This window comes from Ochotona princeps, chromosome X, assembly GCF_030435755.1.
Source record: "Ochotona princeps isolate mOchPri1 chromosome X, mOchPri1.hap1, whole genome shotgun sequence".
NCBI classification, from domain to species: domain Eukaryota; kingdom Metazoa; phylum Chordata; class Mammalia; order Lagomorpha; family Ochotonidae; genus Ochotona; species Ochotona princeps.
The window spans coordinates 8626908-8762711 of record NC_080865.1 but is presented as its reverse complement, the minus strand read 5'-3'; the positions used below and the strand labels follow the sequence as shown (position 1 = coordinate 8762711).

At 51.8% G+C, this 135804-nt stretch overlaps 8 protein-coding genes across 13 annotated transcripts; 4 read left to right on the top strand and 4 right to left on the bottom strand.

Moving 5' to 3' along the window:
• The first annotated feature begins 6864 nt into the window (after window positions 1-6864).
• MAGIX (MAGI family member, X-linked) lies at window positions 6865-11322 on the top strand. 2 transcript variants are annotated; one of them, XM_058658337.1, is made up of 6 exons: window positions 6865-6975; window positions 7856-8002; window positions 8575-8657; window positions 8733-8969; window positions 9092-9263; window positions 10310-11322. In XM_058658337.1, exons 1-6 carry the CDS (start codon window positions 6927-6929, stop codon window positions 10624-10626), a joined length of 1005 nt encoding a protein of 334 aa, XP_058514320.1. In that variant the 5' UTR covers window positions 6865-6926; the 3' UTR covers window positions 10627-11322. The 2 variants fall into 2 exon arrangements, with proteins under 2 accessions (XP_058514320.1, XP_058514319.1); XM_058658336.1 differs by having other exon boundaries at window positions 8575-8969.
• A 4098-nt stretch (window positions 11323-15420) lies between these two features.
• On the top strand, window positions 15421-18402 carry PLP2 (proteolipid protein 2). Its single transcript, XM_004587927.2, has 5 exons — window positions 15421-15680; window positions 16889-17041; window positions 17160-17255; window positions 17701-17791; window positions 17980-18402. The coding sequence occupies exons 1-5, from the start codon at window positions 15585-15587 to the stop codon at window positions 18000-18002; spliced, it is 459 nt and encodes a 152-aa protein (XP_004587984.1). The 5' UTR covers window positions 15421-15584; the 3' UTR covers window positions 18003-18402.
• A 28-nt stretch (window positions 18403-18430) lies between these two features.
• PRICKLE3 (prickle planar cell polarity protein 3) lies at window positions 18431-27422 on the bottom strand. The gene is made up of 9 exons (XM_004587928.2): window positions 27280-27422; window positions 26109-26194; window positions 25179-25362; window positions 22995-23108; window positions 21536-21673; window positions 20557-20760; window positions 20290-20476; window positions 19699-20001; window positions 18431-19248 (listed from the first exon to the last, which is right to left on the bottom strand). Exons 1-9 carry the CDS (start codon window positions 27319-27321, stop codon window positions 18656-18658), a joined length of 1851 nt encoding a protein of 616 aa, XP_004587985.2. The 5' UTR covers window positions 27322-27422; the 3' UTR covers window positions 18431-18655.
• Window positions 27423-29982: 2560 nt separating this feature from the next.
• Window positions 29983-40019, bottom strand: SYP (synaptophysin). 2 transcript variants are annotated; one of them, XM_004587929.2, is made up of 7 exons: window positions 39872-39969; window positions 38624-38689; window positions 37085-37209; window positions 34355-34550; window positions 33613-33804; window positions 32150-32480; window positions 29983-30148 (listed from the first exon to the last, which is right to left on the bottom strand). In XM_004587929.2, the coding sequence occupies exons 1-6, from the start codon at window positions 39905-39907 to the stop codon at window positions 32154-32156; spliced, it is 942 nt and encodes a 313-aa protein (XP_004587986.1). In that variant the 5' UTR covers window positions 39908-39969; the 3' UTR covers window positions 29983-30148; window positions 32150-32153. The 2 variants fall into 2 exon arrangements, with proteins under 2 accessions (XP_004587986.1, XP_058514322.1); XM_058658339.1 differs by lacking the exon at window positions 29983-30148 and having other exon boundaries at window positions 32148-32480; window positions 39872-40019.
• Window positions 40020-43989: 3970 nt separating this feature from the next.
• Window positions 43990-69697, bottom strand: CACNA1F (calcium voltage-gated channel subunit alpha1 F). 2 transcript variants are annotated; one of them, XM_004587930.2, is made up of 48 exons: window positions 69653-69697; window positions 67692-67941; window positions 67253-67358; window positions 66897-67036; window positions 65745-65887; window positions 65500-65652; window positions 64763-64959; window positions 64550-64653; window positions 63822-64012; window positions 63518-63610; window positions 63310-63403; window positions 63106-63132; window positions 62780-62940; window positions 61527-61752; window positions 59407-59614; window positions 59187-59307; window positions 58997-59078; window positions 58104-58149; window positions 57843-57894; window positions 57134-57281; window positions 56773-56902; window positions 56335-56394; window positions 56041-56147; window positions 55860-55947; window positions 55358-55465; window positions 55184-55236; window positions 54135-54281; window positions 53155-53356; window positions 52901-53059; window positions 52003-52113; window positions 51689-51772; window positions 50931-50951; window positions 50575-50703; window positions 49915-49980; window positions 49570-49661; window positions 48999-49158; window positions 48780-48907; window positions 48411-48507; window positions 48154-48256; window positions 47771-47872; window positions 47459-47589; window positions 47164-47295; window positions 46109-46275; window positions 45511-45618; window positions 45261-45388; window positions 45058-45170; window positions 44458-44655; window positions 43990-44220 (listed from the first exon to the last, which is right to left on the bottom strand). In XM_004587930.2, exons 1-48 carry the CDS (start codon window positions 69675-69677, stop codon window positions 43990-43992), a joined length of 5922 nt encoding a protein of 1973 aa, XP_004587987.2. In that variant the 5' UTR covers window positions 69678-69697. The 2 variants fall into 2 exon arrangements, with proteins under 2 accessions (XP_004587987.2, XP_004587988.2); XM_004587931.2 differs by having other exon boundaries at window positions 63855-64012; window positions 69653-69677.
• Window positions 69698-71342: 1645 nt separating this feature from the next.
• On the top strand, window positions 71343-90287 carry CCDC22 (coiled-coil domain containing 22). The gene is made up of 17 exons (XM_004587998.3): window positions 71343-71517; window positions 72520-72697; window positions 82943-83075; window positions 83863-83969; window positions 84118-84184; window positions 84299-84477; window positions 86724-86918; window positions 87408-87470; window positions 87569-87688; window positions 88017-88136; window positions 88212-88328; window positions 88446-88547; window positions 88639-88746; window positions 89008-89103; window positions 89316-89375; window positions 89462-89536; window positions 89887-90287. The coding sequence occupies exons 1-17, from the start codon at window positions 71468-71470 to the stop codon at window positions 89998-90000; spliced, it is 1884 nt and encodes a 627-aa protein (XP_004588055.2). The 5' UTR covers window positions 71343-71467; the 3' UTR covers window positions 90001-90287.
• A 705-nt stretch (window positions 90288-90992) lies between these two features.
• Window positions 90993-97982, bottom strand: FOXP3 (forkhead box P3). 2 transcript variants are annotated; one of them, XM_058658321.1, is made up of 11 exons: window positions 97625-97982; window positions 96833-96937; window positions 96523-96721; window positions 96109-96196; window positions 95915-96019; window positions 94981-95068; window positions 94766-94846; window positions 92961-93111; window positions 92241-92317; window positions 91306-91407; window positions 90993-91181 (listed from the first exon to the last, which is right to left on the bottom strand). In XM_058658321.1, the coding sequence occupies exons 1-11, from the start codon at window positions 97949-97951 to the stop codon at window positions 91032-91034; spliced, it is 1473 nt and encodes a 490-aa protein (XP_058514304.1). In that variant the 5' UTR covers window positions 97952-97982; the 3' UTR covers window positions 90993-91031. The 2 variants fall into 2 exon arrangements, with proteins under 2 accessions (XP_058514304.1, XP_058514303.1); XM_058658320.1 differs by having other exon boundaries at window positions 96523-96937.
• Window positions 97983-109850: 11868 nt separating this feature from the next.
• PPP1R3F (protein phosphatase 1 regulatory subunit 3F) lies at window positions 109851-126413 on the top strand. 2 transcript variants are annotated; one of them, XM_058658551.1, is made up of 4 exons: window positions 109851-110888; window positions 120716-120771; window positions 121603-121682; window positions 124006-126413. In XM_058658551.1, the coding sequence occupies exons 1-4, from the start codon at window positions 109879-109881 to the stop codon at window positions 125308-125310; spliced, it is 2451 nt and encodes an 816-aa protein (XP_058514534.1). In that variant the 5' UTR covers window positions 109851-109878; the 3' UTR covers window positions 125311-126413. The 2 variants fall into 2 exon arrangements, with proteins under 2 accessions (XP_058514534.1, XP_058514533.1); XM_058658550.1 differs by having other exon boundaries at window positions 121600-121682.
• Window positions 126414-135804: the final 9391 nt, after the last annotated feature.

Below are 135804 nucleotides of genomic sequence, written 5' to 3'. Positions count from 1 at the left end.
GTTTAAATCTTCTATATAACAATAGCACGTTATACACATCAGAGTAGTGCGATGCAATTAACTCTAAACTATTTTCAGTTCTAGAATTCAGAAAACAAGCTAAGATCACACATTACAATATAATTGCAATGCCTCCTTAATGTTCTTCAGTCTGTGGCAGCTACTCAATCTTTCTTCACCTTTAACACTTGCAAAGTTCATTACAGCTTTTTTTTTTGGTAGAAATCCATCTGAATGGATTTGTCTGAAGACTAATCATGATTTGATTGAAGTTATTAATTTTTTTAAAAAATTGTACAGAACCAAAATACTCTTCAAAAGATATCATATTAGGGGATTTGTGATGTCAGTACATCTTATTACAAAATATATGGTGACACAGAATGAATATTTATCCTCCTTCATTCTGTAGTTTAGTCCTGAGAGAATGTTTTAGAAGATACGTTTATGGGGCCCGGCGGCATGGCCTAGCGGCTAAAGTCCTCGCCTTGAAAGCCCCGGGATCCCATATGGGCGCCAGTTCTAATCCCGGCAGCTCCACTTCCCATCCAGCTCCCTGCTTGTGGCCTGGGAAAGCAGTCGAGGACGGCCCAATGCATTGGGACCCTGTACCCGCGTGGGAGACCCGGAAGAGGTTCCTGGTTCCTGGCTTCGGATCGGCGCGCATCGGCCCGTTGCGGCTCACTTGGGGAGTGAATCATCGGATGGAAGATCTTCCTCTCTGTCTCTCCTCCTCTGTGTATATCCCATATGGGATCCCGGTGTGTTCAAGGCAAGGACATTAGTCACTAGGTCACCTCGCTGGGCCCGGCAATACATTTTCTACGGATGGACTTGTGCATTTCAAACAAAAGAAGTAGTTTCAGAGAAAAAGATGACACAGTTTTGATTCTTGAGGTTTATTTACTTCTTTTTCTAAAGATTTATTTTATTTTTATTGGATAGGCAGATTTATGAAGAGGAGAGACAGAGAGAAAGATCTTCCATCTGATCTTTCACTCCCAAATAGTTGCAACAGCAGGAACTAAGGCGATCTGAAGCCAGGAGAACCCTTTGGTGTCTCCCACATGGGTGCAGGGTCCCAAGGCTTTGGGCCGTCCTCCACTGCTTTCCCAGGCCATAAGCAGGGTGCTGGGTCAAAAGTGGTGCAGCTAGGACACAAACCAGTGCCCAGATGGGTTACTGGCACTTTCACGGTGAGGTTTAGACAATTGAGCCATCGTACTGGGTCCTGTGGTTTATCTCTGAGTATTTATTTTTCAAAGATTTAGTTTTAGGAACCAGCACTAGAGCCTTGTGGCTAAATCCCGCCTTGAACGCACCGGGATCCCATATGGGCGCTGGTTCTAGTCCCGGTGACTCCACTTCCCATCCAGCTTCCTGCTCGTGGCCTGGGAAAGCAGTAGAGGATGTCCCAAAGCTTTGGGAGCCTGCACTCACGTGGGTGACCCGGGAGGAGCTCCTGGCAACTGGCTTCGTATCAGCTCAGCGCCAGCCATTGCGGCAAATCGGGGAGTCGAGCTGTGGACAGAAAATGTTTCTTTCTGTCTTTCCTGTTTGTAAATCTTCATTGGAAAATCAGATTTATAGAGAGAAGCAGAGACAGAGAGGTCTTTCATCCACTGGCTCACTACCCAAAGGGTTGCAACAACCAGAGCTGAACTGATCTGAAGCCAGGAGCCAGGAACGTCTTCTGAGTGTCCCCCATGGGTGCAGGGTCCCAAGAACTTGAGCCTTCATTGCTGCCTTCCCAGGTTATAAACACGGAGCTAAATCAGAAGTGGAACACCTGGGACATGAATCAACGTCCATGTAGGATACCAGCGCTTGCAGGTACAGGAGGATTAGCCCATTGAGCCACTGCGCCAGACTCATTTCTGGTTCTTTGTTTCTGATTTTGTTTATATTCTTATTTTCCGTGATACAGTTTGGCAGTTATAAGGTTGTCCCCCTTTCTGTCCCTTTCTTTCCTCCCTGCCTCTTCTCCCCTGGCCATTGTCCCCTGCATTTTACAATAATACAGTGCTTCAGCTGCAGTCATGACTCCAACCTTTTGATCTTTCTGTGTGTCATGAAATTGTAGGTGCAGGAAATGGTAGATAATATATCCATTTTTAAAAAGCCCTTTTAATTATTTGAAAGGCAGAATTACAAGGAAAGACTGAGAGAGAGAGGATCTTACATTACTAGTTTCCTCCCAAATGGCCATAACAGCTAGCAGGCTGAAGCAACAGACCAGAATGCTATCTGGGTCTCTCGTGTGGGTGCAGAAACCCAGCACTTGGGCCATCTTCTGTTCCTTTCTCAGCTACACTACCAGGAACCTGGTTATGAGTGGACCAGTCAGGACTTGAACCAGTGCCCATGTGCAATGCCCATGTTGCATGCAACAGCTGAATGTTGGCCCCTGTTTCTAATTTCATTTTTAGCATTGAATCTGTTTATTTGAAAGAGTTTTGGAGGGAGGGGAGAGATCTGTCACCCACTGGGTCATTCGCCAAATGTTGGCAGTGGCCAGAGCTGGGCATGCAGAAGTCAGAGGCTTCATCTGGGTTTTCCACTTGAGTGCAGGGCCCAAGCACTTGGGCCATCTTCTGCTGCTTTCCCAGGTGCCTGCACTGGAAGTGGAGCTGCCAGGACCCAGAGCAGCACCCACACAGAATGTAACTGTTGCAAACTCCGGCTTCATCTGCCACATCACAAGAATGGCCCCTGTTTCTTTTTTAAAAAAAATGTTTTGAAGTTTGTTTTGAACATTCTTTACGTGGCTGAGAGGCAGGCACACCCATGCGGGTCTCCAATTAGGGTTGGGAAATGTTGAGGCATGAAGGAAGGTGACTGAGACAAATATTTCAATGCTTTTTCTTTTTGTTTTTTTCTTATGTGTCCGTAGCAGGACAGCCCCTGTTTCTGATTTATAAAATAGGGGGTACAAAAAGTTCATGTTCTGTGACAATTATGCATAGATTTCAAAATTTTTGTCCCTCAAAGCAATTTATCTTTAAATACCAATATGGATCGCTGGAAGTGCTCTTGTATGTTCCTTTGACATTTGCATAGTTAATTTAAAAAAAATGCTTAATTTATTTGGGCCTGGCATGGTAGCCTAGTGACTAAAGTTCTTGCCTTAACTGCAGCAGGATCCCAGTTCATGTCCTGGCGGCCCCACTTCCCACCCAGCTCCTCTGCTTGTGGCTTGGGAAAGCAGTCGAGGACGGTCCAAGGCCTTGGGACCCTGCACCCATGTGGGAGACCTAGAGGAAGCTCCTGGTTCCTGCCTTCAGATTGGCTCATTTCTGGCAATTTGGCCATTTGGGGACTGAAGCAGCAGACAGAAGATCTTTCTCTCTGTCTCTCCTTCTCTCTGTGTTTCTTGCTTTCCAATAAAAATGAATAAATATTTTAAAAATATTTTTTTGAAAGTCAGAGTGTGCATAGAGTTATCTTCTATTTGCTGGTTGTCTGTGCAATGGGTGCAATGCCAAGGGCAAGTGGAGCAGCCAAGACATGAACTGGCACCCATATTTGATCCCAGTGTGTGCAAGACAAGGATATAACCACGAGGCAATAGCACCTGGGCCAGCAGCATCACAATTCTGAGAGCTGGGGCATGGACTGGGGCTGAGGAGTCTTGCTTATGTCACTGAGCCTGCTAGCAGTGTTGGGGATTCAAAAAGAATGCAGTCATAAGTATGGGAACCCCTTAGCTGCTGGAGTGACTGGAACCTCAACATACCCCTCCAGAAAGTGGGAGTGATGTGGTGTTTATCTATTGATTTTCTAAGGATTTATTTATTTATTTATTTATTCATTCATTTTTTAAAGATTTATTATTTTTATTGGAAAGGCAGATATACAAAGAGGAGGAGAGACAGAGAGGAAGATCTTCCGTCGATGGTTCACTCCCCGAGTGGCTGTAATGGCTGGAGCTGACCCAATCCTAAGCCGGGAGCCTGGAGCCTCTTCTGGGTCTCCCACGCGGGTGCAGGGTCCCAAGGCTTTGGGCTGTCCTCGACTGCTTTCCCAGGCCACAAGCAGTAAGCTAGATGGGAAGTGGGGCTGCTGGGACTAGAACTGGCAACCATATAGGATCCTGGAGCGTGCAAGGCAAGGACTTTAGCCACTAAGCTATGGTGCGGGGCCCGATTTATTCATTTATTTATTTATAATACAAAGTGCCAGAAGGAGTGAAAGTGGAAGGGTGAGAGGGAGGAGGGAGAAAGAAAATACAAATGAACTTTCACCCATTGCTTTACTCTCCAGATACTAAACACATGCAACAGGCAGGTCTACCCGTCCAGGTCAGGATCCCAGAACTCCTTCAGGGTGTTTTTTGTTTGGCAGGGCCCTAAGCCCTTAGGGCATCATCCCCTGCTTCCAGGCACATTAGCACGAAGCTGGATGCTGGTTCTAAGGTGGAGGATCAGCATGCTGTTTTGCCTCTTTAGTACTAATTAGGATGACACAGAGCTGGGCCAAACTCTGCCTCTTCACACTTGTGAAATTAGCAAACACCCCTCTTAGCATCTCCAATTTACAAATGTGTACAAAGTAACTATTTAAATCTTGCTTTCTAAATTAATCACTTTCACAGCCTCACAGAATTCATGAATTTTAACAAACTTTCATTTTATTGATGGATAGAGGCACAATTTGATACAACTTGAAGGATTTGTTTTTAATTTTTATGGGTTTGGATCTTACTTGAAAGACAGAGTGCGGAATCTTCCACCTGCTGCTTTACTTCTCCAATGCCCTGGACAGGGCTCTGGCTGGTGTCAAAATCAGTAGCCCAGAACTCTGTCTAGGTTTTCCACAGGTGTCAGGGACTGAAGTACTTAGGCCATCATCTACTGCCTCCCAGCATGCACATTATCGGGAAGTTGGATTGGAAACAGAATAGTTCAGATTCTTCGAATATGGGATGGGCACATCCCCAGGTACGCCTGAACTAAATGCCTGTCACTTGATCAGTTTGGATACAATATGTTTACATCCGTGAAACTATCCGTGTAATCACGATAGTGAATAGTATTCATCCCTACCAAAAGTTTGCTCCTGACCATTTTTTAAAGATTTATGTTATTTTTATTGGAAAGTCAGATATGCAGAGAGGAGAGAGAGAGGGGAGATCTTCTGTCTGTTGATTCACTCCCCAAGCAGCCGCAAAGGTCAGAACTGAGCTGACCCGAAGCCAGGAACTTCCTCCGGGTCTCCCATGCAGGTGCAGGGTCCCAAGGCTTTGGGCCATCTTTGACTGCTTTCCCAGGCAACAAGCAGGTAGCTGAATGGGAAGTGGGGCCATCAGGATTAGAACCAGTGCCCATATGGAATCCTGGTGTGTTCAAGGCGAGGACTTTAACCTCTAGGCTACCACACCGAGCCTGCCTTTTGTTTTTTTTTTAAAGATGTATTTACTTTTATTTGAAAGGCAGATTTTAAGCAGAGAGAAGTAGAGACAAAAGACTGTCCATCTTCTGATGTACTCCCCAAGTGGCCTCAATGGCTGGAGCTGAGCTGATCTAAAGCCAGGAGCCTGGAGTCAGGAGCCTATTATGGGTCTCCCATCTGAGTGCAAACTCCCAAGGTCTTGGGTCATTCCAGACCATTAACAGGGAACTGCATGGGAAGTGGAGCAGCCGGAACTCAAACCAGTGCTTGTATGGGATGCCAGCACTTGCAGGTGGATGATTAGCCTACTAAATCACCCCCTGCCCCTTCTCCTGACATTTTGTAACCCTTCCTTCCTGCCCTCTCACTCTTCTCCACATGGGCAATCACTGATCTGCTTTTGGTCATTATACGTCAATTTTTGTGACTAGATTTTTATATAAATGGAATCTCATATCAGGGACTCTTATGAAGTTGGGTCTGGTGTCTTTTACTTCAGCATAACGATCTTGAGAGCCATTGAAGTTGTTCATTCCTTTTTACTGTTGAGTTGTGCTGTGCTAGATGAATATTGCAGTTTGTTCATTCATTTCTCTATCGGTGGGCATTTAGAAACGTTCCAGGCTTTTTTTGTTTTGTTTTTTGTATTAACAAACGCTATACACTGAATTGAGTCCCTCTCTAAACTCACAGTACAGCCCTAACTGCCAGTGTGACTACATGTGCCGATGAGGTTGTTAGGATGGAGTTAAGGCGAAATGACGTCATAGGTACATGCTAATCAGTTAGCACTGCAGCCTTATAAGAAGATTATGCTTTCACCTCTCTCTTCCTCTCTCTCACCCCCCCCCCCCGCCATTCTCTTTTTTCCCCTCCCTTTGCTTCTCACATTACCTCTTTCTCCTTGTGGGGATGCAAACAGAAGGCAGCCATCCAAAAACTGAGAAGAGAGCCCCCACCAGGAACCGAGGTCACCAGTGTCTTGAACTTGCACGGTGAGCTATCCATCAACTTCTTTTGTTTCAACCATCTGCTTAGTGGTATTTTGCTATGGCAGCCCAAGGTGACTAAAAAAAATGCTGCCATGAATATTTGGATAGAAACCTTTCTGTAGATGTATGTTTTCTTGCACTTTTTAGGAGTAAAATACATGGATTCTATGTATACATTTAATTTTTTTAAGACCCTGTCCAACTGTTTTCTAAGCATGCCACACCATTTTTCATCTCCACCAGCAGTGTATTAGTGTTTGACTTCTACTAGAGCTGCCACAGCAGCTGGTAATCAGACTTCAATGTTAGTCGAGGCCTTGATTAATCAAAGCAGGAGACGCCTGAGATATCAAGACCAAACACCAGTGAGCGTACCTGCAGCCTGGCCTCCTTGCTGGCAGCTAGGTAGGTCACTCAGCTGGTCGGGCACCTGCCTGTCCGGCCTCGGCCGCGTCCCGACCTGGGCCAGCTGCCAGATGAGCGTGCTCCTGAGCTTAAAAACGCTTTGCTGGAGGTCCGGGGAGAACTGGCTGACCACTGGTCATGGAACAGCGCGCGGGGGGCGCCTCGAACCCTAGAGGGAACAAAGGAGGTACAGTATGGGCTCCAAGGGGTGGGGGAAGGAACACATTCCTGCAACCTGGCCCCACCTGTCTGCTCCACACCCTGCTTTCTGACAGGTGGTAAACAGAACAGTTCTGGCGCCCAAGCGGCTGTCGTGTAGCCTCCAGGGAAGCAGCGATCAAGACTGGGATGCAGGGCGCCCACCCACACCCAGGCTCGCTCCCCAGCAGAGGGGCAGGGGCGGCACAACAGGCTGGAGAGGGGGTGGGGGAGGACTCCCCGAGGTCTCTGCAGCGATGTAGGGAAAGGCGTCGGCACGTGGTCACTGGGACACCCGGGTGTCCGAATGCACAGTGAAGGGGGCTGCGGGAGGGAGCTGGGGGTGTCTGGGTGTGTGCAGGGGCACTGTGGAGGGGCGTGGGCCAAGGGGGGCAGCGGGAGCTCCGAGGCAGTGGACTCTCACGGGCAGGGGTCGTCCAGCACATCTTTCCAGAGACCCTGGGTGCCTGCAGAGTGCACGCAGGCCCTGTCCCCTCAGGGGAGCAGGGCCAAATGGGGGCTCCCAGAGGTGCCTGGGCAAAAAATTGGCTTCCAGGGTCATGAGGGGGAGTAGGGGCGTCCAGAGAAAGTGCTAGGATGTTCAGAGATATCCAGGACGATTGAAATGCAGCGGGCACGGCCAAGGCCGTCTGGAGGGCAGACGTGGATCCTCGGGCTGACCCGCCGTGACTGGGGGTCGGGGGGAGGGAGGAGGACCTTTGGTGACTTTGGGAACTATCACAGCAGGGACGGGCTGGGGGCAGGCTTTGGGTATGCTAAGGGACACTTGGAGGTCTTGGGAGTTGTGGAAGCACGGAGGGGCCCCGCAGCGCAGGATTGGCGCTGACCTGTCCCCCTTTCGCGCGCAGGCCGCGGCCGTCCGCTGCCCGCGGGTCCCAGCGCCCGGCAGCTGCTGGCTCGTCTGGACGCGCGTCCCCTGGCGGCGCGAGCTGCGGCCGACGTGTCGGCAATGGTGCGCAGGGCGGGAGCCACACTGCGCCTGCGCGCCAAGGAGGGTTCGTGCTGGGGGCGGGGCCCGAGGGCAGCCGGGGGCTGGGTGGCGGTTGGTGACGCTACTGGGCGGGGCCAGGCCCTGTTTTTTTGGGGGGGGGGCGGCACTGAGAGCGGGAGGCAGGTTGGTTTCTTGTGGCCAGGGAGGAGGCGGGGCCCAGGGCGTGGCCAGGGCGGGTCCTCAGCCGAGGGGCGGGCTTAGAGTGCGAGACTGGACGGGGCGGAGCCAGGCCCTGGAGTGGCAGCCACGAGGATGGACCTAAAGGCACACTTTGGGGGGGCGGGGCCTCAGCAGGAGGGAGGAAGGTGTGGACAGTCATTCAAACGTCCAGGCCCAGCATCTTTTGTTAATGGTTGAGAACAGTTATTTGTGCAGTGTGGACCTTTAGAACTTGACGGTGGTGTCTAGGTAAGTAAATGTGAGTGATGGCCGGGTGTGTGTGTGTGTGCGCGCGCGTGCGCGGGCACAGCTTGGTGAGGCAAAGAGCTTAGGCTGAAAGTTAACTCTAGGATCTGGAACTGAGTCGTTTCCATGGCATGTTCCCCAACAACTCTATTTCCCTCTTTGATCTTACAGCTGTTGGTGAATCGGATTCCGCTGACATAGAAGTCACCGACAGACGTCTGCCTCATGTCACAGTTGCAGAACACCGGCCTCAGGTAGCCTCAGCCCTCCGTGGGAAGCAGTTTGACTCAGGCCTGGCCCATCAATGCATATCTGTATCCTTATTCCAGCATCGGCGATCAGAGACTATCAGTCCGCGAACTGTGCCACTCCCAGTGACTCAGGGCAAAGGCCACTGTGCTTGGAAGCCAGCGCAGGCCTCTGATCAGTTCTCTGTGGAGTTGCTCCGTGGTTCTGCAGGCTTTGGCCTCACGCTAAGTGGGGGCCGAGATGTAGGGGGAGACGCTGCACTTGTGGTGAGCGCGCTGCTCAAGGATGGGCCAGCTCAGCGCTGTGGTCTTCTGCAGGTGAGCCTCCCAGCTACCCACCCGCAGCCCTCCTGCATTCATTGCTAAGTGTTACCTCTGCCAGTGTCAGGAGCATTTCTAACTCTGGAAGCTTCCCATATCGTGGCCTACTGTTTTTGCAGCCTGGTGACCTTGTGCTGCAGGTCAACGGAGAGTCAACACAGGGCCTCAGCCATGGCCAGGTGGTGGAGCGCATCCGAGCTGGAGGCCCCCGGCTCTCCCTGGTGCTCTGCCGGCCTCTTGAGATGCAGCCTCAAAAGGCTGAGGGCACAGCAAAGCCCCACAAAGGCGGTGGTAGGTCTCCCAAGGGAAGGAGGCTCAGGGACCTGGCAGATTCCCAGGATGGAGAAGCTGGGCTCCCGGGTGGAAAGGATTTGGGGGGCTGAGTGGTGAATATCAGGGGTTTGATGTTTGAAGGAGCGGGGAGGTAATGGTGTTCCTCAAAGTGAAAGGCAGGTCCTAGGATAGGAAACTCCATGATGAGGCAGTGGAAGTGCTGGAAAGTACTAGAAAATAAAGGATCTGGGTGGGGGATTAGAGCATAGCTTCAGAAATGAGGCCTAATTCTTGGAGTGGAAGGCAGAATGGGTGTCAGCTGGAGAGGGAGGATGGGCTGGAGACCCAGAGGGCAGGGGACCTAATCCTGAGAGACAAAGGCTCCATGGAGGAAAGGGTTTGGGGTGAATGGTGGTGGGATGAGAGCAGGGCCAGCCAGGCTCTTAAGTAGAGGAGGTCCTCCCCCTCAGGGTAAGATCTTTTTTAAAGATTGATTTATTTTTAAATTTTTATTGGAAAGTCAGATTTACAGAGAGAAGGAGAGAGAGAGAGCGAGCTTCTGTCTGCTGGTTCACTCCCCACATGGCCACAACAGCCAGAGCTGAACTGATCTGATACCAGGAGCTAGGAGCTTCTTCCAGGTCTCTCATGCAGTGCAGGGTCCCAAGGCTTTGGACCGTCCGCGACTTCTTTCCCAGGCCACAAGCAGGGAGCTGGATGGGAAGTGGAGCAGCTGGGACATGAGTTGGTACCCACATAGGATCCCACCAGATGCAAGGCAAGGACATTAGATACTGGGCTACTGCACCAGGCTCCACTATGTTGGATTTTCAATGATACTGCAGATTGTGAGAAATTACTTGAGGGTAGTGTCCTGGTTCTAGGAGGGGAGAGCTGTTGGCAGAGGAGCTGTCTGGGGTTCTGAGAGGCAGTCTGCTGTGAAAGGTCACCTCCAGCCCTTCAAACCCTGTGCCAGTACGTTGTTTCCACTACCCTTAGCCAAGGGCTCTGATTTCTTCTCCCTCCTCCAGCCTCAGAGTTAACCACAGTCCCATTATCTTTAGGTCCCAGCCTGGTTCCTGGGGTCCCCAAGGTGATGAGATCTCACGGCAGCACCAGTGTATCCCCAGTTCAGCAACCTCGATTCTCCACCACGTCCAAGACCCAGAGGAGCCCAGAGCCTAGTCCGCAAGCTACAGCGGACTGTCCTGCAATGCCTCCTCCTCGCGAACGCCGCTGCTCAGACGACCCAGATGATCATGTTCCGGGTTCCCCAGGGCCCTGGCTGGTGCCGAGTGAGGAGCGCCTCTCACAAGCCCTAGGGGCCCCTGGACCAGGGCAACTGGCTCAGGAGGTGGCAGCTGGGAGGAGGAGGCACTGAATAGGCGCCAGCTGGGTGGCAGATGTGGGAGTACTCAGCCTGGATCTGGCGCTCCCCAATGGCTGCGCCCAGGAGAAAGAGCTTTCTGCTCTCATCTCCTTTCCTGCTGTAGTCCGTCTTCCCCTGGAAGAGCCAGTCATACAGCCCTCCCCAGCCCCCACACTTCTACTCCCAGGAGGGGGAGGTAATAAAATGGTTCCATCTAGTCTTGACTTGCCAGGTGCGCCAGGTGGGGTGGGGCAGTCCAGTCCACCCTGTAAAGGAGGGGGGTGGTCAATTCGGTTTCAAGGCAGACCTGTTTGGGGAAGCAGCGGCAAGTTTTGGTCCTGTGGCCCTTTCATGCCTTCCATCCGTCGTCAGCCTGTTGTGCCTTCCCCCACTCCTTTTCGCTTTGCCAACTCCTGCTCCTCCTCTCCCATTCATTCATTTTCCTGAAGGTGGGCAGGGGTTCACACATAATGACGTGTGTTGTGCCAAGGGGGAAGCTGAAGTGGGCCTGTTGTGGTGACAGGAGTGGCCCCTAGGGTATCCTCAGTCTGGCCTCCAGGGTCATCCTGCCCCCTTCAGCTGCTGTGGGGCTAGCACTGGAGGAGGCAAGCAGCAGTGTGACTTCTTTCGCCAGCAGCCCGTGGTCTCCCACTTCCGGTCCTTGTGGTCAGCTTGGGCTGGCACCCTTAGAGCACCGGCTGGGGCCCAGGAACCCCCTTTGAGGTGGAGCTGGGAAGGTGTGAGTCAGCCTCCCAGGCTTCCAGGCGGGCTAGGCTAAAAAAAGCCTGCTAGAATCTTTGGGCCGCGCCCCCTTGTCCATAGATGGTGACAAACTGCAGTGAGGTTTGTGTGCACAGCCATACACACAGGGAAAGGCCCGCAGTCTTCCTCTCTGCGGGGGTGCATAGGGCCAGTGGTTCTGCAGTAGGGTAGCCCCTAGCTGAGGTCAGAAATGTCCTGTTAGCTCCCCTGTCACCATATCCTGAACCACGAACCCCATCCTCCCCCCAAGGTGGGGAAGCTGTGGTCAGATTAAAACAGGCAACTTTCACCCCTATGGAGTGGCAGGGGAGTGGGGGAGAAGACAGGACTAATTAAATGGCTAGGATGTGAGTTCAAGGTGGCCCTGGGAAGGAACCAGGGACAACAAAACTAAACTGGGAGCTGAGGTGAAGAGGTGAACGCAGGAATGATTAGCGCTGTAGACATTGCGGGGGGAGTGTGTCGCCTGGGCTTCCAGCTCCCCTTGACTCAGCCTGGTGGAGGTGTGGCTCTGCACAAGTCACGGAAGGGATCTTGAGCCCCAGTCCTATAAACATGGTCACACCCAGGGGACTAATAGTAGTAACCCCAGCCACCACTTGCTTGGCCATATTCTTTTCTGCTACTGGCTTCACTGAAATAGTTATTTTCATCTGGTTGCACATGTATTCAACAACACTGTTCATCTCATCAGGGAGGAAATTGAAGCCTGGGCAGTACAAATGGCTGGGCAGAGGCTGTGAAAGCAAGATTTAATTAAGACAAGATTTTTGATGCCAGTACTCTTAATCTCACCTGCCTTTGATAAATATTAATTGAACTTCAACTGTGTATCTTGCAGTGATGTTATGTATACTATGGAAATGCTGGAAGAACAAATCTTGCTTTTTTTTTAATTTTAAAGAGGTGGGACTATTTTTTAAAAGGCATTATGCAATTATTTTTTAAAGATTGATTATTGGGCCTGGCGGCGTGGCCTAGCAGCTAAAGTCCTCGCCTTGAAAGCCCCGGGATCCCATATGGGTGCCGGTTCTAACCCCGGCAGCTCCACTTCCCATCCAGCTTCCTGCTTGTGGCCTGGGAAAGCAGTTGAGGACGGCCCAATGCATTGGGACACTGCACCCGCGTGGGAGACCCGGAAGAGGTTCCAGGTTCCTGGCATCAGATCGGCGCGCATCGGCCCTTTGCGGGTCACTTGGGGAGTGAATCATCGGACGGAAGATCTTCCTCTCTGTCTCTCCTCCTCTGTGTATATCTGGCTGTAATAAAACGAATAAATCTTTTAAAAAAAAGATTGATTATTTTTATTGGAAAGGTAGATATACAGATAGAAGGAGAGACAAAGATATTACGTCCAATTATTCACTCCTCAAGTAGCCACAATTCCCGGAGCTGACCCAATCCAAAGCCGGGAGCCAGGAGATCTTCCGGGTCTCCCACGCGGGTGCAGGGTCCCAAGGCTTTGGGCCATCCTCGACTGCTTTCCCAGGCCACAAGCAGGGAGCTGGATGGGAAGTGGAGCTGCCGGGACTAGAACCGGCGCCCATATGGGATCCTGGCACATGCAAGGCGAGGACTTTAGCCGCTAGGCTACCATGCCAGGTCCTTTATATAATTCTTTTTTATAATTTTTTTGAAGTTTTATTTATTTTCGTTACAAAGTCAGATAGATAGAGAGGAGGAGAGGCAAAGAGGAAGATCTTCCGTCAGATGATTCACTCCCCAAGTGACTGCAATGGCCGGTGCTGAGCCAATCCGGAGCCAGGAGCCAGGAACTTCCTCCAGGTCTCCTACATGGTACAAGGTCCCAAAGCTTTGGGCCATTCTTGACTGCTTTCCCAGGCCACAAGCAGGGAGCTGGATGGGGAGCAGGGCTGCCGGGATTAGAACTGGCACCTATATGGGATCCTGGAGCGTTCAAGGCAAGGACTTTAGCTGCTAGGCCACAGCACCTATACAATTATTGAAAAGACAGAGTTAGAAAGAGCTGCCATTCTCCAGTTTATTTCACAAATGGCCAAAAGAGCTGGGGTTAGATCAGGCCAAAGCCTGGAGCCAGGAATTTATCCAGGTCTCCCATATGGGTGCAGTGGCCTAAGGACTTGGACCATGTCCCACTGCTTTCCCAGGTGTATAAGTGGGGAACTGCCTATAGAGGAAGTTGGTGTCGCAGGTGGCAGTTTAACCCACTAAGCTATAATGCAGTCCCAAAATGTGTATCATTATGTAGGTGATGTGTTGGGATTAGACAGGTATCAGACAAGAAAGAAGAAAAAGAATAAGTAAAATATAATGTCATAGAGGAGTGAGGGTGACAAAACCCACAACAGAAAAGCTCCATTGGAAAATCATATGGGTGGTTATATGAGCTACTGACCTCTTTGAAGACTTGGCATTTTGAGCCAGAACTTGAATGACCAGAGGCCACATGTAATGAAGAGCTGGGGGAAGGACCTTGACAGCAGTGAGAAGAGCAAGTTTGTGTTGTTTGAGAAACTCAGTTGTCACAGAGTTCAGAAAGCTTACATTCAGCACAGGGAAAAGACTGCTGCTACCCTTCCACTGTGAAATTATTCCTTTGGGCTGAGAGAGAGGAGGAGTTCTTCAGTGGTGAGGGACCCTGTGTTTGAGGGAGGCTGAGCAGGCAGGTCCGAGGGCTGAGCCCTGTAAAATGAACTCAGAATGAATGGCTGCGTGGGGTCTGGAGAGTGAGCACTCAGCGCATCTCAGTGATCTCCAGTCCGGAAACAAAATTCCTGTTTCCGATGCAGAAATTCAGGCTGAGCTGGCCGAAATGACTTGCTCACTAGATAACACACCTGCAGTTGTCATCAGCTTTGTTACGCTGCCTGGCACCCCAGAAACCAGCCCCTCGTCTTGCCAAACTTCCAGCAATAAATATGTGCTGCTTCCCCATTTGCCATCTAAAAACTGGGTTGACCACACCCGGCCCCTCTGTCGTTAGAAGCAGAAAACTGAGCCCAGCACCTGGCACCAGTACTTACAGGGATCACAAGTTCCAAAATTCAGCCCCTTGGCTCTCTGGCTAAGCCCGAGGTCTGACTCCTGTTACTGAGCTGCCTGGTGTTTGCCAGGCCCTGTTCTGCTCCAGCCCTTTTCACTAGCAAGGTGGCGTGCTCATCACTGCTCAGTGATGAATTCCACGCTTCCTGGCTGCTCCATCTGCAATTAGCAAGTTTAAACTGACCATTCCCCATCCCCCTGTTCCCCCCAGATTTGGGTCTCATTTGGTTACAAAGACCTGTCCTAACAAGGAATACTTTAAACATCTCATTTATCACCACATGTTTTTGGGTAAGATATTAAAAAAAAAAAAAGATTTATTTTGTAAGATTTACAGAGGAGGAGAGACAGAGAAAGATCTTTCATCCACTGGTTCGCTCCCCAAGTGGCTGCAACAGCTGGAGCTGAGCTGATCTGAAGCCAGGAGCTTATTTTGGGTCTCTCAGGCAGGTGCAGGGCCCCAAGACTTTGGGCCGTCCTTGACCACTTTCCCAGGCCACAAGCAGGGAGCTGGACGGGACACAGGTTCGCTGAGCCACGAATCAGCACCCATATAGGATCCCAGCGCATGCTAGGTGAGGACTTTAGCCACTGGGTCATTTCGCTGGGCCCCCTTGCTGTTGTTTTAACCCAGTAGCACCAGACCCTGATGAGAGTGAGAAGAAATATACTGTATATGCATTCACGGGGAAAACTTCCCAAAATTCAAAATATTCTCAATTCTAGAAATATGCTCCATCCTGTTCGTGTCTTAAAGGTTTCACCGCAACCTCAATTTTTTTTTCCTTTGCTAAGGAAACTGAGTCACTTCGTCCCAAAGCCAAATTCCTCCAAGAGTTGTGACAGCCCCGGGTGCATTTGTAATCGCAAAGGCCGAAGGGTCTTTTCACAACAGCAGCGGGTGCCCCGAGTGGCACCCCGGATAGGGGTTGTCCTGGGGCTGTGAAGGCCGGGTAATGTCCGGGACGGGCGGGGCGAGGGGGCTTCCGGGGCGGCAGCCACCTGGCCCGGCCCCCTCCGGCCCCGCCTGCTTCTGCTCCGCGCGGTGATTCACTCCCTCCTTCGCCCCGGGGGCCCCCTTCTCGGCCAGACGGCGGGCAGGACAAGCTTGGTGTAGAGCGTCCTCAAACCCGCCCGCAAGCTTTCGCAGATCCTCCGCGGTCCCAGCGACTCCGCTCCACGCCATGGCGGACTCTGAACGCTTTTCAGCCCCTGGCTGTTGGGCCGCCTGCACCACGTTCTCGCGCACCCGAAAAGGAATACTCCTGTTTGCTGAGATTGTGAGCGTCCGGGGACCGGGCGGGTGGGCAAACGCACCCTGGTGGTTGGGAGCTGGACTGGGACACGCTCCGACCTGAATAGGTTGGAGTGAGCCGGCACGTGGTCAGGGCGCAGGGCTGAGGGGCGCAGTTGAGGGGGGTTCGTCGTGGAGGGCCTGAAACTTGGGGCGCAAGTAGCGCCAGTGAAGTTTGATCAAGGTGGTCGGGACCTGGTGGCCCGCGGCTGGTGGCAAGCAGCTCGTAATGCATATTAGCAGGCTTCGTGAGTGGGGGAACCCGCGTGGACTCCTTGGCGGGGACATAGAAGGGGTCCTGTACAGTGGGGGCCTCCCGTGGCAGGGCGTGGCGCGGCCTGGGCACTGGCAGGCGGGCTGGCAGTGAGCCCAGGGGTGGGGCCTGTTGGGGAGCGGCCCCGCGCTAGCCCCGAAGGGTAGGGCGCTCCACCCATCGCCAGCTCTTCCTCGCCCTTCTGGGACCCGGCGGGAGGTCCCTAACTTATCCAACCGCTGGGAAACCTTGCCTTCCCGTCTCCCCTCGAGCTGGGCACCACTTTGGTGTCACTTGGAAAAGGAGTATGGCGCCTTTAACCGAGCCCCGCCTCTCGGCTATTACTTTCCCCGCTTCCCAAAGGGGTTGCCCAGGGAACCTCACGTCCCCCAGCCTTCCTCCACGCTCACCGCACCCCCCCCTCCCGCGCCAGCTCCCTCCCCACGCCCGTCCCCAGGCCAGGAAGCAGATCCTGCTGTGGGAGAAGTTCACAGAACATCTGGTAGAGCCATTCCCCTTACAATGCTCACTTCCTCCTGGAAGGGGAAAAGGGGAAACTGAGGCACCCGACGACTTTTTTTTTTCTCTTTTTTTGCTGAGGGGCCGTGAGCCAAGCCACTTCACCTCTCTGTGCCCCCTTGTTGTCTGTGCCTGTCTCCCATAAAAATCCAGCCAGTCTTGATAGTACCTAGCTCATCAAGTTGGTGTGATGGTGACGTGGATCTGGTATTTGTGAAGCTTCTAGAACAACGTTTGGGCGACAGTGAACACACAGAAAGTGTTTCATCTTTAACTGAATGTCGTTTCCCAGACCTGGTCCACGTGGAAGTTTGAGGTCCCCTCCCCACCTCCTCCCCCCCACGGGCCGCCACGTGAGTCAACCATTTCTGGCCTGGGGACTGATGGAAGGCCCCCTCCCCCTTTCCCATGTCATCTTCCAGATCTTGTGCCTGGTGATTCTGATCTGCTTCAGCGCGGGGACCTCAGGATACTCCTCTCTGTCTGTGGTGGAGATTGTCCTTGCTGCCGTCTTCTTTGTCATCTACATGTGTGACCTGCCTTCCAGGATGGCAGTCATCAACTGGCCCTGGAGTGTGAGGAAGGGGGCAAAGGGGCTGGGGAGTGGGTGGCTGGGGGGGGAGGACTGACGGGTAGTGCAAGTTTGCCTGGAACTCTGCTCACTGACTTCCGCCTTCTCCTTGCACCTCACAGGACTTCTTCCGGGCCCTTATCGCAGCAATCCTGTACTTGATCACTTCCATCTTCGCTCTCGTGGGGAGTGGAAGGCCTGCCATCATCGCAGCAGGGGTAAAGGCCCTGGGGCAGGGGAGGAGAACTATGTGACCCTGCCCCCTTCCCTGGGCGGACCACACTTGTCCTCAGAGCTGCAGGCCAAAGTGTAGTTCTAGCCCTGGTTTTGCTACAAAGGACCTTTCTGGGACGTCTAAATAGTTGGCCCCCTTTGTCACAGCAGGCCACCATCTGCTGGAACTTTGTCACCAAGGGAGTAGAAACTGTGTCCCCTCTCCATGGACTGTGGCTGCCTTAGTGTTGGGAGGGACAAGGCAGAAAGATGGAAAGAAAGATGGAAAGGAAAGATGGAAAGTCTCTTAGCCATTCCCTGGGGGTGCTCTGGCTTCTCACATCAGCACCTTGCAGGGAGTCACTGCAAGAGGTGGCACATACCGGGAGGTGAGAGTGGAGTGGGCTGACTGCCCAACCCAACCCTCCTCATTCCTGTCTCCACTCCCAGGTCCTGGGCCTACTCGCTACCTGCCTCTTTGGCTATGATGCCTACTTCACCTTCCCTCTTCGGCAGCAGAGACATACAGCAGCCCCCACTGGTAAGTATGTGTGTGGGTGTGGGGAAGGGATGAGCTCCAGAGAGAGCAAGAAAGGTGAGGAAGAAAGGATAGGGGTGTCCCAAGCCAGGACCCGATGCCCTCTCGGGGTTGTAAGCTACAGCATGCGTGCCTGTCACCTGCACGTGTGGACCCAGCCGGTAAAATGCTTCTGTCTTTTCCTCCCACAGATCCCACTGATGGCCCAGTGTAGGTGACATCCCCTCATTTCTCTCTACACCCCCAAAATAACTGCTCCACAGAAATAACTCCTCCCCATCCCCTACAACGATACTCTCAGCACCCCACCCCCCACCGCCACCACGGCCACCATGGAAGCCAAATTGCCTTTATTGGGAGAATTTTATCTCCCAACCTGTCAGTCAAGCCTCCTGGGTGTGACCACTTTGGTGGGTGTACCTAGGTCCTTCTGCCTTCTGCATTACTCAGAAGGAAACACCAGCTCTGCCTAGACCCCCTCCCCCAACTAAGCCACAGAATGAGGGAGCAGGCCATCTCAGATTTGCCACCCCAAGCCCCAGCTGGGAGCTAGTCCAAGTAGCTTCCTGTATGTGTGTGTGTATGTGTGTGTGTGGCGGTTCTGTGGAGTGATACATAAATAATAAACAATTTGTACAAATATGTGATAATAAATTAATCCTTTGATTGATCATGCATACATTTTCAGCATGGGAAGGGGGAGTTGAGGCAGTTGGAACAAGGAGGCAAAGAAGCCAGGCCTATTGAGTTACTTCAGTAATGTGACATGTGAGAGTGAGGAAGGATGAGGATTGTTGACTTAGTAGGTTGGGGAGGGGGCAGTCGTCAGCCCTGCAGAATGGAGCCGAAACACTAGGATGCCGGCCTTCAAGCCACGATGCAGTTCTTATTTCGAGGCTGGCCAGGCTTCCCTGAGCGCGAGTCCTGGGGGAGCGGTGGGGCCTGGGCGTTGGCAGTGTCAGTGGCAGCGTCCTGAGTGGACAAGGGCCTGCGCAGGTGGGGGGGCAGCGGGATGCGCTCCCCCAAGAAGAAGCCATCATCCTCTGAGGACTCGGAACTGGGGCTGGAGGGCGAACTGGAGCAAGATCCCGGGTCTGACCCCGATCCCAAGTCACATTGGTGGTGGCGACGTCTGTCAGGGTGGCGGCGGTGGTGGTGGTGGTGGTGGTGGCGGCGGCGGCGGCGGCTGGGGGCCTTGGGTGGGGGGCTGCGTGGCCTGCGGCGCTGGGCTGGAGGCGCACTCAGTGTCCGCCGGGGACCTCCTCCGTCAGACACCAGCGGATCTCGGAAGCTGACCCTCGGAGTGCTCTGGCGGCCGAAAGCACCGTCCTCGGAGCGCGGGTCCTGCTGGCTGGGGGACTCCGAGGCTGGCTCTGAGGCACTACGGAGCCCCAACTCGGGCATGGAGTGGCGGTGGGGCGCCCCTCTCAGAAAGCGGGAGGGCTCCTCGGGACCTGCAGCTGGTTTAAAAAAAGAGTTGGATTTCTGCCTGTGTGGGTGCCGCCTGCCGGGCCTGCGCGGATGCTGGCGGAAGACCTTTCCAGGATCAGCAGTGGCGAAGTGGGAGAGGGGGGTAGAGGATGCGGGCAGTCATGCACCTGTAGGTTGTGGGGCAGGGGCCAGGGGATGGGGGGGGGGAGCGGAGGAAAGAGCAAGGCAGTGTAGGTGTGGGGATGTGGCTTCAGAGGGAAGGGGGCGGGACCTTAAGCTGGAGCCAAAGGAGGGTTGAGAGAGAGAAGGCGGGATCTTCTAAGTGCAGAGGCTGGAGGAAAGGAAGAGAGGAACTTGGGCTCCAGCAGGGACAAGTTGAGGTGGGTGTGGTTTGGGATAGAGACTAGGCCTGGAGCTGGTGACTGGAGCACAGCAGGTGGTGGGCCTAGGGCGTGGCTGCGGCTGGGCGTGGCTCTTACCAGGCTCCGCCTCCGTGCAGGTGCCTTTGGTGGAAGTCTCTGGTGCCCTCTCGTCGGCTGAGAAGGAGGCTGTGTCAGGGGCTGTGAGCGCTGCAGTGACTGTACCTGCACTCCAGCTGCGGCGGCCTGGGCCGGCGGCGGTCGGTTCGGCCCCAAGGCTACAGGCTCGGGAGCAGAAAATTAGGCCCCGGCGAGGCAGGAAAGGGCGACCCAGCAGGGGCCGCCCGCAGCAACTACAGCAGAAGCAGCGGTCTGAGGCGTGCCAGTGCTGGCCCTCGTAAGCCATCTGGCCCTGGTCCAGGCCTGTGGAAGAACCAATGAAGGAGTGGGGGTGGGAGAGAACTGGGGCAGGCACCCCGCCCCAAGCACACTGGCATGTGTTCTGAATGGGGCTTTGTGTAGGTGGGCTTCTGAAGGTATGGCACAGCTAGTGGTGTTGGCAGTGCTAGTTTCAGGAAAAGGGGACAGGCCCGTGGCATTGGGGTTAGATTTCAAAGAAAGGACATATGATAGAGCCTGCAGCCAAGCTCTCCATGCACAGCCCCTTCGCCGCTCCGCCTCCCCGCCATCCAGTCCACCACAGTCACCCACCAATGTGCTCTCCGCAGCCATCACAGTACTCAGCGTGCCGGGCCTCGTAGCAAGCGCAGCAGTGCGGTCGGCTCTGACGCATGACGTAGCGCTGGCCTCCCAGCGAAGCTTCACATTCAAAGCAGCAAAAGTGGCCCATGTGCCAGTGCCGGCCCTCTGCCTCCGTGCATTCTGGGGAGAAGATGATCTGGGGGGTGCAGATCAATCACCTGTGACCCTCAGAAGGCTCCGCCCCCCAGGGGGCCCTACCCACCCTCCCGCTCCTACCTCATCGCAGGCTTGGCAGCGCGGGCGCAGGCGCTCCGCGTGGTGGCGGCCACAGTACACCTTGCCGGCATGGTAAAAGTAGATGAGGTCCACCAGTAGCTCCCGGCACGTGGTGCACACGAAGCACTGCGGGTGCCAGCAAGCGCCCAGGCCTGCACGGCTGGCAAACACGGCGATGTCCCCGCCTCCGATCTGCTTTCCACACTGACAAATGACACACAGACTGTCACGGTGACCTTGAGCAATGGCCAGGTGTATGTCGTACTTGGGCCTCCTCCAAGGTGAACCTCTCTGACAGGCCCCCCCTCTCCAGGCCTGCTTGGAGACAGGCTCCGCCTATACTTGGGGTTAGAGCCTGAGAAACCATGGCGACAGGCCCCACCCATGTGGGGAGGGACTGTCAGGTAAACCTCCCCCTTAGGGAGCTGGGCAGGACCAACAGACCAGGGGGACCCAGTGGGCAACCATAGAGACCAATACCATCCTAAGTGAGATCTTAATAACACATGTTACCTAGCAGTAGATGATAAGCACAGACGCTGTCCACAACAGAGGGCCTTGGAAACCAAATGGCACTCATGGCCAGGCTTCAGAGACAGGTTCCACCACTGTGGGTCAGTTCTAAAGGCTTTGCGGAGTACATGGAGAGACAGACCCCAGCACCCCACCCATGTCCACTGCTTGGAGAGGAGGCAATAATAGAAAAGGAATTTCACGGTTTCCTTAAAGACAAACCGTGCTCAGCAGCAAGATCTGTGGAACAAGTCCTGTCCACCAGAGGGCGATAGAGATACACACCATCCACTAGGGGCCCTTGGCAATAGTCCCTGCCCAATAGTTAAGATGTGGGCAACAGACAATGGACCACCAAGACTGCAGGTGCGGAGGCTTAAGCAGCAGCCCTCAGCTTCCCAGGCTCGGGAGCTAGGTCTTGCACCCCAGAGTTTGGAGCATAGGCATAGGTCTTTTCAGGGCTCACCTCCTCACAGATGGCCCCCGTGATAGTGACCGGGAAGATGCGCACTGCTCCACGCCCCAGGTTCTCCCGCTTCCGCTGCTGGCTGAAGGCTCTAAGTTCTTTCTTCTCCTCCTCTTCCAGTGCTGTGCAGTACTGGGCCTGGGAGGAATGGGGAGTGGTGGTTGCAGGAGTCTTCCAGGCTATTCCCTGATGCCTATCCTTGGCATTCTAAGATTCCACCCACTTAAGGAAACTCAATTTCCTTCTATGGGGGCTGCTGCTAGCCATGCTGGCATCTCATATGGGAGTGTCATCTAAAATGCTAGCTGGTGCTCCACTTCCCATCCAGCTCCCTGCTTGTGGTCTGGGAAAGCAGTTGAGGATGGCCCAAAGCCTTGGGACACTGCACCCATGAGGGAGACTTGGAGGAGACTCCTGCTTCCTGGCTTTGATCTGCCCAGCCTTGGCCATTGCAGCCATTTGGGAAATGAAGCGGTGAATGTAAGATCTCTAAGGCCCGGCGCAGTAGCCTAGCGGCTAAAGTCCTTGCCTTGAACACACTGGGATCCCATATGGGCGTCGGTTCTAGTCCCGGTTGCCCTGTTTCCCATCCAACTCTCTGTGGCTTGGGAAAGCAGTTGAGGATGGCTCAAAGCCTTGGGAGCCTGCACATGCGTGGGAGACCCAGAAGCAGCTCTAGGCTCCTGGCTTCAGGTCGGCACAGCTCCAGCCATTGTGGCCACTTGGGGAGTAAATCAGTGGACGGAAAATCTACCTGTCTTTCCTCCCCTCTGTATATCTGACTTTCCAATAAAAGTAACATAAATCTTTTAAAAAAGATCTCTGTCTCTTCCCATCTAAATCAAGTCTGCATTTCAAATAAATAAATGAATATATAAATCTTAAAACAGTTTCCTTCTGCAGCTGGTGCTATGGCACAGTGGGTAAAACCACCACCTGTGATGCTGGCATCTCATACGGGCACCAGTTTGAGTCCTGGCTGCTCCACTTCGGATCCAGCTCTCTACTCACAGGCCAGGGAAACACAGCTAAAAATGGTCCAAGTGTTTGGGCCTCTGCACCTACATGGGAGACCTGGAAGAAGCTCTTGATTTGTGGATTTCATCTGCCCAGCTGTGGCCGTTGCGGCCATTTGGGGCTGAACCAGTGCATGATTCTCTCTCTCCTTCTTGCTTTCTGCAACTCTTTCAAGTAAATAAATATGTTTTTCTTTAAGTTTACTTCCAGGCCTTGGTGTAGATGGCATGAGAATCCCCCTCCCCCACTTACCTGCTCATTCAAGGTTTATTTGTGCCTCTTCTGAGGAATGGCCCTTTCCAGCCCCAGCCCGATAAGCCCTCTCACCTCGCCTCAGTGCAGCCTTCCTGTCCTGACCCCTGTCCATTGCTTTCCTGACGCTCTGCACTTGTGCAGCTTGTGTCCTGTGCCTGGCATTACCCTTCTCATCTTCTCTCCTCACCTCACTGTCGTGTGGAGGCAGCTGATGCAGCAGCTGCTTGATTCTGTATTTCTCTCCGGGACTGTTGACATAGGGGACCTTGTCCTCTGGCAGGCAGCTGAAAAACTGGTACACCTAGGAGGACATGGGTGGGGTGGGAGAGAACCATTGAAATCAGCAGTGGCTTGGGTCCCCCGACTTCTCTGAGAAATGTGAAGACATCAAGACAGGGAACTCATCCTAATTGGCTCTCATGTTTCCTTCCCAAAGGCTAGACCATTCCTCCTAGTTCCCCAACCTTGCTAAGGGCTCCCTCATGTGTGAACCCCTCCCCCTCTTTCTGTTTCACTTCCAACCTCTTTACAGCAAACATCCCTGGAAGCTTTGCAAACACACACCTGCATAACACTTCCTCTTCTCCTAGTCTCCCTTGACTCCACTCCTGGAGGCTTCCACCCCTTCCCTCAACCACCCCCACCCCCAGTCCACTTCCTTCAAAGCTCTTAAGGTCAGCGGATGTCCACTTTGTTAAAGTCATTGTTCAGTCCTCCTTGGAGTTGATCCATTAGGTTGCCCTGCACCTTGCTTACTGGTCACTCCCTTTTCCTGGAAACTCTTTCCTTTGGCTTCTAGGACACCAGAAGGATCCACAGTCATTTCCCTCCCACCTTATCAGCGGATCCTTTTGTTGCACTTTTCGCTTCTCCTCAACTAGCTGACTCTTAAATGTGCTGGGGAAGGGGTCTTGGGACTTGGTCCTCGGTCCTCCTGTTGACCATGTCTCCCTCGGGAACTGTATCAGCTCTGTCTGCTGTAAGCATCACCTCTGAGCCAAGCTGTCATGGACACAGGTCTTCTTTTAGTTGTAGGCAATGTGGTCATTGAGGTGTCTCAAACTTCAGATGGTCAACCCCCAACTTTTAGGCTTGTACTCCTCTAACTCGCCTGTGCCTTGGCCATCCCCATGCCAGCAAAGCTTCTCATTTTGTGGGTTGTCTTTCACTCCCCCCTCACAAGCAAATGTCAGTTCGCTCTACTTCAACTGTATCCAGAATCGGATTTCACTGTGTCCCGCACCAGCACTGTTGCCCTTCACCTAGACTACCTCGGCCGCTACCTGCCCAGTGCTACCCCTGCTTGCACCCATGCTCATGGTCCAAGTCTTCTTCATGATCCTTGCCGCCTAACTTTACCTCCCTACTCCCTTTGCTCTGGTGGCACTGCCCTCCTTACCATCTGTCATACACACAGGCCAAGTACGCTCCTGCCTCAGGTTCTTGGCAGCAGCTCTTCCCTTTGCTTCTACGGCTCTAACTTCCAGGGCAGTGCAAAGTGCAAACGTTAAATTTTCATAGATGCTTACCTGGGCACCCTGTTTACAAGGTTAGCATTTCTCTCTCTCTCTCCACCCCTTTATTTGCCTTTTTTTTCTTTTTTAATTACATGCCTTCACATCATCTGACACACAGAATTGGCCCTCTGTATCTGTACATTCTGCACTTGAGGACTCAACCAGCTATAAACTAAAGACAGATTGAAAAAATTACATCTTGTCAGCATTCCCTAAACAACATCACGTTACAACTATTTACATAGTATTTACACTGTATCCAGTCCTAGCCATGACTTTCAGTGTGTTAAGAATCTATGATAAGACATTCTTTTATATAAGGATTTGTGGATTTTGGTGTCCGAGAATCCTGGAACCAGCGCCCTGAAGACACCAAGGGATGACCGTTTATTTCTCAAGTGTGTTTATTATGGTCTGCGTATCTTTCCAGGTAACTAATCTCTACCTAGGAAAACACGGTGCTGTGTCTGTTGTTCTCTGTCGCATCCCCCCAATGACTAGATGACTAGAACCCTGTTTGACACACAGCAGGTGCTCTGTATCTCGTTGAATGAGTCAATCACTGGAGATGAGTGAATGGAGTACTGGGGTAAAGGGGGTGAAAGACAGGTGGGACGAATAGGCCCTGGGGTAATGATCAAGTGATCCCTGAGGATTCCTTGTGAGGTATTGGGGGGGATGGCCACTCTCTATCACACAGGAAGGACACTCTGAGGTGTAACTACCACATTCTAGGTACCATTGCCCCCCTCCACCCTCCACAGGAGGCTCCTGAGTGTGTATGTGTGTGTGTTGTGCGTTTGCATGTATGTGTACCCACTGGAGAGCAACAGTAGCAGTTGGCCCCTGGTCACCTGCTCCGGCTTGAGGCCTGGGGGTACCCAGGCATACTCCTCCGAGGCACAGCCTGAGTCGTCGTCTGAGATGGAGTGGCGCTGGAAGTCTGAGATCAGGCGACACATGATGCGCTCCAGGTCCACAGGCACCGCGTGCACAGCGTGCTCCTCTCGCGGGCATTTACAGTGTTGGCAGATCTTTCTGAAGGGGCCGGGGCGGAGGTCGGTTAGGACAGTTGTCTACTCTGAGTTCTCTGCAGTCCGGATTCAACAGAGGGGCGGGAACTCGCGGGTTGTCACCACCTCCGGAGGGCTCCGGGCCTGGGGCTGGGACTTGACCGGAGACGTAACAACGAGCCAGGGGCTGGCTGAGAGCCTCTGGGGACAGGTCGTGGAGTATGGGTTGCAGATTGGGAAAGGCTTAGCTTCCAGCTGAGGGAGACCGGGGATGTGAGGTGGGTGGGGGAGGGGGTGGGGCTGAAAGCTTGCAAACCCCTGGGGGGAGGGGTGAAGGTATAAGAGGGCCCGGGCGTGAGTAGGGGCGGGGGCACAAGACTGAGGTCGGAGGGCAAAATCGAGGCGCCTTCTCTCAAGACTGGCATTGCATTTTGGGGGTGGCGAGACCTTCCCAGAGGCAGGGCTATACCCTGTCTGATGCGGCCCTTGACTGGTGCGTGAGCGGGGCTCTGGGAGTCTATGGGTGGGGCCTGAGTCTGGGGGCAGCGGAGCATCTCCCGGCAAATAGAACGCAGAGACGACTGGCGGATTCTGGAGGTGGGGACAGTTGTGGGTGGGGCTCCAAATCTGCGCAGGAGACCTCCCTAAGTGGGCGGTCTGTGGGCAGAGCTCATTCCTAGCAGCGTGGCCTGAGCTTCTCAGGGGTTGGGGGTGTGTTCCCTTGAGGGTGGGTCTTGGCCCGGACTGAGGCCCTGGGGAGGGGTCGCGTACCTCCAGCCGTGCAGCAGGAAGCCTGGGCACTGCTCCTGGCATGAGTTGCAGGGCTGGCCCCGGTCGGGATCTTCTGCCTCTGGAGGCTGTGGTGGGCAGGCGGGGACAGACGATGGGCCGGGCGGGGCGCGGGCGTCGGGAGGGAGAAGTCAAAGCCCGCCCCTCCGCTCCCAGGGCCCGAGACCGCACGCCGGGGCCTGTCCCACTAGGGCAGCGCTGGGCAGGCTGGGACAGCGCCGGGAGCGCGGGGGAGGGGGCCACAGACCAGCAGAGGTGGGCTAGCCGAGGACACTTCCTTCTATGCCTGCCCGTTCAGGGAATTCCCCCTCTCCCGGCCTGCTTTGAACACCTCTCTCCCCTCTAAGCTGCAGGGACCCCTTCAGGCCCCAAAATTCCATGGGATCTGCCCACCAGAGCTCGGGGTGCCCAAGCTTGGCATGCCGTTCCAGGCCTCATCTGTGCCCCTTCTACTAAGCCAGTCGCCGCACTCCAGGTCCACTGGGCAAGGAATATTGAGAAACCATCCGCAGGGTCCCAACATGAACCCCCCCCTCCGTTAGTGGGGAAACTCATTACCCCCTCCCCCAAACCTTCACCCTCACTCCTAAGGATCCTCTTGTGGATCTCAGGGGCCCCTACTGCATTCAGAAACATACCCCCTAAAGCCTTGGCTTTTACACTTTCTGTCCCAGGGTTATTCAGTTCTCTGCACCTCCCTGACTCTAGTGGAAACCCCGTTGCCCCCAAAGTCCTAAACGTTGGCGCACCGAGTTCTTCACTCCATAAGTCAAAGCATTGGCCCTTGCCCCCAGAAGTTCGGGAAGTCCCTTTCCACCCAAGACCCCAGGGCCCACTCTTTTGGTCCTCGAATTTTGGTCCAGTAATTCAAGGACAGAGGAACCAGCAGGTCCCAGGGGTGCCCAGGAAGCAGGCCTGCGGAGAATGGGTTAGCAGCTAGCGTAGGCCACTAGCTTTACACACTTTCACCCTAAATACCACTGGCATTCTGGTGCCCAGGTGTGGGAAGACTCCCAGATCCCTTGCGGGAATCATACTCGCTGCCCTTAAGTCCGGTCCTCTCTTCTGGGCCTCAGTTTACCCCTGACTCCCCTCCCCCGCTCCAACTCATCCTCCTCCCACCCCACGCCTCGCTGCCCTGAGTCCAGCTCACCGCATGCCCTGAGCGGCGCCTCCGGGACCCACGCGCGAACATGGCGCGCCCGGGCAGGGTCAAGCAGGGCCGGGTCAGGCGAACGCAATCCTCTCGGTCCGTCAAGCCACAGCGCGTCCGGCCTGGGAACTGTGTTCCGTAAACTCGACACCGGCGTGGGAGGAGCTCGCCCCATAGGGCCCCGCCCCTGGATCGGTGTCTCCCGGCGCGGCCGAGGAGACAGCCCCTATCTGGAGGTGACCTGCAAGCAGCCCAGGGAAGCGCTGGGTGGAAGAGCCCCCCCCCCACCTCCCAACCCTTTGTTGTTCTCCCCTACCCCCCAGCTTGGGCCGCGTAGCGGAAGACACGGCCTCTTGAACCCCAGTGTGCTAGGTGACCTCTCCCGGAACAATCTGTGGAGGAGGGATGGGGACTCGGAGGTGGGGACCTGACTTGGAAGGGGTGGTGGGCTAGGCAGCTTGGATTTAGTTCCAGCTGGTGCTCCTTTGCCCTGTGAGAGCTAGATGCACAGAGAGCAAGGACTATTTGAGATTTATGGGGGGAGGGAGCTGAAGTCACTGGCCAAGTTCCACTAGGAACTTTCCACGCTCTGTCTCCATCCTTATAGGCCCAGCCATCAAGTCCCCCTAAGAGCAGATCTCCAAATCGTCCTTCCTCTGCCCTGATTTTTTTCTTCCCAGTTAGCTATCCCCTTTTCTAAGCCAAGTTTCAGAGGCTTTTGCGCTCTCGGGCTTCGCTGTGCCTCGGGGCTGGGAGGAAGGGGTCCTGCGCCAGGCAATCAGAACTCAGGCGCCGGGCCGGGGTCTCTAATTAGACGTGGAGGCGGCGGCGGTCAGCCAGGCCTTTCATCATAGCGCACCGGGAACCTCCCGCCTCCCCGCCCCTATTACACACCACCCGGTCACTTCCCGCCCCTCCTCGCCCCAGGGAAGAACCGGGGAGGTGTGTGTGTGTGTAGGGGGGGCGCTGCAAGAAAATGAATAAAGGAATTAACTTAGGAGCCACCTTCAGGGCTCCGCCTCACCATCTAAACTGGTCTCCACTCCTTGCGCAGCGGGTGGGGGCCGGGAGGGGAAGGCGAGGAAATGGAGATAACTGGAACGAAGGACAAGGAGCGGGTAGGGTAGGCTGAAGTGTCTCCTGGGAAGCCAGGGAGTCCTTTTGGGACCCGCGGGGACTAGAGGAGAGGCTCCCCAGGATCTGGGGAGGGGGCGTGGCTAAGGGACCAGAATTGTGGACACATTCGGTGGCTGGCAGCGAGGGGGGCGAAAATCGCCGAAGTGTGACTTAGGCATTGCGGACAAGACTTCACCTCTTGCTTCTTCTCATTCTCTTCTACCTCCGGTACCCCCAAAAGAAAAACAAAATCAACACCCCCCACACACACGGTGAAATCAGATCCGGGTCTACTAGGTGGTAGGGGAGTTTATTTGGGGGAGGAGAATTAATCATATTTGTTCTTTCTCAGGGAGGGGAGTCTCCAAACAATACCGGAGGGTGTGGGAAATGGGGGGGGGGTGCCTGGAGGAAAGGGGGAGGGGCCACAGCCAGACAAAATTGCAACACACGATCACAGGCACTACCGACATCACAGACACAGCAGAGGGTGCAGGGATTGGACTCCAGACCGGACTCCCAAGCACCCCAGGAAGGGACAGGCAGGGGTGTGGAGGAAGGGAGAGGGCAGGGGAGGAGGAAGAGGGGTGGGTCAGCCCATGGACCCCTTGGCTCTGATCTCTAAATGCCTAGCCATCTTGGCAATCTCAACTGTCACTGGATCTACACAGAGAATGCCTCGGCCAGGGGCATTCTCCCCAAACCCTAACAATCCCATCCTGCAGCTCCTAGCTAAGCTCCCCCCACCACTCTGCCAATCTACTGCCCAAATCAGTCCCTTTAAAGCGTTTTCCACTCTGCCCCGTTGGGGTGGGGCTGCTCCCATTTAAAACCACCATGCATGCGCCACTGTAAACCCTGCCCCTTCTGGAACGCTGACCCACACCTCTGCCCAAGCTTGGCCCATTCTTGAATCTCGTTTTACTCTGGTCCCAATCTGAGATCAGCCCACTCTGGAGCCTCACTCCTGCCTACTTCAAGCCTCACTCTCAGAACCAGTCACTTTGTGTTCTTGTAAATCTTTTCTCTACACCTTGAGTGAAATCTCTGCACTAGAACCCTGTCCGACTTCAAATGCTGCCTACCCTGTGCCGCACTTAAAGTCCCGCTCCTTCCACAACCACGGCCTCAGCGTCCTTCCAAAGTCGCCTGTCAGCAAGCATCCCCTCTGCTTTTGAAGCAGTATGTGGGTTGTGTCCCTGGATCCTGAGTCCGCTCCACTCCAGGGCTCTCCTCCTAGATCAGCTTGGGTCCGAAGCCGTCTTCCTGGCCTCAACCCTCGCCCCTCAACACCCACCCCCCTGCCAGCTTCTGTTCCTGTCACTGTTGGAGGAACCAGGCAAGGCCAGGGCTGGGAGCAGGGGAGGGAGAGAGGGAGAAGAGTCTGAAGCCACATCCATCCTCCCCACACAGCTGAGCTCTGACCCCTCCCTTTCCTCCCTTTCGAGCCCCTAGGCGTCAGGAGACAAGGGTTGGGGAACAGAGAAGGGCCGCAGTGGGAAGGGACGGGGTGAGAGATGGGCGGACCCACTCAAGACCGAGCCCTGAGTGCATGGAGGGGTGGGTGGGGGAGGGCTCAGACAGATAAATAGATATTTATATATATAATATATATATATATATATATATATAAACAGCAAAGACAGGATCTCCTGGTTCGAGGGCTGGAGACCTAGGGCATAGGGTTAGGAAGGGGGGCAGGCCTTCTTCTGAGCTCTTGCCCACCCATAGGGTCCTCCCAGGCTGCACTGACCTGTGGAGACAAAAACAGAAAGGAGAGGGGGTCCAGACAAGGTTTGGGCTGTGCCTTTTCCCTGCCTTCACTCTCCTGCTGGCCTTTTTTGTTGTTGTTCGTCCTGCACACATTGTTCTAGAGTCACCTTCGTCCCAGTTGGCCCCCCTGGGAAGATATTCCCAAACCTAACTCTCACTGGATGTAGTCCCAAAGCAATTGATGGTCCTCCTTTGTAGGGGCGGGGGGGGGGGGGGGGAGAAGTCCAAGAAAAACAAATGAACCCAGGTTCTAGTCCCTGGGAAACAAAGTATGTGACACAAAACAGAGTCCTGTCTTTTTAAGAGGTTACATTGTAACAAGGAGAGGACAGGTGTCCCGCAGAGATCTCTGAGTTATTAAGTGAGTTACCTAGCCTTATGTAAGGTGCTCAGCAGGTGACATGCAAATGCAATGGCTGGGGGGTACAGTGGTAGGAAGGGATGTCCAAGAGGCTGCAGCATGGCTGAGTAATGGTCAGGTCCTTTGGTCTAAGTGGAAGAGAAAGTCAAGAAATATAAGAGGGCCTGGTGGTGTGGCCTAGCGGCTAAAGTCCTCGCCTTGAACGCCCCGGGATCCCATATGGGCGCCAGTTCTAATCCCAGCAGCCCCGCTTCCCATCCAGCTCCCTGCTTGTGCCCTGGGAAAGCAGTCGAGGACGGCCCAAAGCCTTGGGACCCTGCACCCGCGTGGGAGACCCGGAAGAGGTTCCTGGCTCCTGGCTTCGGATTGGCGCAGCTCCAGCCATTGCGGCTCACTTGGGGAGTGAATCATCGGATGGAAGCTCTTCCTCTCTGTCTCTCCTCTTCTCTGTATGTCTGACTTTTCAATAAGAATAAATAAATCTTTAAGAAAAAAAGAAATATATGAAAGATTAATGACAGGGTGTGATTAAAAAAAAGCACAGGGCATCACGAGAGATGGCAAAGGAACTTTTTTTTTTTCCCACAGGGTTAGGTGGGGGCGAGAGTTGGCAAAGTCAGTGACCAAAAGGATGAAAAGGAGGTGACCAGGTAAAACTATCAGTGTGTCTACGTGTGTGTATATGTGTGTGACTTCAGAGGGAATGCAAGTACAAAGGCCTTGAGGTCAGACTGTGGTTGAATTAGAGTGGAGGGTGGGTGGCAGGAGATGAGGTCAGAGAAGGGTGTGTGTGTGTGTGTCAGGTGGGAGGGGGAGGGGGAAGGGAGATTAGTGACCCCGTGAAACTTTTGCTTTTAATTGAGTGAAATGGGAGCCACAGCACAGTTCTGAGCACAGGAGGGCCAAGGCCTAATTTCAGATAGAACAGCATCCCCTCAGGACGCTGGCAGTAGAGCACACTGGGGGCGGGGGCGGAGCCCTGTGTAAAGGTCCCGGGGGTGATGACAGTGAGACTGTGGGAAGACCGTGACAACATTGTGAAGGTGGAGCCACTCCGGCCTCAGGTGAAGGCGATCGCTTCGCTTTTAGCGCAGCGGAGTTGAGCAAGTCTTTCCGATTCCCGACTCCACCCCTTTTCCTCTCTTGAAATTCCATGCCACCTTCCTGACTTCCATGCTTGGGGAGTTGCAGCAAACCTATCACCTCCTCCCGGATTCGTGAGCTCGTCTGACCCTCCAGACCCAAGTTACCATCTATTGGCTAGTCATCACTTGTAAGAACCACCTTCTTTTTCCAGTCGGAGGCTCTGCTGATTCTCCACTGCACAAGTCCTCCTGCTAGTCCTTCTTTTCATTGGTTGTTTTTCCCATCTTTCTCCCCCGCCCTTCCGCTGAAGGGCACTCATTGGCTCTTCATTATGCCCATCTTTAAGCCCCACTCTCCTCTTCATTCATTGGCTAGTTTTTCTGCAAGTAATCCTGCTTCTCTATTGATGCCTTTAAACTCCGCCCCTAACTTGCCCAGCAAGCGCCTGTTGGCTCCTGACTCTTATTGGTTTATTGACCCGCTCATCTCCTTTCAAGCACCCTCTTTTGGCCATAACGCCTGCCCGTTACTCACCAGATTACATCTGATTGGAGAAGGAGGTGGGCGCACCCTGCTGCCCGTATCCTTGCTGCCCATAATCGCCTTGAGGCCCGTAGCCTCCGCCACCGCCGCCGGCAGGCTGCCCATAATCGGGCTGGTAACCGCCCTGGGGCCCGTAGGAGTCCTGGGGCCCGTACCCGCCGGGGCCCTGCCCGTAGCCTGCATCGCCGTAGGCATCCCCGGGTGCGGCTTGTTTCTCAGGGGCACCGGGAGGCGCGCGCAGGAACGGGGCGGCCCAGCCTGTCTCCTTGAACACGAACCACAGATTGCCGACCCACAGCACCAGGTTCAAGAAGCCGAACACCTGCAGGGAGACAAGGGCTGGCTGTCGTTCCCCTCCCCCCACGCTCACTGCTCGGCGGCCCCCAGGGGGACGTCGAGGCCACACACATGCTCCTGGGCACTGGGGTCTGAGGCCATGGGCTTCGGCAGGGATCCCAGACCCTCTGGGTGTCAGCGCGTAAAGTCAGTGTTCAGAACAAAGCATCTTGTTTGAGGACGAGTTAGAATTCAGCTTTTCGGAGTTTGGAGCGCCATCAGTATTATATATACAAGTAATTTCCCTGTGTACCTATTACATAACATGCTTATATATGTATAAACGACAGTAAATTTAAGCTTGCTATATGGCAAATTAAGCATACATTTTATGTACATGTTGCTGGCACACATACACACATGTGTACATACAAATATATGTGTGAGTTCACATGTATAAAGTAGATACTTCTAAAGATTTCGGTATGTGGAAATTGCATAAAATATTTTTAAAAGCTAACACATTGAATATGCCTTTTACCTTTTATGCCGGCATTTCGGCTGAGCATTTCAGCTGGTATTTATTTAAACCAAAGTGGGGGCCCCATCCTACACTCAGCCCAGAGAGGCAGAGCTGCCTAAGGCCAAATAGCCAACCCGTGACAGGGAAGAGGAGCACGCGTACCCGACCTACCTGGTGCCAGATCCTTTTCCAGACACTGCAGTGTTGTATGTTATCTGTTACCTAAAGACTCAGTTTGGAGGCTGGGCCATTGTTGGGCAGTGAGCCTGGTTTCAGGTCACAGAACAGGCCAATAGCAGAGTTGGGGTTTGAGCTCAGCAAGTCTGACTCTTGCCAGTAGAGGGCGTCCAGGTTATTCTTTCATTTTGCATCGCAGAAAACTGAGTTCCAAGAAGGTTTTAGGGTTGGATCTGGGACCCCAAACGTCCTAAGCCAATTTGGACAGAAGGCATGCTCATGTTCTCCCCTTGGGGACCCGGCTGTGGTGTCATGGTGGTTACAAACGATATCTCATCCATTAATGCCCTGTGGTTGATATGCCACCTCCGCCTCCGGGAAACCCCCTTAGATCTTCCTCTGATTCTTTTCTCATTCTCTCCCTCCACCACTTACCCGACCCACCGGGCTGCAAACTCCCCAACTTCTCAGGGCTTACCACCGAGGTGTTGAGCCCTGAAGTCACAGGGTCTCTCAGCTCCTTGCACGTGTTCCCTGCCTGGCGGCACATGGACATCTCCTTGATAATGTTCTCAGGGTCTGTGGCCATCTTCACGTCAGATAGACCCTTGGCCCACGCCGATGAGCTGACCAGCCACATGAAGGCGAACACTGCCGTTGCCAGGAAGTCCTAGGGGTGGGCAGGGGGTGAAGAAGGCAGCAGCGCGGGGGTGGGCTGCTTCGCGCTGAGCCCTCCTCCTATCACAGGCTTTCTTGGGAAAGAAGTGCCCGCCTTGCCCTAGAATAGGTCTCTCCCCTGAGTTCACCTGAATGTGCCCCTACCGCCAAGCTTTTTGATGGAGAGGATGTGCGGTGTGGGCGTGTGATTGTAGTGTGTTCGGAGGGGGTGGGGAGCTTAGGGGGAGAAAAGGAGTGTGTGCTTTCCATTTTCATGGGCCCGTGGGAATCCGTGTCATTTCATGTCTGCAATGTGTGGCAATCAGTGTCTGTGCAGCAGGGTGGTATGTGGGACTGTCACAGTGCGTGTCTGCCTGCTCCTTCCTTTGGCTCTCAGACATCACCGAGTCGTGGGTGGGCTGTGACTCTGTCGCTGTGACTCTAGGACTCTGTGTCCCTGCTGCCCTATATGTACTCAGCCACCGCTGCCACCACCATGCTTGGTGGCTGCTTCTGTACAGATCCCTGTGGTCGTGGCATACCCTTGGCTGGGGGGCACTCACCAGCATGGGCCCCTTGTTGTTCTCTCGGTACTTGTTCTGCAGGAAGATGTAGGTGGCCAGGGCCCCCATGGAGTAGAGAAAGGCAAAGACAGCCACGGTGACGAAGAATTCAGCCGATGAGGAGTAGTCACCCACGAGGAAGACCTTGGTGGTGCCGCCTCGGCAGGTGGGAGCATCAAAGTACACTTGGTGCAGCCTGCAGAGAAAGAGAGGAGGGGAGAGGGAGAGAGAGAGAGAGAGAGAGAGAGAGGCAGGTGTGGCCTAGCCCCTAAGGACCTTCTCCCCTCTTCTGCCCACAAGCCACGAGGCACCCAGATTCCCATGAGGTCCCAGGAAGAGGAGGAAATTAGCACTCAAAGAGCACCTGCTATGCACCTGTCACATGGCACTGATTGCTCCAAGTATCCCTTGGTGAGAGAGGTGTCGCTCATCCCTTACTCTGGCCCAGGCATTCTGGTCTCTTGGGTATGCACAGGTCTTGCCAGCCATCCTCCCGACCCCAGGATCTTTGCATTGGCTGTTCTCTTTGCCAGGAATGTTTTCATGGCTTACTTCCTCATCTCCTTCAAACTTTCCTTAGGTGCTGTTTGTGCAGGGAAGCCTTCTCAGGTCTCATGGTTGAACATGAAAGAGGAACCACTTCCTGCCAGCATTCCTCAGCCCCCTTCCTTTGCTCCCTCGTCCCTTGTCCCTCCTCCTCTGTAAGAGTGATGCTCCATTCAATATAGCATGGGTTCTACTGCTGGGAGGCAGGGTCCTCTCCCATCCCCCACCTCCTGTTTTGTTTGCTGCTGTATCTTCAGGGCCTAGGAGAGGGCTCAGGAAATGTTTACTGCAGAGAAGGGACAGAGGTTGAAGCAGAGGCTCAGAGAAGTGCAGTCACTTGCCTTAAAGTCACAGCTGGTGAGGGAATGGCAGGTTTGGGATCTGAGTGCTGTTTTCCCCCCTAGATTGTATTGATTTACTTGCTTACCCCACTTTGGGTATTTGAGAGGAGGAAAAAATGTATGCAGAGCAGAGGAGAGCCCAGAAATGGAGCTGGAGGGATCTCTCTCTGTGTGTGAGTGCATGTGTGTAGAGGAGTAGATTTAGGAAAGTGCCTTGGAATGAAAGCCTTTGCTGCATTGTGCAGGACAGGGTTACAGGGAGAATAGTATTGGGTGGGGAGGAAAAGGATTGAAGTATGGTCCCAGGCCTCTGACTTTAGGAGTGGTGAGTAGGATCCTGAGCCTGAGAAAATGATACCCATGCCCATTGGGTAGTAGGTGAGCCAAAGGCAAGGGTGTCCACTACTAAAAACTTGTCATCCTTTGCCTAATGTAATGACCCCCTCCCCCAGAGCAATCCTTTAAAGTGAGAATTAGGGTAGCCATTTAACAGACAAACAGAGCAGTTCAGCAAGGTTACTTGTCACAGATGATCCAGTTGCTAAGCAGTGGAATAAGGAGGTGCATTGGGTTTGGGATGACTGTGTTTCTAGGGGGCTGGGCAGGGAGATGGGCTTGTCCTCAGAGGCAGTGGGGGAGGGGTGACTGGTCAGTGGGACTCGGGTACATGGGAGGGAGTGGTCCACAGGGTTTTTGTTTGTGCTGCTATGGCTTCCCAAGCTGTGTGCCATGCTGTCCACTGCCCTTCCCTGCCCCAGATTGTCTTCGTGCTGGCCTCTGTGAGCTTGTGGGTCCCTGGCTAACCCTCTACCTGGACCTGGTGTTCCTTCCATCATTGCTGAGGGCTTCCACCTGGCTTTCCTCTGCTTACACTGTTCCCTCCTCCCCAGTGCGCTGTTCCTGGAGCCCATGTTTACCTTAGTGTCCCTAAAACCTTATTCAGTTTCCTAAAACCCAGTCCATGATATTGCTTCTTGAGTCTCTTTGACGTCTTCATTCTCCTTATTGAAAAAGATAAAGTAGGAGGCCCTGATGGTGTGTCAGGTCCTGTGGCAAGCCTGAAGTCATCACATCCTCTCCACCAACCTATGAGCTGGGTGCTATGACCTCTTTTCACAGCTGAGAAAGTAGAGAGCCAGAGTGGCTATGGGATTTGCCTAAGTAGGGGAGGAAGCTCAGACGCCTCTACTGAAACTGAGTCCCATGGAGCTGTCTCCTTGCCCTGGGACATGGTAGCCATGCCACCTGTGCTCACTCATATCCAGCCAGCACCCAGCTCAGCACCCAGTAAGAGCTCAATGAGTGTTACAGCTGTCCAGGCAGGTGTCACCATTCCCCGAGTCTCAGCATTGCCCACCATCCTTCATTCTCTAGCAGAAAATCCATGAGGAGCTCCTCCTTGTATGTCTCTGGAACTGCAATTATCCTCTTGTGAATGTGTGCATGTGTTATCATGTGGGGGTAGGGAGGTCTGGCCTGTTTGAGACATTGTTTATTACGTCCATGACATTTTTTGTGCAGTACCAGCATAGAACAGGTTCTCAAAGAATGTGTGAGGAAGGCATGCATGAGAGAATGGGAATTCGACACTTCAGGCTAACGTTCACTGAGCACCTGTTATGTTGATACACGTGAACTACAGCCAGAAGGGAATAACCCATGCATGTTTTGCTCATCACATGGTCCTAGATGTGCAGAGCAGTGCCAGGTACAAGGTCGTGATCCCAGTGGATTTGCCTCTTCTAGGTGGGGGTTGGGCGGGAGTCCCTTGGGGGGAAAATATACAGGCAGTCCCCACCCCAGCCTATCGTGCGTCTGCTGGGACCCCAGGATGGAGGCGCACCTGAAAGGGTATTCAAATTCCACCTCGATGCTGAGGTCGCTCTCGGTCTTGTTGGCACACTCCACGCTCAGCCGGAGCTCCCCGCTGTAGCTGCCGCAGGTGGCGAAGGCGAAGATGGCAAAGACCTTGGGTGGCAGGGATGGTGATGGCCATGGTGAGCCTGTGTGCACAGGGGAGGAGGGGTGCCCTCCTCTGGACTGAGCGGGGGGCCCAGCAGAGGCAGCAGCAGATGGAGAGGTTCCCCACCCCCACTGCCTAATCAGGGCTCATCGGACCAAGGACAAGCTGATTACAGGGGTGTGGTTCGCTTTTCCCACTTCTCTGCATCTCTACCTCTTCTGGCCCCAATCGTCCTCCTTCTCTGCCCCTCTCTGTCCAGGTCAGCCTCTCCCTGTCTGCCTCGGCTCGCCGTGTTTGCTCGCTGCGTCTTGATTTCTCCTGGTATCTCTCTCCTGTCTCTCCCAGAAGTGTCTTGGTCTGCCTCTCCAGGTGTCTCTCTTTCCTGAGCGCTCTATGGGTGTCTGTCTCACTGTGTCAGTGTCTCTGCATCTTGATCTGTTTGTCTCTCACCTGCTGGCTTCTGGATGCTTCTCTCCTCTTCTCCCTCACTGTCTCTGTTTTTCTGTGTTTTGTGTTTCCCCTATCTTTTTCCCCTAATGTCTTTCTCTTCCTCACCTCACCTCCCTGGTTCTTATCCTCTCCTGTGTTAATTTCTGTTTGCTTCTCTGTTCTCTGTGTCTCTGCAACATTCCCTCATTGTCTCTTTCTGTTTGTTTCTCTCATCTCTGTATGTTTTTTAAAAAATCATTTATTTGGGCCCGGCGGCGTGGCCTAGCAGCCAAAGTCCTCGCCTTGAACGCCCCGGGATCCCATATGGACGCCAGTTCTAATCCCGGCAGCTCCACTTCCCATCCAGCTCCCTGCTTGTGGCCTGGGAAAGTGGTCGAGGATGGCCCAGTGCATTGGGACCCTGCACCCGCGTGGGAGACCCGGAAGAGGTTCCTGGTTCCCAGCTTTGGATTGGCGCAGTACTGGCTGTTGTGGTCACTTGGGGAGTGAATCATCGGATGCAATATCTTCCTCTCTGTCTCTCCTCCTCTCTGTATATCTGACTTTGTAATAAAAATAAATAAATCTTAAAAAAATCATTTATTTATTTTGCAGCATGTCCCTTCTTATCTCTCGTTCTGTCTGCATCCTTCACTGTTTCTGGATTTCTCTGGCTTTGAACCCGTCCCCTAGAAATCCGCTGGAGGCTCCACCTCTGCCGTCACTTTAGGAAAGGAGATAGGATGTCACAGGCTGCAACTTCACAACAGGGTTACCCTCAGCCCTGTGATGTCACAGCCCATCCATGCTGTGGCCCCCAACACCCCCCAAACCAGGGAATGTTAATCTGGAGTCCAATTCTCCCACTCCCTCCCCCCCAATCCATCCCTTGTTTTCCATTTCTATGGTGTCCCTGGTTTTCTGGATGGACCTGACCACCTCTCTCCCTGCACCCCACACCCTTCCCCTGGTAGCCCAGCACACACTCACCCATTGCAGCACCTTCACGAAACCAAGGGGCTCCTTGACCACCCGGAACTGACCGCCGGCCACCAGCTGAGAAGAGAAACCCAGGGGAGGAGGGGCCGTGGTTGCAGGGGGAGAGAGAGAGATCAGGGGCTAAGATTTCAGCTGAGGAACCCTGGGGATGGAGTGTGTGACTTCGAGGACATTTGGAGAGGGGGTGCAAAAGAGACCTTAAGGAAGGCATGCAGCAGTAGGATTTCTGAGAAAACCACCCCCACCTCTCCGGTGGTGGGGGGCTGGCTTCTGGGGTGATGATGAGTCAGATGGCTGGGGAGGTCAGCGGTGAGGAGGATCTGGATGGGGTCGGCACTATTGCGGTCTGGGAGCTAAACGTGACCGCGAAGGGCGAGGGGGTCGGGCGGAGAGGTCGCGGCAGGAGTAGGGCTCCTGGCGTGGGGGAGGGGGTCTTGGGCGGTGAAGGTGAGTCATTCCGCGGGCGAGGCCGGCAGGAGTCGGTTGGCTGCAGAGGGGGAGGGGTCTGCACGGCAAAGGTGAGTCAGATGGTGGGGAGGGGTCTAAGGCGACGGGAAGGGGGACCGTGGAAAGGGGTGGTATTGGTTAGGGAAGGGGCGAGGTTCTGAGGTGGTGAAGAACAGTGAGATGGCGCGGAGGGTCTGGACGGCTGAAGGTGGGGGAGGGCCGGGCAATGGCTTCACTGAGTTTGTGTTGAGGGAGAAAAGACAGTTGGGGGGGGGGGTGGAAGTCGAAAAGGCAAAACCGATCATCCCCCTGGGTCTGCTCTGGGAGAACGGGTCCTGGTCATCAAGCGGGGTGCAGTCGGTTTCGGAAGGGCGGGTGTCAGCCCTCCCTCACCCCCGCCCCCACACCTTCTGTCGCTCTATTTCCTAGCTCATCCGCAGCCCCCAGTCTTCCTTTCTCCCTATGCTATGCCACCCCCACCTTGATCTCCCCCCACAGCCCCCTGGTCCCCTTCCTCCTTCCCCTCGAGGTCACCAGCAAAGCGCGGGGTTTTCTGGTGGCTCTCGCTGCGCAGTGAGAACGGCGCTCGTTGCGGCAAAGAGCGCACACACCTCTCCGCCACCTCCCCTTCCCTCCCTTCACCTGCCACAGACCCCCCAAACCCCTCCGCCGGGGTTAGGGCCTAGCGTGGTCAGGATCCTGGCCACCACCTCTTAAGAGCCGCTAGGCTGAGGCTAGGCGGCTGGGGCGGCCGGCAGCAGCGGGCTCTGTCCGCGGTGCTGGAGCGCGTACCTGATTCACCACGTCCATGTCTGCCAGCAGCAGCATCAGCAATGCAGGGGGCGAGCGGCGCCGGCTAGCAAGGGCGGGCGCGGGGCGCGGCGGGGGCGGCGCGCGCTCCTTGGAACAGCCCAGGCGCCTGCAGCCCCGCCCCTCGTACGCTCGCCTCGCCCGCCGCGCGCGCCTGCGCATTGCCGGTCGGCCGCGGCCTCAAGGGCCTCCATTCCAGTCCCAGGACCTGAGGTCGGCACAGGGCTGGCAGCGCCATTCCCCATGAAAACGCGACGAAATGGGGGTCTGGGGCGGGGAGGGAGGGCCCATTCGTCTTAACGGATGCCATTTTGATGAGCCTTATACTGAGTTTGCAAAATGGTCACCCATGGAATCCCTTGTGTCATAGGGACTAGTAGCTCTGTTTTCACAGATGGGGAAAATGAATCCCCAGAGAGGCGAAGTGACTTTCACAAGGTCACGCAACCAGGAACTGGCAGTGCTTCGAATCCCTGTAGCTTGAACGTAGTTCAAGGTCTTTAGGATTCCTAAGAACCTCTCCCTGTCTTCCCCAACTACCTTGCTCCCATTTCTCTCTCCATCTTGCTCAAATTCTTTTTTTTTTTAAGATTTTTTATTTGAAAAGCAGTGTTAGAGAAAGATCTTCCATCTGTTGATTCACTCCCCAAATGGCTACAATGACCGCAGCTGAGCTGGTCCAAAGCCAGGAGCTTCATCCTGGGTTCCCACTTGGGTACAGGAAAGTCTTGGCCATAGGCAGGGAGTTGGATCAGAAGTGGAGCAGCTGTGACACTAACCGGCACCCCTATGAGATTCCAGCATTATAGGAGGCAGCTTTAGCCACTATGCTACAACACTGTCTGTAGTCTTATTCAAATTCTTGCCTACTCCAACACTGTGGGTTGCATCCTCTTTTTTTTTTTTTAAGATTGATTTGTTTCATTGGAAAGTCAGATGACAGAGAGAAAGAGAGCCAGTAAGATCTTATGTCTGCTGGTTTGCTTCCCAAATGGTTACAATGACCAGAGCTGAGCTGATCTGGAGCCAGGAGCCAGGAGCTTCTTCTCCATCTCTCAGTGGGGATACAGGGTCCCAAGGCTTTGGGCTGTCCTCGACTGCTTTCCCAGGCCACAAGCAGGGAGCTGGATGAGAAGTGCAGCAGCTGGCACATGAACTAGTACCCATATAGAATGCCAGTGCTTGGAGGTGGAGGATTAGCTGGTTGAGCCAATGCACCGGCACCAAGGGTTCCATCCTCTTTATTCTTCAGTGTTCTCTTTAGTGGACCACCTGTCCTTCATGCTACTAAAGCTAGGTCTATCAAGGTCAATGGTGATTACCATGTTGCTTGAAATACAGTTAGGGCTCGAGAGGCTCAGCCTGACTCACACAAAAAGAAATGCATATAAAATTGCTGATACCAAGTGTTAGTTATTTAAAAAGATTGGCAGAGTTCTAGTTCATACGCTATTACTATATTATTACGCGCAGTTAATTCCCACAACCTGGTTCTTTACCGTGAGCTGAAACACACCAGACGCAAGGAGGTATCTTAGGAGGTTTATTCCAACGGGGCAGGAACGGGTAGAGGTGGTGAAAGTCAGGAGGGAAAAAGGGGAAAAGGAAGCACCTGGGGTCTTTTTATGCAGGTAGGCCCGCAAGGTGTGGGGGGCGGGGATTGGGAGGTCTTGGGGGCAGGCCCCAGGGGATTAGTGCCTGGGGATGATTGGTGAGTGGGCGGAGTTGGGGAGGGGCTGGAAGATTGGGAGGTGGGATTCAGGTGGAATGGCAGGTTACATCTGATTGGCGGATAGCTAGGCCAGCGCGAACTTCATGAGCTGTGAGGAAGAAGGAATGGCGCCGGGTCCAGGGAGGGATATTGGAATAACTCCTTACACCAAGGACTGTTGTTTCATCATTTTAGAAAAATGTATTTATTTGAGAGAGAAAAAGAGATACAAATAGAGGTTCCAATTGCTGGCTCATTCCCCAAATGTCCAAAACAGCTGCAACTGGGCCAGGCCAAAGCCTGGAACCGGAACCCAATCTTTGTCTCCCATATGGGAGACAGGAACTCAAGTTCTTGACCTATCACTTCTGCCTTAGCAGAAGAGCAGAAAAACCCCTAGCAGGGTCTGCATTAGCAGGAAGCTGTAATCAGAAGCAGGAGCTGGCATTAAACCCAAGTGCTCCAATATGGGACAGAAATGTCTCTACTGCTAGGCTATTTGTCCTGGTATCTGCTACATCGTTTTCACATCTATTATCTGATAACACTGCTTGCCTCCAGAGAGGAGGAACTTTTCACTTTTATATCCCTTTGTACCTTTTAAATTTTGGAATGTATATGTTTAAGCATATAAGCCCACACGAATAAGTAGTGGATATTTCCTAGTTGTTTCCTTTTGGGGGGAAGCAGTATGCAGGAGGGGTTAAGTACGTAGACTTTGGCATTCAACTGCTTTAATTTGAACCCTAGCACTAATATTTACTCCTGTTTGACCTTGGTGATGTACTGGCTTAAAATGCTACCGATGGGGTTGTTGCACTAATGAAATCGGATAATTGGTGTCATGCACCCAGCCCGGAGTCTAATCACTGGTTCATTCTATCTCCTTCCTAGCCCTGGGATCCATTCGCTTCTCACCATCTCCTCCGCCACCCCGCCTGGCTCAGTCAGCCGTCATTCCTGACAATTTTAGCTTCTTCACTCACTTCCCCCTCCCTTCTGTTTTCAGCACATTTCAGAGCATCTATTTAAAATGCAAAGTTAACTATGTCACTACCCTACTCTCATCCCTCCCATGGTTCCCTACTGCTTTTAGAAAAAAAAATCCTTTAGTTTGGGGTCTGGCATTCAAGGCCTTGCAGGATCTGTCCTCAGGTGGTGTCTCTCATCCCAGCCCTCAGTAGTCTCTCGTGTCAGTCCCCATGCCCTTGGTCATGACTTGCTGGCTTCACTATCCACCAGGCCCAACCACTGAAAGCCTTTGTCTCAAGGTCTAGTGTGCCTGTATGTTCTGAGTTCTAGTCCATAATAATGACTTCCTTTAGATTCCCATCTAGGTTTGGTTGATAAAAATTATACAAATGAAAAACTCCTGGTCTGAGTGCTGGGCAGTGAGGCCCTAGTTCAGACAGGGCCAAGGGGTGTCCCTACCCCATACCAACCCCTGATACTGTCTCTCATTCCTTCAGAGAGGGACTGACTTCTACTTTGGATCAGCCATGTCCCATGTCTCAGGCATCTGACATGTCACAATGTCTGAACAGCCTTCACTGAATGAATGAGCCCCCAAAGGTGAGGCAAGCTGCCGAACTAGGCGCTCTGGGATGTGTGTGTGGGAGGAGAGTGGGTTACTCTTACGTGGTTTCAGGAAAGCCAGCGGGGCTGGGGTGGGGTGGAGAATGGGGTACTAGGGTTGAGTGGGAGTTCTGCCCTTGGTTGTCACCAAGGTCTGCTCCCAATGGATTTCGGCTTTCTTTTTCTCAGGCACAAGGTGGGAGGTGGGAGATGGCAATTGGGGATCTGAATTTAGCTTTGCTGAGATTCCTGCTGCCAACAGGGAACCCCCCTGCCTCCCTGCTTGAGACATCACAGAGCAGGCCCATTCCAAGCTTGAGGCAGAGCTGAGCTTTGCCTTTCCGCATCCTTTGATACATCTGTCTGCCCTTCCTTGGGCTGATATGCCTGACCCCTTGCCTCCCTTCCTCTTCCATGCGCCTCAGCATCCTCTCTGTCTTCCTTTCCTCCATCTCTTACCAGAGTCTGTCCCCTCCCCCACCACCTCCATCCTCTCCAGCTTTTTTTGGCTGCTGTCTTTTCCTCCTCCTCCACCTCCCTCCTTTCCTGATGCTGAATAATCAAGCCTGGTTGTCCTGGTTTCTGGAAATACTCATGTGTGGGCAGTGGCTTGGGCCTGGAACAGGGGATGATGGGAAATGCAAGGATGAGAGCTCGTCTTCCAGCCCTCGTCTTCCAGAACAAAGATGCCAAAACCTGGGAGCACGCATATGCGTGTGTGTGTGTGTGTGTGTGTGTGTGTGTGTGTGAGATTCATGACTGTCTCCTGGGGAGGGTGAGTAGGTTTATTGAGCAATGGGGGAGGAGTGGGGATTCAGAGGGCACCGATGCAGGTCATTTCATCCCCCAGGTCCTCATCATCCAAGCGCGAGAGGATGGACTCCTCGTCGCTGTAGAAGGAGCTGGTCCCCTGTGCCAACAGGTCACTTGCAGCACTGTCCATCTCATCCAGTGTCAGGCGACACGCGTCTGCGATTTCCTGTTTGGCCAGGGCTACAAAGCGCGGGTCTCGGGCAAAGAGGCCCAGGCCTTCTGATATGAGCACCTGCAGGTACAGGTGGGATTGAGACTGACTGAGGGAAGTATGCTTAAGAGCCAGTGGGGGCAGGGGTGGACAGTGGGATCAGCAGGGCACCAGTCATGCACGGAGAGGGCACCAAGCCAAGGGGTGGCTGGGTGTACAACACTTCCCAGGGACCTCTTTTTTCCTTCCTCCCTTGGTCCCTTTCCACCTCTTTCTCTCCCTACCCCCACCATCTTGCCCATGTCCCCTTAGACTCACAGCTTCCACCAAGCTGTCGGCACTGCCTCTCTTGCCATGGCCTGGGTTCGAGTGGGTTCCAGGTACATGCAGGCAGGTGAAGGTACGCAGTGGCCGGCCGGATTTGCTGAGGTATCCCTCCCCAGTGGCTCCTTCCTCCACCAGCAACAGTGGGGCATACAGGAGCCGGCCCTGCTGAGGAGGGGTGGCCCAGGAACCCTGGGAACCAGAATACACATAAAAGGGTCAGGGATGCAGGGGTGGGGTGGAAGGATCTATGACTCACTCCTGTGAGTCCGTTTCCTTGTCACCAATAAAGCAATGAGTCAGGGCAAATGGGTATAAATTAGCTGTGAGTTGATGTCAGTGCACTCTGCATGTTGGCTCTGCCGCTTACTAGGTGTGTGCTCTTGGATAGACAGACCTCTCTGAACCTCAGTTTGCCCATCTGTAAAGTGGGGCTAAGAAAAGTACCCCTCACACCAGTACAATGAGTGAGCAATTTGCATCCCTTGGTGTGTGACCTGGTTTTTGGCTGGGCCTGTCATGTAGCATGTCGGCTATATCTGGCCAAGGCTGCCCCCACCCCTCTAGACCTCATCACCCCCTCCCCTGCCTCACCTGTGCCCTGCTGGACCCTGAGTTGCGCCCTCGATGGTAGGTGCCAGGGATGGGTAGATCCTCACAGCTGCCCTGGCGCTGCAGACACTGGATGGTGAAGGAGGGCTTGCGGCCTGAGTGGAGAATGGAAGGATGGTTCCTGCCCATGGGTCTTCTGTCCTGCCGCCCCTTGCAGGGCCCTTAGGGCACATCACTGCTCTCACCTGCAGGTGTGGGGGGCAGCAGGCGGCGGCGTGGTGCATGGTGTCCATTCACATATCGCTGGGGTCTCTGAGGTGGCAAGAGGACTGCATTCGGGGGAGTCCCTGCCTGCTCATCTACGTAGAAGAACCTGTGTGGGAGTGAGGATGGAGGCGGGCGAGGAGTGAGGCCTGGACCCCGTGCTCGGGCCCCATAGGCCTGTCCTCCTACTTGGGGCCCCTGGGCCAATCCTACGTTGTATCACCAGCAGACCGCTCGGCCGCTTCCTCTTGCTCGTCCTGCTTGTCTTGCCCTCTAGTTCCCGTGAGCTGAGAACTTCCTTCTTCTGGGATGGTGAACATGAGCATGCCAGAGTCTCTCCTGGGGAAAGCAAGGCACGGTAGACAGACCAGATCCCCTTGGTAAGTGGCCTTGGGTCCCCAGGTCCTCCTCATCCCATGGCCTGTCCCCTAGAGAAACACAAGGGCTGATTTTTTTAAAGTCAACAGTGGCTTTTTTCACAGATGTTTGTCTCGTGAGAAGTACCCAGGTTTTTTTTTTTTTTTAATTACTCAAATAATGGCTCCATCACCTCCCTTTCACAGGTAAGGAAATTGAGGATCATGGCAACTAAGTGACTAGCCAAAATTCACTGAGCAAACAAGAGCTAAACTCATTTGAACTAAAGCCGTGTCATTCAATGCCTCTCTCATGAATCTTCCTTCATCCTCTATTCCCACCAAAGCTCAAAACACCTTCATCCTCCTCAGACTTCCGATCCAAGACCTTTGGTCTGTCTACCCCTGCCTCCTGAATAACCCCATGCACCAAGTGTTCCCCGTACTCTCCCCGCACCGGAGTTTGACCATACCTGTGGCTGTGGGGTGCAGCCTGGGGTGCATTGGGCTGTCTGGCATCAGGAGTCCCGCCATCATCCCTGGGTCCGACGCTGACTGAATCTGGGGGTCTGTCTCCAGTAGGAAGAGACACAGAAATCCTGGAATCCCGGCGAGATGAGGGCTGGGAGTCCATAGGGGTCTGTGGAGCATTATGGGATGGAGTGTTGCATCCACCTGACAATTGTGTCCCTTGGTCGTCTCCTTTCGTGTGTCTCCCCTACTAGTCCAGGGGCTCCCCAGGGGCTGAATCTGGGTCTTGACAGCTTATGATTGCACCTAATGAATATTTCTGTGTTACAAAGGTGGCTTCTCCCCAGACACAGCGTGAAAGACACTCAGGGAGATGAGGGAGTATTCTAAAATCAAGAGTTCCTGGGGTTCAATGTTGAATGTTGAGGGAGATGGGTAGGTTTATCCTGACTTGCACTTAGACATGAATATATATATATATATATATATATATATATATATATATATACACAATGTATATATACATGTATATATATACATACATGCATATATACATACATACATATATAGAAATATTAGCCAGCACCCCTGAAACATTAACATTATAAATCCGTTAAAAATGAACAACAACAGCAAAATAGGGGCTGGTGTTGTGGCACAGTGGATTAAACCACTGTTTAGAATGCTGGCATCTCATATGGCTTCCGGTTTGAATCTTGGCTGCTCCACTTCTAATCCAACTGCCTTGCTAATGAGCCTGGGAAAGCAGCAGAAGATGGTCCATTGGTTCTCTGGGCCCACATGGGAGACCCGGCTGAAATTTCAGGCCCCTTGGCTTTGGCCTGGGCCAACCCTGGGCATTGTGGCCATTTGGGGAGTGAATCAACACCTGGAAGATTTCTCTCTCTCTCTGTGTTTCTCTCTCTCTCTCTCCCTTTCTTTCTTTCTTTCTCTCTTTCCCTTTCTCTGTAACTCTGCCTTTCCAATAAATAATTCTTTGAAAAGTTAAGAAATATGAAAAAGAGTATCTCAGGGAGTGAACACTTGTTGAACTGACTTTGTGTATTTCTGGGTCCTTCTCATGTTCCTCCTCTTCTTCAGCCTGCCTCTCTTCCTCCTCTTCCTCTGTGTCACAGGTGAGGGCTTGCCGCATCTCAGGTCCCAGGTCCTGCAGGCTCCTCAGCCCAGCCTGTGGTGGTGGTGAGAGGTGGGAGGATAGAAAAGCATACTAGTGGGCAGGTACTCACAGTTTAAACACCCCCCCTGTAAGAGCTTGCTGCCCATGCGGCAGGGTGGCCTGAGCCCCTAGACCCTCTGTGTTCCACTCCCACCCTGGGTCTTGCCCTGCCTACCTGGAGGACAGAGGAGGTGCTTGGGGGGGCTTCGGTGCTTAGGAGCCCCTTTTCTTTCCTGCGCCGGAATTTGCGGAAGTAGTCCTGGATCAGGAATGTGGCGTAGAATTTTCCTACCGTGACCTCCTCCTCTGGGGCCGAGGGGAGAGAAGGCAAGGATATTACAGGAGTCCTCAGCCTTGTCTCCAGGCCCCACCTTCCTACTAAGCAGTACAGACTTGTCCCACTCCCATCTGTGGTCCACTGTCCCAGGCAGTGCTGGTTTTGCGGTGGGAAATGGTGTGGGAGGGCTTTCGGGGGAAGGTAGCTCACCGTCTGGAGGGGGTAGGACCTCATCCAGCAGTTTCTGCTTTATCCGCTTCCAGATCTTCTTGATGACCATGCGCAGCTCCTGGTTGGCTTGCTCCAGGTTCCCTGCATTGGAGGATCGTGTGTGTGTGTGTGTGTGTGTGTGTGTGTGTGTGTGTGTGTGTGTGTGTGTGTGTGTGTTTGGGTGGGCTGTTGCAATAGGAAGAAACTTCTTTCACAGTCACACACTACCCCAACTGCATGGGGACAAAGATCACAGACCTGGAAAAGTCAGTCACTCACTTGGAAGCTGAGAACTAGCATCAGGGTCCATCACATAGTGGCTTTGCTCCCTGCACCCTCTCCCAGAGACCCACCCCCTCCTGCTCCCTTCTGCCCCCTCCAACCTTCTGTCTTGATCTTCAGGGATGTCCGGACCAGGGCAAAGAGTGTAGCATTGAATGTCACTGTCCCATCGGAGTTCAGGGGCACGTTCATTGATACAAGTCTCTGAGAACACCAGAGACACAGAATTTATTCAGCAAAAATGCCGGGTGAGCAGGCACAAATGTTCCTGAGGCAGAAATCTTTTTGAAGATGTGATCAAACACCCCTCTACACCCAAAGCAGATCCCTGGCCACTGTGGTGGGCAGGTGCACAGACCTTACAGGCCACTCGGTGTGGACACAGCTTCCCAAATCCCAGCGGGGGCTGGATGCGTCTCAGCAGGGCAACCACATCCAGGTGCTTGATGCGGCCCCTAGGGCAGTTGGGGAAGGACCACTGGATTGGCCAAGTTCCCTTTAGTCCTTTCTTAAAGCCCCATCTGGTCATGGCTTCCTTCCCACACTAATGCCCCAGGGCCTAACAGGGAAGCAGCAGAGGGCAGAAGAGAGGGGCAGTGGAAACCCTGGGAGCATCTATTGATTGGGAAGTGGGATGCCTAGGTGTAAAGGTTTGAGGACTAGGGGACCATCTGGGACAGCGCATTTCCTCTTGGGATTCCAGGTTAAGACTCAGTGGGGGGCATACTTGGCCCCAGGGTCATATTCAGACCAGATCCTCTTGAATTCATCCAGGTGATGGGGGCCAAGGATGGACCAGTCTCTGGTGAGATAATCAAAGTTGTCCATAATCACAGCCACAAAGAGATTGATGATCTGCGGGCCAGTGAGTGGGAAGGTTAGGTGAAGGGCAGGACAGGGTCCTGCGGGTGGGGGGAGGGGGCTGATCACAAAGAATGGTTCTTACCAAGAAGGCACAGAGCATGAAGAAGCTGATAAAATAGGCAATGGCAAAACTGCTACCACAGGTGAATTCCTCACCAGGGCCAAAGTCTGACTCAGGGTCGCATCGATTCCCAGGCAGGCTGGCCAGCATGATCTCCTGCCAGGCCTCACCAGTGGCGCACCTGTGAAATCACACACAGGTGGCATCCTTCAGGAGGGTGCTGTGAAAAAGTCATGGCTGGTGGGATTGCGGGTGACCGGGGGAGTTAGCAGAAGTTTTTTCACCAGGGGCTGCCCCTGGTACAGCTGGCATTGAACAGTGAGTGTGACCATGTTGATGAGAGCCATGTTCATGTGTGCCAGATGGGTCACTTATCTCTCAGAAGTGGAGTGGGGGGAGTGGTGTGCATCTGAAAGCTAGTCAAAGAGTGATTACAGCTAAACTATTCTAGCAGGCTCTTTGACTCACAGCCAGAGAAAAGCTCTTGGGTTGTCTGGAGCTCCATGATTTCTGCATCCCAGAGAGGCAAGCTGTGTGACCACCATACACATGCTAGAGACTGAAGTTGCAGGGGAGGGTGGGGAGATGTCACCTGAACAGAAGAAGCACAGCCTGCGGGAAGGTCTGGAAGTTGTTGTTTCGATTGATCTGGGTGCCATCCTGAAGAGCCACTTTGCCAAACATCTGAAGGCACACAGGGTCAGTGTCGCTGGGGCTGAAACTATGCCATTACCTGTCACTGCCCATGTCATACCTCCTAATACCTACAGGGTGCTCCCAACCCTAACAGGCAAGAACTGCTGATCACATTTCATGGGGTCATCCACCTCATCTCTCTTTCTACCCACCACCTCCTCTTTCTTTTTGGGGCTATTGCTGCCAAATCTACCTCCCAGAAGAGAGCACGTGGGGGATGCTCCTTAGAGCTCCTACTTGCCTGCATTCCAATGACTGCGTAGATGAAGAATATCATAGCGATAAGAAGCGCCACATAGGGCAAGGCCTATGGAGATTGGGAGAGAGGCCAGACAGATGCTCAGGTCCAGGCAGAGAACTATAAGCCCTAGAATGAATGGACTGTTCAAGGTCCAGGCCTACTGGCAGATGGAGTCCATCTCCAAAGTGCCCAGGTCTATCAGTGTCTCTCAAATGTGGACATAATATTAAAGAGCAGAGTATGGAGTAGGCATTGTAGTATAGAGGGTAAAGCTGCTGTCTGTATTGCCAGAATCACATATGAGGGCTGATTTGAGTCCTGGTTGCTCTGCTTTCCATACAGCTTCCTGCTAATGCACCTGGAAAAGCAGTGCAAGACAGCCCAAGTCCTTGGGCCCCTGCTGCCCATGTGGGAGATCTGGATGGAGTTTCTGGCTCCTGGCCCAGCTGAGGCCATTGAAGCTATATAGGGAGTAAGCAAGCAGATGGAAGATCTCTCTCTGTCTCCACACCCTTCTCTATAACTTTGCCTTTTAAATGAATAAATATATAATAAAGGTTAGTGAGGCCAGAGGCAGATGCATTAGGCATGCTGAGAGATATTGTTATTGGCAGTGACGAAGAGACAGGCTGAGAGGTGTGAAGCAGGGGCGGGGGTCACCTGGAAGGATTTGATGAATGTCCAGAGCAATGTGCGAATCCCTTCACCCTTACTGAGAAGCTTGACCAGCCGCATGACTCGGAAGAGGCGGAAGAAGGTGATGGAAATGCGGGAGCTGTCCTCGGAGCTCTGGGGTTGGGGGAGGTGCAGTGGGAATGTTCAGTTCACACTTGCCCCAGGCACCTCCCTGCCTCATGCCTCAGCCTACTGGTCCCCAAACAACTCAGGGTGGTTTGGGAACATTTCTGAGGATTCTTGGGAAAGGCTGGATGGAGAAAGGGAAGGAAGTAAGAAGGCAGGGATGGTGTGGTGGAAGGGAATTGTGAGTACATAATCCCTGTTGTAAGGGGAGCTACCTCACCAAGGTGGCCACCATTCTGAGGTAAGGGGAGCATGGAAAAGGCAGAGATTACAGAAGATATGATGAAATCAAAGTCCCAAGTGCCCAAGAGGAGACATGACAGAGCATATAGGAAGGATGACAGGAAAGGGTATGTGGTAATGGATTAAGTAGGTTGTGGGAAAAGTTGGTCATGGGGATGGAATGGGGAGGATGGAGAGACATTGGAGCCAATAGAGGAGATGATGGAGCCAGTGGTGTCATGGAAATTATGGAGAGAAGCCATGGAGGACCCAAATGGAGAAGTCAGTAATGGAGATATGGAGCCAGCAGTGTTGTCAGTTGAAGTGATAGAACCATATAAGATCCAATGGAGGTGATGATGGAGCCAATGGTAGAGTCAGTGGTGAGGACAGAACCATAAAAGAGCCAGTTGTTGGAGGAAGTGAAGCCAACGAAGTAGTCAGAGGAGAAGATGGAGCCGAAGCAGGTGTCAGTTGAGATGGTGGAACCAAGTGGAGGTGAAGGTAGAGACAAGCAAAGACATAACAGTGGAGGCATTTTAGGAGATTGTCTAGCCAGTGGATAGGTTGCACAATTTAATAAGGGAGACTGACTGACTCAATGGGAATATAGAAAGGAGCTAGAATGAGGGCATCAGTCTTAAGATTGAGGCTGGTTAAAGGGAAGGCACCTCCACTCAGGTGAAAGAGAACCCCAGGGGTGGGAACGCTTGTAGGGGGAGAGAGGGTTAGGGGACAGGTCAGTCCTTACATTGACTTCGGTGACGGCAATGTCCACCACGCTGCCCACCACAATAAGAGCATCAAATGTGTTCCAGGCATCAGTAAAGTAGTGCTGTAGGGCAAGAAAAAGTGCTGTTCTGTCTTTGCCAAGCTAGGCCAGGGTAGTGGGGATTCTACAAGCAGGGTCTAGCTTGCACTGCTTTATGGACCTGGCATTTGGACCCTTCCTACTCCAACTCTCTTGACTCCCTGGATATCATACCCAGAAAACTTGGCAACAGGCAAAACTCCTAAAGAAGTCATGCAAAGAATGTGGGCCTAGGGTTGGGGGCAGGGGTTCACCTTGGGTTTGAAGGCAATGATTTTGAGCACCATCTCAATAGTGAAGAGACCAGTGAAGACCATGTTGAGGATGTCCATGGCGTAGTTAAAGGGAGCAGTCTGTTCATAGTGCTGGGGGAGAAAATCAAGTAGGGGCAGACTCGGGTAAAGCCCTCTCCACCCCCAACAAAACAGCCCTAATACTGGGCTCTACTGAGCCTGGAGCCATGAGGGTATCATGGATGGATCAAATCATTGTTTGCTTCTCACAATGGAGACGGGAAAGCCTACTTTTTGATTCCTAACTTTTCTTATAAACAGGATAGGTCAGTTTTCACTAATAAGGCATAAACATCAGTCTGCTGTTGGTTGGCAGCTTCTGTGAAAAACATTGTGCTTTCTAATTGAAGGTTCAAATAAAGACAGAGACCTGAAGCGCAACTCTCCATTCTTTTTTCTGCCCTGAATGTGATTTTGGTGTCTGGAGATGCAGCAACTGTCTGTGACCATGAAGCTACAACTCATGAGAATGAAAGCCAACTTGCTAAGAATGGGTCTGGGTGTCTGATGAGCAATAAGTAAAGAGCCTACTTTCTGCACTTCTCATTATGTGAGGTAACTGTTATATTTCTTTGACACCAGGATGCACACTTATTTTTGCACTTTAGAATCTCTAAGATTCAGGCATATTTTATAATCAATGGCAAGTTACTATGACTGTGGGCTACTTTTACACATTCTTACATGTCTGACATCTAGTTACTTTAGATTTGAAGAAATGTGGCTAGTGTCTCAATAAGTCTCTGCCGGATGGTGGTTTTCTTACTTGCAACCTAAAGCTTTCCTAACAATTCCCAAGGGATTGTGTGAAGAGAACAGGGGCAGGTGTCTAGCAAGGGTTGGGGAGGGGAGCTCAGACCTGCATGGCTAGGGCAACCGTGTTGAGCAGGATGAGCAGAAACATGAGGTACTCGAAGGCAGCAGAGTTGACAGTGGCCCACACACGATACTGATGCGGGTTCTTGGGAATGTAGCGGCGGAGTGGTTGGGCCTTGAGGGCGTACTCTACACACTGGCGCTGCATACAGGTACAGGGCATGAGTGAGCAGTGGAATTCCAAGGCAAGGGGGCAGGGATCAGTGGCCATGGGTAGGGTCTGGACTCAGATGTCACCTGGTTCTTGTCCAGCTCACAGTTTTGGTATTCCTGCTCGCCCTGGGCTCGGAAGGTGATGATAACAAAGCCCACGAAGATATTCATCATGAAGAATGCAATGATGATGATGTAGACAATGAAAAACACAGAGATCTCCACATGGTAATTATAGATGGGACCCTCATCTTCTGCGTGTGCATCAATGGCCTTGTATAGCAGCCTGTGGGAGCCAATGTGGGGATAGAGGTAGAGGCAGCTTATGCCTCTAGGACACTTAGCATAGACACATTAGAATCTCCTGCCTGCCACCATGAAGATGCCTAAATCCTCTGGCCTAACCACCTAGGACCTCCATTCATATACCAAGAAAAGCTCAGACTCATGTTCTCTGTCCCTGGCTTGTAGAAATTGACAGAGGCCTCCATAGTCCTTTAGGAGATGCTCACTCAGACCCACAAAGACCTCAAACCCCCTAATTTCCCACATGCCTCCAGATCCCCTTATCCAGCCACCTGGAGACCCTGGGGCAGCCCTCTGGAACTTCCCCACAAGCTCCATCAACTACAATCCCCTGCTCCATCTCCGTAGAGACTTCCAAATGGTGCCCCAAAGACCCACACAGCTGCCTAGAAACTCCATTATCATTTGTTCCATCTCTTTTTTTCACAGAAACATTTTTTTATGTTCCATCTCTTTAGAGACTCCCTCCTCCAGACCCCAGCCCGTCCTCCCAGACCTCCAGATAGTGCCATCTAAATCCCACCCAGTCCTCTCAGAGTCCTACTCAACTGCTGAATATCAGTCACGTTCCCAGAAAGAACTCCAGCTGGCTTCTGAGAGGAGCCACCAGGACTTGGATATGCCCTCCAGACCCCAGAACACCCAGTTCCATCTTGTGAATTTTTCACCACGTGTCCTCCATAGGTATACTCCCATCCATTCCCTGGAGATCCCACCCCCTTCCCAGTGCCCTGACATCCTCAGGCCCTGTTGCTCACGCAGGCCAGCCTTCGAAGGTGGAGACAGTGAACAGGGCCATCATGGCTGAAAGGACATTGTCAAAGTTGAAGTCACTGTTAATCCAGAGCCGCTCCCGAACCAGGGGTCGTGACACATCTCCATCAGGGTAGATCAAGAAGGATCCTCTGCAGGTGGTACAGACCAGCTTTAGCAGGTAAGGAGGGATGGAAACTGTGACTTGGAGGAAGAGGGTGAAGCTAGACAGCTTGTTCTTCCATATCTAGATTGGGTGATCTTGGACGCTTCACCTGATTATGCTTCCATTTTCCCTATAGCTGGCTTGTCACAAGGATTAAAAGTCAAGAAATGAGACTGGTATCTGGCACCTGGTTAGAACCATGACATCACCACTACCACCTTTACCACCCTCATAATCACTATCCAGGACAAAGGAATGCTGATATAGCAGCTACCACATAGTAGCACTAACTCAACTTCAGGCCCTGTGCTGGCCTTCCATGTAGTTACTTCACATTGGATAGTACATTTTGCCTACAGTGTGCTCTTTCCCTCACAACAACCATGTGCAGTAGGCAATCTGCTACCTGCGTTTTTCAGATGAGCAAATTGGGACTCAGTAAGGTTCAGAATATAGCCAAGTCTCATGAAGTGGATCTCAACCGGGAGTGTCTGACCCTACAGACCAAGTTTTTCATTGTTAACCTGTACAGAAGGCTCCAGATGAAAGCTAGGGACTTTGAATGCACTTAGAAATTGCTGTGGGGCAGGTGGAGGGAAGGGACTGGAAATGGAATGTGGGTGACCCTGGGGAATGAAGAGGGGTTTTGCGGGAGAGATTGGGGCCTACCACGGCTTGGGGAGACCTGAGAGTCTCTATAGTTCCAGAAGAAGGTCTAAGGGATGTTATTTTGGGCCCCTGGCAAGTTCTGAGTGCCTTGGGGGGGTCATGCAGCAATGTGGGGTCTCTGAAGTTCTTAGGAGGAAGTTCTAGGGGTTGCAGGTACAGTTCAGGGACCCCGTGGAAGAGATTCCAGGCTCTCTGGAGGGTCAGGTCTCAGGCACTCACTTGCATTCCTTTGGGGTGTGTTTGGCCTCATCAGTGCAGCTGTAGAATTTCCCCTGTAGGCAGCACATCAGTCAACTGGGTTCACTCCATCCATTCCCCTCCTCAACTCTGCCCCACTGGCCTTGACCCGTGCTTACACCCCTCCACACACACACACTGCAGTGCTTCTCCCACCTTGAAGAGCTGCACACCGATGCAGGCGAACATGAATTGCAAGAGTGTAGTGACAATCATGATGTTCCCGATGGTCCGGATGGCCACAAACACGCACTGCACAACGTGCTGTAGGAACCCACACATATGGCTAGTAGACACTGCAGCCCACGGTGGTCATGGGTTGGGGATTTTGGTAATGGGCATAGCTCAGGCCTTTGGGTTGGGGGCATGTACTTGCGGGTCAGGGGTCAAGGATGTGGGATTGAGAGGCAGTGAGTGATATGGGTGAGGAACAGATGTGCACCAACCATGAGTAACTGCTTGCTGGACAGGGTATGTGGGCATGGGCCAGGGCCCCAGATCACAGAAATGTGGCTGCTGGTAAAGAATGTGTGGCCACTTGTAAAGAGCATTGGTCTGGCCTCGTGGCCAGTGGTTGAGTCCACACTGCAAGGTCAGGCACTGACACGCATGGTCAGTCTGGTCAAGGATGCTGTGGGTTTGGATGAGGTGGGGTTACCTTCAGTCCTTTAGCCCTGTTGATGGCCCGGAGGGGCCGCAGTACACGCAGTACTCGGAGAATCTTCACCACAGAGATGGCGCTGGAGCTGAGGAGGAGAGAAGGCAGTCCTCAGGCCGTGCCTTTGGCTTGGCCCTGTGTCTGGGAAGAAGGGGCTGGGTGGGGAATGTGTATTACTCACTGGATACCGAAGGAGATGAGGGACACACTGACCACCAGTAGATCCAACAGATTGAACCAGCTACGGCAGAAGGAGCCCCGGTGTAGGAATGCCCCAAACACTGTCATCTAGGGACAGGACATCAGGCTAGACTCCAAGGTTTGTGGTTCTGGGCTGGGGTGGGGTTGGAGACAGGAGGGGTGGGCTGTAGACTGGTGGGTGGAAAGCAGCAACAGAGTTTAGCTGGAGTCAAGGGGAAGTGGGCTTTGAGGGTGAGTCTGGAGTATGTTGGAGCAAGCAAAACCTGTTAGTCACCTTTAGTAGAATCTCCACGGTGAAAATGGAAGTGAAGGCATAATCAAAATATCCCAGAATCTGGGGAACAAGGAAGAGGAGGAATTGCTGATTGTGACTGAGGGAAAGCTAGGTGTGTGCACTTGTTCATGTGTGCACCTCTCCTTGTAAGTTTTGTGTTCTTTCTCTCTCCCTCCATTACCTCCCTCTTCCACCGCCACTAACATCAAAAATTTTTCCCCAAGTCAAAAACTTTGACCATCTGAAAGATTGGTGTTGACATCTGCACTCCCCTGCCCCTACCCATCTACCTACTTTGACTGGTTGACCTCTCTGAGCACAGCTTCTCCACTAATCAAAAGTCCCATTCTTTTCCCTGCTGCTTTCTGGGTATGCTGCACACACAGTGGCCATGCTCTCAGCCCTGGGACAGTCTCCCTAGCCCCAGCAGAGGCTCACGTGATTGCGGAAGGAGTGGGCTCGGATGGGATCCTCGGCGGCCAGGGACACACTGCTGAGGATGATGAACACCAGGATGAGGTTGGTGAAGATGTGATGGTGGATGAGGGTGTGGCAGGCCTTCCTTAGCCTGGGGAGGCGGGGGCATGGGGTGGTGGTAGGGGGATGAGGCATGGTTAGAACTCGGGAGCCCAGAGTGGATTTCGGGAGCTTGAGAGACACAGCCCTGATCTCGATGCAACAGGCTGTGGCCCTGCTCCGCCTTAGCTCTTCTGTGGTGCTTTGTTCTATTCCCCCCTCCCCCCCCCCCCCCCGCTGCTGCCGGGCTCTGTGCCCAGCCCCTGCCACTCCCAGAACTCACGGGTTGGTCTGGCTGAGGCAGAAGAAGGCACTGCCCTCTGGGATGGGTACCACTTTCTCCTTGGGCACAACTTCCTGCAGGAGTTCCACATGCCCCACACCCCCTTCCTCCTCTTCCTCTTCCTCTTCTTCTTCCTCCTCTTCCATGCCTGTCCCCAGAAAAAGAGCAAAGGAGAAAAGTCATTGAGAAAATGGATAGAAAGCACCTAGAGCGGTACTTGTCACATGGCTAATGTTTCCCATTTCCCTGTGTGCAAGTTGGTTCTGGAGGGAGGGCATTATGGTCTGATTGTTTCACCCCTGAGCACCCAGCACCCAGAACAGAGTCTAGTGTACATTAGGAGCTCAGTAAAACGTGTGTGGAATGGGTGTTGTAACTGCAGTTAAAAGATAAGTTGAATTTGGCACAGAAGATTTTGAGATCCTTGCAAAATTTTTTTTCATAAGACTTATTTTTTCCCACTCCTCATATGTGTGCATAACTTTATAATAAAGGCTTGGAGAACTTCTGTAATATAATGAAATGCCTGTTTCACTTTTCTAACATTGGAGTTCCCCAGTGTTGCTGGCTACATGGGAAACCCATTATTTTCAGGATGATCTTGGAAAAGCCTGTGCTCCAAGAGAGGACGGTCTCAGGGTCAGACGCTGTCTGCCTGAGCTCTATCCCCAGGATCCCACACGTCCTTCATTTGGCTTTGCCCACTTGCCTGTTCGTTCAGTCTTTACACCCTCCTCATCGTCCTTCTCACCATCAGGCACCTGGGGGGGGGGACAGGAAGCTGGGGGTCATTTTTTTAATCAGAGGAGACACCAGGAGTTGGACACACGGGGGAGGCATGCAAGGGATACAGTACTGTGGGCTGGGGGTGGAGGAAGACGAACAGGCAGAGGATGAGGGTTAAAGCTACGCATGCACAGGTTTTGGTGGTAGTGGAAGAGACATAGACTGCCCACGGCTTCTAACTCACCAACACTCCATTTTCCTGTGGGGGATTGCCCTTGCTATTCTTCTCTCTGTTTGAGGAAATTATGGGGTGATTGCTGCCAATGTCAATCGATGGGTGAGGCTGAGAGGGTCACTGCATTCAGATTACACGTTCCTTGGGTTCCATAGGCCCTCCATACTTAAACACCACCCCACCACGCCGGTTCTATTTTTTTTACACCCTGTTAGGTTCTTTCTGGCATGTCCCTTCTCAGTCTCAAGACTCCACTCCTCACATTCAGAACAACCAAGTCCTCACCCCAGCACAAAACGTCTTCAATAAGCCCTTTCTATTCCCTCTACTCCATTTGATCTCATTCCCTACCACTCTCTTCCTTTCTCATGCCATTCTAGTTTCACTGGTGTTATTGGACTAAAAACTATCAGCATTTTCATATCAGCATCTTTCCTTGTACCTGCCATTCCTGTAACTCGAGTACTCTTCCATCACAGATTTGCATGGCTCTCTCCCCCACTTCGTTCAGATTTCTCAGCTCAGCTGTCATTTCCTCCAAGAGACCTTCTTTTGCTACCCTAACCTATAGGACTTCATTAGATATCATTAACATACAGTTTTCTTGATACATTATCTTGTTTGTATTTTTGTTTGCCTTCTCTGTGCCAGAGTGCCAGCTCTGTGAAGGCATGGATTCTGTTTGCCTTGGCTCTGGCTAGCTCCTCAGTATTTAGAATAGGGCCCAGCTCAATAAGTGCCTGTGAGTTGAATGAAAACTGGCTGACTGTATCTGCAGGTGAGGATTACCAGGGTAATCAAAGGCCTCTCTGGTGCAAGTGAGGTGTGTGTGTGTGTGGGGGGGGGTTTATCAGTAAGAGATTCCAGGGAGAGTCTATCTTGGAGGCAGAGCCAGATCTCACCTGCCCTTGTCTTTGGCAGTTCCTGCATCTCCACTGGCCAGGTTGTCCACAGCAATGGCAAGAAACACGTTCAACAGGATGTCTGTAGTGAGCTTAGGTTACAGAGGATGGAGAAGAGCCTACCTGTGGCCTGCCTGGCTCCCCGTCCACCCTACCCTCACCAATCTTCCTGCTAAGGATCCAAGGATACAGTTGCCACAGATGAAGAGAATGATGAAATAGACACACACTAGCATCCCTGGGAAGAAGGGGCCACCATAGGCCATGATGCCATCATACATGACTACATTCCAATCCTCACCTGTTAGGATCTGGGGGATGGGGTGGAAATCATTGTGAAGTTCCTGGGATCTTCTCCAATTCCAAGCTCCCAATTCACCAACCCCCCCCCCAGGATCTCCAGCTCCCACCTGAAAGACCGTGAGTAGGGCCTGGGGGAAGGTGTCAAACGTGCTTCGCTTAGTTTGAGTCTGGTCAAAGTTGAACTTGCCCCCAAACAGCTGCATGCCGAGCAGAGAGAAGATGATGATGAAGAGGAAGAGGAGGAGCAGCAAGGACGCGATGGATTTCATTGAATTGAGCAGTGATGCCACCAGGTTGCTCAGAGATGCCCAGTGTCTACAGAAGAGAAGGAGAAGAACAGGGCTTGGGCATCAGGTTGAAAGTAATCTTGGAATTGGGGATATAGTGAAGTTAAGTATGGGAACAATTGAGTTTGGGATTAGTTTGGTGTAATGGAGATCAGGTTAGGATGGAGGTTCAAATGTAAGTTGGTAAAGCTAGAATTGGATTTCAGGTTGAGACTGGGACTTGGCTTGGCGATAAGATTGTGGATGAGTATTGGCATAGAGGAAGAGATAGGATGAACTCGAAGCGGAAGCAGGGAATGAAGTTGTAGTTGGAGGTAGAGTGACAGGGGTTGGGATATGGGGAATGAAGAGTATTTCCTAGTTGGTGCTTATTAATTAAAGTGGGGATGGGAATTAGGGATGAGGTGGGAGATAGGATTGGATCTAAGGAAAATGTGTGGTTATGGGTATGGTGTTAGGGTTGGGGTTGGGATTGGGATGAGTATGGAGTTGAGTTTGGAGGTCTGGTTAGGCACATTACAGCAGAAGTGGAGTGCAGAAAGAGGATGCAAATGGAGCAGACACTTTTCATAATGGACTTTAAAAAATCTTTAAAAAAATACAGATATTCCCATTAAGTTGAACAAGATGGCAGAAAGAAAAATCTAGCAGTAAAATGGTCTATGGCCATTGTCCACAACAAATGAGAAATTGCAGTCTAACAGCTTTGGCAGTAATTATCAAATGGATTTTCATACCCACAAAAGCAGGAACTCATGTCCACTTTGATACCTGGTGTTTCCTTGGGTCTAAAACCGTGCTAAGCATGCAGTAGGCACTTAATGCATGGATACTAAGTGAATGGGGGGCAGCATTATAGCACCGTGTTAAGCTGTTGCTTGCAACATTGGCATCCCATATGAGTGCTGGTTCAAGTCCCATTTGCTCCATTTCTAATCCAGCTCTCTGCAAATGTGCCTTGAAAAGCAGCAGAGACATGGCCCAAGTATGTGTGTGTTCTTGCCACCCGTGTGGAAGCCCCAGATGGAATTCTGGGATCCTAGCTTCAGTCTGGTGCAGTTGTGGCTGTTGTAGCCATCTGAGATTTGAACTGCCAGATGTAAGATCTCTCTCTCTAACTCTGTCTTATTATTATTATTATTACAGACAGAAGAACTCTGTTTATTTTTATTGAGAAGACTGATTTACAGAGATAAGGAGAGACAGAGAGAAAGATTTTCCATGCACTGGTTCACTCTCAAAATGGCCATACCAGCTAGATCCAAGCTGATTGGAAAGTAGGAGCCAGGAGCTTCCTTCAGGTCTCCCACACAGCTGCAGGATCCCAAGGCTTTGGGCCCTCCTCTGCTGCTTTTCCAGGGCAAAAACAGGAAGCTGAAAGGGGAACGGAACAGCCAGGGCAAGAACTGGTACGCATATGGGATGCTGGTGCTAGCAGGCAGATGATTAGCCAATTGAGTCATTGTGCTGCCCCTAACTCTGTCTTTCAAATACTTACACAAATCTTTAAAAACATGGATGGTGGTGGGCCTGGCGTGGTAGCCTAACAGCTAAAGTCCTCGCTTTGCATGAGCTGGGATCCCATGTGGGTGCCAGTTCTAATCCTGGCAGCCCTGCTTCCCATCCAGCTCCCTGCCTGTGGCCTGGGAAAGCAGTCGAGGACGGCCCAAAGCCTTGGGACCCTGCATCCGTGTGGGAGACCTGGAGGAAGTTCCTGGCTCCTGGCTTCGGATCAGTTCAGCTCCAGCCATTGCGGCCACCTGGGGAGTAAATCAGCGGTTGGGAGATCTTCCTCTCTGTCTCTCTTCCTCTCTGTATATCTGACTTTCCAATAAAAAAAATGTTAAAAAAATGAATGGTGGTGCAGGTGAAGTTATCGTGGGAGCTGGGGTGTAGCCTTGGGGCTATTTGGGATCCCAGTGTTCTCATCTGCCACCCACCTGGTGACCTTAAAGATTCTGAGGAGGCGCACGCATCGCAGCACTGAGATACCCAGGGACTGCATGGCGCCCACCTCCACCAAGGTGGTCTCCAGGATACCCCCACACACCACGAAGCAGTCAAAGCGATTGAAGAAGGAGGAGACGTAGACAGAGGGGCCCAGACCATACAACTTGAGAAGCATCTCCACCGTGAACAGACACAGCAGCACTTTGTTGGCATACTCTGTGGGGAAAGGGGACAGCAGTGACATGCTAGCCAGTTAACATGGTGCCGTGGGGAGGTGGTGCACACTGGGTGATCTGGGGTAGCTGGTAACAGGCCAGGTGCAGGTTGGGGGTGGGGCTAGGGATGGGGTGGCCTTGTAGGGCACAGTGGGGGAGGTTGGGTGGGGCCTGCGAGAGCAGGGGGACTCCAATTCAAGGAAAGAGCTAGTGGAAGTTGTGATTGGAGTGGGCTGGTTTTGGCTGTGGGGTTACAGGTGTTGTCAGTACTCATGGTGAGGCAGAGGTTGTAATAAGTACTAGCAAGAGCTAACATGGTCTTGTCCTCTCTGAAAGTGGAAGACGGGAGCTAGAACCTTGTCTTTTCCTCATCCTCTCCCTTCCTGGCCCACTCTCCCTGAACACTGAACATGGCTCATGTGTGTCTATATCCCTCACCTTCTGAATAAACTTTAACAGTTTCTTAAAAGGAAAAAGAAAAAAGAGCTAACACCAAATGTTCATCATGAGTGGGGTCATGCAATGTTCTAAGCACCTTACGCTGTAACTCATCTCATCATCTCAACTAAACAGATACTATCATTTGGGTCATTTTGCACATGGGGAAACTGAAGCACAAAGGCATTAACTTGTCCTGACAGTGTGTGAACTTGGCGTCTGGCTCTGCCACTCACTAGGTGAATCTTGGGATTTGCTGCTGAACCCTTCAGTGTTTTGGTGTTCGGGACTCTGTGCCTTACTACTTGAGGTCCCATAGGGTTGGGGGGCTGGGCAAGAAATTGAGTTCATACACATAAGGTACCTAGAATAGAACTTGATGCACCCAACAAGGGTCACGTTGGTGCGAGCTCTAAGGTGGATATGGGGCAGTTTTCTGCCCTCATCTGGGTGGCAGAGCAGTGTCTTGGAGGCCACAGGTCTCCTGGGCACCTTGGATTTGGACTTGGGGTTGTGGAGGACAGAGAGGGCTGAGGAAAGGTCCAGGGGGGTGGGGCAGAGGGCTAGTAGGCTGCAGGGCAGGTGCGCACCCTGGGTCTGGGTGAGCCATACTGGCTGTCCGTGGTGCTCCGAGGCAATGGTCAGCGTGTTGAGAAAGACAAGCAGCAGCACGGCCCAGTAACAGGCATTGGACTTCACAGCCCGCCTGCAACGTGCTCGGAGGCTCCTGTTGACTCTACGGAGGCGGCGGCTGCCGGGAAAACAGAGCCCACAGGCTGAGCTCACCTACCTAGGCCCTGGTTGGGGTGGGGTACTGAGGTAACGGATGTCTGGAGGCCATGGAGGATTTGAGAGGGCAGGGTGAATGTATCTCAGAAGCATGCGGTCAAAGGGTTGCACAATCCTCCCAACTCACCAGACCCTGGTTTTCATGATCTTGTTTCTGGAAGAGGAAGGGAGATGAGCGTCAGAAGGCTTACCCCTCCCCCCACGGCCCCGGGGAAGGGGAGTCAGTGCCCGAGAGTGGATGTCAAAGTTTGGAGTCAAGGTTTGATGCCAGTGTCAGGACTGGGGTCAGGGTCTATACTGGGGTCTAGGTCAAGGGCTGGGGGAACCTCACAGGCAGCGTGTACAGCCAGCCAGAGGCCCTTCCTCTTCATCTTCGTCACCCGTGGTCTCTGCCATGGAGCCTGTGTCACTGGCTGGAAGACTGGCTGAAAGGCAGAAGGTGGGGAGGGAGAGAGGTCAGGACCCGGAAACCCCAGGGTCCTGTCTCTGCTTGCCCAGCCCATCCCACCCCCAACTCTGCAGCCTGTTGGGACCCCCACCATGGCTGCTGGTAGAGTGCGTGGAGCGAGTAGAGTGACTGAACCAGCGAAGATGTCCACGCCTCCTACTGGTCAGCTCGGCCAGCTGTGGCCCTGTGGGGTCAGAGAAAGAAAGCTGGAGAGGAGGGCTTGGGGGCAGGGTTAGGGCCATGTCTAGGATGGGGCAATGTTATTTGGGGTTTGAGGCTGGCTGTAGAGTCTCTGTGTCTAGAGCCCTAACTGGCAGCCGGGTATCGGTAGGCGTGGAGTCCATTGGAGCCCCACATGGAGCTAGAAGGGGATTGGCCATGGTAAGATTGCCTACGGTGGCCGGTCCGGCCCTCTTCAGCCACAAAGCCAGAGTTGCCATCTGCCAAGGGGTCCTCGAGGTCCAGCTCCTCTGCCTGTGTGATCCAGTCCAGGTAGCCCCGTAGATCCTCCTCCATCTGTTGCTTCTCTCGAAGTTTCTGGAAGTCTCCCCGGGCTTTAGCTTTCTCCCTCTCCTTGGAGAATTCCCTGAAGGAAGAGGAGGGAGAGCTAAGAGGGGGAGCTGCCCCATTCCCTTTCTTTCATCCTGCTAACTGTACTAGCCTCCTAGCTGTTCTGTGAATATGCCCAATACATCCTGGCATTGGAGCCTTTGCATTGGCTGTTCCCCCTGTTGGAACACTCTTTCCTACCATCCCAGCATGGCCCTCATCTTCATATTTTCACTGAAATAACATTTTCTTGAGTAGTCCTGTTCTGACATCCCTAACAGCAAGCCCCCCCATTTTTATCTTTATCTTTCCTCTCTTTTCATATTACATGGAGATGTGGGTACATACCCCCCCCCACAATTTGTCATGTATGTTTATATTGTTTTTTCCCATCCAACTGTAGTTCAGGAAGCCTGTTTTTCATCTCTGTTCCATTCCTAAAATGCCTCACATGCTGTTGTTGCTCATGGTTGAGCATTTTGGATGGGGTTTTACAAGATGCCTAGGAGTTTTCCAGACACAGGAAAGGGGGAGTTGGAATTTGTGGGGGTGGAAAATGGAGTAAGTCTCTCACCCACTCAGAACACCAAGTACAAGGTTGAGGACGAAGAAGGACCCAAAGATGACCAGGCTTACGAAGTACACCCAGGGCAACTCATACCCCATGGCATCCTGCATCTAGGGAGAGAGGGCACATGCTGGTTAAAGCACACCAACATTCCCTCTGAACCCGAGGTTAGGAAAGGCAGGTATAGCTTCCAAGTTGGGTGCCCACTATGCACCTCACCCAGTAAAGCACGTCGGTCCAGCCTTCCATGGTGATGCACTGGAAGACTGTGAGCATGGCAAAGAAGAAGTTGTCGAAGTTGGTGATGCCACCATTGGGCCCTGGCCAACGTCCTCGGCACTCGGTCTGGTTCAGTGTGCATGCCCGTCCAGAGCCAGAAGATGCACAGGGCGATGGGTCCTCCTCTGCTTCCACATCTGTGGAGACGGTCGGAACTTGGGGCTCCCACCCTGGATCCCCTCGCTCCTGGCACTGATTCAGGGGCCTAGAATTTTCAAAGACAACTACAATCCCTAGCTCCATTTAGAGTCCAATCCTTTGAGGTATTCCGAACTACTGGGAAGCTGTGAGTTCCACTACATTGGAGTTTGGGGGCAAAATCCTTGAATTTGAGATCCTAGTAAAGGATATCTTGGACTTGGGCAAGACTTGGGCTGCTGATGGAAGGGAGGATGTGGAGGGTGGAGTAGTAAGTACCAGGCAGGCACGTGGCCTGTGGGTGAAGTCTTGTGATAAGAGAGAAGCTGTTAGCTACAGAGGTTATAGTAAGGGATTTAGGGAGGAATGTTGGATATGGGGCAGGGCTTGATTAGCTGGTCGTGAAGCCTGAGACTAGGGGTGGAACCTTGCAAATTCCGATGAGTTTCCTGGCAAACAGAGTGGGACTAGGAATTGGCTGGGGGATGTGGGGTGGAACTGGGGGGGTGTCCTGTGCTGGGCCTGGTGTGCTGGCTGACCTGATCCGAGAAAGTAGCACGTCTTGTGCATGCGTCCGAGGAACAGCTCAAGGCCAATGATGGCATAAATGATGATGACGAAGAGAACAAGCAGGGCGATGTGCAGCAGCGGCACGAGTGCCTTCATGATGGAATTTAGCACAATGTGCAGGCCTGTGGGGAGGTAAGAGTGTGTGACACGGGCCAAGGTGAGCTCTGCCCCACCTCCACCCCACCAACCATCCAGAGGGGGACATGCCACTCACTTGGGACCCCAGACACCAGCCTCAGTGGCCGCAGCACACGGAACGCCCGCAACGCCTTCACATCAAAGCCCCCTGGCTTCCCCCCAGTATGCGGGGCATCACCCGGCCGTCCAGGGCCCTGCTCCAGAAGCACGCTGAACAGCCTGACCAAGAACATGGCATGGGGGAGGTGGGGTCAAGCCTTGTGAGTTTCCACCCTTGTTCCCCCCCACCACCATTCCCTAAGCCGAGCACACCTCCCTGTAACAGGAATGCATGTGGACTTAAAATATGTTAGGATTGGGGTGGGGATTGTGCACAACAGCTGCCTGGGACCCGGGCATTCTATATGGTTTGAGTCTAGGTTGCTCACTTCTGATCCAGCCCCGTTACTGTGCCTGGGAAAGCAGTAGAAGATGGCTCAAGTGCTTGGGCCCACATGGGATACCCAGAAGAAGCTCCTGGCTTTAGACGGGACCAGCCCATGCCGTTGTAGTCATTTGGGGAGTGAACCAGTAGATAAAGTGCACATACTCTCTCTCCGTGTCACTCTCTCTCTTTCTCTGTCTCTGTAACTGTGCCTTTCAAATAAACAAGATAAAAATTTTTGGAGAAATGCAGTCCTGTAGGTGGAGCTTAGCCTACTATGCTACAGCACCAGCTTTGGTATTTCTGTTTTCATTAAGTCCTTCCCTTCCTCCCTCCCTTAATTTTTTCAAAAATGTTTATTTTTATTGGAAAGACAGATTTACAAAAAGAAGGAGACACAGAGAGAAAGATCCTTCATCCACTGATTCACTCTCCAAATGTCTGTAGTGGCCAGAGCTGAGCCAATCCAGAGCCAGGAACTTCCTCTAGGTCTCCCACATGATTACAGGGTCCCAAGACTTTGGGCCATCCTCCACTGCTTTCCCAGACCACAAGAAGGGAGTTGGATGATAAGTGGAGCAGCTACGATACGAACTGGCACCCACATGGGATGCTGGCACTTGGAGGTGGAGGGTTATCCAGTTGATCCAACATGCTGGCCCACAAATAAAACTTAAATAGATAAATGTTAGTATTTCTTATGCTGCCTGCATAGTGGAGCAATCTTAAACAGTTGCTTCCCTGAGTGCAGAATCTTGCAGTTCAGAAGGTCAACTAGAGCACCGTGCCCTTTCAGATGCGCACCCGACCACAACGATGATGAAATCGAGAAGGTTCCAGCCATTGCGGATATAGGCGCTGGGGTGGAGCACCAGCCCATAGGCCACAATCTTGAGTACGGTCTCCACAGTGAAAATCACCAGAAAGACGTACTCCACTTGCTCCTGTGGGAGGAACCATGGGTGGGGTGGGAGTTGGAGAGTTACATGTAGGCAGGGTTGAAGGGATTGAAGGTTGGTGTGTGTGGGGGTCTAGATAGAGGATGGGGCTGTGTAGAAATGGGTCATTTGGGTCTGAGGAGGACAGGGCTTGTATAGCAGCCTTGAGATGTGACTTTCTGTGAAGATGGGGTAGGTTGGGTATGGGGGAAGGTGCCTCACCAGGTTGTGATTAGCGGTGTTGGAGTCATCTTCAGGGAAGGGGATGTAGACCCCCAGAGCCACGCAATTGGCAAAGATGGTGAGCAGGATGAGGATGTCAAAGGGCCTTAAGTGGACGCAGTCAAGGAGCCAGGCAGAACCTCTGTGTGCCCCTGACTCCCAGGTCACCGATCCAGACTTCCCCAGCCCTGCTCCCCCAACCCTACCCTACCCTAGGCCTTGACTTGGACCACAGTGGAAACCTCAACCACTTTGTGATTTAGTCCTTGATTCTAAATCCACCCCATTCCCCAGCCATGACCTCTACCTTTCTAAACTCCCCTTCTAATCCTGTTCTTGACAATTGATCCCTAATAATCTCAACCAGCCTCCATCTCAGCCTTGACCCAATCGTTGACTATTGGTTCCCTTGAGGCACGCTCCTGGCTTTCCAGGATGCTTCCATTCTACAATGCTGATGCAGGATCTCCGCAGGGGATTGGCTAGGGTGAGGCAGAAGAGTGCCCGGGGTGACCGCTGAGCACTGGCCACTGCCACTGTCTTGTGCTTGCTGTGCTGGGTCTTTCGTCTAGGGGTCCCCAGAGCCGATGATCCACTAATGTCATCCCCCACTGCTGGAGCTCCAGCGGACAGCCCCCATTCAGGACCAGGGCATTCTCCATTGGCTGGACTGGGGTCTGGAGTGTTGTCTGTGTGGAGAAACCAAATCAGAGAGTAAGAAGGTATCAGAATATTGCTGCTTCCTGCCCACTCCCACGTTTAAAGGAAGAAGAAAAGAGTGCATAAAATAAGGGAGAGTTGGGCCTGGCACAATAGCCTAATGGCTAAAGTCCTCATCTTATATGCGGAGGGATCCCGGATGCTCCACTTTCCATCCAGCTCCCTGCTTGTGGCCTGGGAAAGCAGCAGAGATGACCTAAGTCCTTGGGACCCTGCACTCCCGTGGGAGACCTGGAAGAGGCTCCTGGCTCCTGGCTTCTTATCGGCTCAGGTCCAGCCTTTGCAGCCACTTGGAGAATGAACCAATGGATGGAAGATCTTTCTCTCTGTTTCTCCTTCTCTTTGTAAATCTGCTTTTCCCAGAAAAATAAATCTTAAAAAAAATTAGGGAGAGTTGGGACTATGGATGATGGTTTTTTTTTGGGGGGGTGGTAAATGTAGTGATAAGATTAAGATTGGGGATAGAATAACAGTTTGCAGGGGGTGAAGGGGAGATTACATATCCAAGCAAAGTAGAGTTTGATGTCAACGCTGGGAGCTAGACTTTAGATTGTCATGGGGGTGGGATTAAATTTCTAACTGGCAACAAATTTAAGGTGAGTGGTTGCTTTTGGATTGCAATGGGATTGGGTTTAAATGTGGGAAGGAATGGAATCTGATTTCATTTTGCTTGAGGGTTAGGATTGCTTATTTTGAATGAATTGGGATAAGAATGGGGATCAAGGTTAGGGTTGGAGTTGAGTTTTGAGTGGGGTTTTCAGCTGAGTCCACCTCCCGTTCCCATTACCTTGTTTCCCATCTCTGTAGGAGAGTAGTTTGGCTGGTTAAGACAGCCAGCTCTGCAGGAAGCAACATCCACAATTAAATCCTGACTCTACCACTCGATAGCTGTGGGGACAAGTGATATAATCTCTTGGAGCTTTAATTTTCTCGTCTATATAATAGGGATGATAAGAGTATCAAGAATACCTACATTATATGCTGGCTGTGAGGGTTGACCAAGTTTGACAGTCAGAATGCCTAACACAAAATATTATAGTCATTTTGTAGATGAGGAAATGGAGTCCAAAGTTCAAAGCGACCTGAAGAAGTGGTTGAACTGGGAGTCAAACTGAGGCAATCTTACTCCAGAGTAAGATAAATTTATCTCTCTCTTTCTCTCTCTCTCGTTTTGTTTGTTAAAAGGATTTTGCAAAGTTAGAGACCACGCTCACTAAGAGTATTGACATCCAGGGGTTGAGATTGCGGTTGAGATCAGGTGATGTTAGAGCGCTTGGTAAGGTCTGTATCCAGGGCGGGGTTGGACTCTAACAGGGATTGGCCTGCTGGGAAGCAAGATTTACTTTAGGATTCAGTTGGTGCTGATGATGCAGTTAGAGTTGGGGTGGACGCTAGCATAGGCTTAGGTCCAGGATTCAGGTTGGGTTTCTTTTGGGAACTAAGGAAAGAGGTGGAGCTGGGAGGCGTTAGGGGGAAGTGTCCTGTCAAGCGGGATATCAGAGGGCAGAGGTTGTGTTTGGGGCTGGCTGGGATGGGAATGGGGTGGTAGGATTCTGGTCCCCGGAAGCGCTCCCTGGGGGAGGGGGTCTGGGAGGACATTGGATGGGTGAGAGGAGCTGAGGGTGGAGGCAAGCCCAGGCTTGCTCCAAGGGTCTGCAGGGGGTGGGAAGCAGCTCTCACCTTTCCCGCCTTCAGATTCCGACATCCTCCTTTTGAGATTGAAGGGCCATCTGCGCACAGCCTCCCTCGCCTCCCCCAGCTTTAGAGGGATTAAGGTCACAGGGTGGGGCGATTGCAGCATTGGGAGGGGGAGCAGGAGTGCAAACAGGATGTTGGTGAGCCAGAGCTTGGCGATGTGAAAGGCACTGATTAAGGTGGAGGAACTCACCATGCGGGGAGGGCGGGGGGAGAATCCCAGATTCTATGTAATTACAACACAATGTAATTAATGAATAAATTTAATAAAAAAAAAAAAAAGAAAAGGAACCGGGGGAAAAAAAAGAAAAAAAAATGTTTACCAGATATGTAAGGGTCCCAGAGATTCAAAAACGAAAATAAGAAGAAAGGTATCATTGCAACTGAAATTTGAAGTACCTAGGACAAATCTAGTATAATATGTGTACAATACTTCCAGGGAAAAACAAACAAACAAAATAGTATCCAATGTTAATAAGGGGTTCTAAATCAACAGAGAACTATGTAACATTTACTGATTGAAATTTTCAACATTGTTAAGATGTCAATTCTTTCTAAGATAATGGAGAGGGGCAATGTGATTCCAAAACCAAAATCCTCCACTTTTTTTTTTTCTACAGAACTTGGCAAACTGATTCTGAAATGTGCGTCAATGTACAAAGGACCTAGAAAAGCTAAATTCGAAAAAGAACATGATGGGAGGGCCCAACACGGTGGCCTAGAGACTGAAGTCCTTGCTTTGTACGTGCCAGGATCCCACATAGGAGCCGGTTCTAATCCTGGTGGCCCGGCTTCCCATCCAACTCCCTGCTTGTGGCCTGGGAAAGCAGTGGAGGATGGCCCAAAGCTTTGGGACCCTGCACCCGTGTGGGAGACCTGCAGGAAGCTCCTGGCTCCTGGCTTCGGATTGGAGCAGCTCCAGCCATTGCAGTCATTGGACGGAAGATCTTTCTCACTGTCTCTCACCCTCTGTATATCTGCCTTTGCAATAAAAATAAATAAATCTTGAAAAAAGGAGCAAAAAAGAACATGATGGGAAGGAAGACTTGTATTATATATCAAGGCTTCTTGCACAGCCACAGTAATTGAGAAGAAAACGGAGCTCAGACACTTAACACACATATACATATGTACACGTGATTTATAACAAACACTGGCAGTACTTTATATAAATATTTACTAGGTAATTATCCTGTGGACTACACAAACATATACAACATACTAAGAATAAAACATGGATTGGATGCATGAATACTAATAACCATAAGTAACACTGTTTTCCCATTGCATTATGTGTCAGACCTAAGGTACACGTGCCTTACATAAATTAATCTTGTTTTAATCCTAGGAAGCATGTTCTATAGTCCCATTTTTTGGTGATGAGCAAAGTCAGGCATAGGGAAGCAGACGCTTGGTATTAAAGCTTTTCCCTTAACTTACACAACTTTACAGTGTAGAAGATGAATGCCGCCTTAAATGAATGAGTAAAAAAAAAAATCTCTTTTTTCTTTCCCCATCAGTGTTTTTTTTTTTTTCCCACTAAAAGAATCTGAGGGCTGAGAGTGGAAGACCTACAACTCCCAGCAGCCATCGCGCGTTCAAGCCTATGAGATCACGCGCGCCTCCAGGTATTCCCGCCTGCGTCGCGCACGCCCGCCAACGGAACTACACTTCCCAGCTCTCCCCGCGCGGCCCGTGACACTCGGTGGACCGAGATCGCCGAGCGAGGTTTCGGCAGTTGCACCCCACTCCTTTGGATCCGGCTCTGGACCCAGCCTCCGACTCCGACACGGCTGCACCATGGAGGAGGCGGACCGAATCCTCATCCATTCGCTGCGTCAGGCCGGCACGTAAGTACACAGCCTCCACTCACCCGCAAAAGGCCACATCCGGGTCTCTGAAACCCAGGACCCCGTTACCCGGGAACCTTAAAACTCGGGACCTTGACACCCAGGGCGTCAACTTCCAAAATCCGAAGGGTTCTCTACATACTGTTACATTAGGGACCTTTTACACCCTTTGACCCCGACATTTAGTAATTCCAAACTCCAGGACCCACACATACTTGAGAATATTAACAACCGGGGCTCTGAAATCTGTGGATAACCTTTGGACTCTGTTACCTGAAGATCGTAAGGCGTTGGGATCTTAGTTCTTTGGGGGCGGGTGGCGGAGGACCCCACAAACTTCCTGATGGGATATTTAAGAGCCTTCAGACTTAAGTTCTCTAAAAACCTTTGGCTTCCCAAACCCCAAGACCAGAGAAAATGGTGATATCAGTACTTGTTCACCGAGACACACAAGGATTCCTTCATTCAAAAGCTCTAAAACCCAGGATGCCAACATCGAGGGAGCCCGACTTTTGTATGTGTTGAAACTGCATGGTCTTGATAATCCAGGGCTCTTGACTTCCAAGGACCCTGACAGAATGGTGGGAAACCCCAGCATCCCAATATATAGTCTCCCCACAAAATCCTAACAGAATAATATCTAGCGGTCCCTCATATTATGCATAGAATGTGGTATCCTTGGACCTGGAAACATGGAGACTATGCTGCCTGCGTCCCTTCATTCTCCCAAAACCCCTTAAACATAAGGTTTTTAAGCAGAAGGACAATGTGAGAGTTCTGGAACCTAGGTCCTTTCCATCCACCATTCTACACCAAGCTTTTGGGAACAGAGGCTTCTCCTGCTTTTTTGTATCAAATGGAAGGCACAGCCACCAAAACCCAGGCCCCAGGATGGCTTTGACCTTGGTCATCCTCTCCAGGTTGGTTCTAGGGCTTCCGGAGGGCTTCCCTGCATCCTGCCTACTCTTCTTCCACTTCTGAGCCGTCCCTTTCCTTCTTCAGGGCAGTTCCTCCGGAGGTGCAGACGCTGCGAGCCTTCACCACTGAGCTGGTGGTTGAGGCTGTAGTTCGCTGCTTGCGTGTGATCAACCCTGACGTGGGCTCCGGCCTCAGCCCGCTGCTGCCTCCTGCTATGTCAGCCCGGTTCAGGCTGGCCATGAGCCTGGCTCAGGCCTGTATGGTGAGTGCCCTGCTCCCAGCGCACACATCTTCTTCCTTCCTCCTTTACAAAGTAACCAAGTTCCTTTCAAACCTTTTTTTTTTTTTTTTTTGAGCCTTTCCTCTGTCCCCTCCCCCTGTGGCTTAGCCTTCACTAGGGGGTTAGGTTGCTGGCTATAGGGTCAAATTGCCTGAATAATTCTGACCCTAGAGCTGTCTTTCTGGACTTAGTGGTTTTTTTTTTTTTTCAATTGTAAAGTCAGATATACAGAGAGGAAGATCTCCCATCTGCTGATTCACTCCCCAAGTGGCCGCAATGGCTGCAGCTGCACTGATCCAAAATGAAGTCAGGAGCCTCTTTTGGGTCTCCCACACAGGTGCAGGGTCCCAAGGTCTTGGGCTGTCCTTGACTGCTTTCCTAGGTCACAAACAGGGAGCTGGATGGGAAGCATGGCTGCCGGGATTAGAACCAGCACCTATATGGGATCCCAGCACATGCAAGGTGAGGACTTTAACCGCTAGTCCACTGTGCCAGGCCCGCTTAGTGGTTTTGTGTTTGTTTTGTTTTGTTTTTAATATTTGCTTGAAAGACAGAGTTACAGAGGGAGCGAAATCTGTCATCTGTTGGTTCACCCAAATGGCTGTAATGGGCATTGACTGGGCCAAACTGAAACCAGGAGCCTGGAACTGTAGCTGGGGTCTCCCATAGGGTTGACACTTGGACCACCTTCTGCTGCCTTCCCAAGTGCATTGGAAGAGAGCTGGAGAGGACGTGGTGCAAGTGGGATTGAAGCCAGAATTCCTGTATGTGAAGTGGGCTTCCAAGGGGAAGCTTAACCTGGCCTTTAACCCCCATATTCACCCCTGACTTCAACATTTGAATTTTAGCAATTAGATCTTTCCCACCTCTTGTCTACTATCCATTTATCAAGAAAGGCCTGCCCAGGTTATATGCTCACTCTGCAACTAATCATTTGCTGGGCTTTAATGGGCTTAGCCTGGTCCAAATACTCTTCTCACAGGATGCCATGGTTGTCGGTTCCTTTAGGATCCCATAGAATTGGCAGAGAGATGATTACCCAAAAGTGAGTATGCAGGGTAGCTAAGTGTTGTTGCCAAGTCACCCCTGTGGTAACCTATGCACATCATGCCTCTCCAGAGAACTCTTCAAGAATGATACGTGGTGGGTCATGTAAGGCACCCTTCATTTTTTTTTTGTTTGTTTTAGAAAGTTTTTTTTAAAGATTTATTTATTTTTATTGGAAAGGCAGATGTACAGAGAGGAGGAGAGACAGAGAGGAAGATCTTCCGTCTGATGATTCACTTCCCAAGTGAGCACAACAGCCAGTTCTGTGCAGATCCAAAGCCGGGAGCCAGGAACCTCTTCCGGGTCTCCCACATGGGTGCAGGGTCCCAAAGCATTGGGCTGTCCTCTACTGCTTCCCAAGGCCACAAGCAGGGAGCTGGATGGGAAGTGGAGCTGCCGGGATAAGAACCGGTGCCCATATGGGATCCTGGTACGTTCAAGGCGAGGACTTTAGCTGCTAGGCCACTGCACTGGGCCCAGGAAGTTTTTTTCAATATTTTATTGTTATTATTATCATTTGATGATACAGTTCCATATTCCCTTATCCCCTCTCCAATTTCATCCCCCCCACCTAGTTCCTCTATGTCATTACTAAAGTATAGTTCTTCATACACAGTCATATGTCCATCATTGCGGGCATGGACAATGGCAGGGAGTCCAGCATCCTATTGTCAAGATATAGTGAACAGTTTCATTGTAAGTCCATCTTTGTCTGGAAGTAGAAATGTATACTATATTGTATCTTCACATCTGGATGTTAGTCTCCATTTCACAGCTACTGTACATCTCCTTAAATGAAAAGTCATAATACAAAATCAATAATAGAAAGAAAAATAGAAATTTACAATGCCATGAAGTTAAATGACATGTCACTAGATATGACAGTCTCCATTACACAGCTACTGTACATCCCCTTAAATGAAAAGTCACAAAACAAAATCAACATCAGGGAGAAAAAAGAAATTAACAACACTATGGAGTTAAATAACATGCTACTAAATGACTAACGTGTAGCTAAAGAAATGAAAATCAAGAACCTTCTTGAAGAAAATGATGCCACTGCATGATCTATGAGTCATTGAATGATTTAATCAGAAGAAAATGTTTTGAAGAGATGAAACGAACAGAAAACAACAAAACCCATGCGGTATAGTTTCCACTGATCTTTGTTGAAGTGTGTCTCCTCCAGACAGTAAACTTATGGGTTTTTTCTTTTTTAAAGGTTTATTTTATTTTCATTACAAAGTCAGATATACTGAGAGGAGGAGAGATAGAGAGGAAGTGGAGCTGCCGGGATTAGAACCAGCAGCCATATGGGATCAAGACAAGGACCCTAGCCACTAGGCCACTCTGCCAAGCAAACTTATAGGTTTTTTTTTTTTTAATCCAGTCTACTAATCTATGACGTTTGATTGAGTTTAAGCCATTTACATTCAGAGTTTAATATGTATGGATGGTACTTTGGTCTTGTCATTTTAGGAATGGGTTGTTCATTGGTTTAGTCTCCTGTTGTCATTTTACTGGGATGTTCTTCCCGTTTGCCTTTGGTTTTGGTAGGTGCTATTCCTCTTCTCTGTCAAGAGAACATCTTGAAGTATCATTTGTAGGGCAGTTTTGAAAGAGGCAAATTCTTTTAACTTTTCTTTACTGTGGAAGAATTTTATTTAATATTTGAAGACAAAGGAAAGCTTTGCTGGATATGTTATCCTAGGCTGACAATTTTTTTCTTTTAGAATCTGGAATATGTCCCTCCATTCTCTTCTTGCCTGTAGAGTTTCCTGTGAGAGATCTCCTGTGAGTTTAATTGGCTTTCCTTTATATGTCAATTGATTTTTTTCACATACACATTTAAGGATCTTTTCCTTATGTTCAATTGAAGAGAGCTTGATGATCATGTGTCTTGGTGAAGATCGCTTTTGTTCAAGCCTGTTGGGAGTTCTGTGCCCCTCTGGGATCTTGTTTCCCAGTTCTTTCTCCAGATAAGGAAATTTTCCTTATTATTTCATTAAATACATTTGCAAACTCAGCTTCTCTTTCTGCACCTTCTGGGACTCCCATAACTCTTTTATTTGGCCTCTTAATAATGTCTTTCAATTCTTGAATATTTTTTTTGGCCTGATCCAGCTCTGCTTCCAGCTTTTTGTTTGCTTCCCCCTGATGACAGGAAATATCTGCTAATTCTGAGATTCATTCTTCTGCTTGCTTCATTCTATTTTGGAGACTCTCCACTATACTTTTAATTTGCTCTACTGTGTTCTTAATTTCTGATAAATCAGCCTTGATTTGCTTTATTGCTTCTTTAAATTCTTTGAACTCTTGCATGTGCTTCTCATTGTTGATCAGAAGCTTTAAAATGAATCTTATGGATTTTGTGTCTCCCATATTCTCGATGTCTTCCTCAGTTAACTCTGAGGTTGACATAGGGTTTTGCTTCTTTGCAGGGGAGTTTTCAGTAATATTCATTGTACCTTTCTCTCTTCTTTTGCTCTTGGTCATTACATTCTGGTTAGCAGAGTCTTTTCCTTGGGGCAGGTTTCTAAGCTGTGTCACCCACAGGTCAACAGTGCGATTTTACTTATTGCAGTTGGTACACAACTTTTTGCTTGCAGCCACTTGTGCCACAACCTCCAGTGAGTTCCAGGTCTGGATTCTTATGTCAGATTTCCGCTGTGGTATCCACAGCCCCAGCTCCTGCCTCACCACTCTCCACCTCCTGTGATACCGTGCTGAGGCTGCACCATTGTCTCTGCAACCTTTCTCCCACTTCCGGTTGGAGCAGGTCCCAGGATTAAAGAGACACCAGGTGTCCTATATAATTAGGCTGTTGGTGGCACTGATCTTGCCAGAACCTGTTGAACGTTAGGTCTGGGTACCACACAGACCTATTTTGACCCATACAATGACACAGTCGGTATTATTTTCCTGTGGGAACAATAATTCGCTGAACTCTGAGTTCTCGAGAGCTCAGCGCATGCGTAGTTCACTGTTGTCCCCTGCAGTCCTAAAACTATTGCCACAGTGTGCAAAATGGTGTCTGACGTACCACTGCTACAGTTCTTGATCTCCTGGATGTCAGATCTGAGGGCTACCCAGACCTGTCTTGGGTGGAACCTATAGAATGCCACATTGCTGCAGTTCACTGAGTCAGAAATGAGTTCACTCCCAGCTCTGCGTATGCTCAGTCCTTTCCCTTGCCTTTGTCTCCTTATGCAAAATGGCATTTGGTTTGGCTCTAGGGGGCTGACTGGGCTGTGAAATCCACCCTGTTCTCGCACTGCCCTTCTGGGATCTGCTGCTATGTCTCTGCTCCTGGTCCAATCAAACAGACCAGCAGAACGGACAGTTCTTTGTCTGGGTTCACCTCCCAAGCTCGGAGTGAAAGTCCCTTCCCACCTGGTTGCTGGTGGAGTTCTGGCTGCTGGTGGAGTTCAGATCGTTGTTAGCTAAATGCTGCTGGGTATCAGTCACTGCAACACCACACCGTTGTCCACTGCTTTCCTGTGTCTGTCAGTCTCCAGGTACCCCTCTGCTATTGTTCTGTCCTTTCCTATTTCCTGAAATATGTCCTCTCTGCTTCATCCTGATTAAATTTTCTCCGTCCTTTTAAACGTGTCCTTACCCTATGCCACCATCTTGATTCTCCCATTTTTTTTAAGATTTATTTATTTTTATGATAAAGACATAGTTAGAGAGATAGAGAGATTGAACCATGCCTTGGTTCAATCCCTAGATTCTTTCTTTCTTTCTTTCTTTCTTTCTTTCTTTCTTTCTTTCTTTCTTTCTTTCTTTCTTTCTTTCTCCCCCCCTCTCCCCCCCTCCCTCTCTCTCCTTTTTTTCTTCTGGTTTAAATTTATTTTTGCTTGAAAGGCAGATTTACAGAGAAGCAGAGAGATAAGAGAGATCTTCTATCTGCTGGTTCACTCCCCAAATGGCCATAATTGCCGCAGCTGAGCTTATCTGAAACCAGGAGCCAGGAGCTTCATCTGGGTCTTCCGCATGGGTGCAGGGGCCCAAATACTTGGGCCATCCTCCACTGCTTTCATAAGCACATTAACATGGAGCAACTGGGATTTGAACCAGCATGCATATGGGAGCCAGTGCTGCAAATAGAGGATTGAACCTATTGCACTGCACTGGCCCTGACCCAGGAGCTTTTTCCAGGTCTCCAACGTGGGTACAAGGCTCAAGGCCTTGGGCCATCTATCTTTTGCTGTTTTCCCTGGCCATCAGCAGGGAGTTGCATCAGAAATTGAGCAGCTAGGACTCCAACTGGCACCTATATGTGATGCTGTTGCCAAAGGTGGAATATTATTAGCCTACAGTACCACAGTGCTGGCCTCACATAAAGCACCTTTCTGATGACATGCTCACCTTTCCCCAGGCTAAAGCTGTGTCTGGTTAGTTTGTTCCAGGGATGCCATTCCTTTAGTTCATGAGCTCCATAACCTTGGGCTATTCTGTTAACCCCTCTGGGCCTGTTCGCGCAGGTGTCACACTGCTGTAAGAACTGTACTTGCCACGCAGGGTTGCTGTGAGGGTGAAAAATGAGTTCCCATGTGGAAAACTGGATATAAAAGTTTTGTGTATGTATTATGGTTATTACCGAATTTGGCTACTTGGCATTCCCACCAGTTATGGCTACATAGCAAATGGGAATGGCACGTGATATACCCACAGAGCATGTGGTAGTAGAGGGATGGTTGAGTGACTGTCATGAAATCTTCCATCTAGACGAAGGAAACAGCATGGCCTGAGCTTTTAGCCTTTGCCTGGGCAGTTTCTGTCTCCTAGCAACAGGCCCCGAGATCTGCCCAGCCGTTGGCTCCAAGGTTCACCATGTACTCAGGTTCTTGTCTGCGCGACTCTTGGTGGCCTCATTCAGCAACTGCAGCCTATCTCCTGGCTCAGGGCTGTATTCTCAAGGGTGACACTTTTTTCCCCACAAAGTTTATGTTTAAAATTTCTTCCTTTTTTTAAGATTTATTTATTTTTATTGGAAAGGTATATATACAGAGAGGAGGAGAAGATCTTCCGTCTGATGGTTCACTCCCCAAGTGACAGCAACGGCTGGTATGCGCTGATCTGAAGCCAGGAGCTAGGAATTTTTCTGGGTCTCCCACATGGGTGCAGGGTCCCAAAGCTTTGGGCCATCCTCAACTGCTTTCCCAGGCTACAAGTAGGGAGCCGGATCGGAAGCGGGGCCACCGGGATTAGAACCGGCGCCCATATGGGATCTCGGCGTGTGCAAGGCGAGGACTTTAACCACTATGCTATCGTGCCGGGCCGCAAATTTCTTGCTTTTCATGTGCTTGAAAGGTGGAGGGTGACTGGAGAGGAGAGATCTTCTGTCCGGTGGTTCACTTCCCAGATGCCTGCAGCATCTAGGGCCAGGCCGTGCAAGCCAGGGGCCGGGAGCTCAGTCCATCCAGGTCTCCTGTGTACGTTCCTAAGACCCAAGCACCTGAGCCATCAGCCCCTGCCTCCTAGGAAGTGTTGGCGGAAGCCTGGAGTTTTGAGTGCAGACACCTGGAACAGAACCTGCGCTCTGGTGTGGGCTGTGGGCATTCTAAGTGGTAGCTTAACATACTCCATTGTACTGCCTGCCCCAAGTGTGGTACTTTATTTTATTTTTTTAAATTTTAAAGATTTTTAAAAAAATTTTTTGGAAAGTCAGATGTACAGAGAGGAGGAGAGACAGAGACAGATCTTCCATCTGCTGGTTCATTCCCCAAGCGGCTGCAACAACTGGAGCCAAACTGATCCGAAGCCAGGATCCAGGAGCTTCTTCCTGGTATCCCACGCAGCTGCAGGGTCCCAAGGCTTTGGGCTGTCCTCTACTGCTTTCCCAGGCCACAAAGCAGGGAGCTGGGTGGGAAGCGGGGCTGCTGGGATTAGAACCGGCACTCATGGGATCCCGGTTCATGCAAGGCAAGTACTCTAGCTGCTGCTACTGTGCTGGGCCTGCTAAGTGTGGCGCTTTATAGGGGTGATGTTCTGTCTTCTGTTGTCCAGGGAGGGGGTACAATGGGAGGTATGAGGTGGGGGGTGGAGGGAGTCAGGCACACCCTCTGCCCCCTCACCCCGCCCCCAGTTCTCTGGCTGCTGCCCTCAGTGCTGTCTCCCATTGCATTTTGGCTCACACTGACTTTGGCCTGGGGAGCAGAGATCCTGGCTGTTAGAGTGGTCACGAGGTACAGGCAGTGGTCTGGCTCCAGCAGCCTGGGGTTGCCAGTGGCAGCTGGAAGGGTGCCGTTCCTTAGCTTGGGTCACCAAAGCTGCTTTCTGGTGTCTTTGCCCCGCCCCCTGCTCCTGTCACCTGTTACCAAGCCCCAGCCACCTCCATACTTTGGTGTGTATCGCTGCACACACCCACTCCTGGAATGCGTTTCTGTATCAGTCACAGCTCTTTGATCACAGATTTTGGAAAAAACCCAGAGGAAAGTAGCTTGAAAGCCAGTGGTTTTCACACTTTTTTTTTTTTTTTTTTTTTTTTACCGTGACCCTATGTGATGCCATGGGTCTGTACTGTGACCCAGCACACCCCTGCTGAGGTGGAAATGGTCGCTATTTCTTCCTTTAGGGGAAGGCAGTGAGGTGCAGGGGGTTCATGCTTTCCCCCTGGGCACACAGTTAGTAGAGATGCAAAGCCCAGGCTTGAACTAGGAGGTTGGCTTTTAGTTCACAGTTCGGAAAAACAGCAATTCTGGAGAAAAAGGCTGTCTTTCTCTCCAGAACGCTCTGGAACCTTCCTGACCCTCCCCCAATCCCGTTTCTTAAAGATTTATTTATTTGGTTGAAAGGTAGAGTGACAGACAAAGGGAGAGATGGGGAGACAGAGATCTTCCCTTCACAGAATCATTCCCCAGAGGGCTGTCATGGCTGGGGCTGCGCCAGGCTGAAGCCAAGGGCCAGGCACTCCATTCGGGTCTCCCAAATGGCTGACGGGGGCCCAGGCACTCAGACCATGTTCAATTGCCTTTGACGTTCATGAGCAGGGAGCTGAAGCTGAAGCAGAGCAGCTGCAACTTGAACTGGAACTCCAGTACAGGATGCTAGTATCATAAGCTGTGGCTTAAGCCACTGCACCACAACATGAGCCCAAGGAGTCCTTTCATTTTGAGCTCTTATGTTGCTGATTTCTTTTGCCTGTTTATTTGTTGAGCATTCTGTGATACATTGATTGATTCTTTTTTTTGATACATTGATTGATTCTTTTTTTTTTTTTAAGAAATTATTTATTTGGGCCTGGCGGTGTGGCCTAGTGGCTAAAGTCCTCGTCTTGAAAGCCGCAGGATCCCATATGGGCGCCGGTTCTAATCCCGGCAGCTCCACTTCCCATCCAACTCCCTGCTTGTGGCCTGGGAAAGCAGTCGAGGAAGGCCCAATGCATTGGGACACTGCACCCGCGTGGGAGACCCGGAAGAGGTTCCTGGTTCCCGGCTCCGGATTGGCGTGCATCGGCCCGTTGCGGCTCACTTGGGGAGTGAATCATCGGACGGAAGATCTTCCTCTCTGTCTCTCCTCCTCTGTGTATATCTGGCTGTAATAAAATGAATAAATCTTAAAAAAAAAAAAGAAGAAATTATTTATTTTGGGCCTGGCATGATAGCCTAGTGGGTAAGGTCCTCATCTTGAATGTGCCAGGATCCCATATGGGCGCCGATTATAATCCCAGTGGTCCTGCTTCCCATTCAGCTCCCTGCTTGTGGCCTGGGAAAGCAGTCGAGGACGGCCCAAAGTCTTGGGACCCTGCACCCGTGCGGGAGAATCAGAAGAGCTCCTGGTTCCCAGCTTCAGGCCCGCCCAGGTGTGGAAGAGGCTCCTGGCTTCAGATTGGCTCAGTTCCGGCTGTTGCAGCTTCTTGGGGAGTGAATCAGCAGATGGAAGATCTTCCTCTCTCTCTCTCTCTGTATATTTGCCTTTCCAATAAAGTAAATAAATACATTCTTTTTTTTAAAAAGATTTATGTATTTTTATTGCAAAGGCAGATATACAGAGAGGAGGAGAGACAGAGAGGAAGATCTTCCATCCGATGATTCACTCCCCAAGTGAGCCGCAACGGGCCGATGCGTGCCGATCCGAAGCCAGGAGCCAGGAACTTCCTCCAGGTCTTCCACACGGGTGCAGGGTCCCAAGGCTTTGGGCCGTCCTCGACTGCTTTCCCAGGCCACAAGCAGGGTGAGAAGCGGGGCCGCTGGGATTAGAACCAGCGACCATATGGGATCCTGGCGCGTTCAGGGTGAGGACTTTAGCTGCCAGGCCACTGTGTTGGGCCCAATAAATAAATCTTAAAAAAAGAAAATAACCTATGATCCAATTTCAGTGTTGTGAAATAGTTTTTTATTCAATTAAATTTTTAAAATTATACTTGAAAGTCTGAGAGAGAGAGAATGAATCTTCCATTTGCTGGTTCACTCCCCAAATGGCCACAGTGGCCACAGTTGGGCCGGTCTGAAGCTGGGGATCAGTAGCTTTTCTGATTCTCCCATGTGGATTCATGGTCCCAAGGGTTTCAGCAATCCTCCACTGCTTTCCCAGGCCACAAGCAGAGAGCTGGAATGGAACTGAAGCAGCAAGGACTCAAACTGCTACCTGTAACAGGTGCCAGCACCACAGGCTGAGGCTCAGCTTGCTATGCTATAGCGCTGGTCCTGATACGGTATTTGTTTCTCTGCCTATCACGTGAACTTTATCCCCAGGTTGTCATTGCTAATTATGTTTTTCTTTTGAAGTTTTGATTTCTTTTCAGGCATGCAGATGTGCTTCTCTCTCTTTTTGTTTTTGCCTCTGGATTGAGTCACAGTTCAAAAGGCCTGAGCTTTAACCTTCTTTCTTTCTTTTTTTTTTTAAGATTTATTTTATTTTTATTACAAAGTCAGATATACTGAGAGGAGGAGAGATAGAGAGGAAGTGGAGCTGCCGGGACCAGAACCAGTGGCCATATGGGATCAAGGCGAGGACCTTAGCCACTAGGCCACGCTGCTGAGCCCCAACCTTATTTCTTACTCTCGATAGATAGCATTGACCAATCTATGACAGCCTGCTGGAGGTCTGGAGGCCATGAGGCGCCAGAGGGAAGCTTGGAGGGCAATGCCTGAGGTGGGGATAGTGGGAGGCTTGGAGCCTGGGTACGTGGCTCTCAGGGCAGCAGGACCCTCATTTGTACCTGCTCACCACCAGGACCTGGGCTATCCCTTGGAGCTTGGCTACCAGAACTTCCTGTACCCCAGCGAGCCTGACCTCCGAGACCTGCTGCTCTTCTTGGCCGAGCGCCTACCTGCTGATGCCTCCGAAGATGCTGACCAGCCTGCAGGTCCGGGGACCTAGGCTGTGGGGGTGCTAGGGGGATGTAGGAAGACTTGGGCCTTCCTGGGGTGGGAAGGGACAGAGACATACAGCAGGCAAGCAGCTCGAGGGGTGGGTTGGGGTAAGTGTGTCTTGGAGAGACCAAGGAGCATTGGGGGTCAAAGGGGATCTGGGGCAGGTGGCTGAGGGCTGGGGGGGCATCACAGATCAGCTGAGTGGGTGCTGGCAGGGCCCTCCTGAAGTCCCTTCCTGCCTTTTCACCCTTTCCACCATCCCTGCATTGCCTCTGGAACTATACTGGTGCCCTGCCCGCCAGCCTTTGGAGCCCTGCTGGTGCCCCGCCCACCAGCCTCCAGATCTTTGTGTCAGAGTCCTCTCCCCCCAGGCTTCCTCCTGCATCCTCCTTTCACCTCTCTGAAGCTTTCCCTTTAGTTGTTGCCTCTGGGAGGCCTGGCCCTGGCTGCTCCCAGCTGGCCGCCTCATCCTCTCACCCCCTGGATGTGCTCTGCTGGATGGAAGCCACCATCCTGTTGGTGGTCCCTGTCTAGCAGCTTGCCCACCTGAGGAGAGCCAGGATCCTTAGGACTTTGTTCCCCAGAGCATTTTAGTATCTAGTACAGCGCCTGAGTACCTGGCAGGTACACAGTGTCTATTGAGTGAATGTGAAAGGGCTACAGCTGGGTAGATCTTCATCCCCTGATTGGGGCCCAGGAGCCAAGGCTGGCTTCTCAGGGTGTATACTTTTAGAGCCCCACATTATCACCTGGTGAACATTCCTTCCTCACCCACAACAGGCGACTCCGCTGTTCTCCTCAGGGCCATTGGGAGCCAAATCCGGGGTCAGCTGGCCCTGCCCTGGGTCCCGCCCCTTCTTCGCACTCCCAAGGTGCAGCGTCTGCAGGTGGGGACTCCTCCCTCCCACCCTGCCCACTCCTGCCCATCTTCGCTTATCCCTGCCTTGCTTTACCTGTTCCCATTGGGCTGCCCACATTGCTGGGTCACCTCTCCCATGTCTCCTGTCATGCTCTCTGACTCTGCTCTCCCTCTAGGGCTCAGCTCTCCAGAAGCCACTCCACGCCAGCAGGCTGGTGATGTCCGATATGAGCTCCAGAGGTGGTGAGGATGTGGCTGTGGCCAAGACTGGGACGGGTAGCATTGTGGAGGCGAGCCTGAGCTGACTGTGGGGTTCTGGTCGGTTTGGTGTCTGGCTCACTGTGTCCCTGTCTCCAGAGCTACGGGACTTCCAGGCGAGTTCTCTGCTGCCACCAGCCCCCATGCAGGTGCCCCAGCTTGCTGTGAGGGCAGCCTCGCTCCTGGAACATCATGCTATCCAAATGTGCCAGCGTGTGGGCCGGGACCGCCCAGGGGATGAGGACTGGGGCCATCGCACGTCCCGCCTCCAACAGCAGGTATAGCCTGGTGCTTGGTCTGTGCCATGCCACCCAGGGTCCTCCTCTCAGCTGCTGCTCCCCATTTTGTCTTCTAGTTGCTCTCTGCTCCCCACTTGTGCCCCAGCTCATCCCTCTTTCTCTCTGGCTTCCCATCTGCATTCACCTGCAGTCGAAACGATACTGCAGGGAGAAAGACTGGACCCAGGACAAGTTGGTAGCCCTCAGGGCCTCAGATTCTTATTCTAAAAAAAAAGGGGGGGGGGCTGGTGCGCCATGCCCCTCCTCTCAGGGCCAAGGTCAGACTGGGTCCTGAGGACAAAGTGAGCAGTCAGGAATCCTGGCCTTCCTCCCTGTCGCTGCTGCCTCCCTCCTGCCTCCAGCTCCCTCACACTCCCTCTTGCTGCAGGTGTCACAGTATGCATGTCTGCACGTTCCTACACCATCTCTTCCTGTCTTTGCTGCACTGTCACTTTCAGTCTGGGGGTTTATAGCCTGTTGTAGTGTTTCTTCTTGTCTGCCCATCCCTTCTGCCTCTCTGTCCACCCATCTCTGTTCCCTTTGCCCTCTGCCCCCTGCCTACCCCTGTATTCATCTTCTTTCCTGTCTACCTTGTGTCTCTCCCTCCTCCCCCTGTCAACTTCTTTATCTGCCCCTTCCCCCTTGGTCTACTCCTGTCTGTTCCCCACCCCTCTGTTAAGCTCTTTCTCTGTTCGCTTTTCCATGGCCCACCTCTGTAGTTGTCCTTTTCTTTGCTCCTCTACCTCCATGCTGCCATTTGTTTTGTCTTTTTGTCTCTCTCTTTTAAATGTGTAGGAATTTCCAGACATAAATGTAGAGTATTCTAATTAATTCTGCATACCATTTTGTCAATCTTTCTTCCTCTATGCTCCACCAAGTTTTAAAAAATCATTTATTTGAGAGATATTATTTGCTGTTTTTTAAAATAATTTTTTATTTTAAAAATGATTTATTTATTTTTATTGGAAAGGTAGATTTAGAGAGAAGGCGAGACACAAAGAAGGGTCCTTCATGCACTGGTTCACTCTCCAAATGTTTGCAATGGCTGGAGCTGAATTGATCTGAATCCTGGAGCCAGGAACTTCTTCCGGGTTTCCCATACGGATCACAGATCCCAAGGCTTTGGGCCATTCATTGCTTCTTTCTTAGGCTATAAGTACAGAGCTGGATGGGAAGTGGAGTAGCAGGGACACAAATGGTGAACATATGGGATCCAGGCACTTGCAAGGAGAGGATTAGCCAACTGAGCCATCACGCTGGGCCTAAATTATTATTTTTTTGGGGGGGGGGAGGACAGATTTACAGAGAGAGAAGGACAGAAAGACAAAAAGATCTTCTATTCGCTGGCTCACACCCCAAATGACCACAAAAATTGGAACTGAGCCGATCCAAAGTTGGGAACCAGGAGCTTCCTCCAGGTCTCCCACACGGTGCAGGGTCCCAAGGCTTTGGGGCATCCTCTGCTGCTTTCCCAGGCCACAAGCAGGGAGCTAGATCAGGAAATAGTTGGTACTGGGTCAGGGTGAAGCCAGGAGGTGGCAACTCCATCTGGATCTCCCATGTAGGTGGCAGGGAACCAACTACATGAGCCATCACCTGCTGCCTCCCAGGTACCACATTAGCAGGTGGGTGGGTCAAATGCAAAACAGCTGGCACTTGAACTGGCACTCTGATATGGGATCCTGGTGTCCCAAGGGGCTTAAACCCACTACACCACACCACCAGCCCCAACCCATTATTATTTATCTATTTATTTTTGTAAACAACACTGGGAGTTTTCACAACCTAATGAACTTCACACTGTCTCTTAATACCATTGAACCCTGAGTTCATAGTCTGATTTCCGCTGTTGTCTTCAAACTGTGTGTTTGTCTCTCAGTTTGTCTTTACCCCCCTTCTTTGTTGGGCACCTTTGGTTCTCTGTCTTTGCCCTCTCCCCTCACATCCTTCCCATGCCTCTCTCTGATTTGGGGGTCTCGGGCTTACTTCTCCTCCTCTCTATATCCTGCTTTGTGAGGGGGGAGTGAGTCGGTGGAAAAGCAGAGGAGCCCTCATCTGTGGTGGGGATCCTAGAGGCAGAGGCCTAGGTCAGGGAGGGTAGGAGGATGGGTATGACTTGTCCATTGTGCCTTGTTGGTGGCCTCTTAGAGGAGGCAGGGTCTGGGGCAAGGTGTACATGGGTGGATGATTGAGGGGCATGCAGATAGGTCTCCACAGCCTCCTGTTACCTTGTCTTTTCTTCCCAGGAAGATGCCCGGGCCCAGCAGCAGCGGCTACACAAGCAGCTAGCTGAGTATCTGCGCCAAAGCTGGGGTCCTCTTGGGACCTCCACACAGGCCCGAGATCTGGGAGAGTTGCTGCACGCCTGGGGTGCTGGGACCAAGACGGGTGCTGCCAAGGGCTCTCGCTTTACACATTCCGAGAAGTTCACCTTCCAGCTGGTAAGTGTGCCTTGGTGGATGTGGGCTAGTTGACAGGGCCTGGCCCTTGTTTTGGGGTCTGAATGCTGCACTTTACCTACATGGCAGGCCCCCTTTCCCACTGTGAGGTGGATGCCCAAAGGGGTTGATCCCTAGCTTCCTGGGGCCTTCAGTGGAGAGAGAGTGCATAGAGTGGGACTGGGAGGGAGCATATGAGGGAGTAGGGGCACTCTTAGTGCCAACCCTATTCTCCCTGGGCAGTTTCCTCTGGGCGTACCCCTTGTCCTTACACGTTCACCTAGGGGGGCCCCATCCTTCTCATGGGCCTGTGGAGCATGAGAGGTGGGACAGGTGGGTGCCAGATCTGGCAGGGTCACAGAGGCTTTCCTGTGAGTAGATGTTCTGGTCTGAGCACTGTGTGGCAGTTAGCAGCAGTTCCTTGGGCCCGGGCACAATGCAGAGCAGTGTTGGGGCTCTCCCTGATTGTCGCCACCCCCGCCCCCTTCCTAGGAGCCTCAGGTCCAAGCAGCACAGACAGCAGATATACCAGCCACCTCGCGGCGACCTGAGCAGGTGAGCGGAGCACTAGGGCATGTCTTGGGCCCTTGCCTGTCTGCCAAGCGAGGCCAGGCCTGACACACTGTCTGACCTGTGCCCTCCTCCCTCTGCAGGACACACGGGCAGCTCAGGAACAGGAGTTAGAGTCCCTTCGGCAGCAGCTGGAGGGAGTGAACCGCAACATTGAAGAGGTTGAAGCGGACATGAAGAAGCTGGGAATGAGCCTTGTGCAGGTAAGGGGCTGCCTCAGGGCACAGGTAGTTCTTCCAAGGGCTCAAGGGACTTGAGAGGGCCCAGAGGGAGTTCTGCAGATGCTGCAAGGGTTTGTGGGGGACACTGAGGGATCTGTGAGGCTCTTGAGGGTTCAGGAGAATGGGCATGGGGAGAGGTGTGGTGGGGGTTGCTTGGCAGACCTGGACGGCTTAAAGGCACCTGTGGGCTTCGGGAATCAGGCCTTGGAGGTGGCTGTGAGGAGCCCCCAAGGTGCAGCTGGATGTGTCAGAGGTTTGAGGTCTAGAGGCCATGTCATCACCTGTGGGGGGCGGGTCGCCGGCATGCCAGGTGGAGAGCGAGTGCCGGCAGAGGGAGCTCAGCACAGCGGAGCGAGAGCAGGCCCTGCGCCTGAAGAGCCGCGCGGTGGAGCTGCTGCCCGACGGGGCTGCCAACCTTGCCAAGCTGCAGGTGGGCTGGGGCTGGTGCCGGGTGGGGAGGGTGGCTTTGGGAGGCCTCGCCTCTGACATGTCCTCTCCCATTCAGCTCGTGGTAGAGAGTAGTGCCCAGCGGGTCATCCACCTGGCGGGTCAGTGGGAAAAGCACCGAGTCCCACTCCTTGCTGAATACCGCCACCTCCGAAAGCTCCAGGATTGCCGAGAGGTAGGTGGTGGTTGTGGGGTGTAATTCCTGAGCTGTTGGCTAAGGCAGGTTGGTCAGTCCATGGGGGGCCAGCCCTGCACTGTGCTCACTGCCCTTGTGTCCCTGGGCTCCTGGCAGCTGGAATCTTCTCGACGGCTGGCGGAGCTCCAGGAGCTGCACCAGAGTGTTAGGGCAGCTGCTGAGGAGGCCCGCAGGAAGGAGGAGGTCTACAAACAGCTGGTAAGGCCTGTTCAGGGGGCGGGGAGCCCTGGGGTCTCGGGTGGGACATGGGCTGCAGGCCCAGGGAGAATGCCTATTGTGCCCCACCTAGGTGTCAGAGCTGGAGACGTTGCCAAGAGATGTGTCCCGGCTGGCCTACACCCAGCGCATCCTGGAGATTGTGGGCAATATCCGGAAGCAGAAGGAAGAAATCACGAAGGTACGCCACCAGTGTGGTAGAGGGTGAGCTGTGTAGGCGGATAGGCATAGCATGGCCACACCCTGACACAGAAAAGCCACACAGAGCCCGCCCCAGGCACCCCTTATGCAGTGACATGGGCCAAGGTCAGATGTGGTCACATTATACATGGGTACCCTTTGCTGGCCATCCCCATTCCCCTGCCCTCTATCCGCCCCCTGCCACTGCCCCAATACCCCCATACCCCACACATGGGCTCATGGCCCCTGTGCTATTGGCCAGATCTTATCTGACACGAAGGAGCTTCAGAAGGAAATCAACTCCCTCTCTGGCAAGTTGGACCGGACGTTTGCAGTGACGGATGAACTTGTGTTCAAGGTGCGGGGCAGCTCTGGCTGGCTGGGAAGGGTTTGGTGGTGTGGGGTTGGCTACTTGGAGGACACTGCTGCTGGAGTGGGGTGGGGGCTTGTTGTGCTCTGTGGAGAATCAAGTCAAGTAGTGGGGAGAGGGTGGCCTTGTGGGGGCATGCAGGAGGTAATGGGAATCAGCGCGAGGCGGCCACCAAGACCTTCGAGATCCCCTTTGGTTAGGATGCCAAGAAGGATGATGCTGCTCGGAAGGCCTACAAGTACCTAGCTGCCCTGCACGAGGTGAGGGGAGTAGCTTGCCTGGGGAAGGGGCCTGGCTGGGGGCAGAGCCGACTTGGGTGCCAGCTTTGCACTCCTGCTGTCCCCAGAACTGCAGCCAGCTTATCCAGACTATTGAGGATACAGGCAGTATCATGCGGGAGGTGCGCGACCTGGAGGAGCAGGTAAGGCCTGGGGTTGGGGTTATGGAGCCAGAGGCAGCCCAGGGCAGGGGGCCTGGCCCCACCCTTTTTGCCTGTGTGCGGAGCTGGGCCAGACCCGGGACCTACTCTCTGAACTCTGGAAGGCTTCTGGCCCACTCCTGTCTCCCAAGACCATTAACCAGAGGCCCACCAGCTTGAAGACTTGGTGGGGAATCCTGCCCTGAGGTGAAAGATGGGGTGTGTGCAAAGGCCTGGGAGTGCTGGAACTGAGTGAGCTTTTATGGGGGTGGGGATGGGAGAAGGGGCTGCCCAGAGAGGCCCTAATGGAGCAAGGTGGTGTGTGCTGAGAGGGTGTGTTCACCTTGCTTTAGATCGAGACCGAGATGGGCAAGAAGACCCTAAGCAACCTGGAGAAGATCCAGGAGGACTACCGAGCCCTGCGCCAGGAGAACGCCAACCTCCTGGGCCGCATCCGGGAAGTCTGAAGAGCTGCTGGCCAGGGGTTCTGCCCAGCCCAGCCTGAGGCAGAGATTTGGGGTGCGGCTGGAGGCGCCAGCCCAGCACAGGCCTGTTACCCGGTCCTCTGTGTGCTATGCAGGTGGTCCCTCCAGCTGCTGCCTTGGACTCCAACCCCCCAGCTCATTTGAACACAACCCTTATTCCAGGGGTGACCGTCCAGTGCGGGGGAGTTTGGCCACAGTTTATTGGGGAGGGTGTCGGGGGTTGGGGGACCTTGGATCCCCAAAATAAAATGAGGGGCTCTTGTACAGTCTAGGCTTGAGGCACAGATTGGGTTTCAGGGCTGGGAAGTGTGGTGGGCATTGAGACATGGGTATGTCTTGGCAGTCAGTACATGTGGCTGTGTCTGCGTGTGTGTGTTTGCAAACTCATGCACCATATGTAGGTTGTGTGTGGAAATGTGCAGGTACGTTGGAACTGCAGGTGACCATGCCTGACCAGTTCCGAGTCTGAGTGGCTTTCAGGAACCTGAGGCTCTGAGGGTACTTACTGATGCTGTTTCTGCATGTGGCACTGGGCTGTGGGTCCACAGGCTGGTTGTGGTGCTGCTGCGAGGCATGAGGCTCATGTGTGATGGTGTAGGGGACTGCCCCAGCTCTGAGCTTGCCTCAGCTGCTGAGGCAGGCTTTGGGTGTTTGTGGTTGTGTTGAATCCAAGACAGCCCTGAGGCCCCACTTAAGCGTGGCTAAGGCAGGCTGTTGTATGGGGCTGGTTGTGAAGACACCCTAAGGCTGGAGAGCCCATCTGGGAGGGGAGAGGAAGGGAGAGGTGGGGCTGGGCTGGGGGTCCCCTAAACAGCCTCGGGGTAGAAGATAGGATCTGGGAGGGCAGCTGGCTAGAAAAAAGGGCCCTGGCAAGTAGGATATTGAACACTTCACTTTCTGGTCCCTGTAGGCTTGTCCAGGGGCCGTCACTCCTGCCCCATCAGCCACCTCTGCCCCCACCACTCTAACTCCATTTTGGCCCTTCCGCCCTTGCTTCTTTCCTTTCTTTGTAGTCAGGGGCCAGGTGTAGGGTTGGAGCACCTGCTGGTCCTCTGGCTCCTTTTCTTGCGGAATTCAAACTCATCCACGGTCCACACAGCCCCCTTCTCGCTCTCTACCCGCACGAAGCACTTGTGCAGGCTCAGGTTATGGCGGATGGCATTCTGTGGGAGGCAGGGTAGCTGGGTGAGGAACAAGTGCACCCCTCTCCTGCAACCAACCACATGCCCACCCCCCAACCCAGTACCAGGCCTGCACCCCAGCTACCACCCTGGCAGAGGCACTCACCTTCCAGGTGGCAGGGTGGTTTCGAAAGAAGGCGAACATGCGTGTGAACCAGTGGTAGATTTCATTGAGCGTTCGCTGCTTCTCTGGAGCCTCCAGGATGGCCTGGAGGTGGTGAAAAGGGAGAAAGAGGGGGTACCCCTCAAAGTTGGTGGCCCACCCTGATGTGTGTAATCATTGGGGGGCAATGGGAGAGAGCAGGGAGTGAGATAGTATCGGGTGACAGAATAGGGGGCAGGATGAGACGTGGAATGAGACATGGAATCAAGGGTGGGGGGTGTGGATGCGGTCAGGTTGGGGTTAGGCGAAGGATCAGGGCTGAGGCCAGAAGTGAAGTATCATCCATGGTAAGAGTTGGAGTGAGATAACGGGTCTGGGATGGAGTTGGAGTTGGGGTTCTCTGTGGGGGTGACACCAGGTTTGGGAGGCAAAAAAGGGTCGGGAGCGCAGCTGGGTTAAGGATTTGGAAAGGGTAAAAGGGACAGACAGAGTTAAAAGTCAGGGAAGGGGTAAGAGGCTGGGGCAAATTTAGTGGTGCGGTATGGGATCACACATGGCACTAGGTCAAGGATGAGGTCTGTGGCGGCAATACGTCAGGACTCGGGGGAGATTGGGGGTTACGCCGGCAAAAAAACAAAACAAAACAAAACAAAACAAAAACGGCTAAAGAAGGAGTGAGAATAAGACCTGGGGTGGATTTAGGGCAGGGGGCCTAACACATGAGTGGTTCAGGAGCTATTTTATAGGCCCAGGAAAGGCAAAGGGTTAGATTGAGCTTGAGGTGAGCCTCTGGGAAGGGGTGGGCTTAGCGTCAGATTTGACTTACCCCCTACCCCATCAAGGGATGCTGGATTAGATTTGTGTTTGGGGATAAGTCTGAGGTGAAAGTACTACTCCCCTTCATTTCCTCTGTCATGGGCCCCAGCTGCCCAGCTTACCCAGCGGATGAGGGTGGCGTAGGTGAAAGGGGGCCTCATGTTGTGGAACTTGAAGTAGTCCATGTTGTGGAAGAACTCTGTCAGAGGGTGGAGGGGGTGTGTAAGGAGCCATCAGGTCCTGTCCCAGGCCTTCTAGGTCCCTGTCCCAGTACCCCTGTCCCTGACGGCTGACACCAGGGCTGTTGTCACATGCTGGTACTGTTTGCTGAGCACCTGATGCGGCTTTTGCTGTTGCAACACTCCTTGCCCCAATGGTTCCCGCTGAGGTTGAGAGGCAGCAACGTCACTTGCAGAGCAAAGGGATGTAAGGGGTGAGGTGGCTGAGCCAGGGTGACACTCAGTGGCTCTGGTCTCTGGCAGTCCTGTAGCCCAGGCCTGGCGGATAGCCAGGGGATCAGCAGGCTTGGGCATATGTGCACCATTTGCCTTGGTGGGGGAAGGGGCAGGAAGGCTGCATGGAGCAGCCAGAGCGCACGTCCCAAGGGAGGCAGGGCTAGAGCAAGCTGTCTGAGACGTGGACGGAGACTTTCAGGAAATCCTGACATGCAGAGAGGAAGCAAAAGCTTGCAAAAGCAAGCAAATGCCTTCTCCTCAAGGCTGGGGCTGGGGGAAGGGCGGCCTGGAGCTCCTTTGGAACTCCTCCCAACCCACATAGAACCCCAGAACCAGCCAGGACAAGGACTCTGGGGGGTCACTGTGTAGGGCACAGACCCTTTTTACCTGGGAATGTGCTGTTGCCATGGCTACCCCACAGGTGCCTCCGTACTGCAAACAGGCTGTCTGAGGCTTCCTGGGAGCTGGGCCAGGCTGGCCCGATGCTGCCCTGGGCGCCAGCAGCTACGATGCAGCAGGATCCCTTGTCGGATGGCGCCTGTGGGTAGGATGAGAGGCTGGTGACTCATAGGCCTCATGTCTCCACTTCATTTTTTTTTTAAATCTGACTTTGTAATTCAAGAGGCAGAGAGCCACAGACAGGCAGATCTCCCATCCACCAGGTTACCCGCTCCCCCAAGTGCCTGCAACAACTAAAGGCAGTATTCAGGAACTCCATCCAAGTACCTCTCACCCCCCCACCCCAGGACTCCTTGGCTATGGAGGTAGCAGAGACCCATCTATTGCCTCACAGAGGGTATACATATTAGCAGAAAACTAGCATTGGAAGTGGGGCCTGGGCTCAAACCCAGTGATTCCAATATGGGACACAGGTATCCCAACATGTCACCTATACTGTACCACATGCCTGCCCTTTGACTTAAGTTTTTTTTTTAAGATTTATTTGAAAGGCAGAGAGAGAGAGAAAGAGATCTTCCATTTGCTGCTTCATTCCACAAATGGCCACAGCAGCCAGTCCAGGAAGAAGCCAGGAGTCAGGTACCCCATCGAGATCTCCCACAAGGGTGGTAGTGACTCAAGCACTCAGGCAATCTTCTGCTACCTCCCAAAGTGTGCATTTGCTGGGAGCTGGGTCTGAAGCATAGTAGGTGGGCCTTGAACTGGGACTTAGATATGGGATGCAGTTGTCTCACGCAGCAGCTTAACCCACTATGCCACAATATCCACCTTCCATTTCAGTCTTGAATCAGTGTTAGAGTTGAGGGCACTGGGGGCTGGCATTGTGGTGTAATAGGTAAAGCTGCCACCTACAGTGCCAGCGTCCTATATGGGCACAGATCAAGTCCTGGCTGCTCTATTTCTAATACAACTCTACTAACATACCTGGGAAAGCAGAGAAAAATTACCTGAGTCCTTGACCCTCTGCAGCCACATGGCAGCCTTCAAGAAGCTCCTGGCTTCTGGCCTAACTCTGCCCATTATGGCTATTTGGGTAATGAACCAGCAGATGGAAGATCTCTCTCCTTCCCTCTCTCTGTAACTCTTCCTTTCAAACAAATAAATAAGCCCAGTACAACCAAGAGCACTCTCTACTTCCAGTTAGGCATGCAATCGCACGAAGTAGCCTGAGTTGTACAGAGTAGAGCATTATGTGGACTCTAGGGAGCCACCAGTATTGAGGCCAGGAGCCAGGATGGGTTGAATCAGGCTTTGCTTCTACTTAACTACAACCTTGGGAAAGTCACCCACCTTCCAGGTCTCGATGGTCCTCGAGGAATTGGAGCTATCTCCTAGTGGCATCATAAGGCTCGAAGAACTTAGCACTAGCAATGGCTCCCACAGGCGTTCTGACACCCAGGGTGGGGGGCTGGTTTTGGGGCTGTGCTGTGTGACTCCCCCCACCCCCAGCTGCCCTACCTGGGCTTTATTCAATGCCCTGGGGACACCATGTGGAAATTGGAACCTGGAGCCCTGCACTTTGAGTTTGAGCCACACCCTGCAGATGATGGGGCTGCTGTGCGCGGACAATCTCCACTGGGAAAGTGGCTCTTTGCCTTGCTTTGTAGACTCAGGATTACACTGTTTTGGAATTACAGGATCAGGAGGTATAGGAGTGGAAGAGGACTGGCTTTCCAGGGCTGGGCATGCTTGGACCTGGGTTGGGGCCCGCATCTAAGCTGGGGCTTGCTCACCACAGATGGATCCTTGTTCAGTGACATTTTACGGGCCAGGTGGGCCTGCATAGCATCCAGCTTCTCCTTCTCCAGCACCAGCTGTGAGGGCAGGTCCAACAGTGAGGCCTCCACCTTGCCTTTGTCTGCCAGTTTTACCCCAACCGTGATCTCAGATCCAACCCTACTGCTGGCACAGGTGGGCATCCCTTGTCCTCCCTCTCCTCCCAGCGTACCTGCTGCTCTAGAGATTGTACCACCTCTCTCTGGAGGAGACACTGCGCCCTGCCCTTCTCGTCCAGGAGGTGGTCTGCCTGGCAGTGCCTAGGTAGGAGGAAGATAGCGGGCAGGTGACCATAGTGGGCCTGGCTTCCTGGCTCGGTGTTCTAAGCGGGGACTGTTCAGATGCTGTGGGACGTCTCAGAGTCTCAGCTCCTCTTCCCTGCCCCCCCCAGTTTCCCTCCTCAAACCTGGCCCTCCTTTTGCTAATAAGCACACCTATTTGGTGCCAGGCCTGAGCTGGCCATTTGAGCCTGGCCATGGTGCTGGAGATAGTGCTGGAAGGGGGCGGTGAGCTTGAGAGTGGGCCAAGCAAGTACAAGAGGGAAAGGCAGTCTAGGTGGGTGGGGGTGGACAGCTTTGCTAAACTGCTGCTAGTGTTGGGTGGCGGGAGAGGGAAAGAGAGATGGGGCTGGGGGGTAGCAGTAGTCATACACAAGGGAGCTAGGGCTTGGGGAAGCTGTAGCGTCAGGCTGTTGTGTGAGCATGAGGGCTAGCAAGGCAAAGCAGCTAGGAGTCCAGAAAGTGGATTCAAAAGCAGATTTGGATTCAGATCCTGGCTCTGTCACTTAGAAACTGGGGGAGCTTGATCAAGACATTTACTCTGTGTGGCCTCAGTTTCCTTGTCTGTAAAATGGAGGCAGATCACAGTACCCACCTTTATTGTTAGGCTCCACTATGTGTCTGAGGAAACTGAGACCCAGTGAAGCTAACGTGTTCAAGTTCACCCAGCCAATGAGGAATGGAACAGGGATTTGAACCCTCAGTCTCCAGCTCTGTCTCTTGTGTTGAGGCCCGAGTTGAAATCTGGACCCCAGACCTCCACCCACAAACTGGGACCACCCCTTCCTCCCTGCCCATCCCCGCTTCCACCCCTTAATGGCCACTTACTTGAGAAAGTCCTCAGGCTCCTCAAAGACCTTCTCACATCCTGGCCACTTGCACACGCCATTAGCCAGCAATGGGTAGGTGCCTTGGGGCGCGGCTGAAAGAGTGCTGGAGATTGGGGAGGTGGGGTGGGCAGAGGTGTCAGAGTAGGAGATGGCGGGGTGAGGGAGTGGTCCTTCCCAGCTCTGCCCACCAACCTGTCCTTCCTGGGTGTGCTGGAGCTCGGGAAGGTGCAGAGTAGTGCTGGCTCCCTGGACACCCACTCCAAGCTGGCCACATTGATTCCTGCAGGTGGAGATGGGACAGTGCTGGCAGCCTCTCACTTGAATCTTGAATGTCCAACTCCAGCAGTGCCGCTGTGCTCCTCCCCTCCCTCCCCCCAGTCCCAGACTGCTGGCAGACAGAGCAGCTCCATAGACTGCTATTGGCAAGTACTGACATTTTGACTGTGTAAAGCCATGTGGTTCCGCAGGTTTGATATTCTGCACCTTTAACATTCAGAACCTGACATTTTTGGGAGGCCAGAGTTTCCATGACTCTCAGCCTTGACTCCTCTGACCTCTGGGTGTCGGAGGGTGAGGGCACCATTGAGAATAGCCTGTACTGCTCACGTTCAAGAATTTGAGGAGTCGGGTTCTGTGAAGCCGTGGGGTGCCAGGTTGAGATGTTACCAGGTGGCAGGCCAGGTCGGGCCTTGAGGGAGAAGACCCCGGCAGTGGCGGTCGGTGGGGGGAGGCTGATCATGGCTGGGCTCTCCAGTGGGCGCACCTGCAGCACGGAGGTCCGGGCCTGGGCATCCACTGCCGAGAGCTGGGTTGGGAAGGGGGTACATATAGGCAGCAGTTCAACTTGGCTCGGGACTCCCTCCCCACAGTCCCCCCACCTGATCCCTCCTCCCTGCTCGTCCCTGCGGGTCCGTACCTGGTGCATGAAGTGTGGCCTGTCCTGCAGGAGTGCCTGCAAGTGGGGCGAAGGGCCCAGCCGCACCCCAGAGGGTGCCACCATGACTAGGGGCACTGTGGGTAGCTGAGGGGAGAAGGCAGGTGGGTGGGATGCCATCCTCATCTTCATTGCTCAGTGTCTAATTTTTTTTTAAGTTTTTTATTATATTTTTGACAATCTTTACATAGTTAATTAGGGTAAAAAAGTACAAGGGCTATAGGAAAGTGGGAAAGACTACTATTTCCATATTGTTTCCTTCATATATCTGAGGTAAAGGGGATATTGAGGGAGAAGCCCCACCCAGTCTCCCACCCACCTCAGTGTCTAATTTGTACACTCCTCACCACAGTCCCAGTATACATGTGTGGAAATAGGCTCTTGAAGATAAAATGACTGTTTCAAGATCCAGTGGCTAAATACATGGAAGAGCTCGCTTCAACCCTGTCATCTCCTTGGGCCCCAGCCCTCTCCTCTTGTCCCATGTAGATGAGTATCCATGCCTGTGCCCAGGGCACCATGATGGGGTCCCCTCCTCTGCTGAGATAGGGATTGGGAAGTTGGGGAGAGCCTTGAATCTCTGAGGCCTATCAAGTGGGGACTTTCTTGGCCCTGAGACATCTGCATAAGTCACAGACTTGCCTGGGACCCAGAAACCACTTCCTGTGCCCCAGCCAGCCCCCCTCCGCCCCGCCTGGTGCTGCAGTAAAGGTCGACACCTGTGGGCTCAGGTACCCCACCCTGCCTTGCCCCATCCTGAGCTGTGGGCCTCACCTGCAGTTGCGATGGTGGCATGGGATTCAAGGAGGAAGAGGAGGAGGAGGAGGTATGGGCTCCGCCTCGGATGTCCCGGCCCTGGAAGGTTCCCCCTGGGCTCTTCGCCCCCAATAGCTCTGAGGCCTTGGGTGTAGGCTTCCAGCTGGGTGAAGCTCCTGGGGATGAGCCGAGGGCCAACGAAGGGGCCGAAGGCTTGGTGGGCCTGGGGTTGGGCATTGGGTCCTTGTCTTCTGAGAGCAGGCTGTGGGGACACAGGGAGAGGGAGTCACATATGTGTTGGGGTGGGGCAAGATACCATCCCCTAAACCATGTGGACATTATCATTAGCCTGGGCAAGTCCTCCTGGCTGCACACATTGGTATCACGAACACAGGTGCATGGCACAGATGTGTGCCTCTGCTCCCCCAGGAGCACAAGACAGGCCTGGCACTGGGCCTGCCGGCACAGACTTGGTGTGGATGCGTCCTCCATCAGGGTGATAAGTGATTGGTTTGTGGGGCCTCAGGCAGAGTAAGCCTCAGCCAGTTCCCCTGGACTTGCGCTGTGGTTTCAAGCCTCAGCTCCTGGTCACCCTGCCTGCTGCACCCTGCACAAACCAACACAACCTTTGCCCATCCTGCCAGGGATGCTCGCTAGATTCTTCCCTCTCTACCTCCCCACCTCCCCTGTGACTTGAACATGCACTTGAAAAGACAGGACTAGTAAGGAGGTTATGGCAACAGTCCAGGCAAGTGGTGCTGGCGGCACAGGCTGGGAATGAGGCGTAGAGGAGTTGGTGAGAAGTGAATAGCTTCCAAGTCTGCTTTTCCAGGTGGAGCCACGAGAGGTTGCTGGCAACTTGGGTGTAGGGGCTGAAAGAGGGGAGGCCAAAGTGATTGCTGGATTTTAGCCTGAGCAGCTGGCAGGACAGAGTAGATACTATCTGTGATAGGGGACATAGGAGAAGGAATAGAAGCGGCAGTGATAATCCAAGGGTATATGGTTACAGATGGTCTGGCATTAGATCTGTTGAGTGGGCATGTTGGGTGGGCAGCTGAACACCAGAGTCTGGCCAGTTCCAGGCTCCCACATTGCGTGGAGTCAGCATGGCAGGTACCATAGCAGAGAAGTCTCCCTCTCTTTTTTTTCTCTTTCTCTCTCCCTTCCTCTAGGACCTGTGAGAGTTCCCCAGCCCCATTAGCAGTCACCCCAATTTCCACTCACTTTGCTTGTATGATCTGTCCCTGCTCGGAATGCCCACTTCTTTTCTTCCTCCCTTATCCAAACCCCACATGACCTAACCTTTTTCCTTATCCCCAAAGCCCTCTATACAATTGGCTCAAGGCCCCTCTGTTCAGCTCTACTCCCCAGTGGGCAAGATCCTATAATGCCAGTTGAAGAGGAAGCCAAGGCAGGAAAGTGCTGCCCAGTGCCATGCCTGTTTCACTGAACGGGACACTCATGCACAGGGTTGCTATAGGCCTGTGGTAACTGGAGACCTCGATTTCTTTCCCGTGTGTGTGTCCGTCCCCATCCTACCCCATAGCACTAGGTTGAGCACATAGCTAATGAGAACAGCCTTGGGGAAGTGAGCAAGAGAATTCTGGGGAACAGCTGTCCCTCTCCTTGCTGACAGCTCTCCAGGAATGTTACAGTTGGGATGCTGATGGGGATGGGTGTGAGAATCCAGGTCTGAGAGATCCAGTGTCTTGGGAGGCTAAAGCATTACCCTATGAGAAGCAAGAAGATTACAGGTGTATGTGGGCTCAGAGCAAGGGCCTGAGGGAACATCAGCAGGTAATAATGCAAGGAGGCAGCGATGGGGAGATGCTCCTACAAACCAAGGAGTGCCAAGGATGGCTGGAACACCATTTTAGAAGCCAAGAGACATGTGCGCATCTCTTGCTTGGCTCTCAGAAGGAACTAGTCCATGGGCCCAGTGGCGTGGCCTAGCAGCTAAAGTCCTCGCCTTGAACTCCCTGGGATCCCATATGGGCGCCGGTTCTAATCCCGGCAGCTCCACTTTCCATCCAGCTCCCTGCTTGTGGCCTGGGAAGCAATCGAGGACAGCCGAAAGCCTTGGGACCCTGCACCCGTGTGGGAGACCTGGAAGAAGTTCCTGGGTCCTGGCTTCGGATTGGCATAGCATCAGCCATTGCGGCTCACTTGGGGAGTGAACCATCAGACGGAAGATCTTTCTCACTGTCTTTCATCCTCTGTATATCTGACTTTCCAATAAAAATAAATAAATCTTGAAAAAAGAATCAGTTCTGCTGATGTCCTTGAGTATCATCCTTGGACTTCTGGCCCTTCATTACTATCCAAGGGGAGCAGTGTATACTTCTGTTATTCAAGTCACCTAGTTAGCCAGGCCTTGTTACAGCAGCCTGAGTAAACTAATACCAATGTTGGTGAGTGAGTGGATGTTTTCTGCTGCTCTGGCCTGGCAGTTGCCTTGGACGTATGGCTCAGAGCTTATGAGAAATCTCCTCCCTAGACACGTGTGGTGCAGTCCGCCTCAGCAAAGTGTCGATGCATTCTCAGAAAGGGTACTTGGAGATGGTCTGTCTGCTGCTGCTGTTGCTGTGTGTGGCGGGGGTTACCTGGAGGGCTGAGCAGCCGGCTTCCTGCACTGTCTGACTAGGTTTCTCAGAAGCGGCATGCAAGAAATTTCTGGGACCCAGATTATGTTTTCCTATCGGGGTCTGTATCCGGGCCCTGCTGTCACAGCCCCCAACTTCCCCAGATTTTTCTGCCATTGACGTCATGGCGGCCGGATGCGCTGGGCTTCATTGGCCCCGGAGGAGGAAGAGAAGGGGGCAGACACCCCACCCCACGGGTTTCGTTCCGAGAACTGGCTGGCCCATCCTGGAGTAGGCGCCAGCGGATGTGGTGGGTGACGTCCATCTGGCCACCGTGACAAAGCCCTGAGCCTTATAGACTTGGCCCTTGGTTGGGCCATGGAGAGCCCCTAGATGTGAAGCCCAAGGAGCATCAGGTGGGCCCACCAATCCTGGGACCTCCGAGGTCCTCAGGATAGCACTTAATCACCTAAGGATCATAAGAATGTCCTTACCCAGACTCAAATCTCACCCTCACAGCCTCTGTCGGGTCCATGGGCCCAATATCTCGGAAAGTGTAGCCAAGATTTGCAAAGCATGGGAACTTCCCCGCAAGCAAGAAGTTCCTGGATTCATAGGGCTTCCTGCCCTGTGCCTGCCAGAGCCTCCCTGCCCAGTTAGTTTCCTGGGGGAGGCTGGAGTTGGCACAGCCCCTTTGCCTACCCCGAGCTGTGTTCAGGCTCAGGTGGAAGTTGGAACAGTGATAGTACTGGTTCTCCAAAGTAAATGCACCTGAGTGAGCTGCCTAGTGACATCTCAGTGGTTGGTCAGCGGACGCCTACATGGCCTTTGTCTCCCTGACCATTCTGGGACCAGGTTCCCAAACTCAGGCACATCCGCTAGCTATGGGAACACAAGGGGCAGTTTAAGACTACTGGGCCTTCCACTTGGACCTGATGGGAGAGCAGGAAACACCCAAGCTTTGCCAGGCTCTCTGGTACCCACCTCCACCCCAGCCATACTCAAGGTCCTCACATACCAGTAGCAGCTCTAGAGACACACAGATGGATGGACTAGCTGACATCTCTCCATCCTTACCCATCTCAGGCCAGTTAGATTTATTCACCCAAAGGGCCTGTGAGCTCACACAGGCCAGTTCCTGTGCAGCTGGATCCCATACTGTGACTGTGGGGCCTACTGTTCATGTGAGGGCCTGACCCATGAGCAGGTGGCATGGGGAATGGTGGCCCATACCTTCATTTGGCCCTCAAGGGTGTTGAAGAGGTTAAATTGAAGTTCACTGGGTGAAGTGAAGAAACAGAGCCAGGGTTCCACTGAGAGAGGCCATTTTGCTTGGTCCAGGGCCTCAATTTGACATTTCTACACTGGGGAGTGGTGTGGGGAAGAAGCAGCAGGAAGAGGAGGGTCAGGAGGCACTTCAAGATGACAACTGCTCCTCTGTCCAGAGACTGGCTAAAAGACAGGGAGAGAGGGAGGGAGGCAGGGAGGAAGAGAAAGTGCGCACAAGAGGTGCAAGAGATAGAGTAAGAGATGGAAGGACCAGAGGGGCCAGCAGGGCCAGCATGATGGCTCAACTGGCTAATTCTCCACCTGCAGGAGTCACCATCCCATATGGGCTCCAGTTTGTATCTTGGCTGCTCTGTTTCCCATCCAGCTCCCTGCTTGTGGCCTGGCAAAACACTAGAGGATGGTCCACCTCTTTAGAGCCCTGCACCCATGTGGGAGACCTGGAGGAGGCTCCTGGTTCCTGACTTTGTTTTATTATTTTTTTAAAAAGATTTATTTATTTTTTTATTGGAAAGTCAGATATACATAGTAGAGGAGAGACAGAGAGGAAGATCTTCCACCCGATGATTCACTCCCCAAGTGACTGCATCAATCGGTGCTGCATGGATCTGAAGCCAGGAACCAGGAGCTTCTTCCTGGTCTCCCACGTGGGTGCAGGGTCCCAAGGCTTTGGGCCATCCTCAACTGCTTTCCCAGGCCACAAGCAGGGAGCTGGATGGGAAGTGGAGCTGCCGGGATTACAACCGGTGCCCATATGGGATCCCGGTGCGTTCAAGGCGAGGACTTTAGCCACTAGGCCACACCGCCAGGCCCATGGACTGGTTCCTGACTTTGGATCAGCTGAGCTCTGGCTGTTGCAGCTACTTGGGGAGTGAAGCAGTGGATGGAAGATCTTTCTCTCTGTCTCCTTCTCTGCAAATCCGCCTTTCCAATAACAATAAATAAGTATTAAAAATAAGGAGATGGAGACATGAAATTGCACAAAGGTCAAGAGACAAGGAGGATGAGAGCAAGAGTGTGTATGTGTGTGTGAGAGAGCCAGAATCACTTCAAATAACAATTGTTGGTCTCTACCTGGAGGAATTGTAACCTCTGGACATCATGGAAAATAAGGCAAGATGGGCTACCAGGGACCCCAGGGCTGGTTGTTGCTACACAAAGCAGCATGACCCTAGGACAAGGACAGGTGCTGAGGAACAGAACAGAGAAGAAGCTTGGACACTAATGTGTGCGTGGCAAGACATGAATTTAGGGTGAATATGGCATTTGCAATGGACGATGAAAAAGGATGGATTGTTTCACAAAGGTTTCTGAGATAATTAGGGAGAAAAGTGAGCAATTAGATGAATAATCAGTCTATTTTTCTCAGCAATCCCCTCACTGTTCAGTTTGAAATGTCACCATCATCATTTACTCTAAAATGAGTTTGAGATTCATTGAAGGGTCCCCCTTTTAATATCTCAGCATCATCTTGGTCTTGTCATGTGTCAGGTCCTGTGCCTTAGCATGAGGAAATGGAGATAAGGAGAAGTTGAGTGCTTGGCTAAAAATCACACAGATGGCTTGGGGTGAGGCTGGGTTTGTCTCAGACAGTCTGGCTCTAGTACCCACACTCTTAACTTCTACAGTCAGTGGAAAAAATGAAGCCATAAAGGAGAGCAGAAGCCAACATAGGTGAACATTTATCTTATTTTCAAGTGGGAAAGGACTTTCTAAGCACAAAACCAGAGCTAAAAACCACAGAAGGAAAGACTAACCTATTTGACTATATAAAAACATCATAAGCATCACAAAAAGCACCATAAACAAACAGAAAAAGAAAATGATGGGTTCAGGGAGAATATTCACATTATACACATGGCTGATGGAAGGCAAGTATCCTTTGTATCCTTTCAAACAAAGAGTCATGGCAAATCAATAACAAAAAAGATGGACACCCTATTAAGACCAAGGACAGGACCAGATGACCTCCCCCCAACCATAAGTAACCAACAGTAAAAGTAATTGAATTTTAACAATAAGGTGATTTCTTATCTATTAGTTGGAAAAATATTAAAAATGATAATACCCAGAAATTAGCTCAACTAGAGGGAGCAGAAAACAAAAGGACAATCTTTTGGGAGAACAACTTGCTGAGGAGTCAGAGCTCTTAGAAATACACATTCCCTTTGCTCCACTGACTCCATTTTCAGGAACCCAAGGAACCCATCAAACATGGGATAACACAGGAATAGGAATAATACATCCACCACTGGGCACTTGAGCAAATCCAGCAGAATTCCCGCTGATGTGAGGACAGTTTCAACAGCTGTGAAAGGTCAGGTGTCCAAACAATGTCTAGTGAGCTACAGAAATGCTACTATTAATTAAAGAAAGAAGGACAAACCTAGTGACTAGCAGGACTTGAATCTGGTTACAATGCTTATAGCTAACTCCTAGTGGGTGCTTACAGTGCACCAAGCCGCAGGCTAAGCCGTTAGAGACAAACTCATGGTAGCCCTAAGCCATCCACTTTCTTCTTGAACATGAGACTCAGGGCATACAGTTAAGCCTTGGTTGACAGTGGCAAAAAGTGACCCCCTCCCCAGAAGGGAGCTTCTGTCATAATGACACAAGTATAGTCAGCTAAGCACTCATGATAACTTGACAGCTCCCGGATCCTGCCACTACCCCGGGGCAAACAGAAGTTTGACATTCATGCTTGTAAAAATGTGACTGTCTTCCATGGTGTTACCATGTATGGATAGGTGGAAAGGTGTACAAGGGTCCTGGAGATGGTAGGAGAGGTGGCAGGTGAGCAGGGGCGAGGGAAAGAGATAGACGAAGGGTGGCCAAGATGGAGGAGGCAGAGACGGGGGAGACAGGCAGAGTCTGGGCAAGCCAGACAGATGGATGGAGAGTCTGAGTGTGAGAGAGCCAGATGGAGCGATGACAAGAGAGAAAGAGAGGGGCAGAGATGAAGGATGAAGAGAACGAGCGACGAGAGGCACTGCGAGAGGAGAGAGACGCAGTTGACATTTCCAGTGCTACCGAGGTGCAAAGTTTTGAAATCCACAAAAATTAGCAGTTGATATCCTTGAAAAAATCCCCTCCATCACATATCTATCAATCCAATTAGCTTTGCCTACCCCAGTATCAATTAACCACTTTGTCTATCAGCCTTCCAGCATTCAGCAGGATGATTCTTACGATTCAAAAAAGATCTTACCTGAGTGGGAGAGCAAAGTAGCTTGGTGCGTCTGATTGTACCGGCAGTGGGGTAGGGGGAGGAAGGGAGCCCTTGATCCCCGTCCCCTACCTCTTCCCAGTGCTTACCTCCCTGCCAAGTCTTCCATCGGGGCCCACGTCTGAGCGGGGGGTGGGGGGGGAGCTATGAGCGGGGCACTCACCTTGGTGAAGTGGACTGACAGAAAAGGATCAGCCTGGCTTGTGGGAAACTGTCACATAGCAAAAACAACTTTGCTTTTATACCGAGAAGAAAAAACCACGGCGTGGAAGCCACAGACCTCTCTCTTCTAATAATCCAAATTTGTTTTTCGATGAGTGTGTGCGCTGATAATCACGGGGTGGTGGGGGGTTCTCATAAATCTCTCTCTTGCTCGCTTGCTCTGTCTTCTCCTCGTCTTGATTATGAGACTTAAACGGAAATTTTGAAATTTTGGGTTTTTTTTTTCTTTGCCCTTTACGAGTCATCTGAAAATATGATTTCTTCCCCTCACCACAGAGGTGAGAGGTATCAATGAGATAACGGGGCTCGTGAGAAACCACAGGTTTTTAAACAAAAGTGTGTAGAGTTAAAAAAAAAAAAAAAGAAAAGGAGGGAGAAGAACTCAAATCACAGGGGCATCTTGGAGCAGCAGAAAGGGATGGCGCTGTGGGGGTTAGAGGCTACAGGGAGATGTTGAGACCTCAGTTTCCCCTTAGATGGAATGGATAGAGTCCCCAGCCCTGCCTCTGTCTAGGGGAAGGGAGGGTCTCTATATGGCCCTGTGACCCTCTCCCCACAGTGAGTGAGGGTCTTGGAACTTATTTCATGGAGAGACAATAGGGGGTCAATCCCAACCCCCATATTTCACAGAATCAAGAAGTCAGAGAATCTGGGTTCCCAGAATCCACTGAGAGTCACTGAGCAAGGAAAGGGATGAGAATCTTACGGCCTGACAGCTGATCGTCTCACCACCCCACTGGGAAGTCTCTCTCCCCATCCCCCCCGCTCCCAACTCCCATGCCCAGAATTCAGGCATCTGTCCTCACAAAGATATCCAGAGGCCCCCTTGCAACTCCGGTTCTCTCACATTGTGGCAACATCATGGCCTGATGCCTCTGAGGCCCTCGGCATTCTCAGTTTCTTGAATTTGTAACGTTCCAGTTCCTGAGGGTTTAGGATCCCAACGATGTCCCATGTGTGCTGCTGATGTACGTCTTGAACTCTAGATGCTGGCGCAGCACTGAACACTTCTCACAATCACATTCATGCCTTACTATTGCCCTTCGATGTCCAGCTGGACAGTACGTGCTTACACAGCTGGGGTGAAGTTAGTTAGCTAGTCTAGGATCTTGCCCAAGCCTTCAGAGCTGGCAAGCAGAAGCGGTGCTGGGTTTGAAACTCCCAGGTTTCCCTACTCCTCATGGTTACAGGAAAGGTCTGGGAGTTGAAGATTCTTCTGGTGGCTTGAAGCTGCTGTGCTTTGGAGGTCGTCCAATATTTTCTTCACTTCAGTGCCTTCTGCCGCCAACCACAGGTCAATGTGCGAGACCAACCCCCAGGCCCTTCTCCTGATACACCAAGGCCGAGGCTTCTAACTCCTGGCTCCTCTGCATGGCCCAAAGTTCTAGTTTGTTATCTGGTGTCCGCGCCAATCCCTTTGCAAGACTGCCTTCAGGCCTGGAGAAGAGAAATCAGAAAGAGCTTTCAATTCACATAGAATAAACGTAGTGGCCAAACACTGGAGGAAAAAAAACCCTGAAACATTTATCTCACCCACCTTCCTCTACACTTCGACCCTCCCCACCCTAATCAGAGGCCCACACAGGTGTGTGTCTCTCTCTCAACTATGTAATTAGTATTCAAAATTATAAATAAATAAATAAATGATAAAAATAAACATAGTGGCAAAAACCCAGCCCTTTTCCTCTTTTTTCTACCTCCAACCATGCCACCTTCTAGGCTCGCAACAAACAGATCATCTCTTTCCTCCACTCTGCTCACCTTTCTGGAAAAGCCCAGAGTGGACCCGAGGGCCTGGCTTTGTCAAGAGAAGAAGAAGGGAAAAAAAAAAAAGGTGAGCAGAAAAAAAAAGATCTTAAAAAAAAAATCAGCCAACAACAACAATAGAAAACCCAACCCTCCCTAGTATTAGTTCAAAACAAAGCTTTCACTAATTGGGTCTTCTAAGTTGGTTGGGACATATCTGAGCACTAGAGATGGCCCGCGTGTGCTGGGCAACCAGGGAAAGCAGTAAGGTAGGAGGGCTAGTCTCCAGTTTAGAGGTCTCCAACAACCCTGGCTATAGCAGGTGCTGAACAGATGTTGGCATGTGAGAGGGCTTAAGGCAGGGAGTGAGGAGTAGGCTTGTCAATGAGTCCTGGGGAGCTGACTGCAGGGACAGCCCTGAGAGAAATGATCCCTTGTTCACTGTGGACGTGAGTCTGAACATTCCATGTGTCTTCTGATGTAATTACAAACCAGGTCAGTTCTAGAAGCTGAGGCCTCGTTTCCTGCCCCTGTGCCTGTTCCCTCCTGGCAGGGTGGGGGGTGGGATACTGGTATTATCTGTCAGGGTGAGAGATGCTGGCATTCTCCTCATACCCTCTGTAGACTATCCCTCCCTTACTGACATTTGGGAGGGAGAGAGAGAAGTGGGAAGCAAGGAAAGTAAAGGTAGCAGGTTAGAGTCCTTGGAGACCTCTTGAGTGGGGCCCACGATGTGGGAAGGGCAAATATACCTGCTGCATTGCCCTTGCAAAAGGAGGGCTGAGGGTCAGGTGGCAGAGAGGGGCTAGGTTCACTACCTCCTGTCTCTACTGGTCTATATCTTTTCACATGGACGTCTTTTGGGGCAGGGAGTGTTTGGGATCAAGGAGCAGGATGAAGCAGTTCACAGCAAGTTCCCATAGAAGGAGGCCAATGTGGTTAGAATGGACTAAGGGGGGATGAAGAAGGGGAATGGGGGAGGGCAGAGAGGGGACAAAGAGGGGCTCGACCATGAGGACCTTGCTGGCCACACTAAGGACTTCAGCTGTTTCCCAGAGAGAGGCAGGAGCCATGGGAGGGTAGTGAGCAGAGGAGTGATGGTAAGTCTCTTAGAGCTTAGCAGGGTCTCCCAGTTACTGAAAACAGAATGCAGTCTACTGAGGGGCGGGTGCAGGCTGCAGGCAGAGAGCAGTGAGAAAGAGGCTGTGGCTCTAGGCCAGGTGACTCACAAGTGTGCTGATTGTGGAAGTGGTGAGGAGAGGAAAGGAGAGGGTGGATTTGGGAAGTATTGTTAAAAACAGAGCTGATAGGATCTGTTGAAGAATGAGAATCTTGGGGAGCCTGAATAGGACAAAGATAATGTCTAAATGAGGGGAGGCAGAAAGGAGTCCCTGGATGACTACTTGCCACCAGCCTTTTTTTTTTTTAGGTGAGAAAAAAAAGTCTCTCTTGTGCAAGCCCCTATTACTTCACGCTTTTTTGTTGCTTGCAACTGCACCTGTTCCCTCCTGACGTGTGACCCCAGCTTGGACGTGAGGAAACAGGGGGCGGGGGCTGCTGTTGATAAAACAACTGGCATGCAGTGGGTGGTCAGTATGCTCTCCCAGGATGCAGAGGTAACCAACGAACGGACATGGTCTGTGGACCCAAGCGACACTCGGTTCCCACAGGTGAGGCCTGAAAGGGAGGGTGAAAGAAATTCTTTTGGACAGAGCAATCAGAAGAAACAGAAGTCTTGGGAAAGGGAGCAGAGATGGGGAGAGAGAAAGGAGGCTGAGTCACTGTGGAGTGTGGAATGTGGAGCTGGGGAGGAAGATGACTGTAGTGTGTGATGGCCTTGGCCAGTGTCTACCCAAACGGCTAATCAGCTCAGGCTGAGGGCTAGCTAAGCCAAGGTAGAAAAGCTAACCCTCCTGAAAGTTTCATTTTCCCACTTGGTCATTCCTTCAACAACAGTGCCAAGTGTTGGAGAATGCCAAGAATTAGTGTCAAGGAACATTAAAAAGCCATCAGCGGGGGACATTCTTGGCTAGTGGCACCACTCAGGCAAAGACTGGGAGATGAGTAGCGGGGAGCCAGTAATTCTTGGCTTTCTTACATTTCATCTTAGGACACAATCTAGGCTTCTAGGGATTCCGGGCGTTTCTGTGGCAATGGGAGTCATAAGAGATTAGGGAAAAGGTAAATCCATCCCGAGATGGATACTCTTTCCATTGCTGTCTACCATTTTGGGTCTGTGGCTAGGCACAACAGCCCATGCTGCGTAAGCACCATCCCTCACCTCTGGCCTCCTTATTGGCTACGCCAGCCTTTCTCCAACACCACCTACACCGCCCTATGTGGCTCTGCTCTTTCGCATCTTGCCTCCAAGTCCTTTCTCTGTCCCACTATACTTTTAGCCTTAGTATAGGCTCATCCCCTGCTAGCACGGCCCTTTCAGGTCGCGCCCTCTTCACCGTGGCTCTCCTATTGGCTATCCGTTGCCTCCCTCTTCATTCCTGCCTTCATTCTCCATCCTCATTAGCCCTATCCCCCACATTCCCGCCTTCTGGACGTTCATATCCTGCCTCCTGATGTGTTTCTAGACCCTGTATTGCCTAGTCTCGTCTTGGTACCGCCTCTTGAAGCGACACCGTAGCGCACACTCACGACATGCCACATTGGCTCCCTGCAGCCATTCTCGTCATCTTGCCCTCGCGTCATCTGCGTGCGGCTCCCCATTGGCTATCCGGTCTCTATCTTCCGTCCCCTCCCGCCTACGCAAAAGGCGAATCTCCCACTTTTTGGGCCTCTCGGTCCGCTTTCTGCTGCTCCCATGGCCTGCAGCCGTTCTGCTTTCCCCCTCCACCCAAATGTCACTTCCACTCATCCTCTCCATGAACTAACTATCTGACTTCTCACTGCATCCCGCATCCCGTAGCATCCCTATCCCGGCCTCCCCATTGATTCTCTGATCATCCCGCCTCCCGCACCGCCCATTCTCGGGCATCCCCATTGGTTGCTTGCTTCCCCGGCTCGCAATTCAGCGCCTGCGTCAGCCGCGCACAGCTGCCCATTGGTTCCCTGCTCTATCCATCTTCATCTCAGCGCCTACGCCCCCCATAAGCCCACCCTCCCGCGGTGCCCTTCCCATTGGCTGTCCGCCCCTTCAGGCCCTGCCTCCGCCGGTTGCCGCCGCCGGTGCCGTCGGTGCCGCCGCCGCCGCCGCTATGGCGCGCACGGCCCCTGTGGAACCCCCGCTGCGGCATCCCTCGCCCCCCTCGCCAGCCGCGGGAGAGCCCCGCGCCTCGGTGGAGGCGGCGGCGGCCCCGCGGAGGGTGCTGTTCGCCGACGAGGCCCTGGGGCTGCCGCTGGCGCAGCTGCGCCGCTACCGGCCGTGGGGCGGGCCCGGGGCGGGCAAGATGGCGGCGGCGACCGGGCAAGATGGCGGCGGCGGCGGCGGTAACGGCGGCGGGGCTGACGAGGACGACGATGGCGAGGATGGGGATGAAGGGGAGGAGGAAGAGGAGACCTGTCCCGAACCCTCGCCGCTGTGCCCCGTCCCCGCTGGCGGGGGTTTTTACCTGGTGCCCACATTTTCGCTGCCGCCCGCGCCGGGCCGCCTGGAGCGCTTGGGGCGAGTGATGGTGGAGCTGGAGGCGCTGCTGCCGCCTCCTGGAGCGGTCCCCGGGGGTGCCGGGGTGTGGGTGCCTGGGGGACGCCCGCCGGCGCTGCGCGGCTTGGTACGCGTGCTGAACCGCTCCTTCGAGAAGGCGGTGCACGTGCGGGCCTCACACGACGGCTGGGCTTCTTTCTGCGACCACCCAGCACGCTACGTCCCGCGCAGCCCACCTTGGGCCGGAGCAGGAGGAGCAGGAGATCCTATCCTGGATCCGGGGCTCAGCCTGGGACCCGGCCAGGCAACTGCCTCCTCGCCCGACGACGGCGGCCGCACCGACCGCTTTGCCTTCCAGCTGCCCTTTGCTGAGGGCGCGGGCGATGGGGCGCGCCTCGACTTCGTGGTGCGCTATGAGACCCCCGAGGGCACTTTCTGGGCCAACAACCACGGCCGCAACTACACAGTCCTGCTCCGGATCGCACCCGCTCCCACACCCACTGATGCCGAAGGGCTGCCCCAGCAGCAGCAGCAGCAGCAGCTGGAGCCACAGCCCGAGTGCCAGGGTCCCGTGGAGGCAGAGGCCAGGCAGCTGAAGAGCTGCATGAAGCCGGTGAGGCGCAGGTAATGTGCCGGCGCCACCTCCGCCAACACAGGGCCGTGTCTAGGATAGGGGCCAAGTAACCCGGTCCCGGCACCCCTCAAGGCCTGCTCTCCAGGAGGGGAGATGGGTGCATTAGGTTAGGCAAAGAGTGACGAGGGTGTGTATGAGAGGCACTGGTTTGCATTCATTCGGTGATTGAGTTCCCCCATAAAGCCCTTGGACAAGGCTGACATCTTCCTTGTCCACGAGGATGGGACAGACTCCTCGTGTCGGAGATACATAGGGACAAGGTTAGCTGCTTAGCAGAGAGAGTGAGGGGATAGATGGGATAGGGAGTGGCTGTTGTAGGCATGGTGCAACAGGGAGCTTTCTGAAGAGGTGAGTGCTGGATGATAAAACACCTGTGCAGGTGTGGGGGTTGGTGGAGTTAGTAGGAAAGGGAGCAGGAGGGCTTTGCTGAGGTGCAGTTGGAGTCCTGGATGATAATGGACAGTTTTGTGTGGATGTGGAGCACCAATGTTCTAGGACGGGCAACAACAGGTTCAAGGGTCCTGAGGCGGGCATGGGCTTGGTGTGAATGATGTGGGGTGTGCTGGAGTGGAGCGAGCAACAGTGACATGGCAGCATAGACCCAGGGGCTGGCCACCAGAAATAAGGAATGTGATCCCTGCCCGACAGCAGGAAAGTAGAGTCTCTGTGGCGGAGAACTTGGTTGGGGAGGTGATGGTTTCCCAGCTTTTCGGGTTCAGCCATATCTGACCTTGAAGTCTGCACATGCTCATTACTGTTGTGCTCTTGGGTAAGGCCTGCAGAGGTGAGGGGCGGAGGGAAGCAAGGACTCTGGTAAAGGCAAAACCAGAACCAGATGGGAACTGGACTTGAAGCTCATGCCTTTTGTGTTTTTGCCACCCTACCCGTAGCTGTTCCAGGGCTAGGAGAAATAACCAGCTAGTTGTAGCCCAGGAGGCCTTAAATGCTAGCTTTTCCTGGGTTTCCTCTCTGAATCTATGAGGTCTTCAAGGGCCACAGCAAAGCCTGATGATTTGTTGTGGTCCGCCAGGTGTCTGCAATCAGTAGATTAGCCCTGAGAAGCATCTATTTCCCTGCTCCTGAGAGAACTGGGGACGGGGAGCGGGAAGATGCTATGTGGGACCTTGTGTGTGCTTGATCAGAAGCCGCTGGCTGCAGCAAGGAGGTATTGGTGGCATCTGTCAGTCCCGCTAGGCCCTGGGCTGTAAGTGGTTCAGAGATCAAGCACACTGGGCTTGGTGGGCAGATGTGCCCTGAGAAAGAGAGCCAAATGGCAAGCACCTGCTCACCCAGGACCTGTTCTGTTGCATCTCAAAACCTCACGTGGAGGGAGCAGGCTGTCTTCAGAGCATGCTTTCTGCTGTTACATTGCCTGGGCAGCCATCTAAGCTCTGACCATAGGCCATTCTCAAACACACTGTGCCTTGGGGGCCTTGCTATGCACTTGAGATAATTAGATCACCTTCTTCACGGGCTACGAATAAAAGCACCCACCCCAACCAACCAACCAACCAAGCAGCAACTGAGCCTGTCTCAAAAGCAGTGTCCTAAGGCTGTTTTAGCTAGTAGGAGCATGGACAGTCACACGTCCAGTTCCCCTGGATTCTCCCTTCTGAGCTTAACTACCCAGCGTCAGCTGTAGTACAGCCTTGCCTCAGTTTCCTCAACTGCTAAGTCGGTCTGGCAGTTCCTTTGTGTGATTGGATTGGATGTGGCAGACAGGCACAGATATTGGAAGCCTAGGGGTAGTAGCAAAAGATAGAGGTGGCCAGCATTTATGGATCCCTGAGCTAAGGGTTAGGTCCATCCTCTCCTTTGGTTTGCTGTGCATGCTGTGTGATAGGGGTTGGGATTATATGGCCATTTATTTATTTAATCAAGCCACTCAGCCAGGAATGATGGAATTAGGGAGGAAGTTGTTAGGAGCTTTTACTTATTTTAATTTAAACAGTTGATCCTCTTGAAAGCCTGATAGGATTCAGCAAATTCTAGATTTCAGTTTTGATGTTCCCAACATGTACTTTTCCTTTTATCCTTTTTCTCTTTTTTTGGGGGGGGGGTTGAGGGGAGGTAGCTTTATTGGGGTGTGCCCACATAAGGTGTTACTGATATTCAGGGCACAACTTCATGGATTTGTCCACATCGTAAGCACTTGTGTAACCATTGCCCACATCAAGGCATTGATTGGTTCCTTGCCCCCATTCCCGCCTTACTTCTCATCTTAACTGGCAGTCGTGGGAGCCCAATCTGTAAGATGTGACAGTTTGGGGTAATAGAGTTTGGTCATTTTTAAAGAATGTGAAAGGAAGGGAACAGAGAAATCAAAACCTTGCAGGGCCAAAGTGGGTGGAGAGGGTGTTTTTCTTTTAAAATACATGGGTGGTTTTAAGGAGAAATTGAAGCAGCTCGTGCAGACAATTGTTTTGGTATCTGGCCCTGGGTCTGTGGTTCCTAACATGACTTGTAAGATTATTTTAAGTGGGCAGATGGCTTTTTGATAGCTTCTTTCTCTTTTGATGTAAGCTCTTGCAAAGGGGTGGCTGGTGCTCATTGCAAGATCAGCGATAAGGTTTTCTTTGTAGGCTGGTGGCTTTCTCGGCGAGAACATTTCAACTTATTATTGTCTCAAAACCTGTGTGCTGCGTGAGCGCTGTTGAAGAACAGCTACCCTCTACCCCCCAGCCCTCCTGGGAAATGTAGAGGATCACAGGGGGATATCCTTTGCCTGTGGAAGCACCGAGCATCCCAGAGGTCTTCCTGTTCAGGATGTGTCAACTGCTGGCCCACTGTGTGTGGGTTGTGGCTCTGTCAGGTTGGGAGCATGGGGGAGGTCTGTGGCAGGCTTCAGGATACAGGCCACAAGTGCAGAACTGCTGGACTGGACTTTGGCTCCCTTCCTTCCCCTGTAATCCCCCTCCCCTGTCCCGAGGCTTAGAGAGCATCTACCAGCAAACATTTGGTAGGGGCTTCCTGGGTGTTGGGCTTGGTGCTGGCTTGAAGCAGGGAGAGAGGCTGACGGGTACTGAGGGCACCAGTGGCCAAGGGCTCGTGGCACAGAATTAGGTGGGAAGGGGTAGGTGTCAAGGACGTGTGTTCTGCCTAGGTACTTTGCTGAGTTTGTTGTTGCGAACTCTCGTTTAATCCTGACAAGGTGGTTTTGATTCCTCTCTCCTGGATGAACAAACCCAGGCTCCCAGACTCCAGAAATCCCTGGGGTCATGTGCAGAAGGAACCTTCCTGATCCACTGCCATGGCTCAACATCCTTAGGACGTGGTCCTGGTTCCTCTTAAGTAAATAAAGACCTAGGAAGACTCACTATGTGCCCCATTCCCCCAGGTCTGGCCATCTGCGGACTTCTAATCTTATACCTGTCTGAGCCATCATCAGGTGTTACGCCAAAGGGCCTTGCTCCTTCCTGCCCCAGGGCCTTTGCCTATGCGGCTTCCTTCACCAGGAATGTTTGTCTTGTAGACTTGTCTTGATCCCTCAGTTCTAGGAGGACTTCTGGAATGAAGCCTCTCCACGTCTACCCATACCTCTACCCCACTCCTGCTTCTGCAGACCTCAGTTTCACAACGCTGGTTGGCCCAGCAGACCAGCAGTTTGAAAATATGACAGAGCATGTAGATGAGCATCACCACAAGTTCAAGAGCGTTGACCACCCTGCCTGGGAGTCCTCTATTTTTTCTAATTTACTCTTATCTTCTCTCTGATGGGCCCCCTCCAATCTTTCCCTTCAGGTTGTACCTCCTGCTTCCAGAAGCTGTAAGAAGGGAACTACCTACAACTTGCAGCTTATGCCACCGACCTGCAAGTTGATTTCCCTCCCTTGTGATCTAGGTGAGGAGGGAGGGTTTCGCTCCCCTCCTCCTCACTCTGGCCAGCTCCCTTCCCCATGCCCTGGGTCCTGATGGCTGCAACTTGCTCCGTAGCTGGACATCAGCTACCCCCTTTCCTCTTCTGGCAGTTGTTCTGCCTTCCTCACCTGGTCCCTCTGCTGTCTCCACTGTCTCTCCTTCTGCCCCCCACCCCTGCCCTGGCCAGCACCTGCTCCCTCCCTCCCCATGTATAAAGCGTGGCCTGTGCTTTTCTTCCTCTCCTCCACTCCTTGCATCAGCTAGGTAACACACTGATTTCTCTTGAAGTGGTCTATTACTCTGACTTCAGATATTTTTCTTCCCAGGCCTTGGGGCCATACTCTGCTGCTTAACCTTCCACATTCTCTGGCCCTTCTTTTCTTCCTTGTTCTTTGCTTGGTCTCACATTTCCTAACTCAGTGTCTGCATTTAACTTGTACCCCATTGATTCCTTCCAGCTCACCTTGCTTAGGGGCTGTGTTCATCACCACACCCCATACCCCTTTCCTTGCTTGTTTGCCTTCTGAGCTTTCTTAAGCCCTCCCTGATGCTGTGGTCTGGGGTAGTCCCCAGTTCTCAGGCATTCTCTCTCTAAAAGGTATTACCACCAGTCTGTAGGTTCAGTGGGTTATTGACTGACAGCCCAGCTAGACTGTAAGCTCCATGAGGGGTAGGAGCCCAGTCTGCTTTCATTCACCGCTGTATATCCCTGCAGGCCTGCCACAGTGCCTGATCCTTAGCAGATGCTCAATAAATTTCTGTTGAAAGACTGAGTTTGAGTATTTTTTTTTTTTAACGTCTTCCCTCACCTGACATCGGAACCTTCCTAGCAGGGTTTGTGTGCCCTTGCCTCTCCAGGAACTGCCAGTGGGGCTGCCGCACAGTAAAGTCTCGATTTTATAGGTGCACCTGGAACTTGGTGGTTGGGGATCTTATTATGCACTGGCCAAGTTGGCAACCTTATGGGGAGCTACAGTGACCACAGTTGAAACAGGACATGGAAGAGGTCAGCTTTGTTTGATAGAGTCATCCCCTTTGATTCCACACAAAGTTGGTGTGGGGTGTCACGGTTAAGGAATCATGAGGCCACTTGCTTGAGGAAGTGGCAGAGCTGGGAACTGAGCCTACATGGTCCTGCTCCAGGGCAGTGGGACCTTGGCTTCCTATTCACTCAGTGCTCTGTAAATACTTCTCAAATATTTCCTCACCTCTGCCCAGCAACACACTGAAGTAGGTGTTATTATTATGAACCTTTTTATGGATGAGGAACCTGAGTGGAGAGGCTCAGTAACTTCCCTCAGGCCACACAGCAGGGGAGTGGTATAGCTGGGCTTGGTCCAGATTCCATGTCCTGACCCCTCACTGTGACGGGAAATCAATCTTGAGGGGTTCCCACACTAAAGAACAAAGGGAACAGTGATAGCACGGCAAGTTAAGAGTGCAGCACCATGTGCCATCCAGGTAAGGCTTGTTTGGTGCGGTTTGCAGTAGTTACATGCACTTTGTTGCTGAGTTACAGTGCGACATGTATGTGTTATTGTGGTTCATGGCCAAAGAACCAAGGCAGTACTGTGAAAGGCCCCTGGTGCAGTCACCTGCTCACTCTCCACTCACTGGAGCGTGTGTGAAGCGTGGTGTTAAGGCTGACCCACGTGCTGGTGTAGGCAAGGTGGTGCCCCACATAACTTGGCACAGGCTTTCACAGCCGCCCCCAGGCTTTGCTCTTTGGAGAGCAGACGTCTTGGGGAAACTGGGTTCCAAGTATTGTGGGAGAGTCAGCATTCTCATCAGCTTGGTACTCCATGGGAGCCACTGGTTGCTGAGTTTCCCTTTGGGTTTCAGTGCCTGACCCACTTTGGACTGGGTTCTTTGAAAATGGGAGTGCACACGGAGGCCTTGGGTAGCTGTGTTGGTGGCAGTGATGTGACTGCCGTGAGAGGCTGCTTGACTTCTACTCTGGGCTTATCAGTCCTCACTCGCAGACTTTGAGACTCAGGCCATCCTCCTCTCCCTTCTGGCCTAGGCTGGGACCAGTACCATCTTTGTTTTTCAGCACCATCTCCTTCCAAAATCTCAACCTGCCCTGCTGGGACTGGGTGAGGTTGGAGGCAGTTAAGTCTCCCAGGCAGGAGGAATTTTGACCACCAGGATACAGGTGCAGGTCTGGGATGCCCCCCTGAATGGCTTGAGTAGCACACCTGTACCACGTGATGCATAGCCAGGACATCCCAAGTCTCTGTGCCCTTGGCCATAAACCACCTGCCAACCTGGAGGGGCACCAAGTAGCATTTGTGAGACTGGTGTTGAAAGAGCAGGTCTCCTTCTTGAAAACAGGCACAATGTAGGGACAGTTTTGTTCTTAATCTGCCACTTTTTTTCTAAGAACCCCTCTTCTCTGTTATTGCTCTGTGACTCAGTCTGCCTTTGCACTTGATTTCTCCTACTGTCCTCATTTTGAGGAGAGGCATAGGTGCCCCTCGGTGTTTGCTACCAAGAAAGACACTTGAAGGATATCTGTTGTTATCCTAAGCCCACGATTGGAAAGACTGTCTTCAAAGTGGCGTCCTCTGGGGATGTTATCACTGTGGTGGTGTGGTGGCTATGTGGTCAGCGGATGTCCTTGAGCCTTGGTTCCTGCATTTGCAAACAAAAGCAAAGACTGTTGTCGGGGGTGGGGTGGGGAGGGCAGGTGCAAAGGTTTTTGAGCAGGTGTGCAGTGCATGGATGAAAAGGGCCATGTTGGAGGAGGTGGCCCCGAATGCCTCCTTACAGTTCTCCGACTGTGGTGGTGATGCGGAGAACCACTTGTTTGCCTCTGTTGGCTTCACAGTTTTTGAGACTGGCTGTTTCTTGACCTGATTTTTGAGCATTCCCTCTCTTTTGTGCCTCCCCTGGCTCAGTAACTTGGGGATCTCTGAAGGATGTCTTTTGTGCGTGTTTTTCTTCTGTTTTTCCTTCCTTCATCTGACCTTTGGACCCCTTTTCCTGCTGGCTGGGCTGGTTGGCTGGCTGCTGCCTGAGTCCTTCCCTTTCCTCTGTAATGTCAATGAGTCTGTCGTGACTTACAAAAATGCTTGGTTGTCATGCATGTCAGGACTCGGCCAGATCATGGGGTTGGGGGGAGCTTGTTAAGGGAGGGAAAGGTTGGCTGTCTCTCTGTCTGCACTCTTGTTGAAGAGGCTTGGTTTAGAAGATCAGAGGAGATGCTGTTTGTAATGAAGTTTTGTACTATACCAGGCCTCAAAATCCAGAGACCCAGATTTTAGGCTCACAGAGCAAACTGGTGCAGATTGAAGCTGGTTTGCTGAGCCTCCCTGCCCCTTTCTTGTCCACACGAAGCGGTAGGGGGACTGATGGCTGGCTTCCCAGACTCACCCCAGGAATCAAATGTGTGGCATTTGATGACAAAACCCTCAGTAGGATGTGGCCTTACACAATAACGAAAGGATACTGGGCCCTATCAGCACTCTCAGACTTAGGATCTGCATGGTTGAAGCCTCCCCCTAGATTGCTTATGAAAAGCAGTTTATTGTGGCTGCCCTATGTCTTGGGGTGGAGGTCTCTGAGCCATTTATCCCTGGACATAGACTGGGAATGAACAGATGGATGAAAGGCTGGGACGAACAAACACTGGTGTGAATGTAGGAAGGGAAGGCTCGTGTCTGTTACTGATGCTCCCATCTGTCTACCTCCAGGAAGGACTGGACATGGTACTGGATAAGACCCCAGTATCTGTAGTTCATGAAGCATCCGGAAGGCCTGAGTTTCTTTTTGCCCCATAATTTAAAATTTTTTTTCATATTGATTACATAGTTGAGAGAGTTGCCAACTCATGTGGACCTCTGACTAGGGGAGGGAGGGTTGAGGTTTAGAGGAAGGGGCGGGGGTGAGACAAATGTTTCAATTCTTTTTATCCCCTCCCACTTTTTTTTCTTTCCTGTTTCAGCTGGGGCCCAGAGGGGTGGGGGAGAGAGAGGAGGAAGGGAAGGGAGCTGCTCCTTGCTATCCTATTACATCAGTGCCTGGGGATGAAGATGGTCATTTAATGGCACCTTAGAGACCCTGATGTGGGGATGAGTGTTCTGAGGGTGTCACTTGAGTAGTTTTGATAGTTCTGAGATATTGTTTGGTTCGTTGTACCAGGGTAGAGAACATCTTTCCGAGGTCAATTGGCTGACCAGGTGCACCTTAGTGTACCCACAGATGTAGATAGGTACCTCAGCACCTGGCCAGGAGAGTTGTTTGACTTGTTCTATTTTCCATCCTCTGATGAGGTATTCGATGTCCTGTTGGCTTAGATGAGCTAGCTGTTCTGTCCTTTGTGTGCATCTGGGCATGCTGTCCATTGCGCGGGCGTCAGCAGCTGAGGAGGTCCAGTCCTGATATGTGATCTCCAAGGTCGGACACATATTTTGTGATTTTTTTTCCCTGAGGCTGGGACTTGAGCTCAGCAGTCTGGTTGAAGAATCCTCCAAGAAACCTCACCTGGGAAGTCCTCAGGCTTGACTTTCATTTGTGCCAGTCGGTAGAGGATCAGGTTTGGTCCATTTGCTGCATCAGGCGATGCATGTGCCTGCTGAATGCAGTTGCCTGGTCAGTCCTGCCCCCAGACCCATCCATCAGGTGAATTAGCAAGTGCTGCATGTTGTGGACTAGTCCAGCCCAACCCACCACAGTCCTGGTCCTCACACACACCCTCGGGTACTACAGCCTAGTTAGGGTGACTCTGAAAAACCCTTCCTACTGCTGGTTTTGTGTGCACCAGTGGGTGCTGTGGCCTAGCCCAGCCCGGCCCTCCCCAGCTGCAGCTCCCATGTGAATCAGCAGGAAGGCCTGAATTTTGATCCTGGCTATGTGACCTTCACTTAGAACAACAGTCCCTGACAGCACACTCAAGATGCCATACGATGTACGGGTCAGCTTAGTGACTGCGCTGACGGCAGTCGGTTAGGGGTTTTCAAAACATTTCAGTTGATTCCAGAAATGTCAACACTGTCACCTTGCCCTGCAGGAGGATGCCTTGCGTCAGTTCCTCTCAGGTCTCGGAACACGGAACACGTTATCCTTAGTGCCTCCCTCCCGGGAGACCTTGGACGCTCACTTGTGGGGCGAAGAACAGAGCTTGCTCCACCGTGAGGCCCCGCCCCTGGCAGGATCTTGCTGAGATAACACGGGGCTTAGGCCGCCCAGGGGTCCGGCTGGTTTGGCGGGGCAGGAACAGGACTATAACTACTCCTGTTGCTTCGGCTCCTGCTCCCTGCCAGGCCCTGGGATCTGACTTCCTAGCTTCAGTCCCCGCTGTGCTAGGTGCGCCCGTGCTGGCTCTCTTGTGCTCTCTGTTGACAGGTGAGGAGGAACAGTGAGCTGTTGGAAGGAAGTGTTGGGGGGTGAGAGGGCAGATGGATGCATGCAGTCTCCTGTGACCCCCTTCTCAATTCTGTTTGCATTCTCTCCTTTTTCACCTGCCCTTTCTTGGAAAATATGGCTTCTTGCACAACTGGGGAAATATCCCCTAGAGAAATTGATAAAACAACACCTCCCCTTTCCCCTGTGTGCTTTCTGCTCTGGCAAGTGCGTGAGATGTTGAGGGTTAAGTAGGTACCTTCAGTTTGGGTGAAAGAATATCACAATGTCTCTTCCGGTTAAATGGACCGAGCCAGTTGTGAGGTGATGGCCTTTGGAGCTAAATGACCTCAGGCGGCGTCTGAAAGGAGTTTGTAGAAAAAGGTTGCAGTGGTTGCTTCTGGCTGGTGTGCGTCCCCCCCCACCCCCGCCCCGTGCCCGCTTCTCTTCTTCTTGATAGTTTTCTTGCTTAAGTTTTGTATAACGAGTCTGGGAATTTCACGGTCAAGGCAGCAGAGGAGAAAATGGCAGCTGCCAGGCAGGGATGGGTTATGTTGGAAGGTGGCAGACCTGACCGCTCTGGGTGATAGTTCCGTGTGCTCTCTGTGCCCGACAGGCCTGTCGAAGAGGAGCTGAGGATGAAGAGCACAGATGATAGTAGCCCTGCTGTGGGTAAGCCATTGGTGAACTTCACCAGTTTGTGCCCTTATCTGCAATGTCTTCTTGTCCTGTGTCTGGTCTTGCGCTCGCGCTCGCGCTCTCTCTCTCTCTCTCTCTCTCTCTCTCTCTCTCTCTCTCTCTCCTGGTAACTCTTTGAAGAAAAAGAAACATTTTTATAATATATAAAAAAAGAAATCTTAAATGAAGCTAGACTTGGCAATAATTGTTGAAGCTGAGTCCCCAGATATGAACTGGAAATGGGCGCTGAGACCTAGGTGCCTCAGTCCTTGCAGCATCCAGGGCCTCCCTCTATGAGCAGCCTTTTCAATGAGTGGGAGTGGACACTGACCCTATTACTGTTTCCTATAACTGTGGTAGAAGAAACAATGGGAAATGATGTCCTGGAGATAGCTTCTCTCGAAAGCCCTTCACTCATAAAGAGAGTTTGCATCCTTGGCTTTTCCCCATCAATGTTTAACCTTCAGATCATAGTCTCCTGAACTGCTGGGCAACTTGTTCAGTCTCTGTGTGTCCCATTTCTTTATGTTGGGAATCTTAAGATAGACCATTTTGGATGTGTTAGTCATAACAAGAATCACGGGAAAGATGAAACTTATGATGATGTGCAAAATTAATCACATGAATGAAGAAATCAGAAGTAAAGATGGGAAAATAAAAGGCATCCCTCCCCCTTCAACCTTAACCCCCCGCCCTGCCTGAGGTGGCCTAGGAAAGCTTCTGAGGCAGTAGGTGCCAAATGGGCTTGAAGGGCAGCTGTTCAGAACAGGAACAGGACTGCTCGTCCCTCTGTCTTGCCCCAACACTTTCCTTCTCCTCCAGCAGAATGTCCCAATGTTCAGGAGTCAGTTGGTCCACTCGTGGCTCCCACCCCTCTCCGTCCGTGGCCGCAGATGACACTGCAGGTAAGCAGCGGGCCTTGGCAGGCAGCTTTAGGGTGTTCTGCTCAAGTGGGGCAGTGGGGTGGTGGTGGCAGGGCGGGGGAACTCTCAGTATGAGCACAGTGAGACCAGGCATCAGGACTGGGCCAGTTGCGGATCCTCCTAGCACTAGAGGATGGACCACCTGAATCAGAACCTGATGGGGATGGGGAGAATGCAGCTATCCACCCCAGGTTTAGAGATATTTCCCTTGGAGGGTCACCCAGAAGTTTTTAGAGGGCTGGCTCTGTGCCAAAAGTGCCATCACAGACTCCAGGGAGTACGGTGCAGCCAAAACAGCTGTTTTGGTGAGGCTTGTACATTAGTGGGCTGAGACATGATACAAGACTAGTCCAAGTATATGATATTTTAGATGACGGTAAGTGTTAAGGAAAAGAAAAAAGAATAAGGAGAGAAGCGCAGCTAGGGTAGGGGGTGGTGCTGGGAGGCTGGAGGGGGAAGCATTCCAAGATTAGTAGCATGTGAATGTAAATGCCAAGGAAGTGAGACAGGGAGTCACATAGATAACTAGGAGATTTTTGGCGGGGACATCTTGGGCCAGGTTCCTAAAGTAGGGCCGGGATTAATGCATGGGGAGGGGAAAGGTCAGGGAGGTGCTGGCCACAGGGAAGGTTTTGGCTGTGTGTGTGTGTGTGTGTGTGTGTGTGTGTGTGTGTGTGTTGGGGCTGGCCACAGAAGGTCCTTAGTAGAAGGAGGGATGTGAATCTGATTTCTGATTGAATCCATTCCTGCTGCTGCTGCACTGCAGATAGACTGAGAATGGGGTTTTGGGTGGTGGGAGCGGAGGATGGGAGGAGGTTGGGGTTGGCATGGGTGGCAGGAGAGGGACATTCTGGAAACAATGTGCATGTGTGAATGTGTTACAAAAAAAAAAGATCCACTTTGTTACTAAAATTTTCAAATGGATTAAAGCAGAGACTAGTAGAGTACCAAGAAGCAGTGTAGACCATCAGGGAACTTCCACAAATACCAGAACTCTTCCATTATGCTCTCTTAGTTAGACTCAAGTCTCCTCCCCATGGCCTGTGGAGTTGTATTGGAAACAAAAATCTAGACATCATCCCATTCATAAATACTTCAGTTTGCAGCTCAGAAAATTAAGAACCCTTAGAAAAACTTTTATCTCCAACCCTCAGAAAAAATAATTGTTCCTTAGTGTTATCAAGTGAGGTCACTGTTCAATTTTCTTTCAGAAGTGTTTTAGAAGTCCATTAGATTGCTTGATGTTTTCAGATTAAAAAAAAAAAAAGTCTTTGTAGAAAAGAAATAAAAAAATCTTGTTTGTCGTGTGGAGTTTTCCTGTCTGTATTTGTTTAATTGCATCCAGGTGGAATGCTGTTTCCTATGATATTTTTAATTAAATTTTAAATTCCATTTAATTAGTCTGTGAAATTATTGATTTCATGCATTTATCACATTTAATCTGTTGTTAATTCAATTTAAATAGCATTCACTCTACTCAATCCGGTTCTCCCTTCCTTTATTAGCTGAAATTTTTCTCTAAAAACTCTCACATCAGCTTTTTGGCTACTTTTGAGTTTATATGGGAAATCAGTGTAAAAACTTAGTTTTCCGCCTTTTTATTGACCAGGAAAAAAAAAAAAGACTTTCTCCACGGGAGACCAAATAAAAGAATTTTTGGTTTTGTATCTTTGTGAGCACCTGGGGATTCTAGACATGTTCATTGGGTATCAACCCATGCACTTGAGGGGAGAGAGAACAGGCTCCTATCTGCTGGTTCACTTCCCAAATACCTGAAAGTCTCCCCCCACCCCCCCAGCCGCTAGTTAGAGCTGAAGTAGAAGCTGGGAGCTCAATCTAGTTCTCCCTTGTAGGTGGCAAGGACCCAAGCACTTGCGTTATTATTATTGCCTCCCCGCAAGGTTTGTATTGGCAGAAACCTGAAGTCAGGAGTAGGGCTGGGACTTGAACCTAGGCACTTGGAAATGGAATGCAGGCATCCTAACAGGTGTCTCAACTGCTGGACCAAGCACCTGTTTCTAAAATCATCTTTTAATTCTGTTTTCTGTGCTTTGTTTTTTGTAGTACCCTTGCATTGATGTTGACCAAGTTCCTCAGCTTTGTAGGAAGCCCCCTCTTCCTTTCCCCCTCATTTTATTGTGTTACTGTAGATGACCATATCGCCAGCGTGCTCTCTAAAGGCATTCTTTGGCAACCCCTGTGGGGCTGGGTATGGTCTCTCACTAGTCCTTTCTGTCTTTGCTTATTCCCTCCCCACTTCACCTTCATTATTTTTCTTTTCTCTCTCCCACCCCCATGACTCCAGGTTTCTGAAGTCACCATGGCCAGCAGCCTCCCAGAACAAGGTGATATCCCCAGAAGCAATCCGCCTGTCGCTTTTACCGAGGTCCCCCAGGCACCAGCCATCCGAATCCCTCCTGCCTCCCCTCTCTGTGGCTTGAGCGGCTCTCCCAGGGACCAAGCCTCGGGGCCCGATGCAAGTGAGGGGGCCACCAGCCCTTTCCTGGAGCCCGGCCAGCAACAGGTGGAAGCCACGTGGGAAGTGTCCAGTGAAAACGGAGGGGATCGGAAGGGCCCCACAGCAGAGGCTCTTATGGATGAGCCCCCCGGAGGGCTGGAGGCGGTGAGTGGGTTGGAGGAGCTGCTTGGCGAGGACACCATCGACCAGGAGTTAGAGCAACTCTACCTGTCTCACCTGAGTCGCCTGCGGGCTGCTGTGGCTGCAGGTGGGGCAGCGGGTGGTGGGGAGGGTCCCACCGATGGGGCCACATCCCCCAGCCAGCCCCTGGGCATCCTCACAGACCGTGACCTGATCTTGAAGTGGCCTGGCCCGGAGCGGGCCCTGAACAGTGCCCTGGCTGAAGAGATCACGCTACACTACGCCCGCCTGGGGCGTGGCGTGGAGCTCATCAAGGACACAGAGGACGCTGATGATGATGGGGAATGTGACGAGGGACTCCCCATCACACCCACCAGCCCTGAAGGGGACAGCCCCAAAGAATCGCCTCCAGAAATCCTGTCGGGGGCCCGTTCAGTGGTAGCCACCATGGGAGATGTGTGGCTCCCGTGGGCGGACAGATCGGGGTATGACAGCTCTGCAGTCCTGGGTACAGAGGATCAGCTCACTGGAGAGGCAGAGAAAGGGATGGGCCAGGAAAGTGACTCTTTGCACAGCACCAGGGGAATAGCTGGGGTGACCTGGTCCCCGGGGGAAGCTGGGACACGGGGCATAACTGAGGTCACCAATGAGTGGGCAGGTGGCTTGGTTCCTCTACCTGGCAGGGAGCCTGCTGCTCTGGCCTTTCTGCGGAGGCAAAATCCCAGCCCCTTTGGGCCCTTGCGGGCTGAAGTCTATCTGTCTGATGTGGTCAGGCCTCCAGTGAGCACCCAGGATGAAGAGGGTGCAGGCCCAAGCCTGGAGCCCTCAAAGAGCTCCCATACCCTAGCAGCCCCTACAGAGTATGTGTGTTTAGTGCCTCCCCAGCTCCGGGGTCCCTTGACTCAGACTCTGGGAGTCCTGGCCGGACTGGTGGTGGTCCCTGTGGCTCTCAACAGTGGTGTGTCCCTCCTGGTGCTTGTGCTGTGCCTCTCTTTGGCCTGGTTCTCGTAGGAGCTGCTTGTGGGATCAGCAATAACAGGCGCCCCGCTCCCCCCCAACTCTGGGTTCTGGGGAGGAGCAGCCCCTACACCACTCCAGAGGGATGATATGGGACCTGTGGCCTGCACAGTAGGGGGACCTCAGCTATTTGCTTCTGAGAATGCTTGACTGGAAAGCGGCCTTCCTGCCCTGGCCCAGAGCTCTCCACCGGGCACGGGCTCCTGCTATGAGGCTAAAGGAGAGGAACCTGGGGCCGGTGGATGGTATGAGTGAGAACTTGTAGAATGGAACTGGGCATGTTCCCCCCTGCTCCCTGCCAACCTGCCCCCCTGCCCTGCCCAACCCCCCCCCAAGCCTGTATTTATTTTTGTATAATTCTCTGGATGAGGGAGAGTGGTCGTGAGCTGGTCTTGGGGCACAATTACCCAGAGATATATTTATTAACAGCCAATCTGTGCAACCTGCTGGAGCTTTATTTTTAATTTAATTTATATAGAGTAACTATTATTATATGCCACAATAGAGCTCTATGAGAAATGATGTGTCTTGCCGTGCCGTGGTCTCCTATCGGGCCTGAGTGTGCAAGGTGATCATGTTCGGTGGTGGTGGGGAAGACCATGGGGGGCGGGGCGGGGGGCGTGGTCACGCTTGCTGCTGCTGCTGCTGTCGCTGCTTCGATATGTCCTCGGGGATCTGTATCTCTTCACCTCATGGTCCTAATACATGTGGTCCTTTGATCTTTTTACATTGTGCCTGTGGGAGCCTGCTTGTGTGTAAATGGATGATGGTGGTGGGAGGAAGAGCAGCAGCCGCGGGAGGGTTTGGTGTGACTCATGTGGCTGCAGTGATGGCTGTGGCTGTGGGGACATCGGTTGTAAATCAGCCACACCAGGTTCTGAGGTTACTGCAAAGCCGTCTTTGACACCAGCAGGGAGCTCCTTCAACCTCCCCACAACCACCCCCCAAGATAGGGAAGGACCTCAGAAAGGAGCAAGGGATTGCTGTACAGGGTAAGGTCCTGCCTGAGGGACTGCCTGCAGTCATGTTTCTCCTTAACAGGAGAAACCCAGAAGCTTTCAAAGAAAAGGTGAAATCTATTTCCTGCATGCAAATAAAAAAAACTTGCATAGCCAAAGAAGACACCTTATATTTATTTACTTCCATTTACAACAGAAACTTTTTGGAAGCCAAGTGTATTCCTGTTTTCTGAAGTTCTGCCTTCTCCTCCATGCTTTTCTGAACTGGCCCGCTCAGAAGTTTTGCCCCACCATTTCAGCAAAAACTGCTGAGTTCTCTAATCCTCTCATTGTGGTAACCACAGGTCTCAGAGGTCATCTGTAAATATTTGTTCAAAATTTATTTGAGAGGGAAGGAAGGAGAGAGACCACTCCCACCCCTTCACCGCCAGGCCCAGGCTTGTGTAATAGCAGGAAGGTGGCGTCAGGAGCTGTCAGCAGATATTGAACCCAGTACTCCTGTGTGGGCTGCAGGTGTGTTAACAAATGCCTGCTGCTCAGACCACTTCTTTATTGGTGTTGCAGCAACGCTTGACACAGTGGACCATCTCTCCCTTGAAACTCTTGCCTTAAGGACATCATACTCTCCTATTTTTATTTTCTTCCTCATTGGTCACTCTTCTAGAATAGTACAATGCACATAGTAGGTACTCAGATACCCACTGAGTGAAATCAGTGAAGGACCAAAGAAATATTCATGGGGAAGAAGCTGAGTTCCTTGTTCAATGGTGACAAGCTCAGTCCAGCTGAAGTGTGGCCTAGCCAACCTCTTCTCTCTTGCTGAGGACACAGAGGAAGGAGTTCATAGTCTCGTGGGGCTGGCAGACACAGAATCTCAATGCAGTGTGATCAGTGCCTTAGCAGTGATGGCTCCAGAGGGGATGTGGGGGGCCTGGAACAGGTGCTGAGCCAGGTTTGGGTGCTCTGGAAATCTTTGTAGCATGTGGTGCTTGAAACTAAATCATCAGAAATGAGAAGGAATCTGCCAGATGAGGAAGAGGAGAGGCAGGCTGATCGGCAGGAAGAGCACTGGAGATTGGAAGCGGACCCAGCAGGTGCAGGCGGGTTCCATACGCCCACAGGAGCCTGTCTTACTGTGGCTTAGTCACAGACATGTGCCTATGGCCTTCCATTGATGTCAAGATGTGATCATTGTTGTAAAAAGGTACCTGCATCCAGGTAGGTTGGAAAAAATCAGATAAAATGGACCCAAAGCTGCCTCAAAAAAAGGCCTGGAAGGCTTGAGTCATGCTGCTGCTGTTAAGCTAGCAGACTGGGTAGGCTGAAGTCTTCCCACACTAAACTGCCTCAGATGGCTTGGTTGGTGAAACAGCCAAGAAACCATTCCCATTTTACAAGAGCAATTCTAGGGTGCCGAATATCACGGAGCATGCAGAGTTGCTCTGAAAATTTATTTGTTTTTGTTAGGCAGATTTACAGATTTTCCATCTGCTGGTTCACTCCCCAAGTGGCTGCAACAGCCAAAATTGAGCCAATCTGAAGCCAGGAGCTTCTTCCTGGTCTCCCATGTAGGTGCAGAATACCAAGACTTGAGTCATTCTATACTGCTTTCCAAGGCCACAACCAGGGAGCTGGATGGGAGGTAGAGCATCTGGGACTTGAACTGACATCTACATGGGGTCTCAGCTTAAAGGGGGAGGATTATAATTGAGCCAATGGGCCTGGCCCTACTATGTGTGTGTTTAAAATTCAAAATAGGGCCCAGTGCAGTGGCTTAGTGGCTAAAGTCCTTGCCTTGAATGCGCCAGGATCTCATATGGGCGCCGGTTCTAATCCCGGCAGCTCCACTTCCCACCCAGCTCCCTGCTTGTGGCCTGGGAAAGCAGGCAAGGATGGCCCAAAGCCTTGGGACCTTGCACCCGCATGGGAGACTTGGAAGAAGCTCCTGGTTCCTGGTTTTGGATTGGCGCAGACCAGCTGTTGTGGTCACTTGGGGAGTGAATCATCAGACAGAAGATATTTCTGTCTCCTCCTATCTGTATATCTGACTTTGTGATAAAAATAATTTAAAAAAATAAATTCAAAATAATCTGCCAGTTATTAGGTAAGTAAGAATTTAGGAAGATTTCTGAATACAAAATCTATTTAAAAATTATATGTCAACATCAGATGGAAAGAACGTTTTAACAAAATACCAGTTATGAATTATTTAGAAAGTAGAGGGCAACATTGTATTGGAAAAAAAGCTTGATAGACTTTAGATTTTTAAAAATTTGACCTATATATTGCGATTGATACCTTCCATTTACTGGTCCACATCTCAAAAGGCTGTAGCAGCCAGGGCTAGGCCAGGCTTCACCAGGAGCCTAGACCTCAATCTTGCACTAGGATGAAAGAGACACAAATACTTGAGCCATCATGTGCTACCTTCCAGGATGCATAGAAACATAAAAACCAGAATTTGAATTAGGCACTCCATCAGGAAAGAGAGGTAGGCTTTCTAAGCAGTAACTTAACTGGTTTACGAAATGTCTGTCTCTCCAATATATATATTTTTAAAAAGAATATGAGCGAGAGAGTGTGTGAGAGTGAACTCCTATATGCTCCTTCACTTTCCAAATAGCCACAAAGGCCGAAGCTGAGCTGATCCAAACCCAGGAGCTTCCTCTGGGTCTCTCACATGGGAGCAGGGGCCCAAGGACTTGGACCATCTTATGCTGGTTTCTTGTTTTCTTTTTTTTTTTTTAAGATTTATTTGTTTTTATTGGAAAGACAGATATACAGAGGGGGAGAGACAGAGAGGAAGATCTTCCGTCCAATGGTTTGCTCCCCAAATGATCGCAATGGCTGAAGCTGAGCCAATCCGAAGCCAGGAGCTCTTCTGGGTCTCCCACATGGGGTGCAGGGTCCAAAGACTTTGGGTCATCCTTGACTGCTTTCCCAGGCCACAAGCAGGGAGCTGGATGGGAAGTGGGGCTGCCGGGATTAGAACTGGCGCCCATATAGGATCCCGGCGTGTTCAAGGCGAGGACTTTAACCACTACGCTATCGTGCTGGGCCCCTTATGCTGGTTTTTTAGGCCACATGCAGGTGGTTGGATTGGAAGTAGAGCAACTGGGACTTGAACCAACATCTATATGGGATGCCAGCATGCAGGCAGTGAGCTTTTCTCATTTCTCAACACAGCACTGGCTCCCTCCAAGAGATTTTTGTATGGCTGTAGGTCATGTTAAGTCAATTCTCGGGGACAGTGCAATAGCTCACTGGCTAATCCTCTGCCTTCAACTGCTGACATATATGGGCGCCAGTTTGTGCCTTCATTGCTTCACTTCCCATCCAGCTCTTGTTTATGGCCTGGGAAAGCAATAGAGTATGGCCCAAAGCCTTAGGACTCACATGGGAGACTCGGAAGAAGTTCCTGGCTTCAAATTAGCTCAGCTCTGGATATTGCAGTAATTTGGGGAGTGAACCATTAGATGTAAGATCATTCATTCTGTCTCTCCTCTTCTCTGTAAATCTGCCTTTCCGATAAAAAAAAAATTAAAAAAAGGTTAATGCTTAGACTTATCCAGAAATACCAGCACTAGCCAGAGCCCCCATACTTACTATAAGGGTGTATTAGTTATATGATATTATGTAACTGCAGGCCCAAGGGAAGTCTAGTGGTCTCAGAAACAGATCTCTTCTTAGGTAGACAAAGAATAGATGAGCAAGGAAATGTTGCAAGCTAATGAGGGAGTCGTTGGTTTTCTATCTTGAAGAAGTGAAATTGAATCTCTGCCTTGTAACACACACACACACACACACACACACACATTCTTGGTGGATTCAAAACCCAAATGTAAAATGCAAAGCCAAAGAGCTTGAAGAACATGGCAGAATACCTTTGCAATACTCATGCTTGAAAAGCTTTTCTTCAACAAGATGCAGCTACACTCACTGTAAATGAAAATGATGAAGCGTTCACTGACATGAACATTAAGGATGGCTGCTGATCAAAAGACACTGTGAAGAGTGAGATCACAAGTGCCAAACTGGAAGCAGACAATGGAAGCATCCATGAGTGATGAAAGGACTTAAACCTAGAATAATATTAAAAACTACCAATAAAGAGAGAAATTGAATGCACCAGTAAGTCTGTAAATAAGGCATGATGCTTTCATGGCATGGGATGGTGTATGATGGAAATGGCAGCTTTGCAGCTGCATGAAAGAGTATGGGTGCATCCATCACAGAGAAATAATGTGGAGTAACAGGAGCCAAACAAGAGATCACACCTTGTATGATGCATTGACGCAAGTTCATAGGCATGCTAGCACATGAGAGTCAAGCAGTGTAGTATTAGCACATGAGAGGTAAAAAGGGGTTGATTCTCCAAGTCATGATAGTGCTACTTCTGGGAGGGGGAGCTGTGGAATTGGAAAGGGATCCAGTGGACTTTGGGGATGTTGGTAACGGTCTACTGCCCAGCCAGGATGGCTGTTTCTGGGTCTGAATTAATACGAGGTGTCTTCAAAAAGTTCCTGGAAAGTATGTGTTTTGTCAAAACTATGCATGAACTTCAATTTTTTATGCACTAAAATAAATGTACAGTTTAATGCCATTCTCCACTAACTTTTTGAAGTTCCCTCATGTTAATTGAAGTGTCTATGTTTTTAGATTCTCTAATGACAAAAGAAAAAAATAAGCCATGAATGAAATAGTGTGGTGAGGAACTGCCAGACACACTGTCCTCCACACAGACTCCCAGAGATCCTGGCCGCCTCGCCTGGACCACACAGAGTAGGTGGATTACTTTCTTTGGAATCTGCCCTGGGCCCAAGGGCTTGTCTTCTGTCCTGGAGGCAGCAGAGACTCCCTGAGACTTGCTTGTGGACATGATCTTGTGCAGAGGCATTGATCCTGTTTTTTTCTGATGCCACCCGGGGTGTGTGTGTGTGTGTGTGTGTGTGTGAAGTGTATCTGCTCATTTTTCTTCTCAGATGTTGGAATTTAGCTTCCCTCAGGCACCATCCACCCACATCATGACCCAGGGCCTATGAGTCCTGAAGGCTGACAGACCTCATTTGAAAGCCTGCAACCCCAAGTCTGAGTGGGTGAACTTGGCCAAGTCAACTGTTCTCTCCAATCCTTAGACTCTTGGAGCGGGGCTGGTGCTTTCAGGGGAGAATCTATGTAACATCTCTTGGACTTCACATTTGGCGAATTTAACAGTCAAAGCAATGCAACAGGGCAAGCAAGAACAGGCACCGGGGCAACACTGTCCAGATCTGAATCGTCCCTTGGCGATGTGATGGAGAGATAAGGCAGATCTTTCTGCCTCCTTTTGCTCATTGGCCATCGACATAATAACTTTCCCTTCTCATGGCGTTCTGTTTGGGTCAACTTCTATGACCCTTTAGTGAGCAAGAAGAGCATGTGGCACAGAAGAAGAGCAAGTGCATGGCTGCTGCTGTCACTCATCTCTAGAACCTTCCAGTTCTTGTTTCCCATGACACCAGTCCACCCTATAGTGTGTGTAGCATTATAAAGGTGGATGCTGCATGGGGTCTTCCTGTGCTCCACGCCCTTTGAGGGATAGTGGGTGCCACACCCCTCCCCAGGAGACCTGCAACCTCTGAAGCTGACGGAGACAGGGACTCCATCCCGCAGCTCCTAGCTTGGGTCATTCTCACAGAAATGGGAGCCTGAATGGGAGTGTTGAAGGAAAAAAGGATGGCGGATACTGGTGGAACAAGCTGGCCCTGTGCTTGGTATGTGAGAGCCACACAAGTTCCTGATTGTCTAGTGGTAGAGGTTTGGAGTCTTCCCCACATGGCGGGGCTGTGCTCCTCCTGGAGGCCCTAGGAAACGAATTTGTTGCTTGCCTTTTGCAACTCCTAGGTTGCCCACACTCCTGATCCTGTGCCCCCTTCCTCCATTTTTAAAGCCAGCAATGGTCAGTTGAGCAAGGTCCTTGTCATGTAGTACAGAACAACATACCAATAGTCAACGAACTCATGTGGTCCTTTCAATAATGCCAACTCTGTCAGCATTGCCTCATGCAGACTCTACACTTGATGTCTGCTGATCAGTTTATGCAAAAGTAGGCTTCTCTCGACCAACTGCTTCTGGTGCAAACTCGGTTTATCACTGCTTCACAAATGAGGACACTGAAGTCCCTCTGTGCCCTCATCAATCCCAAACATGTTCCTTTGCAGGGGCCTTCCTGATCATCTTCTCCCTCCTCTTCCTCCTCCCCTTCCTCCCCGCCCCTGCTCCTTGTTACCAGGTCCAGCATATTAATTTCACAGTGGCTTCTGCTCTTTCCTCAGGCCAGCTGTCACCTGCCCCCTTCCTACAATCCATTCACTTCCTGTCCTTGATGTCAACGGTCCAGGGTGAAGTCAGGTCCGAACCTGAGCTTCCTGCTAAGTCAAGGTGGCAATTCCCTTTTATTCATGGCACCCTAACGGAAGGAAGCCTGTTGTCCTACGGTGAGACCTTGGTGTCACTAGGCATATGAAGGTCCATTTTACAGCGATACTCACATTCTTCAGGAGGGGGCGCCTCACCTCCAAGCCCCGGAAGGCCTCAGAAAATACAGACAGGTAAGGTTCCCAGGTCTCTGGTGGCATGACCTCCAGACTGTTGTGTCCCTCAGAGCCACCCTCTGTGTGTGGATAGGTGAGGACAGCCTTGGCTGTCCCCTGAGAAATGACCGGACCTTAGCGCTGTGCAGAACCTTTGACTGTTGATCTTCCTTTTTCCTCTTTCTTCCACTAGCAGTTTATTTTTGTGGCTAACACAATGCTCACAGATATTAAAAAAAAATCTTTTGAATTAAATATCATCCACGTTATTCAATGTTTTCGTTTATTTTTTATTTATTTGGAAGGGAGAGAGAGAGAGATAAAAGAAAGAATTTTTCATTTTCTTTCTCTCTGTCTCTCCTTCTCTCTGTAAAAATCTGCCTTCCTGATACAAATAAATAGGTATTAAGCAGGAGAGTGTCCCTGGGTAATGTGGTGGTTGGCAGGCTGGGTGTGGTCTCTTTCCTCGTGTATCTCCCTTTCCCCCTATATACAAGAAGAAAAAGAAAATGTGTAAACAATGATCTCACCCATTATCTCCTCATCCTCAACCCTTCCCACCTTGATCAACTATGTAAACATCATAAAAAAAATGTGTGGGGGCGATGCGATGGCTCAATTGGCTAATTCTCAGACTGCAAGCACTGAGATCGCAGATGGGCCCTGCTTCATGTCCTGGCTGCTCCACTTCGCATCCAGCTCCCTGCTTGTGGCCTTGGGACTGTGCAGCCATGTGGGAGACCTGGAAGAGGCTCCTGGCTTTGTATCAGCTCAACTCTGGCCGTTGAGGCCATGTGAGGAGTGAACCAGTAGATGGAACATCTTTCCCTGTGTCTCTCCTCTGTATAAAATGTGTCTTTTCAAAATAATAAATGAATATTTAAAAAGAAAAAATCTTTTTTAAAATTTGCTTTTATTGGAAAGGCAGATATACAGAGAGGAGGAGAGACAGAGAAGATCTTCCGTCTGATGGTTTACTCCCCAAGTGACCGCAATGGCTGAAGCTGAGCCAATCCAAAACCAGGAGCCTGGAACCTCTTCCGGGTCTCCCACGCAGGTGCAGGGTCCCAAGGCTTTGGGCCATCCTCAACTGCTTTCCCAGGCCACAAGCAGAGAGCCGGATGGGAAGTGGAGCTGCTGGGATTAGAACTGGCGCCCATATGGGATCCCGGGGCATTCAAAGGCGAGGACTTTAGCCACTAGGCCACTGCACTGGGCCCCAACTAGTTCTTAAGAAAATCACATTAAACAAAGATATTTATTTATTTTTATTGAAAAGTTGATTTACAGAGAGAAGGGGAAACAGAGAAAGATCTTCCATCTACTGGTTCACTCTCCAAATGGCCTCAATGGCTAGAGCTGAGCCCAACTGAAGCCAGGAACCTGGAGCTTCTTCTGGGTCTCCCACACGGGTGCAGGATCCCAAGGCTTTGGGCCATCCTCAACTGCTTTCCCAGGTCACAGGCAGGGAGCTGGATGGGAAGTATAGCAAACAGGATGTGAACTGGAGCCCTGGAGGATGCAAGGCGAGGACTTTAGCCACTAGCCTACTATGCTGGCCCCGAAAATCATATTTTCATTACAATCGAAACCCTAGCCATGTTGCAGATGTGACATTTCTCAGCTGAGGTAGGAATTATGCATATCTTGCCCTTTATCACTGGATTGTCATTTAAAAGAAATGTTTCGTAATCAGAAAAATGAATGTGTGACATGCATTCCTAGTTGATGCTAATGGTGCAAAAATAACTCCTTACTGAAATGTCCAATTAAAAATGGGAGGCAGCAGGTGATGGCTGGATATCTGTGATAAGGACTCCAGGGGCCCCTGAGAATGAAAGAAAGAAACCTATATGGTGGAATCTTCCAGGAGCCCTGGGAGAGAGATAAGGCTGCACAGTACCATCTTTAGATGTCGTTGCACCTGCTGAAGCTCTTTGCTATCTTGGACTTGGTTGAACACTCTGGGATCCGCTATGCAAAATAGGCTACCCTGATTTGTACACATTTAATGCTTCACTAGCATATACCTCAACCAATCAGACAAAAATCAACTTCTAGAAAACCATACCCACCCGCACCCCACCCCACTCCCCCAGCCCTGCAGTCATAGCTGTTTGTTGGTATCCACTTTTGGGGCTTTGTTCATTTTTTCTTGTCCACCTGCCTCATTCTTCATGGTCGTGAGACAAAGAACCCAGTTAGAAAAAGAGAAACCTGCCACACGGAAGACTGCAATGTTCCTTGTTTAACCCAGCAGAGATGTGAAGCTGTGACCCAATGGGAGAAGAGGGGCTGTGACACAGAGCGCTCACACATGGAGCAGCAACATGGAGCACTGGAACACAAGTCAAAGGGCCGCAATGTGGAAGTCTTACTGCTCCTGAGGAATGTGGCAAACAAGAAAAGCACGAATCTGCTGCAGTTCCTGGGGATGAGATGCAGCCCGAGCAATGGGAGCTGCTGACCCCTGACACCCAATGTGGAAGGCACAGACGGAGCTCCAGGCTTCTGGCTTCTGCCTGATCGGGCCCTGGCTGTTGGCAGGCATTTGGAATGTGAACCAGTAGATGGAATCTTGAATTATAAGATGGGAACGAATTTTGAATATGAGTCCTTAAGCCAATAGCTAATACTTTTCCGATACTTTTCTGAAGGCCGGCTTCTGAGATGTAACTACTTTTGTGCAACACATCAGTTGTGTGTAAGATAGTAAATCACTGCACTCAGATGTAACACTAGCAGCTCTTACATAATTCCTGAGATTCTGGGTGCGTCTCTTCTGCAACCATTTTGGGTTTACAAAAATAGTGAGTTCAAATCAGATATTTTAAACTCATCCTCAATGCTGATTTCATTCTTTTTCACTCTGGTTTGGGCTGGAGAAAATACATAAGGTACAGAAATCATCTGCTTTACATGACTAGTTTATCATTAGTCATTGAACCCTGGCCGGA

What these genes read in the sequence shown, in the direction of transcription:
- PRICKLE3 (XM_004587928.2), bottom strand. Translation starts at nt 27,321, where the DNA reads ATGTTCGCGCGTGGGTCCCGGAGGCGCCGCTCAGGGCATGCG. An exon ending in TTCCTGCTGCACGGCTGGAG is followed by an intron (nt 25,363 to 26,108) that starts GTACGCGACCCC and finishes CGGCCCCTTCAG; the next exon opens with AAAGATCTGCCAACACTGTA. An exon ending in CGGGGGCCATCTGTGAGGAG is followed by an intron (nt 20,761 to 21,535) that starts GTGAGCCCTGAA and finishes GTCATTTGTCAG; the next exon opens with TGTGGAAAGCAGATCGGAGG.
- PLP2 (XM_004587927.2), top strand. Translation starts at nt 15,585, where the DNA reads ATGGCGGACTCTGAACGCTTTTCAGCCCCTGGCTGTTGGGCCGCCTGC. An exon ending in TCATCAACTGGCCCTGGAGT is followed by an intron (nt 17,042 to 17,159) that starts GTGAGGAAGGGG and finishes TGCACCTCACAG; the next exon opens with GACTTCTTCCGGGCCCTTAT. An exon ending in ACATACAGCAGCCCCCACTG is followed by an intron (nt 17,792 to 17,979) that starts GTAAGTATGTGT and finishes TTCCTCCCACAG; the next exon opens with ATCCCACTGATGGCCCAGTG.
- FOXP3 (XM_058658320.1), bottom strand. Translation starts at nt 97,951, where the DNA reads ATGATAATGTCCACATGGTTTAGGGGATGGTATCTTGCCCCACCCCAA. An exon ending in TGGCAACAGCACATTCCCAG is followed by an intron (nt 92,318 to 92,960) that starts GTAAAAAGGGTC and finishes ACCCTCTGACAG; the next exon opens with AGTTCTTCCACAACATGGAC. An exon ending in ACGCCACCCTCATCCGCTGG is followed by an intron (nt 91,408 to 92,240) that starts GTAAGCTGGGCA and finishes CACCACCTCCAG; the next exon opens with GCCATCCTGGAGGCTCCAGA.
- CCDC22 (XM_004587998.3), top strand. Translation starts at nt 71,468, where the DNA reads ATGGAGGAGGCGGACCGAATCCTCATCCATTCGCTGCGTCAGGCCGGC. An exon ending in CCAACCTTGCCAAGCTGCAG is followed by an intron (nt 88,137 to 88,211) that starts GTGGGCTGGGGC and finishes TCTCCCATTCAG; the next exon opens with CTCGTGGTAGAGAGTAGTGC. An exon ending in TGCGCGACCTGGAGGAGCAG is followed by an intron (nt 89,537 to 89,886) that starts GTAAGGCCTGGG and finishes ACCTTGCTTTAG; the next exon opens with ATCGAGACCGAGATGGGCAA.
- SYP (XM_058658339.1), bottom strand. Translation starts at nt 39,907, where the DNA reads ATGCTGCTGCTGGCAGACATGGACGTGGTGAATCAG. An exon ending in ACATGGACGTGGTGAATCAG is followed by an intron (nt 38,690 to 39,871) that starts GTACGCGCTCCA and finishes TTCTCTTCTCAG; the next exon opens with CTGGTGGCCGGCGGTCAGTT. An exon ending in CAGGGCTCAACACCTCGGTG is followed by an intron (nt 32,481 to 33,612) that starts GTAAGCCCTGAG and finishes GTCTCCCTGCAG; the next exon opens with GTGTTCGGCTTCTTGAACCT.
- CACNA1F (XM_004587930.2), bottom strand. Translation starts at nt 69,677, where the DNA reads ATGTCGGAATCTGAAGGCGGGAAAG. An exon ending in GTACTTGGTGTTCTGAGTGG is followed by an intron (nt 64,013 to 64,549) that starts GTGAGAGACTTA and finishes CTCTTCCTTCAG; the next exon opens with GGAATTCTCCAAGGAGAGGG. An exon ending in ACAGGGCTAAAGGACTGAAG is followed by an intron (nt 55,466 to 55,859) that starts GTAACCCCACCT and finishes GGGTTCCTACAG; the next exon opens with CACGTTGTGCAGTGCGTGTT.
- PPP1R3F (XM_058658550.1), top strand. Translation starts at nt 109,879, where the DNA reads ATGGCGCGCACGGCCCCTGTGGAACCCCCGCTGCGGCATCCCTCGCCC. An exon ending in TGATAGTAGCCCTGCTGTGG is followed by an intron (nt 120,772 to 121,599) that starts GTAAGCCATTGG and finishes CTTCTCCTCCAG; the next exon opens with CAGAATGTCCCAATGTTCAG. An exon ending in GGCCGCAGATGACACTGCAG is followed by an intron (nt 121,683 to 124,005) that starts GTAAGCAGCGGG and finishes CCATGACTCCAG; the next exon opens with GTTTCTGAAGTCACCATGGC.
- MAGIX (XM_058658336.1), top strand. Translation starts at nt 6,927, where the DNA reads ATGGAACAGCGCGCGGGGGGCGCCTCGAACCCTAGAGGGAACAAAGGA. An exon ending in GCGCCTGCGCGCCAAGGAGG is followed by an intron (nt 8,003 to 8,574) that starts GTTCGTGCTGGG and finishes TTGATCTTACAG; the next exon opens with CTGTTGGTGAATCGGATTCC. An exon ending in AAAGCCCCACAAAGGCGGTG is followed by an intron (nt 9,264 to 10,309) that starts GTAGGTCTCCCA and finishes CATTATCTTTAG; the next exon opens with GTCCCAGCCTGGTTCCTGGG.